This window comes from Colletes gigas, unplaced genomic scaffold (assembly GCF_013123115.1).
Source record: "Colletes gigas isolate AHSC1104 unplaced genomic scaffold, ASM1312311v1 Colletes_gigas_Sc00040, whole genome shotgun sequence".
NCBI classification, from domain to species: domain Eukaryota; kingdom Metazoa; phylum Arthropoda; class Insecta; order Hymenoptera; family Colletidae; genus Colletes; species Colletes gigas.
In genome coordinates, this window is record NW_025106669.1 from 1,446,262 (window position 1) to 1,590,440 (window position 144,179).

Sequence of the window (144,179 nt, forward strand, 5' to 3'; positions counted from 1 at the left end):
GAAAGTTGATTTCCATTTACGAATTTGCTAAAATTCAAAAATTAAATATGCACAAGGTCGGGCGAAGCCGAGACGGGGCATGATAGTTTTGTATAAATTTCTCCCTTTGCTTAATAATTGCCTCTCTGTTCTTGCTTGGCGAACTACGTCGTTCAACGAAAAACACCTACGTTCCGTGCTGAAACGATCATAACCCAACCCAGACTTAATTCAGACTTATTCCAGACCTAACCCAACCTAACAAACCTAGGGTTAGGTCTGGGTTAGGTCTGAATTAAGTGTGGGTTAGGTCTGGAATAAGTCTGAATTAAGTCTGGGTTAGGTCTGGATTAGATCTGAGTTAGGTCTGGGTTAGGTCTGGGTTAGGTCTGGAATAAGTCTGGGTTAGGTCTGGGTTAGGTCTGAGTTAGGTCTGAATTAAGTCTGGGTTAGGTCTGGGTTAGGTCTGAATTAAGTCTGGGTTAGGTCTGGGTTAGGTCTGGGTTAGGTCTGAATTAAGTCTGGGTTAGGTCTGGGTTAGGTCTGAATTAAGTCTGGGTTAGGTCTGGGTTAGGTCTGAATTAAGTCTGGGTTAGGTCTGGGTTAGGTCTGAATTAAGTCTGGGTTAAGTCTGGCATAAGTCTGAATTAAGTCTAGGTTAGGTCTGGACTTAAAGTCTAGGTTAGGACTTAATTCAGACTTATTCCAGACCTAACCCAGACTTAATTCAGACCTAACCCAGACCTAACCCAGACTTAATTCAGACCTAACCCAGACCTAACCCAGACTTAATTCAGACCTAACCCAGACCTAACCCAGACTTAATTCAGACCTAACCCAGACCTAACCCAGACTTAATTCAGACCTAACCCAGACCTAACCCAGACTTAATTCAGACCTAACCCAGACCTAACCCAGACTTATTCCAGACCTAACCCAGACCTAACCCAGACCTAACTCAGATCTAATCCAGACCTAACCCAGACTTAATTCAGACTTATTCCAGACCTAACCCACACTTAATTCAGACCTAACCCAGACTTAATTCAGACTTATTCCAGACCTAACCCAGATTTAATTCAGACCTAACCCAGACCTAACCCTAAGCGCGTTATTAACATGTAATTTATGTGCAAAGATTTCATGAGTACGACCGTTTGGCAGACCACGCGACCCCTGTACACGACAGTCTACTTGCGCGCGCATACGCGTATTCGTCCCGCGCGATACCATGCCCGTAGCAGTACTGCGATGTTACCGCCAGGTGGCGAAGCTTCTCGAGCGCTTTCTCCCGAGAGAATTGCATTATCGCGGATATATATGTCTAGTATTTAACAAATACAAGACACGATCGAATTCGTAGCCACTGATTTCTGGTGCAACTTTCACCAGACGAAAGAAGAATTTTGCACAATTTTTTATATCAATAATTTTAAACGATTCATAATAATTTATCGTGAAATTAATACAAATCTATTTTTGTCAAATTCGTTTGAATAATGGAATAGTTTTCGAAGCAGTCCGATAGAAAATATCTTAGATTCGATTCGAGTGTCTCGATGACGAAACTAGCGAATCTCGAAGCAGAAAATGGTGGCCAACCTAACAACCATCGATGACGAAATTTTTACGGTTCCCTTTAAATCAGTATTATATCACATTCTCCTATAAATACCGCCCACACGTCATACGCGACGCCTCCGGAGGTTCTCGAAGGCGTCGCGACGCCATTGGAAATCTCAGTCGGAGTCCGCCATTTTCCGACCGGATATGCTCGATCAGTTCTTCGAGAGGGCTCATTTCCTACGTCCTCCCACTGAGACTCGCGAAGTTTTCGATCCAAGGTCATTCGAGATCCTTGGACCTTTCGTGAACTTGAGAACAACACTTTGTGAAAGGAAGTTCTCCAATAATCATCCAACGACAGAAAATTTATTGGAGAACTTCCCAGTGTCCTCATGAATCTGTACTTTGTTAAAAAATAAAAAACTTTAATCGTCGAGAATCGTTATTGTAGGGTCGTTGTAATCTCGAGATGGACCACTTGTGAGAAAGGTGGCTGTTGGGTATTGAACACTTTGTTCATCGTGATTTAGCAAGATACAGTAAACATTCATTTAGAAGTGATGAAAATGTCCACAGGAGTCGAATGAGACTGTTAAATTGATTAATTAACCTTTTAGTTCACTGTTCTAAGAAAATAGTTGCAAAGAAGTTCTAATTTAATAGTAATAATTACACTCAGGATATTTATGCATTTAGATTGTCAAAAAATTATAGAAAATATAACAAAAACTCAAGTAAGATGAGAATTGTTCTATAATATCAATAAAAAAAACCGCCTCGATTGCAAAATTTGAATATTGGCGCCATAATTTCGACTCCAATGAGGACACTCGATCACAAAATTTGAATAATGGCGCCATAATTTCGGCTCCGATGAGGACACTCGTCCACAAAATAAATCGAAACAAATAAATACCCAAACAACCCTAAAATACATTTCGAAATTAAAAGTATTCGAAATTGGTGTTATTCTTTTAAAACACGCTACACTCGGAGCGTTTTGGTCACCGTATCCCGAAAATCTCGACAATTAATAGCAATCGTCGCCAAAACAGTTGGAGCTTCACGATTATATCGGATGTCCCCCCGAATTTTAAATGAAAACATCGTTTTCGCGATCGAAGAACGTTTCGACGTAGCTTCGACCTGTCGAGTGTCTCGTTTCGAAGGGAAACGCTTGTTCGGAGGATGCCCCACGAGGATTCGTCTCGTTGTGGCCACGAGATTGCTAGACCTCGGTGGAGTGCGTTTGTATTCGCACTTTCTTTTGCGACCCGTTCCTGGAAAGCGTCGGACTGTGCGCGGAGAAGCCGGGATTGTGAATGCCTAGAGGCTTGGGCTTCTTTAGGGAGCTACGGAGCGGAGACGCGGTGCTGCCCACGCTTCCAGAGGTCGCCACCGACGCCATCGAGCCGTTTCCTGCGCCGCCGACGTAAGGCTTGCCGCTGGCGTCCGTCATCGAGATGGTTCCACCTGAAATTATAAAAATATAGTTCATTCCCTTATTACATTCACTTGTAGTCATATTATTCACTTGTAAGCGAGTATTGAGAGTGAGGAGACGTGTGAGACAAATCATTGTTATTGTATCGATTTCTTGTTAAATAGTTTTTAACCAACGTTATACAATTATAATAAATACGTTCTAAACATCCACCCACGAAAATATAGTTCTTTAACAATTTTTATAAAAACGAATCTAGTATTTATGATTCGATGTTAAATGTACGATTTTAAACTGCATCGAAACTATACAGGGTGTTCGGCCACCACTAGCAAAAATTTTAATGAGCGATAGTAGAGGCCAAAATAAGACGAAAATCAAGAATACTAATTTGTTGATGGAAGTTTCGTTATAAAGTTATTAACAATTAAATTCAAAAATTTCAAATCGTTCTGGAAAAATTATTTTCGACCGCGGGGGTCAACTACAATCATTTTTGGTCAATATACATATCCTCGAAATCCTAACCATTTTCGAGAAAAAAATTCCTCACTGAAAATATATTCTATGGCCAGGAATGTCACTTCAGCGAATCTTTAAAAAATCATAACTTCTGAACGGATTGGACGATTTTAATGTTTCAAACGGCAAACAACGTGTATCTTAGTGAAGAATATGTACAAGTTCTAACAATATTGAAAAAGTTGTTCTTTGACCTCGTAAAATTAGAAAAACCCCCAATAAAAATGGTCCAATTTTCGAACAGCCATAACTCCTACAATAGTGAATATATTTTGATAAAACTTTTTTCTGAAGTTAAGCCCATATGTACCTATAAAAAAGTATTAGTCAAAATTTCCGTAGGGCGTCAAACAAAATTACTAAAAATCAAAAACCAATTTTTAAGAAAAATCGACAGTCTAAATTTTTCGGTGAAATTGAAAAGTTAAAATCACTCTAGAAAAATTATTTTCGATTACAGTAGTCGCTTATAGTCATTTTTGGTCATTAGACATACCCTCGAATTCTTACCAACTTTCGAAAAAAAAATTCGAGAAAGTGTGAAATTTTTCGACAAAACTAAAAAATTTCAAATCATTCTGAAAAAAATATTTTTAGTTGCAGGGGTCAATTACAATAATTTTTGGTGAATAGACATACCCCCGAATTCCTACGCATAATCGAGAAAAAAAATCGAGAAGGTATGAAATTTTTCGGTGAAATTAAAATTTTCCAAATCTTTCTGAAAAAATTACTTTCGGTTGCGGGGTTTAATTACAATAATTTTTAGTGAATAGACATACCCCCGAATTCCTACGCATAATCGAGAAAAAAATTCGAGAAGGTATGACATTTTTCGACAAAATTAAAATTTTCCAAATCGATCTAGAAAAATCATTTTCGGTTGCGGGGGTCAATTACAATAATTTTTGGTGAATAGACATACCCCCGAATTCCAACCCATTTTCCAGAAAAAAATTCGAGAATATGTGAAATTTTTCGAAAAAATTGAAAAATTTCAAATAATTCTAGAAAAATTATTTTCGGTTGCGGGGATCAACTACAATCATTTTTGGCGAGTACACGTACCTCCGAAATCCTATCTACTTTCGAGAAAAAAAATCGATTAGGTGGTGAAATTTTTCGGCGAAAAAAAATTTTTCAAATCGTTCTAAAAAAATTATTTTCGGTCGCGGGGATCAATTGCAATCATTTTTTATCATTACACATACCTCCGAAATCGTACGCACTTTCGAGAAAAAAATTCCTTACCGAAAATCCAATTAGGTGCCTAAATTTTTACAACGGAGAAAAAAAATTGCAAATCGTTGTGGAAAAAATATTTTCGGTCGCGGGGGTGAATTACAATCAGTTTTTGTCATTAGACATACCCACGAAATCCTGCCCACTTTCGAGAAAAAAAAATAGAGAAGGTGTGAAATTATTCGAGAAAATTAAAAAATTGCAAATCGTTGTGGAAAAATTATTTTCGATTGTAGGGTTCGATTACAGTCATTTTTGGCGAATAGACATACCCCCGAAATCTTGCGCATTTTCGAGAAAAAAATTCAGTAAGGGCGGCACTTTAAACGTTAATAACTTTTTAACGAAGCTTCCATCAACAAATTGGTATTCTTGATTTTCGTCTTATTTTGGCCTCTACTATCGCCCATTAAAATTTTTGCTACAGGTGGCCGAACACCCTGTATATGGACTACATTTGTAATATCGCGTGTACTAAACCATGCGGTTACGCGGACGGGCCGAGAGAGAGAGAGAGAGCACACCAGCGCGCGCAGGTCGAGAGAGCACACACCGGCGCGCGCAGGCCACGAGGGCCCCAACGGTTGGAACGTGCCAGAAAGTTCTACGGGCGCGTGCGCACTTTGAATAGACCTTCCAACACCCTCTCTTGCTCCCCTTTATATCTTCACTATTTTCTCCCTTCACCTTGACTCCCATCACGCTCACATCCGAAGACCATTTCTCTGGCATATTGAGTTTCCATCAGCTGCCAGGCGAAGGTCTCCCGACTTCCAGCCACTTCCATGAAAAGAAACTTGAAGGGTGTCTCGTTGACGTCCTATCGCCATTTTCAAATTCATTCGAAGGGCGAAACCTTCAAAGGAAAGTTAAACGTACAGAAAGTCGGTGGAATTCGGTTTAAGATACTTCAACGACCCCCATTTCCAAGTCTCAAAAGCACTTCCAAGGGATTTATACTTGAAAATTTCATTTCTGTCACTTGTACACGCGTTACAGAATCTACTACTTCAATTATGTGTCTATATGTTTGTTTAAAATTGTACATTTAACTTTTAGTTATAAGTGCTGAATCTTTTTTTATAAAAATATTTAAAGAAATATATTCCCATGATTCTGTTTAAAATTGCATATTGAATTTTGAATCGAAGGTGAATTTGCTTTCAAAAAAATATTCAAAGAAATATATAGTTTCGATCCAGTTTAAAATCGTACATTTAATTTTGAGTATCTTAAATTGTACGAAAAAAGTCGTAAATTACAGGCTTGAATAATTACTTAAAAAATGATATTAATAAGAAGGGATCGGTATTAATAAAACAGAGAATAAAATAAAATAAATCGACAAAGTGTGGAAAGAAACGAATAATTTAAACGCGAGAAATGGTAGAAACCACATGTACCGTGCATATTAAAACGTAATTTTCGTTTTCAAGGTGCACAGTATCGGAATCAAGTTTTTCATCGTCCATTAGTTCGCAGCGAATGTTATGCAAACTTTGTTTCCTCTTAATCAGGTTTCATCGCGGCACGTGTACGAAGTATTCGTGTTCCGTGACATCGCGTTTAAACAAACTTTGAAATACGAATTAAGAAGACAAATAGAGGTGAGGAAAACTACATTTGGTACTGTAATCCCTGTAGAATCAGACCACGGAACTTCTCTGTCCGCTATTTAACTAATTTCGCGCTCGAAATTAAATGGCGGCGAATCGAAACGAACTTCGTGATTATGATTATTGAACTATGCATTAAACACGACGATTTGAAAATAGTTGTATTATATGCTGCTATAATTTTTCACACTCAAATATAGTAATATTATTATTATTTATATTGTAAAAGTGTAAATAAATATTTTTATGAGTAAAAATATGTGTTTTTCGGAAATAGCAATTCGAAAAGAAAGATAAAAAAAGTCGATGTACGTGTAACATTGCAATATTCGACTCCTTTCTGCAACGTGGATCAAAATCCCAAATTATAATAAAAATTTTGATTATTTTTGTATTTTTAAAATTTTTTTACCAAGACAATGTCCTAAATTGTGTTTTTTTACAACAACAACAAAATTGATTTTTTTTGGCCGGTTTTTTCAAAAAGACTGTGCGTTAAGGGGTTAAATAACGTTTCGAATATCGATGCATTCCACGATGTGGAACTCGATATCGAAAATTCCTAAATTACGGAATTCGAGAGTTATTAAAAAGATTCACTTTTTCCTTTTTAAGTCTATCTTCCAGATATTCGTTTAGAGTTATTCGGGTTAGGTCTGTAATAAGTCTGAATTAAGTCTGGGTTAGGTCTGGGTTAGTCTGGAATAAGTCTGGGTTAGGTCTGGGTTAGGTCTGAATTAAGTCTGGGTTAGGTCTGGGTTAGGTCTGGGTTAGGTTTGAATTAAGTCTGGGTTAGGTCTGGAATAAGTCTGAATTAAGTCTGGGTTAGGTCTGGGTTAGGTCTGGAATAAGTCTGGGTTAGGTCTGGAATAAGTCTGAATTAAGTCTGGGTTAGGTCTGGGTTAGGTTTGAATTAAGTCTGGGTTAGGTCTGGAATAAGTCTAAATTAAGTCTGGGTTAGGTCTGGGTTAGGTCTGGAATAAGTCTGGGTTAGGTCTGGAATAAGTCTGAATTAAGTCTGGGTTAGATCTGGGTTAGGTTTGAATTAAGTCTGGGTTAGGTCTGGGTTAGGTCTGGAATAAGTCTGAATTAAGTCTAGGTTAGGTCTGGACTTAAAGTCTAGGTTAGGACTTAATTCAGACTTATTCCAGACCTAACCCAGACCTAACCCAGACTTAATTCAGACTTATTCCAGACCTAACCCAGACTTAATTCAGACCTAACCCAGACCTAACCCAGACTTAATTCAGACCTAACCCAGACCTAACCCAGACTTAATTCAGACCTAACCCAGACCTAACCCAGACTTAATTCAGACCTAACCCAGACCTAACCCAAACCTAACCCAGACCTAACGCAGACTTAATTCAGACCTAACCCAGACTTAATTCAGACCTAACCCAGACCTAACCCAGACTTAATTCAGACCTAACCCAGACCTAACCCAGACTTAATTCAGACCTAACCCAGACCTAACCCAGACTTAATTCAGACTTATTCCAGACCTAACCCAGACTTAATTCAGACCTAACCCAGACCTAACCCAGACCTAACCCAGACTTAATTCAGACCTAACCCAGACTTAATTCAGACTTATTCCAGACCTAACCCAGACCCAACCCTAGGTTTGTTAGGTTGGGTTAGCTCTGGGTTAGGTCTGGAATAAGTCTGAATTAAGTCTGGATTAGGTCTGGAATAAGTCTGGGTTGGGTTACGATCTTTTTAGAGCGAAACGTAAATAATAATATGAAATGCAATACTGCAGACCCCGTCCAGTCTCGAAATCCAATTTCAAGAGAATTCTCGTAACTTATGTAGAAATAGAGTGGAAGAGGGTAAAATGATGATCAATTTATTAGCTTTTAAATACAATGTTTTTCCCAGCTCGGTCACCAAGACACTGCTTTTTCTTTTGTCCACGCACAATTCATCTTTTCGACATTCACATTCCTTCATCCTGCTCTTTACACACGTTTTCCCTTTCTCTCATTCACTCTCTCCTTCTTACTCGCATACATTCCTCTTGCTCCATTCACACCTGTCTCGGAAGGCCATGACCGTTTCCCGAATCTCGTTCATGTCATGGCTTCCGAACACTGCGATATCGATCCGTTTCGACCGTTCCCTTCCCACACTTATTTTCCACGAGTCATGCAACTCGAAGATCTAGAAGTTCGTTGACTTTATTTAACAAATAATAGATTCGAAAAATGAGGATTACTAAGGATAAATTAAGGATTAAAATAAGGATAATAAAAATAATAAAAAAAAAGGATAACGAAGGTTTGGATATAATAAATTTTTGTAAATATTTATTTGTGTCAAAGTTTGGTGTTTCTGGGGAAAGAATAAAAGTCAAGTTGTTGGATAAACTCACCGTTCGTGGGTTGATGTTCCCGGTAGCCAGGATTATTTATGGTGGCGGCACGAGGATCAGCCACGACCCTAATTTTCGTCGGGTCACCGCCACGTCGAGCATAAATACCCTCGTACACCGCTGTGACCAGCACGCCGAAGTTCAAGGCGATGGCAGCCAACTGAAACAACAAATTTCGACCCCTTCGATCAACGAAAACACCACGGCAATTTATCAGCCTGAAATAGATTCTATTTTCCCTCGCGGTATCAATTTCCCTTCGTATTAATTTAGTACGTGAAGAACCTTCACGTACTAAAACTAGAACGATAGACTTAGAAATCGTCAAGATTAATAAATCCACACGTAATTCACAAAGGAAACAATTTTTCGTCCAGTAGGGGAAACCCATTGTTAGTCAGAACGTTCGATTTATTACGAACGAACGAAAACCATACATTTCATTCTCATTCGAACATTCATCACCAGTATTGTTCGCGCAACGATTGATGAAAACCAATTTCACGCGCCATTAATTGTGACACGACGCAGTTGACACTAGATTGCCCAAGGAAGTAATTTTGACTGCTTTTTAATTTCAATTAGAAAAACAATTATGTATATAATGACACAATTTCTTAGAATTTTGTGACTTTTTGTACAACATATAAATGCGTTTATTAATAATTATAGTTACCTCTCCCAGCCTTCATTTCCGGTATACCTATATTGCCCAAAAAAGCAGTCATTTTGACTGCTTGGGAAATTTTAAATAATCAAATCACTCTTATTATTGAATTGAGTAAATTTCTTATATGACCAGATCGACTCTGTATTGAAATAACAGTGTTCATTTTTTTTCGATTACCAACACATGACAACATACAAGTACATGATAAATTGTCGATTTGGGCTTACCTAACCCAGACCTAACCCAGACCTAACCCAGATCTAATCCAGACCTAACCCAGACCCTAGATCTAGGTTAGGTCTGGGTTAGGTCTGGATTAGATCTGAGTTAGATCTGAGTTAGATCTGGGTTAGGTCTGGATTAGATCTGAGTTAGCTCTGGGTTAGGTCTGGATTAGATCTGAATTAGATCTGGGTTAGGTCTGGTTTAGGTCTGGGTTAGGTCTGGGTTAGGTCTGGATTAGATCTGAATTAGGTCTGGGTTAGGTCTGGATTAGATCTGAGTTAGCTCTGGGTTAGGTCTGGATTAGATCTGAATTAGATCTGGGTTAGGTCTGGTTTAGGTCTGGGTTAGGTCTGGGTTAGGACTGGATTAGATCTGAGTTAGATCTGAGTTAGGTCTGGGTTAGGTCTGGATTAGATCAGAGTTAGCTCTGGGTTAGGTCTGGGTTAGATCTGAATTAGATCTGGGTTAGGTCTGGTTTAGGTCTGGGTTAGGTCTGGGTTAGGTCTGGATTTGATCTGAGTTAGATCTGAGTTAGGTCTGGGTTAGGTCTGGATTAGATCTGAGTTAGCTCTGGGTTAGGTCTGGATTAGATCTGAATAAGATCTGGGTTAGGTCTGGTTTAGGTCTGGGTTAGGTCTGGGTTAGGTCTGGATTAGATCTGGGTTAGGTCTGGGTTAGGTCTGGAATAAGTCTGAATTAAGTCCTAACCTAGACTTTAAGACCAGACCTAACCTAGACTTAATTCAGACTTATTCCAGACCTAACCCAGACCTAACCCAGATCTAATCCAGACCTAACCCAGATCTAATCCAGACCTAACCCAGACCTAACTCAGATCTAATCCAGACCTAATCCAGACCTAACTCAGATCTAATCCAGACCTAACCCAGACCTAACTCAGATCTAATCCAGACCTAACCCAGACCTAACCCAGACCTAACTCAGATCTAATCCAGACCTAACCCAGATCTAATCCAGATCTAATCCAGATCTAATCCAGATCTAATCCAGACCTAACCCAGACCTAACTCAGATCTAATCCAGACCTAACCCAGACCTAACTCAGATCTAATACAGACCTAACCCAGACCTAACCCAGACCTAACTCAGATCTAATCCAGACCTAACCCAGATCTAATCCAGATCTAATCCAGACCTAACCCAGATCTAATCCAGATCTAATCCAGACCTAACCCAGATCTAATCCAGATCTAATCCAGACCTAACCCAGACCTAACTCAGATCTAATCCAGACCTAACCCAGACCTAACCCAGACCTAACTCAGATCTAATCCAGACCTAACCCAGATCTAATCCAGATCTAATCCAGACCTAACCCAGATCTAATCCAGATCTAATCCAGACCTAACCCAGACCTAACTCAGATCTAATCCAGACCTAACCCAGACCTAACCTTGACCTATTGATAAATTACAGTTTCTCAATAAGCTAAAGTAGTACTTGTTATTCGAATCTTTATGCAGTGATACTTGTTCTAACAAGTTGTTTATTTTATTTCTGCGCCCTAAATTCATAATATTATACCATAATATTAAAAATTAATTTTAAACAAATTTCTTTACACATTATTTATTCTTTCACGATGCAGTCATTTTGACTGCTTTTGGGCAATATAGGTATATACTAAGTTTCAGTCTTTCTAGTGTTAAAAGAAACCGTAGCGAATTATTAAAGCAAACACTCGAGTAATGATGATCACTATACGTGGAGATTTTTAAATTTATTTAAGCTACCGGTGTTGGGAACAGTTATGCCAGGCGATCGACGCGCCAATAATGATCAATACGCGATAACGAGGCGATAAACAATTTTCGTTCGAAGCACACGCGTTACTCGGACCATCGATTACGCGTATTCGTACGCGGACAAATGTGCATCGTTATTACGGGGAATTTTACCGTGGTTAATTGCTGGCCTTTCATTGGTAGAATACCCGCCATTAACGCGAAGAGACAAGAATGGATTTAATTAAATGCACGCGGAACCAAGCAATGGTAAAAGAGAGGATATTCGTTGAAAAACATAGAAATATAAATGTAAAGAAAGAATACTTTCTTTAATTGAGGTTAGTCGCGCTTTAGTAGCTCAGCGCGCCCTCTAAACAGGATATAGAGAAATTTTATTATGGTGCAGAAACTGAAAGATTGCAACCTGTTTGATTTTTTTTTATTTAAGTTTCATGTTTCTTTTTGAATTTATGTAAAATAGAATAATTAAACTGATGTCCAAATAGACTTATTTCTATTATTATATTTGTGTTTTTAATTATTGCACTCTATGACAATAATTTTTCAAATTCATAACCTCGAATTGTTACTTGCGATGGGAATAATGGAAAGAAAGCGTAACCTAGTCGAAAGTAAATTATTTACAGCCGTGTACCTGTACTTCCTGTAAATACGTTTACGCTGCAAATAGTTTTTCAATGATTATTTGTCTTCCCACGGGCGGAAAGTTTTCCGCGGAGCTAAACACGAGTTTCCCTCGAGGGTATTCTCTCTACGTGATGAAATAAATTAGGTACAAAAAATGAAACAGGAAGAAACTACGTCCGTCTCTTTGCTGGTTAAGTTCTGTCTGTGACTTTTTCTGCGACGACCCTTTTGTCTCCACGAAACGTACAAACTAGCTGTATTATTATTTACACACGAATCATGAGAAATTGTTTACGAAATTTTCAAATAATCGAGACCTTCGAAGAAACTCTTAACATCTAAAAATAGAGTAAAGTGAATTATGAATTATAAATTATAAATTATTGTAATAGTGTCTACTTGATATCTGTGAAAGATAAAAATAAAAAATTTAAAAAAAAGTGATCGATATATGAGCAATATTGAAATTTGTTTTATTTAATTTTATCATATTTAATGTGTTTTATATAGGGAAAAATTTTAATGGGAGATTCTAGGGGTTAAAATAAGGCGAAAATGTAAAATACTAATTTGTTGATGGAGGCTTCGTTAAAAAGTTATTAACATTTTAAAGTTCCACCGGTTTTGAATTTTTTTCTCGAAAATGGTTAAGATTTCGAGGGTATGTCTATCGACCAAAAATAATTGTTATTGAGCCCCACATCTAAAAATAATTTTTTTTAGAACGATTTGGAAAATTTTAATTTTGTCGAAAAATGTCATACTTTCTAGATTTTTTTTCTCGATTACGCGTAGGAATTCGAGGGTATGTCTAATCACCAAAAATTATTGCAATTGACCCCCACAACTAAAAATAATTTTTCTAGAATGATTTGGAATTTTTTTTTCGTCGAACAATGTAGGCACCTACCCCTGTCGATTTTCCTTGTTTTTGATTTTTAGTAATTTTGTTTGATGCCCTACGGAAAAATTGTCTAACACTTTTTTGTAGGTACCCATGAGCTCTACTTCAGAAAAAAGTTTCATTGAAATATATTCACTATTGTTGGAATTATGGCTGTTTGAAAATTGGACCATTTTTATGGGTGTTTTTCTAATTTTACGGGGTCAAAGAACAACTTTTTCAATATTGTTAGAATTTGTACATATTCTTCACTAAAATACACGTTGTTTGCCGTTTGAAACATTAAAATCCTCCAATCCGTTCAGAAGTTATGATTTTTTAAAGATTCGCTGAAGTGACATTTCTGGCCATAGAATATATTTTCAGTAAGGAATTTTTTTCTCGTAAGTGCGTAGGAATTCGGGTGTATGTCTAATGACCAAAAATTATTGTAATTGACCCCCACAACCGAAAATAATTTTTCTAGATCGATTTGGAAAATTTTAATTTTGTCGAAAAATGTCATACCTTCTCGAATTTTTTTCTCGATTATGCGTAGGAATTCGAGGGTATTTCTAATGATAAAAAATGATTATAATTGACTCCTGTAACCGAAAATAATTTTTCTAGAATGATTTGAAATTTTTCAATTTCACCGAAAAATCACCCTGTCGATTTCACTTAAAAATTCGTTTTTCATTTTTAATAAATTTGGTTGGCGCCGTACAGAAAAGTTGTTTAATACTTTTTTGTAGGCACCTATGGGATCTGCTTCAGAAAAAAGTTTCATTGAAATACATTCAGTATTGTAGGAGTTATGGCTGTTTGAAAATTGGATCAGTTTTAGGGGGTTTTTCGAGTTATTACAATTCTTCTGGACTATGTCTACAAACTATTTACTCAAGAATTTGGTAAGTATTGTCGAAAGCAATCTTTAAAGCGAGTGGCTCTAATTTTGAAGGTATAATATAAATATTAGAAAAATTTAATACATTTTTTAACTTTATTCCAAAATTATCAATATTTCTACATTGATCCAGCGTTTATTTGCATCGTGAATTAATAGTTTCGCTCAAGAAGATCGAGTATCAAAATTTTACTATTTTACAGGACTTTCTTAAAGTTCTAAGGTCCACCATTTTGCTATATTAAAGTTTAACCAAACAACGTCTTCATATCGAGGATGATAGATCCTCTGTCACGAGCTTCTTGGAATTTTATTAACACTTTACCGACCGTGAGCGGTTGATTAATCGGCTATCGGTCGGTAAGCGTTGGTCGGTAAAGAAGTTGATTAATACGCTATCGGTCGGTAAGCGTTGGTCGGTAAAGAAGTTGATTAATAGGCTATCGGTCGGTAATGTGTTAATACAGAATCCATAATATAACTTTGTCTCGATAAGATCCAGCCTTACATCTTCTTCAGATATGCACAATTCGCTATTTAACTTTTTCAAAACGAAACTTGTTTATCTTTCATAACCCAAATTTACAATTAATTTCTCTTCTAATACTCCCAAGTAGAATATTTATTTCCCACTTATTTGATGCAACAATTTAAAAATACTTTCATTGTTTCTACGATCAAGTTTCCAATAATATTATTAATTAAATACCTTAAGATTATATGAAATACACAAAATATTATTCAATTTTAAACCTGCTCGTCCTAGAAATATCAGAATTTATGTGTACTACGAATATTCCAAAAAAAAAGAAACATAATTTGACACTTGATAGATCAATAAAAACAGAAAAAAAAATTATTGTATACTCGACAAAGTATCACTTTTGATTGTACAATTTGAATTGACTCGATGTGTCTATAAATTTGGTGTTAGAAAATTGTAAATGTTCCGTAAAGTATAACTGATATCCCGTCCACGCAACGTTTACTTTTCGCGATAGTCTTGACAATAATTTTCCAAGGAACACAAAGCCCCCATGTCTGAGCTTTATGGCGTTATAAATCGAGGATGGATTTTACCTTGCCCTGTTTCTGTTTGTTCATTTTATCCAGCTCGATCTCGTCCTTGGCCTCCCGTAGAAGGCTGCGTCTCTTCTTTTCCATCATCTCGGATTCTGGACAATTGTCACGTAACACCCAAAAGGACACTCTTACAACCTCTCTTGCGCTTGTCAATATTCATCGAGCAAAATAAAAAACGTGGCTGTTCACAACATTCACCAAAAACTTTTAACCAAAAACTTGAATCTGACAACCTTCTATCGAGCTTTCGATACAAGAAGATTTGTGAGTTTCAAATATATACAGGGTGTTCGGCCACCTCTAGCAAAAATTTTAATGAGCGATAGTAGAGGCCAAAATAAGACGCAAATCAAGAATACCAATTTGTTGATGGAAGCTTCGTTAAAAAGTTATTAACGTTTAAAGTGCCGCCCTTATTGAATTTTTTTCTCGAAAATGCGCAAGATTTCGGGGGTATGTCTATTCACCAAAAATGACTGTAATTGAACCATACAACCGAAAATAATATTTCCACAACGATTTGCAATTTTTTAATTTTCTCGAACAATTTCACACCTTCTCTATTTTTTTTCTCGAAAGTGGGCAGGATTTCGTGGGCGTGTCTAATGACAAAAACTGATTGTAATTGATCCCCGCAACCGAAAATAATTTTTCCACAACGATTTGCAATTTTTTTTCTTCGTTGAAAAATTTAGCACCCCTAATTGGATTTTCAGTAAGGAATTTTTTTCTCGAAAGCGCGTACGATTTCGGAGGTATGTGTAATGATAAAAAATGATTGTAATTGATCACCGCAACCGAAAATAATTTTTTTAGAACGATTTGAAAAATTCTTTTTCGCCGAAAAATTTCACCACCTGCTCGATTTTTTTTCTCGAAAGTAGATAGGATTTCGGAGGTGTGTGTACTCACCAAAAATGATTGTAGTTGACACTCGCAACCGAAAATAATTTTTCTAGAATTATTTGAAATTTTTCAATTTTGTCGAAAAATTTCACATATTCTCGAATTTTTTTCTGGATAATGGGTTGGAATTCGGGGGTATGTCTATTCACCAAAAATTATTGTAATTGACCCCCGCAACCGAAAATAATTTTTCTAGATCGATTTGGAAAATTTTAATATTTGTCGAAAAATGTCATACCTTCTCGATTTTTTTTCTCGATTATGCGTAGGATTTCGGGGGTATGTCTATTCACCAAAAATTATTGTAATTGACCCCCGCAACCGAAAATAATTTTTCTAGATCGATTTGGAAAATTTTAATTTTGTCGAAAAATGTCATACATTCTCGAATTTTTTTCTCGATTATGCGTAGGAATTCGGGGGTATGTCTATTCACCAAAAATTATTGTAATTGACCCCTGTAACTAAAAATATTTTTTTCAGAATGATTTGAAATTTTTTAGTTTTGTCGAAAAATTTCACACTTTCTCGAATTTTTTTTTCGAAAGTTGGTAAGAATTCGAGGGTATGTCTAATGACCAAAAATGACTATAAGCGACTACTGTAATCGAAAATAATTTTTCTAGAGTGATTTTAACTTTTCAATTTCACCGAAAAATTTAGACTGTCGATTTTTCTTAAAAATTGGTTTTTGATTTTTAGTAATTATGTTTGACGCCCTACGGAAATTTTGACTAATACTTTTTTATAGGTACCTATGGGCTTAACTTCAGAAAAAAGTTTTATCAAAATATATTCACTATTCTAGGAGTTATGGTTGTTAGAAAATTGGACCATTTTTATGAGGGTTTTTCTAATTTTACGAGGTCAAAGAACAACTTTTTCAATATTGTTAGAATTTTTACACATTCTTCACTAAAATACACGTTGTTTGCCGTTTGAAACATTAAAATCGTCCAATCCGTTCAGAAGTTATGATTTTTTAAAGATTCGCTGAAGTGACATTCCTGGCCATAGAATATATTTTCAGTTAGGAATTTTTTTCTCGAAAATGGTTAGGATTTCGAGGATATGTATATTGACCAAAAATGATTGTAGTTGACCCCCGCAACCGAAAATAATTTTTCCAGAACGATTTGAAATTTTTGAATTTAATTGTTAATAACTTTTTAACGAAGCTTCCATCAGCAAATTGGTATTCTTGATTTTCGTCTTATTTTGGCCTCTACTATCGCTCATTAAAATTTTTGCTAGAGGTGGCCGAACACCCTGTATATATTTTATTTTATATATTTCAGCCTTTATAAGTCTAAAAAGTAACGAATGTAACAACGTAGGTTCGCATGGCTCAGCGAGGAAGCACATCATACGGTAAACGGTAGGTCCCGAGTTCGAATCCCCGGGCCCCAGCAGTATAAAAAATTCTGAATGAAACAAGGTTTTTTCCGAAGACAAAGTACAATATTTCCTGAAGCAGTGTACAGAAAGTAGTTTGATATATATATAGAGATTAATTTTTTGTATAACTTCTTTCTTAATCTTAAAGATTTTATTGAATGTTATTTAAATATCTATTTTATATTCTCCGAATATTTAGCTTATATGTTCCAAACATTCAATTTATATTTCTTGAACATGTATACAATATTACATCTAATATTTATCTAATATGAAAAAGTGTGGCTCAAAAAATATTTATCCAATATTCGAAAAAAATATATATCCAATATTTTTGTGCTACTAGGGTTCTATCTTCGAATCGAATCTCACAACAGACAATTACACAATCGAAAGTAATGTTCGAACAATAGATCACCTTCGAAGTTTTCGAAATTTTCTGGTTGGCGCGTCCCCCCCGATTAAAAGTCGTTCGGCCAATTAATCGTGCAACAGTGTCGATAGATAAATGTGTTCTCGCGTTTCAGCTCGTTACCCGAGAAACAGTGACCCGCTTAAGATTAAGAACTTTCACTACGAAACACAACGATCTTTTCTTTCGTTTTTTTATTTCCACACAGAATGGGACTCTGCTCGTTGCACCACGTGTTGTCGTTTCCCTCTCCCCGACTGAATGTAAATTAGAAAACAGAAACGACGAAATGGAGAACGAGGACGTTGGCTGAGAACGATCAGCGCCGAAACGCACACTGAGGGCCCGCCAATGTCGTCTCATTGTTTTTAAAGTGTCCAACAGTCGTGACACGTACCAACCTAGCCACGGCAGGGGGGCTTAAGCGGACACCTGCACGGAGCTGTTCGTGATCAGGTGGCCATTTAGTATTTAATTCCCCGATCGCGTATAAGTTTCCACCAGAATCGTTTAAGACCAGCGCTTCCAGCGGATTATCGTTAAAATCCCGCGAATAATTAAATCGTGGACTTACCGCTTTGGAAAATGAATCGAGTATCGCACGTTAATTGGATTCGACGGCGGTTTTGCGACGATTAGCGAACGGGGGTACAACGGCGTTTCGTTTTATGGGGATCGTAATATCACGTTTGGTCCACTTAATTGTTTATTCGGTGTTTTAATTTTGGATGGTATTGGAAAACGTGTAATTATCAAGGAACTTTTTAAAAAAAAAATTTTTGTCTCCTTGATAGAGAATTTTAGAAGCTTTTTTGCTAGAATTGGAATTTTTTCCATATTTTGATGTTTGTTAAATATTTCTAGGTTATTTCAAGGTTATTTCAAGGTTATTTCAAACTCTTCAAAGTGGTGAAAAAAATTGTTTATAAATCTCATGATTTTGAACTTAAAATAGAGTTACTAAAAAAAATGATTTGAAATCTTTTAATATTGTCCAAAAATTTGATCTTCGCGAATTTTTTTCTCGAAAGTGGATAGGAATTCGGAGGTACGTCTGTTCACCAAATATTATTGTAATTGGTCCCCCTAGTTAAAAATAATTTTTTCAGAACGATTTGAAATTTTTCAATTTCGTCCAAAAATTTGACCACTTTATCGAATTTTTTTCTCCAAAATGGGTAGGAATTCGAGGGTACGCCTATTCATCAAAAACTATTCTAATCGAACCTCCTAGCTAAAAATAATTTTTTCAGAAACATTTGAAATTTTTTAATATTGTCCAAAAATTTGACCTTCGCGAATTTTTTTCTCGAAAGTGGATAGGAATTCGGAGGTACGTCTGTTCACCAAATATTATTGCAATTGGTCCCCCTAGTTAAAAATAATTTTTTCAGAACGATTTGAAATTTTTCAATTTCGTCCAAAAATTTGACCACTTTATCGAATTTTTTTCTCCAAAATGGGTAGGAATTCGAGGGTATGCCTATTCATCAAAAACTATTCTAATCGAACCTCCTAGCTAAAAATAATTTCTTCAGAACCATTTGAAATTTTTTAAAATTGTCCAAAAATTTGACCTTCGCGAATTTTTTTCTCGAAAGTGGATAGGAATTCGGAGGTACGTCTGTTCACCAAATATTATTGCAATTGGTCCCCCTAGTTAAAAATAATTTTTTCAGAACGATTTGAAATTTTTCAATTTCGTCCAAAAATTTGACCACTTTATCGAATTTTTTTCTCCAAAATGGGTAGGAATTCGAGGGTATGCCTATTCATCAAAAACTATTCTAATCGAACCTCCTAGCTAAAAATAATTTCTTCAGAACCATTTGAAATTTTTTAAAATTTTCCAAAAATTTGACCTTCGTGAATTTTTTTCTCGAAAGTGGATAGGAATACGGAGGTACGTCTGTTCACCAAATATTATTGTAATTGGTCCCCCTAGCTAAAAATAATTTTTTCAGAACGATTCTAAGATTTTCATTTTCGCCGAAAAATTTTAGCCAGCTACCTTGTCGATATTTCTTAAAAATTCGTTTTTGATTTTTAGTAATTTTGTTTGACGTCCTATAGAAAAGTTGTCTGATACTTTTTTGTAGGTACTCATGAGCTCTACGTGAGAAAAAAGTTTCATCGAAATGTATTCACTATTGTAGGAGTTACGGCTGTTTGAAAATTGGACCATTTTTATGAGGGTTTTCTCATTTTACGGTGTCAAGAAATAACTTTTCGAATATTTATGGAATTTCTACATTCTCTCCACCAAAATACCCATAATTGTCAAACATTTCGTAACTGCCAATAAAAATCGCTAGATAATCTTATTTCAAGATTTTAAAGAATATATTTCACTTACAATCGAATTTACTTATATCACAAACTAATGTTCACTTTTAGAGTGTATATTTCTAAATGAATTTATCACTTTCATGGATTAAAAAAATATCAAAAGAAACGTGAACTTTGGACACAAGACTTTGCATACACATTTTTCAAATTATATTCTTCAAGAAAATGTAAAAATTAATAAATAATTAAACATCGTTAGGGTGTATATTTCTAAATAAATTTAAATAAAACTTTATATCTCAATTCTACATTCTCGTTTCAAGATTTCCAAATATCATCGATTCTTATTATTTTTTTTCTATATTACTCTCGCAAATATTTTGAATAATCCTTTTTCTCGATCTTCGTCATAAGATCAAACTAATCAATTCCACATTTAAATCACATTGATAAGTTGCAACGAATATATTTATGAAAATGTTGCATCGTTTAAATAACTATTACCATCGATTAGAATCGTATTAAAGTGATACGTTTGAAAGTATCGTGACGTGTTCGTCTCTGTTATTTATGAATGATTTCGAAGTAGGTGGCTGACAGGAACAATGAGTCGGGTGCTATGAATTTTAAACGAGTGTTTTAATTATTCGGTGTCTTTGAAACTTACGAAGTTGGGTAACTATTTTAAATGTAGATTTTCGACGCGATACTTGGCTGGTTTTCGTTTACGTGATCAACAATTATTTGCAATAATACATACGAGACACAATGTTTGTTTTTTAAGTAGCTCTGTATAGATCGTTAATTCACAGTGTAAAATATACCGAGGAAAATTGTTGCATAACTTCGTAAGTATAACAGTACACGTGACACACACTTGCAAGTCATACCTTTCAAATTTTTTCGAATTATTAATATACCAGATATCCCATTAATGGAGGGAAAAAGAAATGCAACGAACAATTAAATTTACAGTATTAAATTTAAAATGACTGATTCGATATAACGAATAAAACTCCAAAATGTACGTAGATATCAAGTTTTAGTAATATATTTCAAGGAGAAATACTTTTTATACATATTTTTAGAGAACATATTCGCAATATTAAATCTGTCGTATCCAATTTGATATTTTCGACTCTAAGTTCGTTATTGGCGACCCCAAAAATTCATACGACATAGAATTAAGGAAGAATCATATTTTATCCATTTTTATAGTTTTTGAAGGCCTACATATAGATAGTGAAAGATTGTAAAAAAAATGTGTGTCATTATTTGGGAATAACGATAACGATAACAGCCAATCGTTCTTAATATTCCATTTAAAAAACTGAAAATGATCTTCAAATCTCGATAAAAAATTGATTAATATCGCGTAAATTTTCGTTGATCACGATGTTGAAAATTTGATATAAAATGTCAAAACAATTTACTTACAAACAAAAATAAAAACTATTCCATTATAACGTTAAAACTTTTAATTCCTATGTGATACAATTTGCATGCATTTGTATGTCTGAAATTATTTTTTATGAAAGATGCACATTTTTGGTAATAGTAACACCAATCAACACCAAGTGATTCATCGAAGATACTCCAAATTTGGAATTGGCATTTGAGATAAGGCTGTGTGCAAAATTTTTATTTTCCAACATCGTTCGAAACAAACAAATATTCTATTAACGAGTGCTGCACAAAATCGTGTGATTATGGATTATTTCGTTTTGAATTTCCAGCATACAATGTTATTTTAGGGTCATTTAACATCACGACTTTCTTACAGTGTACGTAAAATGATTTTTTTAATATTCACTTCGATTCTTATTGTCTGTTTTCTGAGAAAAATACGTAGTTTGTTTTGCCTATCACGACTGGTCCATCCGACCGGTTGAACGATTTACATTTTTTCGTAAAAAACCGGACAAAATTTGGTATCGAATCATGGTTAGCTTTCGATGTAAATAAAAAATATATAGCAAAGATGAAAGCAGAGAATCTTCAGTTTCCACCGTCTTAAAACAGTCCAAGAACGCGTATTAAAATAGCAAAACTTTAGACCCGTGCTGTTCCGAAACTATTAGTATTTTCTCAATAATTAAGCCACCGTTAGAAGTGGCAAGGCCTCCCCTTTAAAATGGTTTTTGGTTTCCGTCGATACGGCTTTCCGTTTCGGAGATATCGCAATTTAAGCGAAAGCAACCCCGTAACCGAGTCGCGTATTTCGAACACGCACGGGTCAATGACCTCGCGACGTAAACAGTGAAATGTAAACAAACGCTTCGAATCCTCATATCTCCGGAACTAATTACACTATCCACTCGAACGAACGCTCATTTTAAAGGGCATTTCATCCTCTATACGATGAATACACCACCTACTATAATTCATGCCATCTTCTATGTTTATTTCGATGTTTACTTTGGTGCTACATACCCAAAGTAGTTTTACCACTTCCTATTGATCGTACGACTTAATGTGCAATAAAACTGGATTATGAATTGTTTAGCTAATTGAAAATGCATTTTAAGTTGTATACAAAAGGTTTGCAAGTTTCTGAGGCTACTAATCCTCAATCAGGGATTTTGTATTCGTAAAAAAAATTAGTAAATAATAGATGTTTATTATTGATGGAATATTGTGGTTGGAAATTGGTTAATTTTGAAGTGAAATGCTCTTTGGTATATTTGGTGAAACCTAATGTTATGACGTAAGTTTCTAAGGCTACTAATCCTCATCAGGGTTAGAAATTTAATAAAAATAGTTGTAACGAGCAAACTAAAATTATTCTGTAAATTATTTGTTATAAATTGAATATATATTAATCTATAATTTATTTTTTTCTCTTTCATGGTATTTATACTACTGAAAATCAGGTTCTGTGAATATGAGAAGAATCTTTCTCAAATAATATTCCAAATTCGAATGGTGTGAATGTATTATATTGTAAATAGAATTTAAGTGAAATTTGGGCCTCACCTGCATGTAAAAAGCTTCTCCCCTTGTAATAACGAAGCTACTTGCTCTGTCGTCAGTCTGCAGGGCGAAGAGGCTCGCTGCTACAATGGCCAACGACGCTGAAAAGAAAAATTTTCAAAATTTATATACAAATTTTTGATAAAAAAAGGAAATCTTCATCGAAAGAGAATTTAAATTAAACTTCTAAAAAGCAATTATTTTTCGACCCTCTAAGGGCTCTTCTAGCTTTTTCTAGGAAATAAAACGAAGGATCAATGATTACAGTAATATAGAATTGCATTTCATGAAATTGTTCAAACCTCTCCAGTTATGGAAACAATGCAATGCAATTTCTTCTGGAAAGATAATTTTGAGAATTGCGCGGAATTTTGTTTAAAAATTTTGTTCTATTATTAATACGATTGGCTGGAATAATTCTGGTTGAATTATTCTGTGGGGTTATTTTTATCGTGTGGTATGCCTGGTGAGTGAGTGGGGTATGAATGAGAACGGGTGTTGGCAGCGCTGGGTGCGCGAGAGTGACGGCGCGGTGGTCCCTTGTACAGAGGAGAGCGTGATGCGCGAGAGTGACGGCGCAGAGGTCCCTTGTATAGAGAGCGTGATGCGCGAGGGGGGCTGCGCGGAGGTCCCTTGTATAGAGAGCGTGATGCGCGAGGGGGGCTGCGCGGAGGTCCCTTGTATAGAGAGCGTGATGCGCGAGAGGGACTGCGCGGAGGTCCCTTGTACAGAGGAGAGCGTGATGCGCCAGAGTGACTGCGCGGAGGTCCCTTGTAGAGAGCGTGATGCGCGAGAGTGACGGCGCGGAGGTCCCTTGTACAGAGAGCGTGATGCCCACGTGGGGAGAATATTGCGTTAAAATATATATACACGTTATATTATTAAATAAAAAGGGATGAAAAGTCATTTATTTGACAACATAATTCCTGCCACGGATTCCACGAGATTAGACGGTATCGTTTAACGCAACTGGATCCACCGCAGACATTCGATTCTTCTGAGGGTAAGTAGGCCACTAAGTAGACAAGTGTCTAAGTAATCCTATCGCGAACGATTGCAAAACTTTCAGGCTGTCCTGGAGCAAAATTACTTCCACGCTTCGAATGAGCTCCGGGAGTTCTCACGCGTCGAAAATACTTTAAATTCGTCTTCTTTTCTAACAAACAAGCTAGAGTCGAAATCACAGTAAAACCGAATCAAGAATGATTCTTTATGAAAACAGGAGTCACAAGCGTGGTTAAATCTCGTTATTAATTGAATTAAAAGAAGATACTTGTAGAAAAGAGTGAAGTTGTGCTTGAACTATGCTAGAATTTGAGTGTTTAGGTATTGGTGACACAGTGTTTGGGTGCAGTGTTTGAGACCATGCTCTTATATAAATTCATATTTTGTTCGTTTTGCGTCTAAGTTTGTTATTTTATATCCTGACCTCATCAACAAGTTTTTAAAGAATCGTCTATATTTTCAATCTGTTACTGATAGATTATAACAAAATTTGTTCGAAAAAGTGCAGGTTTTGAACGCAGTTTGAGCGTCGTGCGCAATGTGTTAACAAATTATCGTCGATTAGCGAATGAATTACGTTAGTTTTCATGGGAATACTCACTGGCCAAGGTAGCAAGGGCCACTTTTCCTATCAGAGCCGTGCTGTACGAGATGATGACTCGTTTCGCCGAGGAAGCCATCGCTAGTTGTAACACAGCAAGACCGACCAGGATCGCCAAAAGCGCGGAGGCGGTCGCTGCGGCTAATCCTGCCACCCACACAGCCACTGCAGAGAAAACAAGAAAAGAAAAATGTTTATTTCACGCTTCATTTCACTGTTTACTACGGCCAACAAACTGGGGATAAAAATAAATACCGAAAGCTTCGCGTAATATATAAACAGGGTGATTTGCATCTGTCGAGGGTGTTATCATAATTTGATGGAAAAATACTCTTCGTTTCGTAAAATACACAGTTTTACAAAACCAATTTATGACCAGACGATCGTCCTGACATATATATCCGCGACAATGCAATTCTCTCGCGAGAAAGCGCTCGAGAAGCTACGCCACCTGGCGGTGACATCGCAGTACTGCCACGGGCGAGGTATCGCGCGGGCCGTTAACGCGTATGCGCGCGCATGTAGACTGCCGTATACAGGGGTCGCGTGGTCCGCCAAACAGTCGTGCGCATGAAATCTTTGCACATAAATTACATGTTAATAACGCGCTTCTGAGACATGCTACATAGCCTATGTCCGTCCTAGAGTATGCAGGAATAACGTGTCAAAATTTGAGGAAGATCGGTTCAATAGGTCTTGAGTTTTGCGCGAACATAAAAATCGGCTCTCTCTTTATATAATAGTATAGATATAGTTGCATATTGAGCGTATTACGTAGTTTCTTGAAAATTAAAATTTCCCATTTCTTATACAGGGAGGATAAAAAAATTTTAACGGGAGATTCTAGGGGCCAAAACAAGACGAAAATGAAGAATATCAATTTCTTGATTGAGGCTTCGTTAAAAAGTTAGGGAAATATTTCCGGACACAGAATATATTTTCGGTAAAGAATTTTTTTCTCGAAAGTGCGTAGGATTTCGGCGGAGTATCTATTCACAAAAAATGATTGCAATCTCCCCCCACAGCTAAAAATAATTTTTTCAAAACGATTCGAAAATTTTTGTTTCGCTGAAAAATTTCGACACCTACCCTATATGTTTTTCATTTTTAGTAATTTTCTTTGACGCTCTAGAGAAAAGTTGTCTAATACTTTTTTGTAGGCATCCGTGAGCTCTATAGCAGAGAAAAGTTTCATTGAAATGTATTCACTGTTGTAGGAGTTATGGCCGTTTGAGAATTGGACCATTTATATGGGGGTTTTCTCATTTTACGGTGTCAAGGAATAACTTTTCGAATATTTATGGAATTTCTACATTCTCTCCGCCAAAATACGCGTCGTTTGCATTTTGAAAAATTAAAATCGTCCAATCCGTTCAGGAGTTATGACATTTTGAAGATTCGCATGAAATTTCAGGAAAGCCTCGCATTAGATTTTCGGTAAAGAATTTTTTTCCCAAAAGTGCGTACGATTTCGGGGGTATATCTATCCACCAAAAATTCTTGTAATTGACCCTTGTAACTAAAAATAATTTTTTTAGAATGATTTGAAGTTTTTTAATTTTGTCGAAAAATTTCATACCTTCTCGAATTTTTTTCTGCAAAGTGAGTAGGATTTCAGGGATATGTCTATTCACCAAAAATGCTTGTAATTGACCCCTCTAACTAAATATAATTTTTTTAATACGATGTGAAATTTTTTAATATCGTCTAATAATTTCACACATTCTCGAATTTTTTTCTCGAAAGTGGGTAGGATTTCAGGGATATGTCAATTCACCAAAAATGCTTGTAATTGACCCCTCTAACTAAATATAATTTTTTTAATACGATGTGAAATTTTTTAATATCGTCTAATAATTTCACACATTCTCGAATTTTGTTCTCGAAAGTGGGTAGGATTTCGAGGATGTGTCTAATGACCAAAAATAATTGTAATTGATCCTCGCAACTGAAAATAATTTTTCCAGAAAGATTTGAAATTTTTTTTTTAGTTAGGCACCTACCCCTTTGTCGATTATTCCTGAAAATTCGTTTTTGATTTTTAGTAATTTTGTTTGACGCCCTAGAGAAAAGTTGTTTAATACTTTTTTGTAGGTATTCGTGGGCTCTACTTCCTCTAAAAATTTCAATGAGATACCTTTACTATTGTAGGAGTTATGGCCGTTTGAAAATTGGACCATTTTTATGGGGGTTTTCTCATTTTACGGTGTCAAGGAATAACTTTTCGAATATTTATGGAATTTCTACATTCTCTCCGCCAAAATACGCGTCGTTTGCATTTTGAAAAATTAAAATCGTCCAATCCGTTCAGGAGTTATGACATTTTGAAGATTCGCATGAAATTTCAGGAAAGCCTCGCATTAGATTTTCGGTAAAGAATTTTTTTCTCAAAAGTGCGTAGGATTTCGGGGGTATATCTATGCACCAAAAATTCTTGTAATTGACCCTTGTAACTAAAAATAATTTTTTTAGAATGATTTGAAGTTTTTTAATTTTGTCGAAAAATTTCATACCTTCTCGAATTTTTTTCTGCAAAGTGAGTAGGATTTCGGGGGCATGTCTATTCACCAAAAGTAATTGTAATCAACCCTCGTAATTGGAAATAATTTTTTTGGAATGATTTGAAATTTTTTAATTTTCTCGAAAAATTTCATACCTTCTCGAATTTTTTTCTGCAAAGTGAGTAGGATTTCGGGGGAATGTCTATTCACCAGAAGTAATTGGACTTAGTAAACTGAGTAAACTGGATTCTCAGTTCTTCGTTCTGAAGACCGATTCTTCCTTGAAATCGTAAATACGTGGCCACACGCGACCCTCGAACACGTTTTCCATGCAGCTCATTGCAAAATCAATTTATGACCATACGATCGTTCTGACATATATATCCGCGATGATGCAATTCTCTCGCGTGAAAGCGCTCGAGAAGCTTCGCCACCTGGCGGTGACATCGCAGTACTGCTACGGGGCAAGGTATCGCGCGGACCGTTAACGCGTATGCGCGCGCATGTAGACTGTCGTATACAGGGGTCGCGTGGTCCGCCAAACAGTCGTGCGCATGAAATCTTTGCACATAAATTACATGTTAATAACGCGCTTCTGAGACATGCTACATAGCCTATGTCCGTCCTAGAGTATGCAGAAATAACGTGTCAAAATTTGAGGAAGATAGGTTCGATAGGTCTTGAGTTTTGCGCGAACATAAAAATCGGCTCTCTCTTTATATAATAGTATAGATATATTAGACAAACCCAGACGCTGCGATTTCGGAGACTCAGGGTTTTCGGTTTTTAGTTCGATCGTTTTATTGGGGGAGTTTTTTTTACTTCAACAGTATAGTAATCGATCAAATATTTGAAATCAACTCACACACTGGTTGAAACCTGGAAACGCCTTGGCCGCATCTCTCGCGACCGTATAACAGAAGCTTGCACTGTCTCCACGGGCCAAAGTATCCCTTTTCGGCTGCTGAACCAGCTGAAACATACAAAAATCACCCATTTTGTAATTTAATAGCGTCGATACTCCGCAAAGATATAGATTAAGATATAGAAAATTGACCAGCCATATCTTAAGAAACGCAGAATCATTGCTGGTTCATTATTTTTCTACAAAATTATTAACAGCATATTAAATACTATATATTGGAAATTTTGTACATAATCGTACATTATTAAGTAAATATAAACCCACTGGAATAGAGAATTCTAACGAATACTGTAACGATATCGAGTTGTACAATCCTTGTGATTCAATTAAACTGGTTTCAATCACTACATATATCTAGACTGCGGATGTTTATGCACTATATTCTGATTTTATATAAAATTCATTTAATATGCAAAAATATAAGAGATACTTAATATTCAGAACTTCAGACAGAGTTCTATAAAGCTCCGATTTCATTAATTCTATCAATAAAAATGTGAATTTGCATAAAGATCCGCAGTCTACATATATCTAATTTCTCCATCATTTTATCGCCATATCTTCGTTTCATATTATTTCTTCTGAATTGAAGACAAAAATAACACTAAGAGATCCTCCAAACGTCAAATTATTTTCACACGTCGACCATTTCTCACCCCAACGTGTAAAAAACTATAAACAAATATACTTCCCTCCGATTTTCTGATAATTTCATCGAAGTTTTATCGAACACAACTTTTTGGAACGATAAATCCAACAAGAGGCGACTCGTGGCGTGAAAAAAGGGTTCCCCAAGGGAAGGAAACGGGAATAACCTTCGATTTCCGGCTCAAGAGATCTCGAGAACCTGGACAACCGGAAACCACAATTTAACGAAGCTCGTTTCGCCGTTCAAACGACCCATAAAGTCTCTTTTCACCCTTTTCTCCCCTTTTCCTGCGAGGGCGTAGGAAGAGGAAAGCAGAAAATGGAATTCGATACGATAACAGGAACATAAGAAAAGCTTCAAAGGGTTGCACTTCAAAGGGAGCTTGGTAAATATCTACTTATCGTTACTTCGACTTTATTTCACGATTTTAAAAACGATTTCAACGACAGGAGGGACTCACACAATTTTGCAATTGAATATCTCGATATTTCATCGATTCTAACGATATAGATCTCGAAGATTCGAAGATTCAAAGAGCCCTCAAATTGGAATGGAAATCTCTCAGCGTTAACAATGAGATATTGATGATTAATGATAATTTTGATAGAATTTTTCTCTCTGAAATTGTCGTTTCTCGTGCTTTTCGATACATCGTTGTGTTATTCGCTTTGTTACAGGCAAACTTAGTAATTGTTAGATTGTTGGATACATATACAGGGTGTTCGGCCACCCCTGGGAAAAATTTTAATGGCGGATTCTAGAGGCCAAAATAAGACAAAAATCAAGAATACCAATTTGTTGATGGATGCTTCGTTAAAAAGTTATTAACGTTTAAAGTGCCGCCCTTGCTGAATTTTTTTTCTCGAAAATGCGCAAGATTTCGGGGGTAGGTCTATTCGCCAAAAATGTCTGTAATCGAACCCTACAACCGAAAATAATTTTTCCACAACGATTTGCAATTTTTTAATTTTCTCGAATAATTTCACACCTTCTCTATTTTTTTTCTCGAAAGTGGGCAGGATTTCGTGGGCGTGTCTAATGACAAAAACTGATTGTAATTGACCCCCGCGACCGAAAATAATTTTTCCACAACGATTTGCAATTTTTTTTCTCCGTTGTAAAAATTTAGGCACCTAATTGGATTTTCGGTAAGGAATTTTTTTCTCGAAAGTGCGTACGATTTCGGAGGTATGTGTAATGATAAAAAATGATTGCAATTGATCCCCGCGACCGAAAATAATTTTTTTAGAACGATTTGAAAAATTCTTTTTCGCCGAAAAATTTCACCACCTACTCGATTTTTTTTCTCGAAAGTAGATAGGATTTCGGAGGTACGTGTACTCGCCAAAAATGATTGTAGTTGACCCCCGCAACCGAAAATAATTTTTCTAGAATTATTTGAAATTTTTCAATTTTGTCGAAAAATTTCACATATTCTCGAATTTTTTTCTGGATAATGGGTTGGAATTCGGGGGTATGTCTATTCACCAAAAATTATTGTAATTGACCCCCGCAACCGAAAATAATTTTTCTAGATCGATTTGGAAAATTTTAATTTTGTCGAAAAATGTCATACCTTCTCGAATTTTTTTCTCGATTATGCGTAGGAATTCGGGGGTATGTCTATTCACCAAAAATTATTGTAATTGACCCATGTAACTAAAAATATTTTTTTCAGAATGATTTGAAATTTTTTAGTTTTGTCGAAAAATTTCACACTTTCTCGAATTTTTTTTTCGAAAGTTGGTAAGAATTCGAGGGTATGTCTAATGACCAAAAATGACTATAAGCGACTACTGTAATCGAAAATAATTTTTCTAGAGTGATTTTAACTTTTCAATTTCACCGAAAAATTTAGACTGTCGATTTTTCTTAAAAATTGGTTTTTGATTTTTAGTAATATTGTTTGACGCCCTACGGAAATTTTGACTAATACTTTTTTATAGGTACCTATGGGCTTAACTTCAGAAAAAAGTTTTATCAAAATATATTCACTATTGTAGGGGTTATGGCTGTTCGAAAATTGGACCATTTTTATGAGGGTTTTTCTAATTTTACGAGGTCAAAGAACAACTTTTTCAATATTGTTAGAATTTGTACATATTCTTCACTAAGATACACGTTGTTTGCCGTTTGAAACATTAAAATCGTCCAATCCGTTCAGAAGTTATGATTTTTTAAAGATTCGCTGAAGTGACATTCCTGGCCATAGAATATATTTTCAGTAAGGAATTTTTTTCTCGTAAGTGCGTAGGAATTCGGGGGTATGTCTATTCACCAAAAATTATTGTAATTGACCCCCGCAACCGAAAATAATTTTTCTAGATCGATTTGGAAAATTTTAATTTTGTCGAAAAATGTCATACCTTCTCGAATTTTTTTTCTCGATTATGCGTAGGATTTCGGGGGTATGTCTATTCACCAAAAATTATTGTAATTGACCCATGTAACTAAAAATATTTTTTTCAGAATGATTTGAAATTTTTTAGTTTTGTCGAAAAATTTCACACTTTCTCGAATTTTTTTTTCGAAAGTTGGTAAGAATTCGAGGGTATGTCTAATGACCAAAAATGACTATAAGCGACTACTGTAATCGAAAATAATTTTTCTAGAGTGATTTTAACTTTTCAATTTCACCGAAAAATTTAGACTGTCGATTTTTCTTAAAAATTGGTTTTTGATTTTTAGTAATATTGTTTGACGCCCTACGGAAATTTTGACTAATACTTTTTTATAGGTACCTATGGGCTTAACTTCAGAAAAAAGTTTTATCAAAATATATTCACTATTGTAGGAGTTATGGCTGTCTGAATATTGGACCATTTTTATGAGGGTTTTTCTAATTTTACGAGGTCAAAGAACAACTTTTTCAATATTGTTAGAATTTGTACATATTCTTCACTAAGATACACGTTGTTTGCCGTTTGAAACATTAAAATCGTCCAATCCGTTCAGAAGTTATGATTTTTTAAAGATTCGCTGAAGTGACATTCCTGGCCATAGAATATATTTTCAGTAAGGAATTTTTTTCTCGTAAGCGCGTAGGAATTCGGGGGTATGTCTATTCACTAAAAATTATTGTAATTGACCCCCGCAACCGAAAATAATTTTTCTAGATCGATTTGGAAAATTTTAATTTTGTCGAAAAATGTCATACCTTCTCGAATTTTTTTTCTCGATTATGCGTAGGATTTCGGGGGTATGTCTATTCACCAAAAATTATTGTAATTGACCCATGTAACTAAAAATATTTTTTTCAGAATGATTTGAAATTTTTTAGTTTTGTCGAAAAATTTCACACTTTCTCGAATTTTTTTTTCGAAAGTTGGTAAGAATTCGAGGGTATGTCTAATGACCAAAAATGACTATAAGCGACTACTGTAATCGAAAATAATTTTTCTAGAGTGATTTTAACTTTTCAATTTCACCGAAAAATTTAGACTGTCGATTTTTCTTAAAAATTGGTTTTTGATTTTTAGTAATATTGTTTGACGCCCTACGGAAATTTTGACTAATACTTTTTTATAGGTACATATGGGCTTAACTTCAGAAAAAAGTTTTATCAAAATATATTCACTATTGTAGGAGTTATGGCTGTTCGAAAATTGGACCATTTTTATGAGGGTTTTTCTAATTTTACGAGGTCAAAGAACAACTTTTTCAATATTGTTAGAATTTGTACATATTCTTCACTAAGATACACGTTGTTTGCCGTTTGAAACATTAAAATCGTCCAATCCGTTCAGAAGTTATGATTTTTTAAAGATTCGCTGAAGTGACATTCCTGGCCATAGAATATATTTTCAGTAAGGAATTTTTTTCTCGAAAATGGTTAGGATTTCGAGGATATGTATATTGACTAAAAATGATTGTAGTTGACCCCCGCAACCGAAAATAATTTTTCCAGAACGATTTGAAATTATTGAATTTAATTGTTAATAACTTTTTAACGAAGCTTCCATCAACAAATTCGTATTCTTGATTTTCGTCTTATTTTGGCCTCTACTATCGCTCATTAAAATTTTTGCTAGAGGTGGCCGAACACCCTGTATACATACATATGCACATACGTATTTCCTGGAGCATTCAACAGAGATCATTAGCTATCCCACACGGGGATTCATCGATTAACGAGCAACGTTAAATGCTAATTTCAACATATATCGCGATCTATCAGCTCGTTCCCGGTTGATCGTCGATTATATTTCCACCGGTTGCCCGGATAACTGTGCAACAGCCACTATGTACCGTTGCACTCGCCCACGCGAATTACTAGACGAACCAGCATCTCCAATTATTTTTCCTTCAATTCCTACGGTCACCACGACGATCAAAGTCTCTCAAAGGATCGCGTGGCCGCCATTTTCTAATCTAATCGTCCAGCTCTCGCTACTTTGCTCGCCATGTTTCTAATCGCGAAAATAATTGTCGCTAACCTCAAAACCAACCTTGTCTATCGTTCCAGCAAATAACTTCCACGTTAATTACTTTACCACTCTTAATTAATTAAGAAACTGACTTGCAAAGCCCTCGATGTATGTATATATGTATGTTTAACACGACTGCCATACCTAACCCCTAAAATAAAAAAGAAAATTAAATTTTGTTATTACAATTGGACAATTGGAAACTAGCATAGCAAGAATAAGAACTTTATTTTATTTCCCATCTAATCTTGGGAATTAATTTTTTGTAACTTCTTGGTGAAAACAAGAAAAGTGGGATCAGAGATTTTTGGTGACATTTTTACCAAAAAAAAAAAATGAAAGAATTGGTAAATTATACCTTTATCGAGCTTTCAATCTTCATACGTACGCTGCGAATAACAGCGTGACATCGTGAAACACGATCCCGTAAGACAACATATGTTATCGCTGTTTGAATCGTTGGAGAAACGGTTACGAGAATTCCAACCGTATTTTCCTCGGACACTTTCGTGTTCGTCACGCGTCGAACCGTAAAGACGAATGTAAATCCGAAGACGACGCTCGAAGGCCAGGAAATGGAATTTCTTTTCCACGGACAGAACCGCCATTAACGTTTGATCGAAATAAAAAATGGCGTTTAATATTTATTCGATCGTGGACACGCTGAATCAGGTAAGCGATTACAGCGAATCGACGACGACGACAGAGACGAGTAGAGAAAGCTGCGAGCACAAAATTCTACAGGGTGTTCGGCCACCTCTAGCAAAAATTTTAATGAGCGATAGTAGAGGCCAAAATAATACGAAAATCAAGAATACCAATTTGTTGATGGAAGCTTCGTTAAAAAGTTATTAACAATTAAATTCAAAAATTTCAAATCGTTCTGGAAAAAATTATTTTCGGCCACGGGGTTCAATTACAATCATTTTTAGTCAATATACATATCCTCGAAATCCTAACCATTTTCGAGAAAAAAATTCCTCACTGAAAATATATTCTATGGCCAGGAATGTCACTTCAGCGAATCTTTAAAAAATCATAACTTCTGAACGGATTGGACGATTTTAATGTTTCAAACGGCAAACAACGTGTATCTTAGTGAAGAATATGTACAAATTCTAACAATATTGAAAAAGTTGTTCTTTGACCTCGTAAAATTAAAAAAACCCTCATAAAAATGGTCCAATTTTCGAACAGCCATAACCCCTACAATAGTGAATATATTTTGATAAAACTTTTTTCTGAAGTTAAGCCCATAGGTACCTATAAAAAAGTATTAGTCAAAATTTCCGTAGGGCGTCAAACAAAATTACTAAAAATCAAAAACCAATTTTTAAGAAAAATCGACAGTCTAAATTTTTCGGTGAAATTGAAAAGTTAAAATCACTCTAGAAAAATTATTTTCGATTACAGTAGTCGCTTATAGTCATTTTTGGTCATTAGACATACCCTCGAATTCTTACCAACTTTCGAAAAAAAAATTCGAGAAAGTGTGAAATTTTTCGACAAAACTAAAAAATTTCAAATCATTCTGAAAAAAACATTTTTAGTTACAGGGGTCAATTACAATAATTTTTGGTGAATAGACATACCCCCGAATTCCTACGCATAATCGAGAAAAAAAAATCGAGAAGGTATGACATTTTTCGACAAAATTAAAATTTTCCAAATCGATCTAGAAAAATTATTTTCGGTTGTGGGGGGTCAATTACAATAATTTTTGGTGAATAGACATACCCCCGAATTCCTACGCACTTACGAGAAAAAAATTCCTTACTGAAAATATATTCTATGGCCAGGAATGTCACTTCAGCGAATCTTTAAAAAATCATAACTTCTGAACGGATTGGACGATTTTAATGTTTCAAACGGCAAACAACGTGTATCTTAGTGAAGAATATGTACAAATTCTAACAATATTGAAAAAGTTGTTCTTTGACCTCGTAAAATTAGAAAAACCCTCATAAAAATGGTCCAATATTCAGACAGCCATAACTCCTACAATAGTAAAGGTATCTCATTGAAATTTTTAGAGGAAGCAGAGCCCATGAATACCTACAAAAAAGTATTAAACAACTTTTCTCTAGGGCGTCAAACAAAATTACTAAAAATCAAAAACGAATTTTCAGGAATAATCGACAAGGGGTAGGTGCCTAACTAAAAAAAAAAAATTTCAAATCATTCTGGAAAAATTATTTTCAGTTGCGAGGATCAATTACAATTATTTTTGGTCATTATACACATCCTCGAAATCCTACCCACTTTCGAGAAAAAAATTCGAGAATGTGTGAAATTATTAGACGATTATAAAAAATTTCAAATCGTATTAGAAAAATTATATTTAGTTACAGGGGTCAATTACAAACATTTTTGGTTAATAGACGTACCCTCGAAATCGTAAGCACTTTCGAGAAAAAAATGTGTAGAAAATGGTGAAATTTTTTGGCGAAATAAAAAAATTTCAAATCGTTCTAAAAAAATTATTCTTGGTTACAGGGGTCAATTACAAACATTTTTGGTTAATAGACGTACCCTCGAAATCCTACGCACTTTCGAGAAAAAAATTGAAGAAAATATCAAATTTTTTGGCGAAATAAAAAAATTTCAAATCGTATTAGAAAAATTATATTTAGTTACAGGGGTCAATTACAAACATTTTTGGTTAATAGACGTACCCTCGAAATCCTACGCACTTTCGAGAAAAAAATTGAAGAAAATATCAAATTTTTTGGCGAAATAAAAAAATTTCAAATCGTATTAGAAAAATTATATTTAGTTACAGGGGTCAATTACAATCATTTTTGGTGAATACAAAAACCCTTGAAATCCTACCCACTTTCGAGAAAAAAATTCGGGAAGATGTAAAACTTTTCGACAAAATTAAAAAACTTCAAATCGTTCTGGAAGAATTATTTTCAGTTGTGAGAATCAATTATAATTATTTTGCAATAAACTTTTAAAATAGTATCTGAAACTGGTATTCCATTTAAAAAAATACTGAAAACAGGCTTAATTTTTTAAATATTTTACACACTCACAAGTGTTTCTTTGAACCATGAATGTAACGTTTGGTCCACATTGGCCTTCCCAGAGATGGGCCATGTTTTCCACGAGACTAATTCTTCTCTATCGGTATAATTGTCGTGGATATCGTCGTTTCCTCGCGACCCGGATTCCTCGCGAAAATCATAAGCACGCTCGTCAAGGTACACGGGCAAAAATGCAATTTGTTATGGCATGCTCGCACGCACGCAGAATCGAGTAACTGGGACAGCAGACGCTGAACACGCACCGGTAGCGATTCGCATTAGCGTTCTTTCCGCTCCGAAAACAGAAATATTGTCGTGAATTTCGGAAATATTAACAATTTTTCTCGTCTTGTTTCGAGTTCGACGAATAGTACGATCAATAGGAAGTGCTGAAACTACTCTGAGTATGTACCACCAAAGTAAACATTGAAATAAACATAGAAGATGGCATAAATTATAGTAGGTGGTGTATTCATTGAATAGAGGATGAAATGCCCATTAAAATGAGCGTTCGTTCGAGTGGATAGTGTAATTAGTTCCGGAGATATGAGGATTCGAAGCGTTTGTTTACTTTTCACTGTTTACGTCGCGAGGTCATTGACCCGTGCGTGTTCGAAATACGCGACTCGGTTACGGGGTTGCTTTCGCTTAAATTGCGATATCTCCGAAACGGAAAGCCGTATCGACGGAAACCAAAAACCATTTTAAAGGGGAGGCCTTGCCACTTCTAACGGTGGCTTAATTATTGAGAAAATACTAATAGTTTCGGAACAGCACGGGTCTAAAGTTTTGCTATTTTAATACGCGTTCTTAGACTGTTTTAAGACCGTGGAAACTGAAGATTCTCTGCTTTCATCTTTGCTATATATTTTTTATTTACATCGAAAGCTAACCATGATTCGATACCAAATTTTGTCCGGTTTTTTACGAAAAAATGTAAATCGTTCAACCGGTCGGATGGACCAGTCGTGATAGGCAAAACAAACTACGTATTTTTCTCAGAAAACAAACAATAAGAATCGAAGTGAATATTAAAAAAATCATTTTACGTACACTGTAAGAAAGTCGTGATGTTAAATGACCCTAAAATAACATTGTATGCTAGAAATGCAAAACGAAATAATCCATAATCACACGATTTTGTGCAGCACTCGTTAATAGAATATTTGTTTGTTTCGAACGATGTTGGAAAATAAAAATTTTGCACACAGCCTCGTCTCAAATGCCAATTCCAAATTTGGAGTATCTTCGATGAATCACTTGGTGTTGATTGGTGTTACTATTACCAAAAATGTGCATCTTTCATCAAAAATAATTTCAGACATACAAATGCATGCAAATTGTATCACACAGGAATTAAAAGTTTTAACATTATAATAGAATAGTTTTTATTTTTGTTTGTAAGTAAATTGTTTTGACATTTTATATCAAATTTTCAACATCGTGATCAACGAAAATTTACACGATATTAATCAATTTTTTATCGAGATTTGAGGATCATCTTCAGTTTTTTAAATGGAATATTAAGAACGATTGGCTGTTATCGTTATCGTTATTCCCAAATAATGACACACATTTTTTTTACAATCTTTTACTATCTATATGTAGGCCTTCAAAAACTATAAAAATGGATAAAATATGATTCTTCCTTAATTCTATGTCGTATGAATTTTTGGGGTCGCTAATAACGAACTTAGAGTTGAAAATATCAAATTGGATACGACAGATTTAATATTGCGAATATGTTCTCTAAAAATATGTAGAAAAAGTATTTCTCCTTGAAATATATTACTAAAACTTGATATCTACGTACGTTTTCGAGTTATATTCGTTATATCGAATCTGTCATTTTAAATTTAATACTGTAAATTTAATTGTTCGTTGCATTTCTTTTTCCCTCCATTAATGGGATATCTGGTATATTAATAATTCGAAAAAATTTGAAAGATATGACTTGCAAGTGTGTGTCACGTGTACTGTTATACTTACGAAATTATGCAATAATTTTCCTCGGTATATTTTACACTGTGAATTAACGATCTATACAGAGCTACTTAAAAAACAAACATTGTGTCTTGTATGTATTATTGCAAATAATTGTTGATCACGTAAACGAAAACCAACCAAGTATCGTGTCGAAAATCTACATTTAAAATAGTTACCCAACTTCGTAAGTTTCAAAGACACCGAATAATTAAAACACTCGTTTAAAATTCATAGCACCCGACTCATTGTTCCTGTCAGCCACCTACTTCGAAATCATTCATAAATAACAGACACGAACACGTCACGATACTTTTAAACGTATCACTTTAATACGATTCTAATCGATGGTAATAGTTATTTAAACGATGCAACATTTTCATAAATATATTCGTTGCAACTTATCAATGTGATTTAAATGTGGAATTGATTAGTTTGATCTTATGATGAAGATCGAGAAAAAGGATTATTCAAAATATTTGAGAGAGTAATATAGAAAAGAAATAATAAGAATCGATGATATTTGGAAATCTTGAAACGAGAATGTAGAATTGAGATATAAAGTTTTATTTAAATTTATTTAGAAATATACACCCTAACGATGTTTAATTATTAATTAATTTTTACATTTTCTTGAAGAATATAATTTGAAAAATATATATGCAAAGTCTTATGTCCAAAGTTCTCGTTTCTTTCAATATTTTTTTAATCCATGAAAGTGATAAATCCATTTAGAAATATACACTTTAAAAGTGAACATTAGTTTGTGATATAATTAAATTCGATTGTAAGTGAAATATATTCTTTAAAATCTGAAATAAGATTATCTAGCGATTTTTATTGGCAGTTACGAAATGTTTGACAATTATGGGTGTTTTCGATATTTGACTTACGCGTATGGCGTGCGCATGATTCAACGTAATTGCACCCACGCACGAGAAACGTTTAAACTAGCTGTTTTCGGGGTCGTTTTTCATCCGTAGTCACGTTTCTGGATCCACGCGTATCTTATCGACGTCAACGGTTTTAATAAATGTCGTACGGTTCTGTATCAATAGAAGTCACCTACGCCCACGAGAAGACGACCATATGAATCCCCATTTATCTTCCATGCAGAAATATCGCTATAGAATCCCCTTTCCAGAGATTAAACTGCTATCAAACGCGATTAATCGGACGACGTTTCATATGCGTTGGTCTACTTGGCATATAGAAAACGCAGAAGACGTCTCGAACATCTCATTTTCATCCAAAAAATAGTAACAAATACACGGAGGACAGTTTTCGACGAAACAAAAGTATTGGCACTGGGTTAGGTCTGGGTTAGGTCTGGAATAAGTCTGAATTAAGTCTGGGTTAGGTCTGGGTTAGGTCTGGAATAAGTCTGAATTAAGTCTGGGTTAGGTCTGGAATAAGTCTGAATTAAGTCTGGGTTAGGTCTGGGTTAGGTCTGGGTTAGGTCTGGAATAAGTCTGGGTTAGGTCTGGGTTAGGTCTGGAATAAGTATGAATTAAGTCTGGGTTAGGTCTGGAATAAGTCTGAATTAAGTCTGGGTTAGGTCTGGAATAAGTCTGAATTAAGTCTGGGTTAGGTCTGGGTTAGGTCTGGAATAAGTCTGAGTTAGGTCTGGGTTAGGTCTGGATTAAGTCTGGGTTAGGTCTGGGTTAGGTCTGGAATAAGTCTGGGTTAGGTCTGGGTTAGGTCTGGAATAAGTCTGAATTAAGTCTGGGTTAGGTCTGGAATAAGTCTGAATTAAGTCTGGGTTAGGTCTGGGTTAGGTCTGGAATAAGTATGAATTAAGTCTGGGTTAGGTCTGGAATAAGTATGAATTAAGTCTGGGTTAGGTCTGGATTTATAGATAACCTTATTCCCCCAGGAAATAGATTTATTTTGTTTTAAATAGATTTAACCCAGACCTAACCCAGACCTAACCCAGACTTAATCCAGACCTAACCCAGACCTAACCCAGACTTAATCCAGACCTAACCCAGACCTAACTCAGACTTATTCCAGACCTAACCCAGACCTAACCCAGACTTAATTCAGACTTATTCCAGACCTAACCCAGACTTAATTCAGACTTATTCCAGACCTAACCCAGACTTAATTCATACTTATTCCAGACCTAACCCAGACCTAACCCAGACTTATTCCAGACCTAACCCAGACCTAACCCAGACCTAACCCAGACCTAACCCAGACTTAATCCAGACCTAACCTAGACCTAACCCAGACTTAATCCAGCCCTAACCCAGACCTAACCCAGACGTAACCCAGACCTAACCCAGACCTAACCCAGACTTATTACAGACCTAACCCAAACTTAATCCAGACCTAACCCAGACCTAACCCAGGTTTGTTAGGTCTGGGTTAGGTCTGGAATAATTCTGAATTAAGTCTGGGTTAGGTCTGCTGTTAGGTCTGGAATAAGTCTGAATTAAGTCTGAGTTGGTTTAGGATCGTTTTAGCGCGAAACGTAGCTGTTCTTCGGCTCGCGTTCTCGCTCGAGCGACTCTCGTGTTCCGGGTGGCGGCCACCGGAAGTCCTTTCGACTCGCCTCGGTCCTCTCTCTATGCTATTCTCGTCATTTTTATAATGGTCAGGGATTCTAAATACCCACGTTGACGTTTCGTTCAATTCGTACGCAATTATAATTACACACTCGTCTGATATTATCCAATGGAAAATTGTTCTACGTGTTTATTTTTGTTTTGTTTTTCGTTCAACGACCTCGTTCGCCAAGCAAGAACAGGGAGGCAATTATTAAGCAAAGGGAGAAATTTATTCAAAACTAGCATGCCCCGTCTCGGCTTCGCCAGAACTTGTGCAAATGAAATTTAGGACCAGACGATCGTCCTGACATATATATCCGCGATAATGCAATTCTCTCGCGAGAAAGCGCTCGAGACGCTACGCCACCCTGCGGTGACATCGCAGTACTGCTACTAAAATAGAACAAATATGATCGATGTAGATTAGTCTTATTCGTCTATTCTTATATGTGAAACGAGAATTATTAATAAAGAAAATAAATCTAAGTTTGTAAAAATCAGTTCAATGACAAATCGTGAGTAAATTTGTTTCCAATTGCCTAAAAAGGGGTTTTAGCGAAATTAATTCTCAAGATTAGATATCAAAAAAAATAAATCTAGATAGAACTGTTGAATTATAATGAGGCTTTAAAAATAAGTTTATTTTAATTATCCAAATACAGAGTTCCATTTTCTAGCAGTCAATGCATTGAAAAAGACCTAATCCAGAGTGTCTGAGAAGCATGAAATTAAGTTTACGAATCCAAGGTCCCCTTTTCAACGAAAATTGACGTTACATAAGCATCTACGAGTAACTGCACGAGACTATAACGCAACAAGTCTATTGCATACACTTTCACACTTATCGTCAATTATGTACGTTTAAGAAAGGAACTCTAATGACCCAGAGGAGGCCCATTAAATATTTTTTCGCTTCTTAATTAGGTTACCTTAGCAACGGTATTGTAGTAACGGTGAAAGTGGTGCTGTGGCGAATTTTTGTCGCGATAATTGTCGGGTTACTCTCGTTTTCCGCAGGTGGACGTTAATTGCAATTACGTTGATTAAAATAAACTCTTGTTTCGCAATGTTAGATTGTTGGATACATATATATATATAACGGTTTAATAATAATGAACAATACAGAAGTGATACAACAACGCACGACGAGCACGCAACGAACACGGTGGGAAAGCGACGCAACACGCATGCGCGCTTTCTCACTCGCGCACACTCCTCTGGGCATACTCACAGGCGCACGCTACCCCGGGATGTGTGACAAACTTCCATCAGAAATAACAAATGAATATCAAATCGAATCTCGGGACTTCCCTGGACACAACAGTCGTGCCAATATTATAAATATTTACACAAGTCTTTCATAGAAATATTAAATTCACAAGTGTGCCAATAGATTAATACATTGTCACATTTTGTGTAAACAATCGAGTCGTTCAAACATTTGTAAAGATTGATTTTTCTCAAGTTTGATCAAATTCAAGTTACTTGGATAATCAAATGCTTGACTTGGTTGGGTTAGGTCTGGGTTAGGTCTGGGTTATGTCTAGGTTAGGTCTGTGTTATGTCTGGGTTAGATTTGGGTTAGGTCTGGGTTAGATTTGGGTTAGGTCTGGGTTAGGTCTGGAATAAGTCTGGGTTAGGTCTGGGTTAGGTCTGGAATAAGTCTGAATTAAGTCTGGGTTAGGTCTGGGTTAGGTCTGGAATAAGTCTGTGTTATGTCTGGGTTAGGTCTGGGTTAGGTCTGGATTAGGTCTGGGTTAGGTCTGGGTTAGGTCTGAATTAAGTCTAGGTTAGGTCTGGGTTAGGTCTGGAATAAGTCTGAATTAAGTCTGGGTTAGGTCTGGGTTAGGTCTGAATTAAGTCTAGGTTAGGTCTGGGTTAGGTCTGGAAAAAAAATTAGATTTTCTAATTAGCAAACTCGTCTTTTTAAGAGGAAATTCAAACCTAACCCAGACCTAACCCAGACTTAATTCAGACTTATTCCAGACCTAACCCAGACCTAACCCAGACCTAACCCAGACCTAACCCAGACTTATTCCAGACCTAACCCAGACCTAACCCAGACCTAACCCAGACTTATTCCAGACCTAACCCAGACCTAACCCAGACCTAACCCAGACTTATTCCAGACCTAACCCAGACCTAACCCAGACCTAACCCAGACCTAACCCAGACTTATTCCAGACCTAACCCAGACCTAACCCAGACTTAATTCAGACTTATTCCAGACCTAACCCAGACTTAATTCAGACGAGTCTTATTATAATTGCGTACTGATTGAACAAAACGTCAACGTGGGTATTTAGAATCCCTGACCACTATAAAAATGACAAGAATAACATGGAGAGGACCGAGGCGAGTCGAAAGGACTTCCGGTGGCCGCCACGCAATCCTTTAACAAGCTAGTGTATTCCAGAACGTCTCTAAAAATACTATAAATCGTTCCAGGAACGCCTGCCAATCGCGACGATAACACAATCGAGCAATTGGCACGAAGAATTCTCTACCTCCGTTAATTTCCCGATCCATCTTCGTTCATGACTAGGCGTCCACGCGATTATCTGCCATCATTCTCTTACAAGTTTCCTCAATTTCCTTCATCGTTCCGTGGGGGGGATTCGAAATGGTTGAAAATGAAGAATCGACCTTAATCGACGCAACGTCAATGGCGATTTCCTCTCTTGATTCTCTCATTTCATTCCCTCGAAATAGTCTCGAATCATGATAATTAGCTTGAAAGTAGTACATAATAAAATATGATTGGTGTCTACCATAGCAAGCTTTGATCGATTTGATTATGTATATTATTTCTCACTTTGGAATACACCATTAACTATAACTTGGAATATTTTGTAAATTTGGTACACGTATTTGTTAAGATATTTCAAATCTCATCTAGTTTAACCCAAATTTTATATATTAATTCCATCTGGTGAAATCTTTATTTCATAACAAACCTAGTACATTTCTTTAAAACAGCAAAATAGGCAGAACTTAATTCATTATGCAAATCTTAGAATATTTCGATAAAATAATAAACTATTTTAATTATCATTAATAACTATTCCTTTGCAAATCTGATTCCTTCAAGATCTCAGTTCTATTATAGAATTCCCTATAAATCTTCAGACGTTCACCAATTGTAAAAACTTGTCAAGAGTTTGAAAATCTTGCGATTCTAGTAGGCCTCACGAAGGATAACCTTAACACATTACCGACCGATAGCCTATTAATCGACTTTTTTACCGACCAACGCTTACCGACCGATAGCCGATTAATCAACCGCTACCGGTCGGTAAAGTGTTAATTGTAGTTTATTATTTGCAACGATGACTTTAATAGAGCCTGTACGATGTCCAATTCCACCTAGCTTCACCTAGCTCCACCTTCGCCTCTAGCATCCCTGACTTAAGTAGATTAGACTGGCGTGGAAAGATGATAGCGCTTCCAACGGATTAATTCCGTCCCTTCCGGATTCGTTTCACATATCTCTTCATTCCTTCTGTTCCCCCTCGCTGAATTACGCATCCCGTGCACGTTTCCGACTTAACTTCTCGTTTTCACGACGTCTCCCACCTTCCAACGATCATTTTTCCGAGGATCTCGCGTATCATTCGCGCAGAAATCATACATATATTGTAGCTTACACTGAAGGCTGAAATTCTCAACGAAGCTTCATTTTTAATTGAAACGAAGTCATCGAAGGGATGAAGATTTTAAGCGTAGAATTAATAGAAATGATTCTTTTACTATAGATTGTATAGTTAGAGTGAACTGGAAGTCATTCTAGGTCCACCAGGCAAGGATTATGTTAATTGAAATGATAGAAGTTTGGAACGAAGATAACAGCAAAAGGAATTGTCGATCGTCCGATCAATTCGATAAGAATTTCGCATTTTAAGAAAGCATTGGGATTTATAGCTCACTAGAAAAGGTAAACACGTAAACTGGAGGTCATCCTGAGGATTAAATAGCTTGGAATAATAGAAATAATTATCTTTGATCAAAAGCAATTTGTCAAGCATTTGAACAATTCCATGATTGATACTATTTTAAAATTGTTTTCCTCGTTTCAAGTACAAATGACACTTAATTTGTTTGACTTGCATTGAACTCGCTAAATTACCTTTCCTGAGACTAGCAAGGAAGCGTTTCCCGTTTCCTGTTTCCTTATGGTCGTACAACGTCTTTGATGCTGGGAATGCGAGAATAAATATGAAATGGAAGAATTAAAAAAGGGAACACCGGTTATCGTTCTGACGATTAACCGTGGTAATAACACGGATTTATGCTAAACACAGTCCATCATCGGCATGACATCCTGCAGATACGACAGTCGCGTTCCTCGCGAACACGCGAACCATGACCTGTCCACTATAGGTCGATGACTATTGCAAAATAAAAAAAGAACATCGTAAACAGAAATTAAAGTCAGCGATATTCCAGATTCTGGAATTGAAATTGCTGATTGTGGAATTGAAATTTCGATAACGAAGGGCACGGAAATTTATTTGGAAAGAATAACACTGTTGCTTTTAGACCTAACCCAGACTTAATTAGGTTAGGTCTGGGTTAGGTTTGGGTTAGGTTTGGGTTAGGTCTGGGTTAAGTCTGAGTTAGGTCTGGGTTAGGTCTGAATTAAGTCTGGGTTAGGTCTGGGTTAGATCCGAGTGAGATCTGGGTTAGGTCTGGGTTAGGTCTGAATTAAGTCTGGGTTAGGTCTGGGTTAGGTCTGGGTTAGGTCTGGGTTAGGTCTGGGTTAGGTCTGAATTAAGTCTGGGTTAGGTCTGGGTTAGATCTGAGTGAGATCTGGGTTAGGTCTGAATTAAGTCTGGGTTAGGTCTGGGTTAGGTCTGGGTTAGGTCTGAATTAAGTCTGGGTTAGGTCTGGGTTAGGTCTGGGTTAGATCTGAGTTAAATCTGGGTTAGGTCTGGGTTAGGTCTGAATTAAGTCTGGGTTAGGTCTGGGTTAGGTCTGGAATAAGTCTAAATTAAGTCAGGGTTAGGTCTTAATTTACTCTTAAAAAGACGAGTTTGCTAATTAGAAAATCTAATTTTTCTTCCAGACCTAACCTAGACTTAATTCAGACCTAATCCAGACCTAACCCAGACTTAATTCAGACCTAACCCAGACCTAACCCAGACCTAATCCAGATCTAATCCAGACCTAACCCAGACCAAACCCAGTCTTATTCCAGACCTAACCCAGACCTAACCCAGACTTAATTCAGACCTAACCCAGATCTAATCCAGACCTAACCCAGACCTAACCCAGACTTAATTCAGACCTAACCCAGACCTAACCCAGACTTATTCCAGACCTAACCCAGACCTAATCCAGATCTAATCCAGACCTAACCCAGACCTAACCCAGTCTTATTCCAGACCTAACCCAGACCTAACCCAGACTTATTCCAGACCTAACCCAGACCTAACCCAGACTTAATTCAGACCTAACCCAGACCTAACCCAGACTTAATTCAGACCTAACCCAGATCTAATCCAGACCTAACCCAGACCTAACCCAGTCTTATTCCAGACCTAACCCAGACCTAACCCAGACTTAATTCAGACCTAACCCAGATCTAATCCAGACCTAACCCAGACCTAACCCAGTCTTATTCCAGACCTAACCCAGACCTAACCCAGACTTAATTCAGACCTAACCCAGATCTAATCCAGACCTAACCCAGACCTAACCCAGACTTATTCCAGACCTAACCCAGACCTAACCCAGATTTAACCCAGACCTAATCCAGACCTAACCACTTCTTATATGTACGATTTAAGTGCAAATAAATTTAATTACTTTTCTTCGATTCTTTGATTCTCACAATCTGACGAATCAGACGTCTCGAGCAACAAAAATATAAAATCAATGAATCACGTTGTAAACAAGCATGCTCGAACTGCAATTCTTTCGCTTGGAAAAGGTAAAATGTAACTGTTACATTTCAATCTAATCGTATTTAATCAAATTACTGCAAAACGATATCGTTCAAATTTAATTCCCGTCGATAATTCCCAATCGATGATTCTCGTTTAAACGACGAGTGCAGCGCGTCGATTTGATTGTTTTCGAAGCGTAACGAGTGCGAAAGTGGTGGTGAAGGATTGCACAACTTCGATTCTCCACGAACAAACTAGCCCAGCCTTTTGTCTAATGGGCGTGGACAAAAACACTTTTGTGAGGCACGAGAACCCGTCCAACGAACGTTTACGCAACGATCGTTTCGAATACAATTAAAAAAAACATTGGAAAGTGTTTAATGTCGAAGTGTAACCGTCGAGACGGATTTACGGAAGCCAATTACCGAATTAAATGGCTCGTGAATGGAAAAATCACGACAAAAAGAGGAAAAGATTGAACTGGAGATGTAATCGACGTTCGAAAATTACACGAGCCTAACGAAGCACGTCGTTAAACGGAGTACTTATCGCCATGAACTGGCGAAACAGTGGCTAAATACGCTAAAGAAAAGCGAACGAAGAAAATTACAAGTTTCTAACTCGATGGCCAATCATTCCTCTTACTGGAGGCTTCGATTATTCAATTATTGGGATTATTCAAACATTGTGTAAGTGTATACAAAGAATTTCACTCATTGTCAGCTAATTGGCAGAAATATAAATTGAAATTAAGCAACAGAAATTATTTTCTACGATAAATTTTGTTTCTATATTACATTACTTTTGCAAGACTTCAATTCGTCAAATGTCGACTATATGTATTATTTTCGAAAAAACTATTTACAAATCTACATATCTATACTATTAATTACACTTGGTATACAATAAGTTATAATAAACATTCCCAAGCGTTCCCAAAATGGGACCCAAAGCTACGATTAAATCGCAAAAGTGATCAAATATTTACAATTATTTTATATTCTCCAAACAGTGCAACGAAATTACGTTGAAGAGACATCTTAGACTTGTAAATATGCCCTTAAATTTGTACTGTATAATGTTTTATCATATCTTTATTATTCGAGTCTCGATGAAGAGCACCGTAGCTCCATAAACGTGCGCCAAGCATTTATATTTGAGGCGAGAGCGGGCAACGAGGATCCGCCATTTTGGTCCCGAGCGGCGGTCCACGTGTATCCGCGAATCGTGCAACTCGTGCACGGCGATATTCTCACGAATGGCGTCGTGCACGGCCTGGAAACCCGTGGGACGTCGTATCCATCGTTCCGTCACGGTCCCCTCGACTTCCATCAAGTCCCGAGGGTTATTATCCGGCGGAGCAACCATCTGTAATTGGTACGAAAGCCGAGCGTGCGAGCGAACCGCGTATACAAGGTGTACCCGAGCACGTGGGACACGAAAACAATGAGTGAAGCTCGTACAAATGGAACAAAAGTATCAACACAGAGCGCATTTTCAAATAAAATGTTACGTAACTGTGAACGAAGCATATCTTCCTTATTTTTGGTAGAAAATATAAGTTTGAGGTTCGAACTTTAAGTATCTCGCGAAACAAAGCGATCAAGTAGGCCTGTGATAATAAAAAATAGAGGGAAATATCGTATGAATTTCCCTCTTTTCATAATTTTGATAGAATTTTTCTCTCTAAAATTGTCGTTTCTAGTGCATTTCGATACATCGTTGTGTTATTCGCTTTATTACAGGCAAACTTAATAATTGTTAGATTGTTGGATACTGTTGAAACAAGTGTATGTATGGCAAAACATGCGAACGCGAGCAAACACGAGCGAACACGAGCGAACTCGAGAAGACGCGCTTCTTTTGTCTCTGAGCTACCGTGTTTTACGGTTTACATGTATCAGTTCAAATATTGTCCTCGTGCGAATCAGTCGCGGCATACCGAATACGTTTCATAAAGCCGTTACAAATAATACAGTGTGGTTTCATTCTTTCATATCCACCTATCCACTGCATATAAGCCTCAACAGATACATATATATGCAGGATCATACGGATCAAGGATTGACAAAAAAACTCGTTGGTATTTTAACGAATATATTTAACAGAAAAGAAAGACAAACGATAATTTAGAGGAATGCTTTGACGTGCGCTTCTCTACGTCTCGACGAGAACTGCCCGTTGCCGAACGTTTCTCCAGCTCGTCGGCTCGTCCACGTTGTCCGTTAACGTAACGGTCGGGCCAGCTGAGTAAACAATGTCGCCGAACGTTCGCGGAACGAAGGCACACGAAAACGAGAGCTTGTCTTTTACACGCGGCAATATGATTCACTCTCGTTACATTGTAATCATTCTTCGACACGTACCGAACCCACATATATATAACGGTTTAATAATAATGAACAATACAGAAGTGATACATGTTGGTGCACACAACACGCACGACGACCACACAACGAACTCGGTGGGAAAGCGACGCAACGCTCATGCGCGCGTTATCACCCGCGCACACTCCTCTGCGCATACTCACAGGCGCACGCTACCGGGATGTGTGACAAACTTCCATCAGAAATAACAAATGAATATCAAATTGAATCTCGGGACTTCCCTGGACACAACAGTCGTGCCAATATTATAAATATTTACGCAAGTATTTCATAGAAATATTAAATTCACAAGTGTGCCAATAGATTAATACATTGTCACATTTTGTGTAAACAATCGAGTCGTTCAAACATTTGTAAAGATTGATTTTTCTCAAGTTTGATCAAATTCAAGTTACTTGGATAATCAAATGCTTGACTTGGTTGGGTTAGGTCTGGGTTAGGTCTGGGTTATGTCTAGGTTAGGTCTGTGTTATGTCTGGGTTAGGTCTGGGTTAGATTTGGGTTAGGTCTGGGTTAGGTCTGGAATAAGTCTGGGTTAGGTCTGGGTTAGGTCTGGAATAAGTCTGAATTAAGTCTGGGTTAGGTCTGGGTTAGGTCTGGAATAAGTCTGAATTAAGTCTGGGTTAGGTCTGGGTTAGGCTGGAATAAGTCTGGGTTAGGTCTGGGTTAGGTCTGGATTAGGTCTGGGTTAGGTCTGGGTTAGGTCTGAATTAAGTCTGGGTTAGGTCTGGGTTAGGTCTGGAATAAGTCTGAATTAAGTCTGGGTTAGGTCTGGGTTAGGTCTGGATTAGGTCTGGGTTAGGTCTGGGTTAGGTCTGAATTAAGTCTAGGTTAGGTCTGGGTTAGGTCTGGAAAAAAAATTAGATTTTCTAATTAGCAAACTCGTCTTTTTAAGAGTAAATTCAAACCTAACCCAGACCTAACCCAGACTTAATTCAGACTTATTCCAGACCTAACCCAGACCTAACCCAGACTTAATTCAGACTTATTCCAGACCTAACCCAGACCTAAACCAGACTTAATTCAGACCTAACCCAGACTTAATTCAGACTTATTCCAGACCTAACCCAGACCTAACCCGGACCTAACCCAGACTTAATTCAGACTTATTCCAGACCTAACCCAGACCTAACCCAGACTTATTCCAGACCTAACCCAGACCTAACCCAGACTTAATTCAGACTTATTCCAGACCTAACCCAGACCTAACCCAGACTTATTCCAGACCTAACCCAGACCTAACCCAGACTTATTCCAGACCTAACCCAGACCTAACCCAGACCTAACCCAGACCTAACCCAGATCTAATCCAGACCTAACCCAGACTTAATTCAGACTTATTCCAGACCTAAACCAGACTTAATTCAGACCTAACCCAGACCTAACCCAGACCTAACCCAGACTTATTCCAGACCTAACCCAGACCTAACCCAGACTTATTCCAGACCTAACCCAGACCTAACCCAGACCTAACCCAGACCTAACCCAGATCTAATCCAGACCTAACCCAGACTTATTCCAGACCTAACCCAGACCTAACCCAGACCTAACCCAGACTTAATTCAGACTTATTCCAGACCTAACCCAGACCTAACCCAGTGCCAATACTTTTGTTTCGTCGAAAACTGTCCTCCGTGTATTTCTTACTATTTTTCATTGTTACAAGTCTACTTAACCGCTTTGTTTCGCGTGATACTTAAAGTTCAAACCTCAAACTTATATTTTATACCAGAAATAAAGAAGACGTGCTTTATTCACAGCTACGTAACATTTTATTTGAAAATACGGTCTGTGCCAATACTTTTGTAAATATATGCCCTGTTCGACCCTCTTCTCGAACTATAATGGCTACCGTAAGCATACTGTCTGCAAATCTCCTATTATGAAGCTTCTAAATTCTCTTGTAGACGTTTTCGAAGCACTTCGACATTGACTGGGTGTTGTATATAAACGTAACATTTCAAATGTGAATTATATTTTACAGAAACATTGGCTTTCCATACTTTCTATCCTACTAAACTATACAATCGCTACTAGCACACATTTTCCATTGAGTAATTAACGTCTACAATTTATAGCGTTGCTCGAAACATTAATCATCCCGTCCACTAATTGCTTTATTCATTCTTTGCATCGAAACGATCCAAAATGGTTACAGACTTAATTCCCCAGATCCATATAACCGTACCTAATTTCATTGCTCGTTCTCTCTGCACTGTTGCATAGTTCAAATGCTGATTAAATCTTGAGAAAGGTGTTGGATCAACGCGTGGCACGGAATCTTCCTTGCTTAACGCGTCTAATCCCTCGTCGAGGTTTCATTAACGGGGAAAAGTCGATGAAAACGCGATACATTGAAGGAAGGAATCGCGTAACGATGGGAAAAGATCTTACGAAGCTGATACGCTAGATTTTCATAGAAATGGGTTACCAGATTTTCGCATCCTTTTCACTCGTACGACTGTGTTGGTCTATCGATCCTGTTTGTTTGGCCACAGAAGCAAACGTTCGCTTGTTTCTCTGGTATATTGTGTGGTTCTCCACCGTAAGTGTGGTTTAAATACTGTTACTCGCCATAATGCGGTTGCTTTACAATAAAGCAACCGAACTACCGTTTCACGACGCTCTTGGAAATCACAATTAAAGCCTATCACGTTTCTACATCGATTCCTTTCTGGAAGTAATCGAAATAATAAAAGTACATCGTTAGTCGTTATTATAGAAATAATAAAAAAAAAAAAAAAATGATAAAAGGCATCATTAGTCATTTATACTACTAGTACATATATACTACTTTATATTTTACATTTATATTATTTTATATTTACACTACTTTATATTACTAGTCATTTTCAATTCAAATTTTGTCGAACGTAAAGGGTTAATGAATGCGTCTCGTGTGGAAGGTACAGTCGCGGTTGTGGGGATGTGAGGTCGCTGGAATAGTTGTGAACGGTACTATACACCATAAAAGAAGCCAGAATGGTGGTACGCCACATACGTGGTCGCGTTCGCCGGGGGGAAACTAGCTGCCAACGCAGGTGTAAGTAGGTGGCTCCGGGATACTGTTACGCGCGCATGCGTACCAGCGTGAAACGCGACGGGGAGCCACCAGCGCGTGCAACAAAAATGATAATCAGAGCCTGAGAAACGGGAGCTACCGGAAAGGTTCCGCGATCGAGGCGATTAGGTTCGGCGTTTGCACGACCATTTTTCGTTCATCCTCGCGCTTCGACTCTAATTACACCTTTTCTCCGCGACAATGATGAAAACTAAACCAATGAAATCTATCGTTGCAAATAAAACAGTAATATCGATCTGTAATCGAACGATTTTTATGCAATTTCATCTTGAAAATACAGTTCATAAAATGCAAGTGTACTTTGTTTTTTTAAAAACGAATTTTTTTTATGAATAATTCTAAACAAATAGTAAATGATCGAGGAATCATAATGGAGCACTAAATAGAATTTAATTCGTTATTACTTAGGGATTAAAACAATCTTCCACAGAATCAATTCATCAATAAAAATATAAATTTGCATAAAGAACCACAATCTAATTATAACCAAAGAAATTTTAATTCTCGATTATAAATTCAACGTGTCCATTCGTATCATATGAAAACATCGTGAGCTTTAACGAAGAATTTTATTGAAACTAGAAGGATTGTGAGAGTATGAAATCTGACACGATGATCGAGTAATCGAGTAGGTTCCCCGATTTGCTTAATGAAACGACAATGTCGATTGTAATTTCGCGTGGAAAAAGTGAGAGTGCCTACGAGTGTCTCCGTTAGTCAGCGTGGTAAAAAGATTAAGATCGAGCTCGGGGTGGTTATTCGATCGTTGCAGAGAGCTGCCGGAACACGTAAGAACCGGTCGAAGTAGGTTAATAGATTCGATGAGATATCGCGTCGAACGATGGCAAATAAACGACTCGAAGACCGGTTGTCCAGATAAACGAGTAGATGGTGAAAAACGAAGAGAAAAGGAGCACTAAAATCGTTCGAATTTTAATACTAAACGCATGCACGTTGGAATAATTCCGGGGTGGACGATTTCCTCGAAGAAAACCTGTCGTGGCGACGGTTACAACGAACCTGTTCGACCGAACGTCGCCATCTTGCACGGATCCATTCGTTACGCCGCGCGACGCGTGAAATGAGTTTAATTCGTATTATATAAGTGGAACGAATGTGGTAAATGTTGCTGTTGAGTGGTTCGACGCGATCGAATCGATGAAGCTTGTAAACGGTATTTAGCGGATTTATGAATGAACGTTGTAACGTTTCAAATATTTAGTGGTATATGGAATTTTATGAAGGGAAACAAGTTTTTTAAAAAGGAAGGAATATGAATAATATTCCTGCTTGCAATATTCCGTGAACGTGGTAGTAGGATTTATTGGTAATCGACCGGATTATAGAAGTGATTCTTAAGATGAACGTCGCTGGATGGCAGGTTCATTTTTTGTGCAGTGAAGGTGAAATTTTTTAATTCTTCTTTTTCATGTTTTGTTCGAGGGGAATTCAATGTTCAATTTACGATTCATTGCATATGGGGTTCATTTTACGAATCATTGCTATAGTAGCTGAACACGTAACACTACGGAATCGAAATGCTTAGAAATTCTGAGTAGCAGTTATTCGGAATAGAAATGTTCAATTTACGAATCATATATGAGGTTCATTTTACGAATCATTGCTATGGTAGCTGAGTACGTAACATTATGAAAACGATATGCTTAAAAATTCTGCGTAACAGTTATTCGGAATAGAAATGTTCATTTTACGAATCATATATGAGGTTCATTTTACGAATCATTGCTATAGTAGCTGAGTACGTAACACTATGCTTATAAATATCGGTTCTGCTTAACAGTTATTCGGAATAGAAATGTTCAATTTACGAATCATATATGAGGTTCATTTTACGAATCATTGCTATAGTAGCTGAACACATAACACTACGGAATCGAAATGCTTAAAAATTCTGAGTAGCAGTTATTCGGAATAGAAATGTTCAATTTACGAATCATATATGGCGTTCATTTTACGAATCATTGCTATAGTAGTTGAGTACGTAACACTATGAGAACGATATGCTTAAAAATATCGATTCTGCTTAACAGTTATTCGGAATAGAAATGTTCAATTTACGAATCATCATACGAGGTTCATTTTACGAATCATTACTGTAATAGCTGAACACGTAACACTACGGAATCGATATGCTTAAAAATTCTGCGTAACAGATATTCGGAATAGATATATTCAATTTACGAATCATATATGAGGTTCATTTTACGAATCATTACTGTAGTAGCTGAACACGTAACACTATGAAAACGATATGCTTAGAAGTATCAGTTCTGCGTAACAGTTATTCGGAATAGAAATGTTCAATTTACGAATCACATGTGGGGTTCATTTTACGAAGCTATAGTAGCTGAGTACGTAACACTATGAAAACGATATGCCTAAAAATATCGGTTCTGCGTGACAGTTATTCGGAATAGAAATGTTCAATTTACGAATCATATATGGGGTTCATTTTACGAATCATTGCTATGGTAGCTGAGTACGTAACACTATGAAATCGATATGCCTAAAAGTATCAGTTCTGCGTAACAGTTATTCGGAATAGAAATGTTCAATTTACGAATCACATATGAGGTTCATTGTACGAATCATTACTATAGTAGCTAAACACATAACACGACGAAATCGATATGCCTAAAAGTATCAGTCTGCTTAACAGTTATTCGGAATAGAAATGTTCAATTTACAAATCACATATGGGGTTCATTTTACGAATCAATACTATGGTAGCTGAGTACGTAACATTATGAGAACGATATGCTTAAAAATATCGATTCTGCTTAACAGTTATTCGGAATAGAAATGTTCAATTTACGAATCATATATGAGGTTCATTTTACGAATCATTGCTATAGTAGCTGTGTACGTAACACTACAAAATCGATATGCCCAAAAGTATCAGTTCTGTTTAACAGTTATTCGGAATAGAAATGTTCAATTTATGAATCACATATGAGGTTCATTTTACGAATCATTAGTAGCTGAACACATAACACTAAATCGATATGCTTAAAAATTCTGCTTAACAATTATTCGAAATAAAAATACCGATATTGTAACTGTTTTTAATTCTCCGTGTAAACAATTAATTTGTCGAAAAGGAACTTCGCGTAAAAGACTCTTATTCCTTCCGTACTATCGTAGTTACGAGACAAACGGCATAAAACAATGTGAAATTTCTCCGAGCACACGATTCCATTGTTTACAGGATGTTCTCACCGTCCGAATGGACAAAATTAAAAGCCACTCGCGAGCACCACGGCGTCTCCGTAATTTTCGCGCGCAAACCAGCGTCCAGCGATTCGATTGGCCGACGCGCGTCCTGCTTGGAAGGAAAACCTGTTGTGCGCTACGTATTCTCCTGCCAGACCAAATTGATGTGTCATTGTCGATTCCTGAAGCGGCACAATGTGCCGCAACGTAACACACTATTATTGCCAGGGGGGGGAAAACAAGTATGCCACACTGTCAGCGCGCGTTCGTGTGCTGGCGTACGTGCAACGAGAGAGAGGAGTGTGTGAGTACCGCTATGCAGGGCCAGGAAAGTCTTGCCAGTTCGCGAGTGCAACGGCCTTTAAGTACCTGGCTCTCACTCGTTGTGCCATCTTCCTCTAAAAGTTATAGTCCACGCGAGCCTCTCGTTTACCAGTGTGAACAGGCCCGTCCGTAACGGAACACGATACATTATTATAAGCCGGTGGGATTTCTCCATCAGCATGTAGCTGTCCCTCTGTGTTACGACATTGCATTTCCTAGGCCCCTGGGCCCTCTGGTTCAAACTTGGCGCTTTGCACTTTCTTGAGAAGCCATTTGGAAACGAATAGAGCCGTCAGAGGTGCTCGAAATTTCAGACTGGACATATCTCGCACAGTAAAATTGCTCTGCAAACGTTTTTAACCCAAAAACTTCTTTGGATCTATTTTGACCCGAAAACTTCTTTGGGTCAATTGTGACCCAAAAACTTCGTTGGGTCTGGGTTAGGTCTGGAATAAGTCTGGGTTAGGTCTGGGTTAGGTCTGAATTAAGTCTGGGTTAGGTCTGGGTTAGGTCTGGAATAAGTCTGGGTTAGGTCTGGGTTAGGTCTGAATTAAGTCTGGGTTAGGTCTGGGTTAGGTCTGAATTAAGTCTGGGTTAGGTCTGGGTTAGGTCTGGGTTAGGTCTGAATTAAGTCTGGGTTAGGTCTGGGTTAGGTCTGAATTAAGTCTGGGTTAGGTCTGGGTTAGGTCTGAATTAAGTCTGGGTTAGGTCTGGGTTAGGTCTGAATTAAGTCTGGGTTAGGTCTGGGTTAGGTCTGAATTAAGTCTGGGTTAGGTCTGGGTTAAGTCTGGAATAAGTCTGAATTAAGTCTGGGTTAGGTCTGGAATAAGTCTGAATTAAGTCCTAACCTAGACTTTAAGTCCAGACCTAACCTAGACTTAATTCAGACTTATTCCAGACCTAACCCAGACCTAACCCAGACCTAACCCAGACTTAATTCAGACCTAACCCAGACCTAACCCAGACTTAATTCAGACCTAACCCAGACCTAACCCAGACTTAATTCAGACCTAACCCAGACCTAACCCAGACTTAATTCAGACCTAACCCAGACCTAACCCAGACTTAATTCAGACTTATTCCAGACCTAACCCAGACCTAACCTAGACTTAATTCAGACTTATTCCAGACCTAACCCAGACCTAACCCAGACTTAATTCAGACCTAACCCAGACCTAACCCAGACTTAATTCAGACCTAACCCAGACCTAACCCAGACTTAATTCAGACCTAACCCAGACCTAACCCAGACTTAATTCAGACCTAACCCAGACCTAACCCAGACTTAATTCAGACTTATTCCAGACCTAACCCAGACCTAACCCAGACTTAATTCAGACTTATTCCAGACCTAACCCAGAAAGTATTCGGAGTCGTGAAGCTTTAGTTTTGGATAAATAATTTTACAGTGAGCTTGTAAATTTAATGGTAGTGATAAGTAATGAGTTTACTATTGGGAGAACAAGCATAAATATTGCCAATTACAATATTTAATTAATAATAAATTTTTGGTACTTTAAAATTCCGAGTCTATTTGAACCCAAACAATATTTTTTCTGGACTCATGAAGCTTCAGTTTTGGATAAATAATTTTACAGAGAGCTTGTAAAATTAATGATAGTGATCAGTAAAGAATTAGCCATCGAGAAGAGCCAATTTTACGTTAGTTTGCAATGGAAAATTTATTCGAAATTAAATATTTCCAAGGACAGTATTTAATTCAAAAATAAATTTTTTCTGTTGGAAATCTTGTACTGTGTTAATTTGAAGGAAAAGTGTGTTAAATGGGCCTGTTTTAACTGCCACATTATCCACACATGAACACTTTCATATTTAACAGAGAAAATTCATTCTCGAAACGAGATATGAATTTTAGTGATATTATAAAAATAACTGAGATCAATTTTTGGCTATGTATTTTACGATTATCTAAAATCAATGTTTTATTTTTATATTATGTTATATATTATTTTTATTTAGAAAAATAAATTTAATAAATTTAATAAAATTAAAGAACCACTGCTTCTAATTTTAGTTTTATATTCAGGGATTTCTTATGTCACATTCTCATCTAAACTCTAAAATTCAATCAAGATTTTTTTGCCCCATTTTTCCAATATTTATTCACACGAAAATCACTAAAATCATTCTATATCGCAAAATTTAATTCTCGGGTTATATTTGCAATGATTACTGTAGGTTTATAAATTTATTTTTATATTTTTGAAGAGTTAATGGACACCCAGATTAGAAGCGTTAACGGCCCGCGCGATACCTCGCCAGTAGCAGTACTGCGATGTCACCGCCAGGTGGCGTAGCTTCTCGAACGCTTTCTCGCGAGAGAATTGCATTACCGCGGATATATATGTCAGGACGATCGTCTGGTAATAAATTGCTTTTGCACAAGGTCCATAAATCCAACTGCTGAATAACGTAAATAATATTTTACTTTACAGACCTTTCAGAACACATTTTCTTACAAATATAAGTCGACGACAGAAACGAGCCTGAGAAATGAAATCCACTGCCTCTGAAGCTTAATATTTCATACACATAAAAATTACAACTTCCAGGATTACGTTTCTGCGGTATACCGGTGCTCATTATACGGTTCATTCGAACAATTTCCACTCCGTAACCCACTTTGGAAGTAGTTTTTCACCCACGCGTCGAACATAAAAAAAAAAAAAAAAAAAATTGTTCACCGATCGAGTAAGCACGGAATTTAAATCGCCACACGCTTTTAGCGTATATTTCAGGAGAGAAATTTCTCGTTTAATTTTAGATTTTGATTTATTTACTAGGAACGAGGACAGGATAGAGTGGAGGTGGGAGATAGAGAGAGAGAGAAATGCTGTTACAAGTGGGGACGATAGCAATAACTGAAAGCATTCTTGCGTAACGGAATTAGGTAAACAGATATCTACGCGTAGTACGTGTGTTCCGTCCATGACATTCTTTGGAAAGTGCAGGGGGAGTTGTTCTCACGATTGTATCGCGTACGTCGCGTTGGGCCGTGGCGTTCTGAATGTTACATCGATTCTTGATGCATCTCTATAACGCGAAGACACCCTTGTCGCGTGAAAATAGACATCGAACAAGGACGATGAGCATCGAGAGATGAATCTTAGCGTTCGTTCACTTTATTCGACGGCGTTTTTCATTGTTCCAGGTTAATCTCTGTTCGCCACCGTGTATCTCGCGTATTGCGTTATGATGACGATAAAGGAGACCATTCCACTCAGAGTAGCTAGTCGGTTAATTGGTTTGCTGGCTAACGAAGACAAACTTCGTGGATAAGAGTTGTGAAAGCTTACAATAGCTTACGATTTACCAACCAACCGCCAAATTGGTTGTGGAAATGTCCTCATGGGGGTCTACCTACGAAAAAGTATTAGACAAAATTTCCGTACAGCGTCGAACAAAATTACTAAAAATGAAAAACGAATTTTTAAGAAAATTCGATTCCTAAATTTTTGGACGAAAAAGAAAAATTTCAAATCCTACTGGAAAAATTATTTTTGGCTAGGGCGATCAATTACAATCATTTTTGGTCAACAGACGTACATTCGAAATCTTACGCACTTTCGAGAAAAAAATTCAGAAAGGTGGACAAATTATTCGACGAAAAAACAAATTTCGAATCGTTCTGGAAAAATTATTTTTAGTTGCAGGGGTAAATTACAATCATTTTTGGTCAATAGACATACCCCCGAAATCCCACGCACTTTCGAGAAAAAAATTCATTACCGGAAATCTAAAGAAATGCTTACCCGAAATTTCATGCGAATTTTTAAAAAATCATAACTTCTGAACGGATCGAAGGATTTTAATGTTCAAAAAGGCAAATGACGCGTATTTTAACGGAGAATATGTAGAAATTCCAAAAATATTGTAAAAGTTGTTCCTTGACACCGTAAATTGAGAAAAGCTCCCATAAAAATGGTCCAATTTTCAAACGTTCATAACTCCTATACTAGTGAATATATTTCAATGAAATTTTTTTCTGAAGTAGTGTTCATAGGTACCTACAAAAAAGTATTACATAACTTTTCTATAGAAAGTCAAACAAAATTACTAAAAATCAAGAACGAATTTTTAAGAAAAATCGACAATGTATTTGTGCACTTTGTATATCACGAAGTACAACGTGGTTACGAAGATAAGTACCAAAGACAAACTTTAAATTATGCAGTTTACACTTATTTAAAATCGAAATTTTTATTTAAAATCGAAGTGTTAATATTAAAGAGACATTATAACGACGACTTTGTGGTTCTATGTATAGGAAATCAACAATTATCTAAGCGTCTCGTGTAGCTAATCTGCTCATTCGAATCCCACTGTCAATTTTGTCGACGTTTTGTATGACAAGCAACATGTTTATGGAAATTATCAATGGAAGATCGCGTCCATAGCCAGGAACACGCGCGAGTATCAACATTCCTTTCTAATCGAGTCGACGTGTCCCGTTAACGTTGCATCCACGCGGGCCATTAACTCTATTCGCCGGAACTATCATTTAAAACAGTACGCGTTAGATTCATACGCAGGTGAGATCGATTTAAAAAACGGTCGCGTTCGAAGGAAAATCGTTGGATCAAGGGACGCGAAGGTAATTTAAATATAGATGCCGCGTTTCAATTATCCGCTGGATTTAATTATACCAGGGATAAATTAAACGTTATAGATTTTCCTCTCCGTACGCGAGAAATTCGTTTCACGTTGGACGTATCGAGAGAAAATTAAATCGCGGTGCGCGTGTAAACACATATATTTCCGAAATGTGTCAACTTTACGTTGCAAACAATGTACGAGAGCGCCTTTCACGCTGGGAAGATTATTATATTTTCAATTCAGAGAGTTCTAGGATCGTTTCTAAGCGCGATCAGAACGATCGATACGTGAATATCCTTGGAGAAAAGTTTTAATCGAAACTCGATTTCGTCGCGATTAAAGGTGAAATGGAATGCATTGTGAGTTATATCGAGTATATAAACTCTGTTGTTTTTGTGTTTTCATCGCTTCATAAATGAATGAAAAGTGAATTTTGTGAATCTTGTAGCAATTTTGTAACAGTCGAACCCAGACCTTTATTTTGAAGATTTACTTAAATTTCTTTATATACAACACACAGTCAATGTTTATGTACTTCGAGAACGTCTACAAGAGAATCTAGAAGCTCCATAATAGGAGATTTGCAGACAGTATGTTTACGGTAGCCATTATAGTTCGAGAAGAGGGTCGAACAGGGCATATATTTACAAAAAGTATTGGCACAGAGCGTATTTTCAAATAAAATGTTACGTAGCTGTGAATAAAGCTCGTCTTCTTTATTTTTGGTATAAAATATAAGTTTGAGGTTTGAACTTTAAGTATCACGCGAAACAAGGCGGTTAAGTAGACTTGTAACAATGAAAAATAGTAACAAATACACGGAGGACAGTTTTCGACGAAACAAAAGTATTGGCACTGGGTTAGGTCTGGGATAAGTCTGGAATAAGTCTGAATTAAGTCTGGGTTAGGTCTGGGTTAGGTCTGGAATAAGTCTGGGTTAGGTCTAGGTTAGGTCTGGAATAAGTCTGAATTAAGTCTGGGTTAGGTCTGGAATAAGTCTGGGTTAGGTCTGGGTTAGGTCTGGAATAAGTCTGAATTAAGTCTGGGTTAGGTCTGGAATAAGTCTGAATTAAGTCTGGGTTAGGTCTGGGTTAGGTCTGAATTAAGTCTGGGTTAGGTCTGGGTTAGGTCTGAATTAAGTCTGGGTTAGGTCTGGGTTAGGTCTGAATTAAGTCTGGGTTAGGTCTGGGTTAGGTCTGGAATAAGTTTGGGTTAGGTCTGGGTTAGGTCTGGAATAAGTCTGAATTAAGTCTGGGTTAGGTCTGGGTTAGGTCTGGAATAAGTCTGGGTTAGGTCTGGGTTAGGTCTGGAATAAGTCTGAATTAAGTCTGGGTTAGGTCTGGGTTAGGTCTGGAATAAGTCTGGGTTAGGTCTGGAATAAGTCTGGGTTAGGTCTGGGTTAGGTCTGGAATAAGTCTGAATTAAGTCTGGGTTAGGTCCGGGTTAGGTCTGGAATAAGTCTGAATTAAGTCTGGGTTAGGTCTGGAATAAGTTTGGGTTAGGTCTGGGTTAGGTCTGGAATAAGTCTGAATTAAGTCTGGGTTAGGTCTGGGTTAGGTCTGGAATAAGTCTGAATTAAGTCTGGGTTAGGTCTGGGTTAGGTCTGGAATAAGTCTGAATTAAGTCTGGGTTAGGTCTGGGTTAGGTCTGAATTAAGTCTGGGTTAGGTCTGGGTTAGGTCTGGAATAAGTTTGGGTTAGGTCTGGGTTAGGTCTGGAATAAGTCTGAATTAAGTCTGGGTTAGGTCTGGGTTAGGTCTGGAATAAGTCTGAATTAAGTCTGGGTTAGGTCTGGGTTAGGTCTGGAATAAGTCTGGGTTAGGTCTGGGTTAGGTCTGGAATAAGTCTGAATTAAGTCTGGGTTAGGTCCGGGTTAGGTCTGGAATAAGTCTGAATTAAGTCTGGGTTAGGTCTGGATTAGGTCTGAGTTAGGTCTGGGTTAGGTTTTAATTTACTCTTAAAAAGACGAGTTTGCTAATTAAATTTTCTAATTTTTCTTCCAGACCTAACCCAGACCTAACCTAGACTTAATTCAGACCTAACCCAGACCTAACCTAGACTTAATTCAGACCTAACCCAGACCTAACCTAGACTTAATTCAGACCTAACCCAGACCTAACCCAGACCTAATACAGACCTAACCCAGACCTAACCCAAACTTAATTCAGACCTAACCCAGACCTAACCCAGACTTAATCCAGACCTAACCCAGACCTAACCCAGATCTAACTCAGACCTAACCCAGACCTAACCCAGATCTAACTCAGACTTAATCCAGACCTAACCCAGACCTAACCCAGACTTAATCCAGACCTAACCCAGACCTAACCCAGACCTAACCCAGACTTATTCCAGACCTAACCCAGACCTAACCTAGACATAACCCAGACCTAACCCAACCAAGTCAAGCATTTGATTATCCAAGTAACTTGAATTTGATCAAACTTGAGAAAAATCAATCTTTACAAATGTTTGAACGACTCGATTGTTTACACAAAATGTGACAATGTATTAATCTATTGGCACACTTTTGAATTTAATATTTCTATGAAACACTTGTGTAAATATTTATAATATTGGCACGACTGTTGTGTCCAGAGAAGTTCCGAGATTCGATTTGATATTCATTTGTTATTTCTGATGGAAGTTTGTTACACGTCCCGGTAGCGTGCGCCTGTGAGTATGCGCAGAGGAGTGTGTGCGAGTGAGAACGCGCGCATGAGTGTTGCGTTGCTTTCCACCGAGTTCGTTGCGTGGTCGTCGTGCGTTGTTGCGTGCACCAACATGTATCACTTCTGTATTGTTCATTATTATTAAACCGTTATATATATGTGGGTTCGGTACGTGTCGAAGAATGATTACAATGTAACGAGAGTGAATCGTAGTGCCGCGTGTAAAAGACAAGCTCTCGTTTTCGTGTGTCTTCGTTTCGCGAACGTTCGGCGACATTGTTGACTCAGCTGGCCCGACCGTTACGTTAACGGACAACGTGGACGAGCCGACGAGCTGGAGAAACGTTCGGCAACGGGCAGTTCTCGTCGAGACGTAGAGAAGCGCACGTCGAAGCATTCCTGTAAATTATCGTCTGTCTTTCTTTTCTGTTAAATATATTCGTTCGTTAAAATACCAACGGGTTTTTTCTCAATCCTTGATCCGTATGATCCTACATATATATGTATGCAACAATCTAACAAATCCAATAAAATCTATGATACTTGTTTAATTATTTTTGAAAGCTATACCACACTTTAGAGTATTAAAATAATTTGTCCAGGGTAATTAAAAATCGAGAAACGAATAGACCATAGTCTATGATTATATAATTCTATTGTCTGGGATTACGTGAATAGAACCGGATGTAGGTTGCTTAAAAACGACTGGTTGAATCGTTTTATCGCTTTTTACGGTCCGTTGTTCTTTCCTTTGCTCGTCGATATCCGTTCCAACCCTTAAGCACGAATATCAAGGCATCATGGTTGCACAATCCCAACACAGGCTTCACGCCCACCGAGCTCGAGGTCTACATGTTCCGAAGAAAGTCTCGCCAGACGCGTATTTCACACGTACAGTGCCATAACGACACGGTTCCACGCGTTTATGGCATATAAGATTGTAAAACTAGCTCGAATTTCAACCGGTTCCAATTTTAAACAAGAATTCCAATCGAGAGATGAAATAACACGAAAAACAAATCAAGGGAATCGAATATTAAACATATAGAAAATAATATTACTAAATAAATGAATCGTTTTATAAAAATTTCATTTTTTAAGTCTACTTATGGTTGAGAAATTTGTATCTTTTTAGGACCATTCTCGAAATATGTAAAAATAATCTGTTTTTCTGAAGTTATTAGAGGTTATATCAAATAGTGTGTTTTGTAGTTGCTTTTTAAAAAATCAATTTTTTAGTAAAACACTTTCGAGGAATGTTAACAACATCGATTTTTTATAGATTCAAATCAGATCAACCAGCGTAAATCGAACATTTATGTAACGCTTATGATAATGGTTCAAGATTTTTTAAAATTTGTTTTTCAGGTTTCTTGGTGTTTTCTTTTCTTTTATTTTTCGTGAATGTTAAAAATAAACACTAACGAACGGTTTGTTGCAAAGATTTTATTTTATTTTATTTTACTGATATAATACACCTCTTTTTCTAGTTATAATATGGTAGCACAGCGTGGTTACGATCCACGGACCTCTGCAGTCATTACCAGTGGCGCCACCACCACCTTCATACGCGTTGCTATACAGGGTGTTCGGCCACCCCTGGGAAAAATTTTAATGAGCGATAGTAGAGGCCAAAATAAGACAAAAATCAAGAATACCAATTTGTTGATGGAAGCTTCGTTAAAAAGTTATTAACGTTTAAAGTGCCGCCCTTGCTGAATTTTTTTCTCGAAAATGCGCAAGATTTCGGGGGTATGTCTATTCGCCAAAAATGACTGTAATCGAACCCTACAACCGAAAATAATTTTTCCACAACGATTTGCAATTTTTTAATTTTCTCGAACAATTTCACACCTTCTCTATTTTTTTTCTCGAAAGTGGGCAGGATTTCGTGGGCGTGTCTAATGACAAAAACTGATTGTAATTGATCCCCGCAACCGAAAATAATTTTTTTAGAACGATTTGAAAAATTTTTTTTCGCCAAAAAATTTCACCACCTACTCGATTTTTTTTCTCGAAAGTAGATAGGATTTCGGAGGTGTGTGTACTCACCAAAAATGATTGTAGTTGACCCCCGCAACCGAAAATAATTTTTCCAGAATTATTTGAAATTTTTCAATTTTGTCGAAAAATTTCACATATTCTCGAATTTTTTTCTGGAAAATGGGTTGGAATTCGGGGGTATGTCTATTCACCAAAAATTATTGTAATTGACCCCCGCAACCGAAAATAATTTTTCTAGATCGATTTGGAAAATTTTAATTTTGTCGAAAAATGTCATACCTTCTCGAATTTTTTTCTCGATTATGCGTAGGATTTCAGGGGTATGTCTATTCACCAAAAATTATTGTAATTGACCCCTGTAACTAAAAATATTTTTTTCAGAATGATTTGAAATTTTTTAGTTTTGTCGAAAAATTTCACACGTTCTCGAATTTTTTTTTCGAAAGTTGGTAAGAATTCGAGGGTATGTCTAATGACCAAAAATGACTATAAGCGACTACTGTAATCGAAAATAATTTTTCTAGAGTGACTTTAACTTTTCAATTTCACCGAAAAATTTAGACTGTCGATTTTTCTTAAAAATTGGTTTTTGATTTTTAGTAATATTGTTTGACGCCCTACGGAAATTTTGACTAATACTTTTTTATAGGTACCTATGGGCTTAACTTCAGAAAAAAGTTTTATCAAAATATGTTCACTATTCTAGGAGTTATGGCTGTTAGAAAATTGGACCATTTTTATGAGGGTTTTTCTAATTTTACGAGGTCAAAGAACAACTTTTTCAATATTGTTAGAATTTGTACATATTCTTCACTAAGATACACGTTGTTTGCCGTTTGAAACATTAAAATCGTCCAATCCGTTCAGAAGTTATGATTTTTTAAAGATTCGCTGAAGTGACATTCCTGGCCATAGAATATATTTTCAGTGAGGAATTTTTTTCTCGAAAATGGTTAGGATTTCGAGGATATGTATATTGACCAAAAATGATTGTAGTTGACCCCCGCAACCGAAAATAATTTTTCCAGAACGATTTGAAATTTTTGAATTTAATTGTTAATAACTTTTTAACGAAGCTTCCATCAACAAATTGGTATTCTTTATTTCCGTCTTATTTTGGCCTCTACTATCGCTCATTAAAATTTTTGCTAGAGGTGGCCGAACACCCTGTATATATTCTAACAGGAAAATTTATTAACGAGCAATTAAATAAATAAGCTTGCACATTTTATTGGAGCGTTTTGCAAAATTGCTTCGAATGGGTCGAGTGGAATTCGAAATATTCGTGTAATTGGCTGGCTTTTCCCCCGGAGCAGTCGAACAGCTCTAATGCGGTCGATCGCGAGTCATTGGAATGTGTATCGTATACACGATCGTAAAGAGTTCGATCGATACTGTCGATATGTTTCGTAAAAACCGTTCATAAAGCAGGGCAGAATTTATGGGGAAGTGTGAATGATTGTTGGATACATATATATGTAAAGAAAGTGTACTTTCTTTAATTTAAATTGCGCGCACTAATGATTTAGCGCTCTCTTAAGGTAATGCGTAGGAAAGGAAGTAACCGGTGAAAGATAACGAATAGATAGAGAGAGAGAGAGAGAGAGAGAAAAATAGAACACGTGCGAAGACAAACGTTAAGCGAGAGCAGAATCGGAAATAAAGTAAAATACATTAGTATAATAATTAGAATAGTTAAGAGAGAGAATAGACTTATATTGTTGTTCCTCTATTAAGTTGTAATTAGTGTAAATAGTGTATATAATGTACATCATAAATATAAGAATAAAACTCTATTTTTCAGAGTAACACTGATGGTCTATTCTGTAACCCTAGCTATAAAATAATAACCTTATATATATATATAACGGTTTAATAATAACGAACAATACAGAAGTGATACAACAACGCACGACGAGCACGCAACGAACTCGGTGGGAAAGCGACGCAACGCTCATGCGCGCGTTCTCACTCGCGCACATTCCTCTGCGCGTTCTCACTCGGGCACACTCCTCTGCGCATACTCGCAGGCGCACGCTACCGAGCACACGCTACTTCCATCAGTGAATATGTCGTAAAAGGAAACAGAGCAATTTTACTACCAGAATTCTCGCGTCGCTCTAACGCATTGTGCACTAATAATAAAATGCGTCTTTAGCCAACTTCGTTGTGCACGAAACTTACAATAGAAATTATCGATAAACGGTAATGTTATCAACTTCAAAGACAATTGAATTTCTCCAAAGCATCGAAACGATTAACCACATTTAAAAACAATGATAAATAATATAATTTGATAGTAAATACATAGTATTTTCTGTAATAAATAGTCCATGAATGAAATTTTTAGTTGACGTGATTTAAATATAAATATAATCTCGATAACTAAATATTTAGTGTTTTCGATAATTTTTTTGAAGATTGAAATAACTTTTTTTTTAAATAAAATTGACTGTTGAGACGTATGTATGTATGTATGTATGTATGTATGTATGTACTTAACTCAGGCAAGTTAACATGAAAATATTAATACACTTTTGAGCATAATCTATACACAATATTACAATTTTAAAAATTTACACTTCTTCTCAAACATAAGTAGACTTAAAGAAATGAAATTTTTTATAAAACGATTTATTTATTTAGTAATATTATTTGTATTTTAATGTATATATGTTACAGTGAAACACCGAAATCTGGAGAATGTCGACTTTCACCGGTGAATGTCAACATTCACATAGTCGCTTAGTGTATGTCCGAAATATTTGCTAAACACCCTTATTTATGACTTACACCGGTAAATGTTGACATTCACCATGCACTAATGGTGAGTGTTGAACATGTTGGAGATTTATATTTTCTTCCCCGTAATTCAGTCGCTATAAAACGTCACAAGGGTGACGTAACTTTTTCGCCTCTCTTTCTGAAAGGATCTAACCCAGACCTAACCCAGACCTAACCCAGACCCTAGATCTGGGTTAGGTCTGGGTTAGGTCTGGATTAGATCTGAGTTAGCTCTGGGTTAGGTCTGGATTAGATCTGAATTAGATCTGGGTTAGGTCTGGATTAGGTCTGGATTAGATCTGGGTTAGGTCTGGATTAGATCAGGGTTAGGTCTGGGTTAGGACTGGATTAGATCTGAGTTAGCTCTGGGTTAGGTCTGGATTACATCTGAATTAGATCTGGGTTAGGTCTGGGTTAGGTCTGGATTAGATCTGGGTTAGGTCTGGGTTAGGTCTGGATTAGATCAGGGTTAGGTCTGGGTTAGGACTGGATTAGATCTGAGTTAGCTCTGGGTTAGGTCTGGATTACATCTGAATTAGATCTGGGTTAGGTCTGGGTTAGGTCTGGATTAGATCTGGGTTAGGTCTGGGTTAGATCTGAGTTAGCTCTGGGTTAGGTCTGGATTAGATCTGAATTAGATCTGGGTTAGGTCTGGATTAGATCTGAGTTAGCTCTGGGTTAGCTCTGGGTTAGGTCTGGATTAGATCTGAATTAGATCTGGGTTAGGTCTGGATTAGGTCTGGATTAGATCTGGGTTAGGTCTGGATTAGATCAGGGTTAGGTCTGGGTTAGGACTGGATTAGATCTGAGTTAGCTCTGGGTTAGGTCTGGATTACATCTGAATTAGATCTGGGTTAGGTCTGGGTTAGGTCTGGATTAGATCTGGGTTAGGTCTGGGTTAGGTCTGGATTAGATCAGGGTTAGGTCTGGGTTAGGACTGGATTAGATCTGAGTTAGCTCTGGGTTAGGTCTGGATTACATCTGAATTAGATCTGGGTTAGGTCTGGGTTAGGTCTGGATTAGATCTGGGTTAGGTCTGGGTTAGATCTGAGTTAGCTCTGGGTTAGGTCTGGATTAGATCTGAATTAGATCTGGGTTAGGTCTGGATTAGATCTGAGTTAGCTCTGGGTTAGCTCTGGGTTAGGTCTGGATTAGATCTGAATTAGATCTGGGTTAGGTCTGGGTTAGGTCTGGATTAGATCTGAGTTAGCTCTGGGTTAGGTCTGGGTTAGGTCTGGATTAGATCTGAATTAAGTCTGGGTTACGTCTGGGTTAGGTCTTAATTTACTGTTAAAAAGACGAGTTTGCTAATTAGAGAATCTAATTTTTCTTCCAGACCTAACCCAGACCTAACCCAGACTTAATTCAGACCTAACCCAGACCTAACCCAGACCTAACCCAGACTTAATTCAGACCTAACCCAGACCTAACCCAGACTTAATTCAGACCTAACCCAGACCTAACCCAGACTTAATTCAGACCTAACCCAGACCTAACCCAGACCTAACCCAGACTTAATTCAGACCTAACCCAGACCTAACCCAGACCTAACCCAGACTTAATTCAGACCTGACCCAGACCTAACCCAGACCTAACCCAGACTTAATTCAGACCTAACCCAGACCTAACCCAGACTTAATTCAGACTTATGCCAGACCTAACCCAGACCAATTCATTGCTGATAACGGGGTTAGGTCTGGGTTAGGTTTGGGTTAGGTTTGGGTTAGGTCTGGAATAAGTCTGAATTAAGTCTGGGTTAGGTCTGGATTAGATCTGAATCAGATCTGGGTTAACGTCTGGGTTAGAAAAAGATCACGATTTACTGCAGTATCCATTTAGTATAAATTAGGGTATCGGAAAAAAAATTAAGAAAACGTTGCTCGCGTTATCAAAGCTTGCATAAGACTGACAAAGCTGATTGACTCAGAGCAGAACAAAGGATTTGGCGGGAGAGAGCCAGTCGCTTGTTTTTTGACTCTTCTGTTTTGGACCTCCACCAAAGCATATCTGTGATTGTCGACACACACCAGAGAGGGTCCGAATGTACAACAATGTAATGAAATATTCGATCTTTCACCGACGTATTTCGTATCTGTTGACATTCCCCGGTGAAAGTTGACATTCTCCAATTTCGGTCATTCACGGTAACATATACAATATTACAATTTTAAAAATTTGATTTTGAGTAAAGAAGTATTACAATCTTGATTTATCGTGTGTAAGGTTTACTTCAACAATCAATTTTAGGTTAATAACTCACCTCTGTACCCAAACGTGTGCCTTCATTTGCAATTTCACGCAATCATGATCTCTCATTGCTATTAATTTTAGTGCAAACGGAAACGAAAAGCAACGATATTACGACTCGATTCGATAATTATAATAAAGAGATCGTTTGATAGTTATTTGGTTAAAAACGATTGAATTATACCGTATTTAAATAGATTTATGCGCATTCACATTGGAATAATAACTTATACGTTTCTGATATGGCCTGCGTGTGCTCGGTGGTCGCTGATGAATGCAACGAGAATGAAAACGGTGTGCGTGACCCTAGCAGGTGGTTACTACGATACTCCGTCCGTGATAAACACTATACCTGTGTGAACGGGTGATCGTTCGTAGCAGGTGTATCTGTGAATGAGTGTAGCAGGTACGTAGCTAGTAGGAAGAAGGTCCTTTTCATTATGAATTTTCAAATAAAATGTTACGTAACTGTGAACGAAGCATATCTTCCTCATTTTTGGTATAAAATATAAATTTGAGGATTGACCAAAAGTGTTTGTAACTGACCCCTGTAATTGAAAATAATTTTTTAGAACGATTTGAAATTTTTTAATTTTGTCGAAATTTCAGCAGGTCGATTTTTCTTAGAAATTTGTTTCTTATTTTTAATAAATTTGTTCGACGTCCTACGGAAATTTTGTTTAGTACTTTTTTGTAGATACCCGCGAGCTCTACTCCCATACTAAATTTCATTGAGATAGGTTCACTATTGTAGAAGTTATGGCCGTTTGAAAATTGGACCATTTCTATGGGGTTTTTCTCATCATAGACTATGTTCCAATCGTTTCTCGATTTTTAATCACCCTGGACAAACTATTCTAATACTTCACTGTGGGGTATAGCTTTCAAAAATAATTGAACAAGTGTACAAAGACAGTCTATAGACGCTGTTACAACTGGCCTTGTAACAGTTGTGTAAAGAACAGATGCATGGAAGGTTATCTATTCGAATATAATATGTGAAAGGAATAGTTTCTTCGAATGTTTTTCGATATGGATTACTGTAATTTCACTCGATGCAGGAAAAACGCTTATAATTTCGATAATCTGATAAAACTCATTTGCAAATAACGCAGTTTTGTATTTTAAAATAATTTTCTGGGAGTTATTCTAATATAAGAAGCTATATCACAATATTTTGCAAGTAACACAGTTTTTTTGTATTTTAAAATAATTTTGTGGGAGTTATTCTAATATAAGAAGTTATATCACAATATTTTTTATTTGTATTATCAGAATTAATTGCTAGCAAATCACACGAGATTATAGAGAAATTAGACTAATTATCGTGGAATACAAATATTGGCATACAATAGTTTCTATTTTAATATTGTTCCACTCCTATCGAAATATAAACAATTTAACTGTTTTCAAGTTTCTAATTGAAACGAGTTGGAACAATTCATCATTAGAATAATTTAATTATTCTTTCATTAAATAACCAACATTCAACACAAATATCTATAATTCATGACCAAACGATCGTCCTGGCATATATATCCGCGATACTGAAATTCTCTCGCGAGAAAGCGCTCGAGACGCTCCGCCACCTGGCGGTGACATCGCAGTACTGCTACTGCTAATCGGCTCTCTCTTTATACAGGGTGTTCGGCCACCTCTAGCAAAAATTTTAATGAGCGATAGTAGAGGCCAAAATAAGACGGAAATAAAGAATACCAATTTGTTGATGGAAGCTTCGTTAAAAAGTTATTAACAATTAAATTCAAAAATTTCAAATCGTGCTGGAAAAATTATTTTCGGTTGCGGGGGTCAACTACAATCATTTTTGGTCAATATACATATCCTCGAAATCCTAACCATTTTCGAGAAAAAAATTCCTTACTGAAAATATATTCTATGGCCAGGAATGTCACTTAGGCGAATCTTTAAAAAATCATAACATCTGAACGGATTGGACGATTTTAATGTTTCAAACGGCAAACAACGTGTATCTTAGTGAAGAATATGTACAAATTTTAACAATATTGAGAAAGTTGTTCTTTGACCTCGTAAAATTAGAAAAACCCTCATAAAAATGGTCCAATTTTCTAACAGCCATAACTCCTAGAATAGTGAACATATTTTGATAAAACTTTTTTCTGAAGTTAAGCCCATAGGTACCTATAAAAAAGTATTAGTCAAAATTTCCGTAGGGCGTCAAACAAAATTACTAAAAATCAAAAACGAATTTTTAAGAAAAATCGACAGTCTAAATTTTTCGGTGAAATTGAAAAGTTAAAATCACTCTAGAAAAATTATTTTCGATTCCAGTAGTCGCTTATAGTCATTTTTTGTCATTAGACATACCCTCGAATTCTTACCAACTTTCGAAAAAAAAATTCGAGAACGTGTGAAATTTTTCGACAAAACTAAAAAATTTCAAATCATTCTGAAAAAAATATTTTTAGTTACAGGGGTCAATTACAATAATTTTTGGTGAATAGACATACCCCCGAATTCCTACGCATGATCGAGAAAAAAATTCGAGAAGGTATGACATTTTTCGACAAAATTAAAATTTTCCAAATCGATCTAGAAAAATTATTTTCGGTTGCGGGGGTCAATTACAATAATTTTTGGTGAATAGACATACCCCCGAATTCCAACCCATTTTCCAGAAAAAAATTCGAGAATATGTGAAATTTTTCGACAAAATTGAAAAATTTCAAATAATTCTAGAAAAATTATTTTCGGTTGCGGGGGTCAACTACAATCATTTTTGGTGAGTACACGTACCTCCGAAATCCTATCTACTTTCGAGAAAAAAAATCGAGTAGGTGGTGAAATTTTTCGGCGAAAAAAAATTTTTCAAATCGTTCTAAAAAAAATTATTTTCGGTCGCGGGGATCAATTGCAATCATTTTTTATCATTACACATACCTCCGAAATCGTACGCGCTTTCGAGAAAAAAATTCCTTACTGAAAATCCAATTAGCTGCCTAAATTTTTCAACGGAGAAAAAAAATTGCAAATCGGTTGTGGAAAAATTATTTTCGGCTGCGGGGGTCAATTACAATCAGTTTTTGTCATTAGATACACCCACGAAATCCTGCCCACTTTCGAGAAAAAAAATAGAGAAGGTGTGAAATTATTCGAGAAAATTAAAAAATTGCAAATCGTTGTGGAAAAATTATTTTCGGTTGTAGGGTTCGATTACAGTCATTTTTGGTGAACAGACATACCCCCGAAATCATGCGCATTTTCGAGAAAAAAATTCAGTAAGGGCGGCACTTTAAACGTTAATAACTTTATAACGAAGCTTCCATCAACAAATTGGTATTCTCGATTTTTGTCTTATTTTGGCCTCTAGAATCCGCCATTAAAATTTTTCCCAGGGGTGGCCGAACACCCTGTATATCCGCGATGCAGTGATACATGTTCTAACAAGTTCTTTATTTTATTTCTGCGCCCTAAATTCATAATATTATACCATAATATTAAAAATTAATTTTAAACAAATTTCTTTACACATTAGTTAATCTTTCACGATGCAGTCATTTTGACTGCTTTTGGGCAATATAGGTATATACTAAGTTTCAGTCTTTCCAGTGTTAAAATTCCCATTTTCTCGACGTCCCTCTAATTGTGTTTTTTAACACATTGACTGCTACGTCACGTTGTAAGCTACATAACCTAAAATTTCTTTCGCTAATCTTGTTAAAATTCACAAATTTTATCCGAATTTATTTTTCTCGATGTCTTAACTCGAGAATTAATTTCCCTAACATCATAATGATGAATCCTGTCATCCATACAGTGGCCCACGAAATAGCTGATATAATGCATTATACATAATCGTTTCAAAATAGACTATAACTGCATCTACAGCCTATTTTTATATATTTGTTGGATTCTATATTTCAAATTCCACATTTTTTGTACTTTCTTTCCTCTAATTGCGTTTTAATACTTCGACTGCTACGTCACGTTGTAAGCTACATAACCTAAAATTTCTTTCGGCATTTATTTTCGTAATCTTCTTAAAATTCCCACATTTTAGAATTAATTTAGGAGAATTAATTTTCCTAATAAAAGGATTTCTTTCTTAATCAAATTACAATAATGTATTCTAAGGACAAATTTTTTGAATTGTAATTGTATTTATAATTATCAATTTTGACAACACTCTTACATCTTTCTATATTTAAAAATTATTTACATTCAATTACACATTGAAAGATTGATAAAGATTAAAAAAAAAAAAACCACTATTTTACTAATTAATAGCTTATTAATAACTTGTTGCATAATAAATTGGTACGACTAAAATAAAAGCTCATAAGTGGAATAACTAAAACATAAATCGTTAATACATAGACAGAACAATATTTCTAAATTAATTTTTCCCTGTAACATCGCAATGAAATTATTAAAAATATTTAAATTAATGTTACCAGTATTCTAATAACTCAAAAATATTTCAAATTTTACACACAAATATTCCTGCAATATTCCCTATATAGTGGATGCAGTTAGAGTCCATTTTGAAACGATTATTAATTCATCGAATAAAGCGATAAAGTATGTACGGCTTGTTTTCCACCTATTTGAATATCTGCCTTGGATTATTTCAAGGTGACTTCGAACGTGTTGAATCTTCTTTTTTATTTACTCGTAATACTGACAATGAGTCAGAAGTATAGCATTCCATTTAAAACACACATATAAGTGATCTTTAGATGACATTGAAAGATCGAGAAGAAATATTTTTCGTTGATTTTATCAGATTCGCGGTAAAAAGTGATGAAAGGAAACCTTCTTCATTCGTATTTCCCGCCATTTGGAAATTATTTCATGCACCACTTATAATACAGCTCTAAAGTCTCAGGAAAAATTTGCAATTTTGAAGAAAATTCTAATGTTCGACGTAGATTATACATGTTTATTTTCAATGTTAATTAATTTAGTAATTTCATTACTGTAATTACGGATAGTTTTTAATATTCAATTATTCCAACTTGCTTCAATTAGAAACCTAAATAGTAAATTGTTTATATTTCGATAGGAGTTTTGAAGAAAATTCTAGCGTTTGGCATTGATTATACATGTTTATTTTCAATGTTAGTTATTTAATGAAAGAATAATTAGTAATTTCATTACTGTAGTTACGGATAGTTTTTAATATTCAATTGTTCCAACTTCAATTAGAAACCTAAATAGTAAATCTATACTATTATATAAAGAGAGAGCAGAGCTAACTCAGATCTAATCCAGACCTAACCCAGACCTAACTCAGATCTAATCCAGACCTAACCCAGACCTAACCCAGATCTAATTCAGATCTAATCCAGACCTAACCCAGAGCTAACTCAGATCTAATCCAGACCTAACCCAGAGCTAACTCAGATCTAATCCAGACCTAACCCAGATCCAGGGTCTGGGTTAGGTCTGGGTTATGTCTCGGTTAGGTCTGGATTAGATCTGAGTTAGGTCTGGGTTAGGACTGGATTAGATCCGGGTTAGGTCTGGATTAGATCTGGATTAGGTCTGGGTTAGGTAAGCCCAAATCGACAATTTATCATGTACTTGTATGTTATCATGTGTTGGTTAGCGAACAAAAATGAAAACTGTTATTTCAATACAGAGTCGAACTGGTCACATATGAAATTTACTCAATTCAATAATAAGAGTCATTTGATTATTTAAAATTTCCCAAGCAGTCAAAATGACTGCTTTTTTAGGCAATATAGGTATACCGGAAATGAGGGCGGGGAGAGGTAACTACAATTATTAATAAACGCATTTATATGTTCTACAAAAAGTCACAAAATTCTAAGAAATTGTGTCATTATATACATAATTCTTTTTCTAATTGAAATTAAAAAGCAGTCAAAATTATTTCCTTGGGCAATCTAGTGTTAAATATAAAATAGGCTTAATGTTTGCCAGAGCGTGACTGGTAAAATTGCACTATTTCTGTACCGTTCCCGAGTAAAAACGAGCGTAGCGCTGAAAACCGTCTGTAAATCGATAATCGATCACTATCGGTACGGTGAATTCGAGCCAGAAGAAAATCGGATTTTTCTCGTCGTCGAATCGAGGAAATACGCGGGGCAAACGATCTTCGGAATTTCAAAAGCATGACTCACCGTCAGGATTGGTGAAGTATCCCCAGGTGGGGGTCGCCGTGGCCGCCGATTGGAGGACCACGGCCAGAATACTGAGGGCCAGAGCACCGGCGGCGCCTCGTGCCGCGACGGCGCGCTTTTCGCTTCGCTGCGGATCGGTGGTCGTCGTGGCGACCGCCCTTACGTCTTGACGGTTGCTCGAATCGGTTGCCATTCTTCATGCCTCGTCTCTCGTCGATCCCGTCCCACACGCAACAATATCTGTCCCAGTCGATTTTCCCACCGACGCACTTTACACACCACTGGTTGCTTCCTCGCGTCGATTCGAATCGTTTGCCGATATCCTAGCGCTTGTATCAAGGTCGACTAATTACATCGACGACAAACATCGCGTCGTCGTAGTCTCGCTCGATGATCGAATCACGCCCCGCGCTCCCCGCGTGCATGCACGCAATCGATACCACCAAAGAGAAAGTAAAGGGGCAGGGGGAGAGGTTGTATCGGGCTTAGGCGAATTCCACGTTCCCGTCTCTCTCTATCCTTCTTCCTCCAACGAGTACCATAACTCCACCTTTATATCGCGTTGTCCCTTTTCAGCTAAAACCGTTCTCTATATACGCGCGTTACCTCGTGGTTCCAGCCCGAGACCGACTCCGGGAACCGGTTCTCGCGATTGGCTAAAAATAAAAGCGCCTCGTATCCTCTCCGCGCCGCTCCATTCGACTCCCGCGATTTTCTGGCCACCTTGTATATTAACACGATGGGGGGATCTTCCGGGGTGTTGCACCCACTCTCGAACTATCCAGCGTTCGATCAACGATCGCGATTTGTACGACCAAGATGGCGCCCCGGGATACAGCGCTTCCCGAACAACTCGAGGCCATTCATTCTCACGTTCCATCAGTCGTTGATTTCACGGCATCCTCGTCGTACCAGTCGAAACGCCATCGATCGTGTTCATGCACGAAGCTCGACGCTGTCGGTTCGCGCTGTAAATACGAACAGTTTGATATTTACCGTGGCGCTGTATCGATCGCGCGGGGATACACTCGCTACATTTCAGCGCCGTCGTTTCTCTGCGAGTTTCGCAAACCGTTGGAATCCTTCACTTCACCATCCTCGGGCCGATTCAAAATCGTCGTCGTTCCACGCACACGTAGTTTCCCGCTCTTTCGACGCGGGGCGCTTTCGTCTCACGTACGGTGTCACTGTGTCACGGAGCTCCACGCGCGCACACACACACGCACACGCGTCGATAACAGGTTCCCCCGATCGAATTCGTGGCCTGCACTCGGTACGACACCGGAATTTTGGACGGAGAGAAAAAAACAAGATTCACGCGGAACAACGAGAACGCGTAAACAGTTGTATCGATGTTTGTACTTGCGTATTCCAGCCGCGCTGCTGTGCGTAGGAGACACCCGGAGCGAGAGAGACCGGTGAACGAGAGTGGAGGGGGGACAGAGAGAATACACGTACGCGAGCCTGCGCGCTGCGCGGCATACTGAGGCGACCGGCACCGTCAAGCTGACTCGAACTCTCCGCGTTACGGTGGCTCCTCCCCTCTCGCTCGCGCCAATGACCGGCCAGCCACTACCCATCGACCTCTCTCTCTCTCTCTCTCTCGAGCGCTCCCCTCCCCCAACGCTAGGATTTGCATCGTTGTCCGTGTTTTCGTACCGTACGACGTACCGTCCGTTACAATTGCATTCTTGGAAGAAGATCGCCTCGCCGTGCATTTTTCATGGCCACGGGACGCTTAATTGGGAACGAATTAATCAGTTTACGATTAACGTTCCGTGCTCGATGCTAATCGACGAGCAACGAGCGAGCTTGGAGGAATGCTTATTTTTTAACCCTTTTAACACTGGATTTACGGATGTCTGATTCCATATTTAAAATTGCAGAGTAAATATTATTTTTTAACAACTTATGTTGAATTTTAAATTGAAATATCTCCAGAACTACTAATTTCTCGACGTTACGTAGTTAGTACTTTTTTATAACGATTGTCCAGCTGAATCGATCGATGTATTAAAAAATACCTCGTTCCATTTAAAAAAACGAAGTTGACATTTGTATGACCTTTACGCCGTCCACTCTCGATGAAACTAATAACGTAAGAATATGCTACACTCGATACCATTCAAGCCTCCGCTGGAGCATTTTTTGTTACGAGTAACAATAGCGAGAAAATCGAGATGTCAAAATCGGGTGAGACACCCTGTATATACTAATTAAAATAAAAATTGTAAGGTAATCGTCAACATGAAAGGTATCAATACATATACGTGCGATCAGTGCCCGTGAATTTAGTGTTAAGAGGGAAACGTTGCGATCTTATATCGAGTCAAGTTTGAAATAAAATTGTTGTAACATTATTTTATTAGTGTTTGTAATTTTTATTGGACGTCTCCATTTTTTAGAGATGTTTTATCACGTGGAAATGTATATTTAAATATTTGAGTTTGTATTGTTTGTGTATGTTTGTCAATGTGTGATATTTTTTTAAACACCCTTTATATTTACTTTGCAAATTTAAGATATTACTGTTTCTCGAATTAATTTTAGTGGGAGATTCTAGAGGCCAAAATAAGACGGAAATCAAGGATACTAATTTGTTGATTGAGGCTTCGTTAAAAAGTTATGAGAACATTTCTGGCCACCCGGTATATTTACGGTAAAAGAATTTTTTTCTCGTAAAGGAGTAGGAATTCGAGGGTATGTCTATTGACCAAAAATGTTTGTAACTGACCCCTGTAATTGAAAATAATTTTTTTAGAACGATTTAAAATTTTTTGATTTCGCCCGAAAAATTTCAACATTTTCTACAATTTTTTTCTCGAAAAGGAGTAGGATTTCAGGAGTACGTGTATTGACCAAAAATGTTTGTAATTGACCCTTGTAACTGATAATAATTTTTTTAGAACGATTTGAAATTTTTTTTTTCGCCCAAAAATTGTCATATCTTCTCGAATTTTTTTCTGGAAAATGCGTAGGAATTCGAAAGTATGTGTATTGACAAAAAATGATTGTAATTGACTCCAGCAGCCAAACGTAATTTTTTTAGTACGATTTGTAATTTTTTAATTTTGTCGAAATTTCAGAAGGTCGATTTTTCTTTGAAATTTGTTTTTTATTTTTAATAAATTTGTTCGACGTCCTACGGGAATTTTGTTTAGTACTTTTTTGTAGATACCCGTGAGCTCTACTCCCATACCAAATTTCATTGAGATAGGTTCACTACTGTAGAAGTTATGAACGTTTGAAAATTGGACCATTTCTACGGGGTTTTTCTCATTTTATGGTGTCAAGGAACAAGTTTTTCAATATTCTTAGAATTTTTAAATATTCTTCGCTAAAATACGCGTCGTTTGCCTTTTGAAACATTAAAATCCTCCAATCTGTTCCAAAGTTATGATTTTTTTAAAATTCATATTAAATTTCAGGGAAGCATTTTTTGTTCTCACATTAGATTTTCGGTTGTGAATTTTTTTCTGGAAAGTGTGTAGGAATTCGAGGGTATGTGTATTGACCAAAAATAATTGTAATTGACCCTAGCAGCCAAAAATAATTTTTTTGGAACGATTTGAAATTTTTTTATTTCCCCAAAAAATTTGATATATTCTACAATTTTTTTCTCGAAAATGCGTAAGATTTCGTGGATATGTCTATTCACAAAAAGTGATTGCAATTGACCCCTGTAACCAAAAATAATTTTTTCGTCGATGATTTGAAATTTTTAAATTTAATTTGTTAATAACTTTTTAACGAAGCCTCGATCAACAAATTGATATTCTTAATTTTCGTCTTATTTTGGCCGCCAGAATCTCCCATTAAAATTTTTCCCCATGAAAAGAGAAAATATGAAATTATGAAATTATTACACATGAAATATGTATGACAAATACAAATTTCCATTTTTAAATTATGATAATTTCTAGAAGATCAAATCACCTCGATTTAACCTTTCAAACATTAAAATATACATAAAAAAATGAATTAAGTAATACTGCTTATAAATAAAATAAATAACACAGTTTTATTATATTATTGTTATAATAAAAATTGACAAAAGTTATGAGGAATTAGTTTGATACATTCCTTGATGCTATATCCATGCTAAATTAATTTTTAAAGTAAACGTGGGTTGCATCTCGTTTATATAATTCATTAATTATCGATTTTGGTCTCCCACACACGCCATTTCACCAACATTTCGACACATTAGGACTTAATGAACACTCCCCTCTCCCAATTAGTCCGCTAAATCGTCGTTTTGTCGTAATATCTGTGGACGTGTTACGCGATTGCCCCGGTATTTAGTGACATAACAGTCCCTCTTTGTATTTCATTCTATGTACTTGTTATCTTCATTAAAACCTTATTAATGCAGCAAGAATATGAAACATTGAATTGTTTGATATCACAATGTTACCCTTAGTGACAGCAAACCATTTATTATTCATTAACTAATTGCTTTCTTTAGATACAAAATTTCTTTAAAGAGACATAGAATGTATCCTGTTTAATTTCTAGGTTATTCTATTAAAATTTTTATTGGCACAGCAGATCAGGATCCAAAAATCCTATTTAATAATAGAGCAAATTCAATTTTTAACACTTTACCGACCGCTAACCGTTGATAAATCGGCTATCGGTCGGTAAGCGTTGGCCGGTAAAACAGTTGACTGATACGCTCTCAGCCGGTAAGCGTTGGTCGGTAAAACAGTCGATTAATAGGCTATCGGTCGGTAATGTGTTAAAGTAGAATCTACCATAAAACGAGCACACTTTTATCCTATAAATTTCAATATTTCGAATGTTTTCATTACACCAGTCTTCGATCTTCGCAAAAATTAGCAAAAGTGACCATCATTCTGACCTGAATGCAAAAGTTTCTACCGTTCAAACACACTTCTACACTTATTAATTATGTCAACACAGGGTTCAAGGGAGAGTTCAACGCCAACAGACAGCAAACGACCATGAATTTCTATTAGATTACTGTGAGTTGACCCTAGAAATTACGTTCATATTTCATAGAACATTCCACAACAATTCCAGAATCCGATTCTGGAAGCAACAGATGTTCGAATGCACTATTTAAGACATTCTAAACAGTGTACTATTATTGCAACATTTATAGAAATTTATAACCGTAAAAATGAGATCCTTCATTAATACACTGCGGAGCATAACTATAGCACCACTAACATTTTTAACATTTCCGACCTGCAAGAAAATAATTTGAAACATCCAATTATATGGTATGAGAAAGCATTGTAAGTAATGGATTTTAGGTGAAATTCATTGAAGTTGTCTACTTATATGTCAAGATTTGATCGATAAACGTTTGACGATCGGTGCAAAACGATAGAACCGGTTCATTTTTAACGCACTTCAAGGCTTTCTGTTGGAATTTTTTTAGTAAACCCGGGAATTCTTAGTTAATTGATACAACGCCACGTGGCAGCTAGCATAATGAACAAGAGCAAGGTGCAATTTCAGCGTACAGAGAGCAACAAATCGGGATACGTGAAATCGCACGTGAACTCGGCCGATCTCATAAAGTTGTACTCAATTTTTTACGCGATCCTACTAAGTATGGGAAAAATAAGAAAGGGGGACCCAAAAAGAAGTTATCCCCCCGTACTGAAAGGCAAATTGCTAAAGTTGGCGAGCAATTCGTTAAAAAGCTGTAAACAAATTGCGAAGGAACGTGATCTGGGCGTTTCTCGTTGGACCGTCCAACGTGTCCTTAAACATAATTCAAACATTATGAGACAAAAAATGATGTCTGCACCTACACTTCCGAAACGTCAGAAAATAGCCAGGCTTGATCACGCGCGAGAAAACATGAGCAGAAATTGGAATAATGTAAGTTAAATTTAGACATTCGTAAATCGAGATTTTAGCTTCATATTCGATATTCCTTATTTAACTTCGGTTATTTTCTCCGACGAAAAAAAATTCAATTTGGACGGTCCGGATGGATTTGATTGATATTGGAGGGAGCTTCGTAAAGAACAAAAATACTTTTCGAAACGTAATTTCGGTGGAGGGACGCTTATCGTGTGGGGTGCATTCTGCTCCTGTGGCGAGCGCAGATTAGCTTTTCCAACTACACGAATTAATAGTGTGGAGTATATTCGAATACTCGAAAATCATTTATTGCCTTTTATTCGTGCAAACAATCACATTTCATGGACTTATCGACAAGATAATGCTCCGATCCATAAAAGCTGATAAACCACAGTTCGAAACGTTTGATGTCAATGTATTGAAATGGCCTGGGTTAGGTCTGGATTAAGTCTGGGTTAGGTCTGGGTTAGGTCTGGGTTAGGTCTGGATTAAGTCTGGGTTAGGTCTGGGTTAGGTCTGAATTAGGTCTGGGTTAGGTCTGGGTTAGGTCTGGGTTAGGTCTGAATTAGGTCTGGGTTAGGTCTGGGTTAGGTCTGGATTAAGTCTGGGTTAGGTCTGGGTTAGGTCTGGATTAAGTCTGGGTTAGGTCTGGGTTAGGTCTGGATTAAGTTTGGGTTAGGTCTGGGTTAGGTCTGGATTAAGTCTGGGTTAGGTCTGGGTTAGGTCTGGGTTAGGTCTGGGTTAGGTCTGGGTTAGGTCTGGGTTAGGTCTGGGTTAGGTCTGGATTTATAGATAACCTTATTCCCCCAGGGAATAGATTTATTTTGTTTTAAATAGATTTAACCCAGACCTAACCCAGACCTAACCCAGACCTAACCCAGACCTAACCCAGAGCTAACCCAGACCTAACCCAGATCTAACTCGGACTTAATCCAGACCTAACCCAGATCTAACTCAGACTTAAACCAGACCTAACCCAGATCTAACTCAGACTTAATCCAGACCTAACCCAGACCTAACCCAGACCTAACCCAAATCTAACTCAGACTTAATCCAGACCTAACCCAGATCTAACCCAGACTTAAACCAGACCTAACCCAGACCTAACCCAGATCTAACCCAGACCTAACCCAGACTTAATCCAGACCTAACCCAGACCTAACCCAGATCTAACTCGGACTTAATCCAGACCTAACCCAGACCTAACCCAGACTTAATCCAGACCTAACCCAGACCTAACCTAGACCTAAACCAGACCTAACCCAGACGTAACCCAGATCTAACTCAGACCTAACCCAGACCTAACCCAGACTTAATTCAGACATAACCCAGACCTAACCCAGACTTAATCCAGACCTAACCCAGACCTAACCCAGACCTAATCCAGACATAATCCAGACCTAACCCAGACAAAAATTGAAAACCTATGGGGTATCATGGATACGGCATATTTATGGAAATAATCGACAATTTTCGAACATTTCGGAGCTAAAAACAGCAGTTATCGAAGCGTGGAATCAAATTAGAAACTTTGAAAGAACTCATTACAAGTACGAGCAATCGTATTTTTGAATTAATACATAAAAAAGGAGGTCCCACTCATTATCGAAAGTGTTCACTTTAATAAACTGAATTAGAAATTTAACACTTTATAGCCATTTAACCTTATTATTACGTTCCAAATACATTGGTGCTATAGTTACGCACCATTGCAATATTTCATTTATTATTATACTTCGCGTTAAATAAATGTTATTTTTCTATTTTTTCCATTGATTATAATTTTTTTCTAGTCCCTTTCACCTGGTATCATTAACATTTAGAAATCACTACAACTACAAAACTCTTGAAAATTATAGTGGTGCTGTAGTTATGCTCCACAGTGTATATATTAATAATAATAATAATTTCACCTCGTCCCTGCGTGCTATTGCATAAGATTACTATGCGAGAGTGCAACGAGTAACCTTGAGGAGCCTCAGCTCGAGCTGCCTACGACTTGACGTCGTTCCTGCGACCATTCTCCGTGTACTCTATGTATAATAAAGCGTTACGTGCTCTGTACGTGCTCCGTTCTTAATAGGAAACACGTAGTTTTCACTATACACAATTATGCCTACGTTGGAACGGCGAGACATTGTCCCAAATCTGTGATGCAACAGCTAATGGCGTTCGACAGCTGGAAATAGTTGAAAATTCCGAATTCTTGTTGCATAAAACTCGTTTTAACACTAAAATTTTATAAAATAGAATCACACGGGAATTTCGATTCTATTTTAATAATAGCAAAGAGTTTATTGTCTTACATTCCACAATGAATATTTACTTTTTATGGATCTCAGAATTAACTATCTTCTCGAACGCTGAATTTATGAACATTGAACTATTTCTGTATTAATCATTTTAAACCTACCACTTATCTCGGAGCAAACAAGCTTTTTTTTCCTTTTATGAGTACGTTTCTTAAAAAGTTTGGAAATCACAGGTATAACGAATTGAACATATTAAATACTATTTTCAGTATCCAGTTAATATTTAATATCCGTTCATTCGGAACTACAACTTCGAATTGCGTAACGATTCGTTTAATCACGTCTCGAAACCATTCAGAGCGATGTTTGTCGTCCATGATCGATCAATCGTTCGATCTTACATCAGATATCGACACTCGGTGACTTCCCCCGTTCAATTGGAGAACGATAATCGATTTAGTTTCTACCGTAACGCGTTCGAAACGAGACGAAACGATTTAGAGAACACTCTGACTGATAATATCGTCGAAGAAAAGTAGAAGAACTTTGCAGCGACAAAGGATTTTTATGCAAAACCGTCTGAAAATGCTCGAAGGAGCGGGAAGAAAGTCTGACAATGAGGACTAGATCCAAGTTTCTATATTTGAATAGCTATTGAGAGTACTAAAGTTGGCTAACTTTTTTCAGCCGTGGATCGAGTGAATGTGAAATGAGCACTCGAGAGTTTGCAGAAACTTCCATGGTCTTGCGAAAGGGGAGATTGTTAGAATGGACTCCGGACAAGTCTGGAATCAATTGTTCCTAAGGTGGACGAACTTGGTCTTTGAAATGCTTGATATCTTTCATGATAGCTTTCGTAGCTTTCGATCAACATTTCATACGATTACTATTAAATGTTTGAAAAACTTTAAAAATTTCTTCGATGCAATGTTTGATATTCTTTGCTACGTATTAGTATTATTTATTATTTTTCTAAGTTTTTTTATTAGCCTCAGTGACCAGTAGAACTATGACTATTACATGTTTATAATTTTTATTGCAAAATAAGTGGCATTAAATTCATATTTTTATTAATAGAATTTTTAACTTAATTTTTAATTTTTTACAAAATCGATTTAAAAAATCGCCAACAATGGAGGCTACTATTGTTTACAATTCTGTTGAAACAAACTGAACCATTTAATGATTTAATCCCACTATCTCTGAATTAAATATATCAATTTGCATGAAATCTAATATTTGTACTTTTTTAGTAGTTAATTATAATTATTAGTGACGTTACATTGGAAAATAATAACAAGGATATTGAATTTCTCGAAGATTCTCAAATAATTACAAATATCAATTCCAACGATATTTCTTCATTACTATGATCAGAAATCTAACCAAATGGAAGCTTTACAAAATCATTATACATTCTAGAATAAAAATAGTTTTCTAGAGAATTGAAACTTTCGAGTCAAGCTTGTTCCACGATCTTTTAACACATTACCGACCGATAGCCTATTAATCGACTGTTTTACCGACCAACGCTTACCGGCTGAGAGCCTATTAATCAACTGTTTTACCGGTAGCTTATTAATCGACTTTTTACCGACCGATAGCCGGTAAATCAGTTTTTCACCGACCTGGTAGCTTATTAATCGGTTGTCATGAAAATAAAAAATATCACTAGATTGAATTACCCTGTAATTACAGAAAGAGAACAATATAGTAACCACTGTCGCAAAGTTTCATTTAACATTCTTATAAGTACAAGAAAAAGTAGATATATAATCTAGGTGTCAATCGGTACCGGTCGGTAAAGTGTTAACCCAGACCTAACCCAGACCAATTCATCGCTGATAACGGGGGTTAGGTCTGGGTTAGGTCTGGGTTAGGTCTGGGTTAGGTCTGGATTAAGTCTGAGTTAGGTCTGGATTAAGTCTGGGTTAGCTTTGGGTTAGGTCTGGGTTAGGTCTGGGTTAGGTCTGGATTAGGTTTGGGTTAGGTCTGGGTTAGGTCTGGGTTAGGTCTGGATTAGATCTGGGTTAGGTCTGGGTTAGGTCTGGATTACGTCTGGGTTAGGTCTGGGTTAGGTCTGGATTAGATCTGGGTTAGGTCTGGGTTAGGTCTGGGTTAGGTCTGGATTAAGTCTGGGTTAGGTTTGGGTTAGGTCTGGGTTAGGTCTGGGTTAGGTCTGGATTAGATCTGGGTTAGGTCTGGGTTAGGTCTGGGTTAGGTCTGGGTTAGGTCTGGGTTAGATCTGGGTTAGGTCTGGAATTATAGATAACATTATTCCCCCAGGGAACAGATTTATTTTGTTTTAAATAGATTTAACCCAGACCTAACCCAGACCTAACACAGATCTAATCCAGACCTAACCCAGACCTAACCCAAACCTAATCCAGACCTAACCCAGACCTAATCCAGACGTAACCCAGACCTAACCCAAACCTAACCCAGACTTAATCCAGACCTAACCCAGACCTAACCCAGATCTAACTCAGACTTAATCCAGACCTAACCCAGATCTAACTCAGACCTAACCCAGACCTAACCCAGACATAATCCAGACCTAACCCAGACATAATCCAGACCTAACCCAGACCTAACCCAGACCTAACCCAAACCTAACCCAAACCTAATCCAGACCTAACCCAGACCTAATCCAGACGTAACCCAGACCTAACCCAAACCTAACCCAGACTTAATCCAGACCTAACCCAGACCTAACCCAGATCTAACTCAGACTTAATCCAGACCTAACCCAGATCTAACTCAGACCTAACCCAGACCTAACCCAGACCTAACCCAGACCTAACCCAGACATAATCCAGACCTAACCCAGACCTAACCCAGACATAATCCAGACCTAACCCAGACCATGATTATACATACATACATACTATATCATTTAATAATTAAATGATATTAATGTTGACCTTGGTTGTCCATAGAAATTCAATGAAACCTTCAGCCACCTCGAATTTGTCCATATTTTCATTCCTACTGTTTGCAATAATAATTAACATCAAGCAATAGTTAACACATTACCGACCGATAGCCTATTAATCGACTTTTTTACCAGCCAACACTTACCGACCGATAGCGTATTAATCAACTTCTTTACCGGCCAACGCTTACCGACCGATAGCCGATTTATCGACCGTTACCGGTCGGTAAAGTGTTAAAGTAAAAACTATGCTAGAATTATGTGAGAATTTGGTTGAGATTGATATTCAACTCCCGGAAAAATTAAATCTAAAAACAAAATAAATTGCTTGAGAGGAAATCTAATTTTCTCTGTTGAGTTTTCCAAATATAAATGGTAATAAACTTGTTAATATTTTATTAAAACCAAAATTCTATATGAACGTAACAGCCGGGAAGTTTATTGGCCCGAAGCATGGTTGTTGCCACGGAAATCATAATTTCACTATACGACGCCGCATTCCACCACGCCCTGCCCGATGAATGGACGTTATTATTAGTTAACTTGTCGTGAATACGCGAAGGATAATCTGCGCGAGCGAATCTCGTTGCACGGTTACTTACGGGATAATATTAATTAGTTTATCTATCATGCATCGTTGCATACAACGCTGCTGATACACGTTTGCGTCATTCTCCAGCCTTCGCGACGAGCTTCCACAAACCACGTATGTATCTATCTCTCGTAATTAACTTCCTGTAAATATTCAAACGTTTATCGAAGAGTTCGTTATATCGTACCGTGAAATACGATATTCAATTAACTGAACTTTACATGAATTTTCCACTGTTTTAATCGATTTCATCGAAATCTGTTCCGGTGGTTCGTCGAAGGAATTTCGTACACCTCGATTGGAATTCGAGAGATTCGCTGAACGATTAACATTCGCGCATGGAAACGTTAATTAACGTATTCGTAACAGTACTTCATTAGCAAGACCTCTGTGTGATAATTGTTTAAACTCCGTCGGTGCATTGTATGATAATTTTAATTACAGTTACAGCCGAACCGGAAATTCCTCGGTCGGGGAGAGAAAGAGGGTGAAACATTAAGTCAGAAGTGTTTTAAGCACGTATTTTGTACGCGTTAATTTCTTCAATTGCTGGCATTACGCGTACCAGTGAGTTTTACTTGTTTTTGTCTGCGAAAAGTACGGAATATCGTTTCACTTCCGCGATCAAATAGTCCCAGTTCCATTTTCATCGTTGCGAATAATTCTCCTAGTATTAAACTCGATATTACGACGAAACATCAAATATAAAAATAACACAGACAGATATATCAATATTTAAGCTGATTGCAAGTTTCATTTAAAATCAGAAATAAGGTTTTCGGGCTAACAAGCCATTTTTTCTTATTTAAAAATAGTCCCTCGCCCTTGGATCATTTATATAAAATAAAAAAAGAAATTCGATGTTTCTGTTAGGTTCTGAGAAAATGAAATGCAAAAGAGGAGGAATATTAGACAGAATTAGTGAAAGTAATGTAATGGTTAATGAGTTAGAACAATGGGTGTGGTGGTAGAGTGAGAGGCTGCCACCCAGCGGGCCCGAGTTCGATTCCCCGGTGACCACAGAAGGGTTTTTTCTCTCAATATAACGATTATAAAAATAATACTAATGTATAATAAAGACTATAATAAAATACTATAAAATAAAATATAAAAAAAAGAAGGTAAAATCGACGGTTTCTATTAGTTTCAGAGAAAATGAAATGCAACAGAGAAAAAACAAATTAGAGGGAATCAATGATTAATAAAAATAATACAATAAAAATACACAAAAACTAAAACAAAATAAACAAAATTCGAATAAAATAAACAAATTAAACAATTCACTTAACCTGGACCAAGAAATATAAGGTAGCTCAAGATAATATTAATAAAATATGAAATGCAAAAGAGAAAAACAATTATAGAGAATCAATGAACAATTAACAAAAATAATACAATAAGAATACACACACAAAAACTACCAAAATAACAAAATTCGAATAAAATATACGAATTAAACAATTCACTTAACCTAGAATAGAAATAAAAAGGTAGCTCAAGGTAATAAAAATTAAAGTATCGTGTGCAATGACTATTCCAGCTAAGCTGGATCGTTACGAAGAAGTAATTTTATTCGAACACCGAGGAAACTCAGGAACTTCCCACGACTGCAATTTTCGAAATTGTGCTAAAATTGCGAACGACCTTTTATCTCCCTTCCTGCCCTTTCCACTTTGACTTTTTCTTTCTCTTGCAAATTAATGCGATTGTCGGTCAGAAACTCGAATTCTTATGGAAATGGAAGGCATATTAACTAATTTACTGTCAAACTAACTAACTTACTGACAAACTAAGTAACTAATTAACTAATATACTATCTAAATAACTACGTAACTAACTAACTAACTAACTAATTGCAAACTAACTAACGAACTAACTAACAAACTAAGAATCTAAGAAACTAAGTCTTCTACATCCTCAAAAAAAAAAAAGTTGACGTTTCAATGTAACATGGAGAAATTTAAGCTATTTTGAAATTTTAACATCGATGATTGAAATCATGCTATTAAAATAATTGAATAATTGAATTTAAATGAAGTGTTATTTATGTTAAAAGATAATTCCGGGATCTGAAATTATTTGAACCACCGTTTTAACTAACTAACTGGCAAACTAACTAATTAACCCCGTGGAAAAGAAATTACTAGAATAAAGTTATTGCAGTCGCGATTGGTGAACGCAAACACTTTGATCCGCCATTTGCAGGGGTCGCTGAACCCAAAAGGTCGAGTTTATTCGCGCGAATAAAAGGAAACAGTCTCTTTGGAGGGCAAAGGGAAGCAATTATAAATCGTTTGCTATAGAGAATTGCATTTGCAATGGACGATCTACTTCTGGAATATATTGTTAATTGTACAATGTTGCTTAATTGTATTTTTAAAGTATTTTTAAAAATTTTTCTTTGAGATAAGTAGAGTTATTTATGTAATTTATTTTAAAAGTGATTTTATATACAGCGACTTCTGGGGTCTCGACTGACCCACATGTATTTGGAAACTTATAATAATATATAAGTTAATAAATAATGTAATAAGGTAATCAATTTTACATATATATTTCACATATAATGTAATAAATAAATAAGGTAATAAATATTGGAATAAAAATGTTACAATGTATTTTTCTACAACAATCAATTGAAATGCAATTTACTATGAAATCTTTAACTATATCTAGTGTTTTACATCTTTCGCTAAAGATGATTTGTTAATGAATAAGTAAAGCTCGTTGTCCCAGTTGTTCTTCCGTGAACTTGTTAACCTCTCACTGGCTTCAGAATGGACGCCAAAAAAAAAAAAAAATGGCGCCGTAGGAGATCGAACTTCCGAAAGTTCGTTGAACTCGAACCTCGTGCAAATCGTGATCCACAGATTATGGTACCTTCAGTGTCCGGTGTCGTCGAACTCCACAACAGTGATTCCGACCTTTCTTTCCCCCCTTTCACCGCACGCGTCTCTTCATTCGTGACTTACATTCACGGAAACGCAAAAAAAAACACTTATATCACCATTAATAAATCGATTAAAATATTGTAAGTTGATTAAAACACGTCTAAATATTTACAATTGTTGGGATTTCGTCACCCTGGAGAGCACTTCATTTCCTTTAACTAGATTATTCTAGTCGCAATTACGAAAGGCGACACGACCTGGAAAACCAATTGACCTGAGACCAATAAAACGCTGACACGTGCACGACAGAAAGCGTGACAGTTTCGTCAAAGGAGTCCGTCAACAGCGTCTCGTCATCGTTGACACGAATTTTTTACTAAATAATCAATTCGAAATATGACGAGGCTTTGTTAAAAAGTTATTAACAAATAAAGTGGAGCACTTACTGAATTTTTTTCTCGAAAACGCGCAGGATTTCGAGGGTATGTCTATTCACCAAAAATGATCGTGATCGACTCCCACAAACGAAAATAATTTTTTCAGAACAATTTGAAATTTTTTAATTCTCTCGAAAAGTTTTACATCTTCCCGAATTTTTTTCTCGAAAGTGGGTAGGAATTCAGGGATATGTGTATTCAACAAAAATAATTGTAATCGACCCCTGCAACCGAAAATAATTTTTTCAGAACGATTTGAAATTTTCTTTTCGTCGAAAAATTTAGGCACTTTGATCTGGGTTAGGTCTGGATTAGGTCTGGGTTAGATCTGGGTTAGGTCTGGGTTAGGTCTGGGTTAGGTCTGGATTAGGTCTGGGTTAGGTCTGGGTTAGGTCTGGGTTAGGTCTGGATTAGGTTTGGGTTAGGTCTGAGTTAGGTCTGGATTAGGTCTGGGTTAGGTCTGGGTTAGGTCTGGGTTAGGTCTGGATTAGGTTTGGGTTAGGTCTGAGTTAGGTCTGGATTAGGTCTGGGTTAGGTCTGGGTCAGGTCTGGGTTAGGTCTGAATTAAGTCTGGGTTAGGTCTGGAATAAGTCTGAATTAAGTATGGGTTAGGTCTGGGTTAGGTCTGAATTAAGTCTGGGTTAGGTCTGAATTAAGTCTGGGTTAGGTCTGGGTTAGGTCTGGAATAAGTCTGAATTAAGTCTAGGTTAGGTCTGGACTTAAAGTCTAGGTTAGGACTTAATTCAGACTTATTCCAGACCTAACCCAGACTTAATTCAGACCTAACCCAGACCTAACCCAGACTTAATTCAGACCTAACCCAGACCTAACCCAGACTTAATTCAGACCTAACCCAGACCTAACCCAGACTTAATTCAGACCTAACCCAGACCTAACCCAGACTTAATTCAGACTTATTCCAGACCTAACCCAGACTTAATTCAGACATAACCCAGACCTAACCCAGACTTAATTCAAACCTAACCCAGACCTAACCCAGACTTAATTCAGACCTAACCCAGACCTAACCCAGACTTAATTCAGACCTAACCCAGACCTAACCCAGACTTAATTCAGACCTAACCCAGACCTAACCCAGACCCAACCCTAGGTTTGTTAGGTTGGGTTAGGTCTGGGTTAGGTCTTGGTTAGGTCTGGGTCAGGTCTGGAATAAGTCTGAATTAAGTCTGGGTTAGGTCTGGGTTAGGTCTGGAATAAGTCTGAATTAAGTCTAGGTTAGGTCTGGACTTAAAGTCTAGGTTAGGACTTAATTCAGACTTATTCCAGACCTAACCCAGACCTAACCCAGACCTAAACCAGACTTAATTCAGACCTAACCCAGACCTAACCCAGACTTAATTCAGACCTAACCCAGACCTAACCCAGACTTAATTCAGACTTATTCCAGACCTAACCCAGACTTAATTCAGACATAACCCAGACCTAACCCAGACTTAATTCAGACCTAACCCAGACCTAACCCAGACTTAATTCAGACCTAACCCAGACCCAACCCTAGGTTTGTTAGGTTGGGTTAGGTCTGGGTTAGGTCTGGGTTAGGTCTGGGTCAGGTCTGGAATAAGTCTGAATTAAGTCTGGGTTAGGTCTGGGTTAGGTCTGGAATAAGTCTGAATTAAGTCTAGGTTAGGTCTGGACTTAAAGTCTAGGTTAGGACTTAATTCAGACTTATTCCAGACCTAACCCAGACCTAACCCAGACCTAAACCAGACTTAATTCAGACCTAACCCAGACCTAACCCAGACTTAATTCAGACCTAACCCAGACCTAACCCAGACTTAATTCAGACTTATTCCAGACCTAACCCAGACTTAATTCAGACATAACCCAGACCTAACCCAGACTTAATTCAGACCTAACCCAGACCTAACCCAGACTTACTTCAGACCTAACCCAGACCTAACCCAGACCCAACCCTAGGTTTGTTAGGTTGGGTTAGGTCTGGGTTAGGTCTTGGTTAGGTCTGGATTAGGTCTGTATTAGGTCTGGGTTAGGTTTGGGTTAGGTCTGGAAGAAGAATTAGATTTTCGGTAAGGAATTTTTTTCTCAAAACTGGGTAGGATTTCGTGGGTATGTGTAATGACCAAAAATGATTGTAATTGACCCCTGTAACTAAATATAATTTTTTTAGTATGATTTTAAATATTTGAATTTCATTTAAAAAGTTCAATACCTACTCGAATTTTTTTCTCGAAAGTGAGTAGGATTTCGAAGGTATGTGTATTTACTAGCTAATAGGGTTAATGCTCGATAGATTAAAGAAAAATATCCAAGACTCACAGGGAAGACCTAATATCAACATTAATATATTAACATCGACGGTCCATTGAACATTTTATAGCACAAGATCGGAATGTGCAATGCCCCGAAACGCAAAGAGAGATTATTTACGACACCGGGGACCCTAGATCGGTCGTGGGTCCCCCTTAGGTTAACTCGTTTAACCTCCTCCTACCACGAGCCACGAAGAATCGGGATCTCCCCGATCCGTGATGCGTCTCCGTTCAGATCGTCCGACTTCCTCGTATCGAGGACGCTGGTCCTGCTTGATATCCTACGGCCGCGGGCAAGTACTTACTGTCCTCCGCTGAATTGAAGTCTCGCGAGACGGCACAGGAGCAAGGGGAGTCGGACCGCCCATTTATCTATCTCGCTCCCTTGCTCTCAGGCAGTCCACATGTATATGTAACTGCCGCGACGAATAGCAAGCTAGGGATCAATGTGTGCGTGGGAATAGGTGTATCCCTTCTACTTCTCCCGCATTCCTTCCGCGAGACTTCAAGTCAGCGGATGACTGTACATCGCGATAGAAGTCGCGATAGAGTGCACGTCACGATCCAGTTACTCGACCCAGTCGTGTCCGTACCGGGAGGTCGTGGCAGATCCCGAGGCAACGTCTTTCTTTCGTGTTCTGGCCGAGTTTCGACGTCGTGGCTCGTCCGCTCGACAGATGTCGTGTCCTTTGGGCCCGACGCTCGTGTCCTACGAATTGCTTGATTTCCCTGCATCGGTGATTCCCCCGGCACGGACTCGCGCCAGCGAACGTGCCCGTTGGCCATCGAGTACCCCGGCGTCCCACGATGCAACGGATCTCGTGAAACGAGCGAATGGAATCAAATTTGTTCACGCAAGGCCTGGATACATTTGTATTTCAACATGGAGCCCGAAAGTTTCTGAGATCTCGACTAAATTCGACTGTTTTCGAATTTAAACACTGATTTTTTGACGACTCGAAAATTGAATGCACTAAAATAAGCACGAAGAAATGAATAGAGAACTCACACACACGCACACACACACACATGTGGCTGTGAATTTTATTTCGTACTATTTAATATTGAAAATTTTTGGTGCACTTACTGTAGCTTGGTTTTTGGGTTAAATTGTTTGAGGAATCCTTCAGAACTGTCTTTTGCTTACAGGGACAAAATAATGTTCATGAAGCTATACAGAATGTGAACAAAGTTGGCTTTGATGAGATGGACGATATTGATTTTCAGAAATTAGTATAACTATATAGAGGTTTGGCTATTCTTGGGTAATATTTTAGTAGGAGATTCTAGAGGCCAAAATAAGACGAAAATCAAGGATACTAATTTGTTGATTGAGGCTTCGTTAAAAAGTTATAAAAACATTTCTGGCCACACGGTATATCTTCGGTAATTAATTTTTTTCTCGAAAGTACGTAAGATTTTGGGGGTATGTCTATTAACAAAAAATGTTTGTAATTGACCCCTGTAAATGAAAATAATTTTTTTTAGAACGATTTGAAGTTTTTTAATTTCGCCGAAAAATGGTTATACTTTCTCGAATTTTTTTCTGGAGAGTGAGTAGGAATTCGGGGATATGTCTGTTCACCAAAAATGATTGTAATTTACCTCTAAAACCAAGAATAATTTTTCTAGAACGATTTAAAATTTTTTAATTTTGTCGAATAATTTCAGCCAGCTGGGGGTCGATTTTTCTTAAAAATTCGTTTTTCATTTTTAATAAATTTGTTTGACGTCCTACGGAAATTTTGTTTAGTACTTTTTTGTAGATATTCGTGAGCTCTACTCCCATACTAAATTTCATTGAGATAGATTCACTATTGTAGAAGTTATGGACGTTTGAAAATTGGACCATTTTTATAGGGTTTTTCTTACTTTACGGTGTCAAGGAATAACTTTTTCAATATTCTTAGAATTTCTACATATTCTTCACTAAAATACGCGTTGTTTGTCGTTTGAAACATTAAAATCCTCCAATCCGTTCGGAAGTTATGATATTTCAAAGATTTGCATAAAATTTCGAAGAAGCATTTTCTGGCCTCACATTAAATTTTCTGTAAGGAATTTTTTTCTCGAAAATGCGTTGAAATTCGGGGATATGTATAATGACCAAAAATACTTGTAATTGACCTCTGCAACTAAATATAATTTTTTTAGTATGATTTGAAATTTTTTTTTCCCGTCGAAAAAACTTCACACCTTCTCGAATTTTTTTCTCAATAGTTCGTAGGATTTCGAGGGTATGTCTATTCACAAAAAATGTTTGCAATAGACCCCTGTAACTGGAAATAATTTTTTTTAGACCGATTTGAAGTTTTTTAATTTCGTCGAAAAACTTCACACATTCTCGAATTTTTTTCTCAAAATTGGGTAGGATTTCGGGGGTAAGTCTATTCACCTAAAATTATTGTAATTAATGCCTCTAAATTAAAATAATTTTTTTAGAACGATTTGAAGTTTCTTAATTTCGTCGAAAAATGTCATACCTTCTAGAATTTTTTTCTCAAAAGTTCGTAGGATTTCGAGGATATGTCTATTCACCTAAAATTATTGTAATTGATGTCTCTAACTAAAAATAATTTTTTTAGAACGATTTGAAGTTTCTTTATTTCGCCGAAAAATGTCTTACCGTCTCGAATTTTTTTCTCAAAAGTCCGTACGATTTCGAGGGTATGTATATTCACCTAAAATGATTGTAATTGACCACCGCAACCAAAAATAATTTTTTCGTGATTGATTTGAAATTTTTCAATTTAATTTTTTAATAAAAAGTGACAACATTAACAACAACTCACTAATTTTATTGGACAAAATTTAACACAAACTCGATTTATTATATACTAAATATTCTTGAAATAAACTTAATAAAAACTTAATAAAAACAATTTCTATAAATTTTATTAAACCAGACTCAACTATTTTCTGAAGCGTATTTTCAAATAAAATGTTACGTAGCTGTGAACAAAGCACGTCTTCTTTATATTTCGTGTAAAATATAAGTTTGAGGTTTGAACTTTAAGTATCACGCGAAACAAAGCGGTTAAGTAGACTTGTAACAATGAAAAATAGTAAGAAATACACGGAGGACAGTTTTCGACGAAACAAAAGTATTGGCACTGGGTTAGGTCTGGGTTAGGTCTGGGTTAGGTCTGGAATAAGTCTGAATTAAGTATGGGTTAGGTCTGGGTTAGGTCAGGATTAAGTCTGGGTTAGGTCTGGGTTAGGTCTGGATTAAGTCTGGGTTAGGTCTGGTTAGGTCTGGATTAAGTCTGGGTTAGGTCTGGATTAAGTCTGGGTTAGGTCTGGGTTAGGTCTGGGTTAGGTCTGGGTTAGGTCTGGATTAAGTCTGGGTTAGGTCTGGGTTAGGTCTGGATTAAGTCTGGGTTAGGTCTGGGTTAGGTCTGGATTAAGTCTGGGTTAGGTCTGGGTTAGGTCTGGATTAAGTCTGGGTTAGGTCTGGGTTAGGTCTGGATTAAGTCTGGGTTAGGTCTGAGTTAGATCTGAGTTAGGTCTGGGTTAGGTCTGGGTTAGGTCTGAATTAAGTCTGGGTTAGGTTTGGATTAAGTTTGGGTTAGGCCTGGATTAAGTCTGGGTTAGGTCTGGGTTAGGTCTGAGTTAGATCCAGACCTAACCCAGACTTAATCTAGATCTAACGCAGACCTAACCCAGACATAATCCAGACCTAATCCAGACCTAACCCAGACTTAATCCAGACCTAACCCAGACCTAACCCAGACTTAATCCAGACCTAACCCAGACCTAACCCAGACTTAATCCAGACCTAACCCAGACCTAACCCAGACCTCACCTAGATCTAACTCAGACCTAACCCAGATCTAACTCAGACCTAACCCAGACCTAACCCAGACCTAACCCAACCTAATAAACCTGGGTTAGGTCTGGGTCAGGTCTGGATTAAGTCTGAGTTAGGTCTGGGTTAGGTCTGGATTAAGTCTCTGTTAGGTCTTGGTTAGGTCTGGGTTAGGTCTGGGTTATTTTGTTCTTTTATATACATATGTAAAAGAATAAAATAGATGCTTTCTCGGTAGAAATCTTCTGGATACAGGACATAAATAATTTCTGTGTTCTCCATTCCAACGCGATTAAATAGATGAACTTATTAATTTAAAACAAAGAAAAGCCAGGTGTCAGATAGTAAAAAGTGATTCAACGACGTAAGTAGGAGTTATGATACATTTATTAGAAACACGTATGGTGAGTGACTCACAAAAGTATTCGAACGCTACATGTATTATTAAATTATTTAATATTAATATTTTGTTGGACCACCTTTAGCACCTATAATGTCTCCTGGCCGACGTTCCATACTATAAATCAATGATTTTGTAAAACTACACTCAATGGAGAGTTCCATATTTCTATAATTTTATTTTTCAGTGTTTGCTTCGATGTTATTTGAAATTTATTTAATCTTTCTCCGATTTCAGCCCATAAATTTTACGTCTGGACTTTGCGGTGGAATAATTAACATGCGTGGTGTGTTATATACGATCCATTCTTTTACAATTCCAGCAGTATGCCTCGGGATCATTATCTTGTTGGAAGTGGAAATCTGCCAATAATCCTAATTCTAGTTTACTGGCACTTTCTTTAAGATTATTCTTTAAAATATTTAAATACTTGTATTTATCAAGTATTCCGTCAATAAATATTAAATTCCCGGTGCCACTGGCGGCCATACACCCCCATACTATCACCGACCCACCTTCGTGTTTCATTGTTTCATGTAAATGTCCAATTTCCAATTCTGTATTTGGTTTTCTCCACACAGTACGTGTCGAAGAATGATTACAATGTAACGAGAGTGAATCATAGTGCCGCGTGTAAAAGACATGCTCTCGTTTTCGTGTGCCTTCGTTCCGCGAACGTTCGGCGCCATTGTTGACACAGCTGGCCCGACCGTTACGTTAACGGACAACGTGGACGAGATTATCGTCGAATTATCGTTTGTCTTTCTTTTCTGTTAAATATATTCGTTCGTTAAAATACCAACGGGTTTTTGTCAGTCCTTGATCTAAATACAAAATAGAAGGATTTCGTACCAGGGTGGGAAATACAGGCGAGAGTAATCTGTTGCTAGTAAATATATAATATATATTATATTTCCATAATATATCGGTACATGTACATCCACCTTCCTATACGATACGATAACATCCATTATTGTATTTGAAATGTATAATTAGTATGCATAGACGTAGGTAAGTACGTTTAAAATTCAATAGGAGAGATTTTCATCATTTGTGCCTCGCAATTTCAATCGATCTACGTTATCAGGCATGATCCTCTTCGATAGCGACTATAAAAGCAACACACTGTCGTCTGATTGGATAAAGTGGCTAGAAGAAACGCCAATCAGAGGACAGAGTATCCAAAAATTTCTCTCGTCTCTCAAAACTCGTCTCAAGCTTCCAATTTCTGCTAAATCGAAGAAGATCACGGACCAAAAACACCAATCTCCACGCTTTCTTCCTATTTTACACAATTTCACACAGGTTCCAAATTACGTAGAAAATGTCTCTAACAGAAATAGAAATCGGAACTCAATCGTCTAAACAAATTGCATGCTTTTCGAATTCTCGCGCCATTTTTACGAAACGAATAACTTTGTCGCAATTCAAACTTCACTTATCGTAAAATGCTTAAAGTAATTCGCTCATTGTCGTTAGATCGGTTTACTCGAGCCTAGAATTCGTAATTCGTAATTCGTAATTAACAGCAGTCTCGTTTCTTTCCACGAAATAAAAATTATCAAGCGTCGAAGACAGTAAAAACGCGCCATTTTCCTTTCGTCCGCGCCTCGATGGGGTTTCTTTATTCACAGAGTTGCGCAAGGCCTCGAAGTACAGATTAATTCGTAGCAAACTGCAACTGGTAACGATCGTACAGGACTAACGTATGTAAAATAAGAGGGATCAAGATCGATGGAAGTCTCATTGTTCCATAACGTGGATTTGAAGAAAATAAGGGAATAAAAGGTACAGGGAACAGAATAGAGAGATTCACTGGATTTGGATGGGAAACGAAGGCAATAATGGAGAACAAAAAGTCGTCGACTTTTAAATGAATCGTGCAGTAAATTCGTAGAAAAGTGCGCCATCTGTGAGGCTCATTTCGGGTGTTCCCAGCTAACAAATCTCTCGCTGGATGAGCTGAGGATCGCGTAAATAGAAAACTAAGCACGTTTGCTAGCTAACTATGATTCTAGTAAGGACGTTCGAGGTCCCAAAGTGGCGCTAGTGAAGCTAAAACGAGATCTCGACGATCGACGATCCGACGATCGTCCTTGAAGCGGTGAGGCGAAACGTTTGGTAGGAAAAATGAAAGAAAAACGAAATTATAGGAATTGTGCATCGGAGTGAGCGGCCTGGAAGACATTTTAGCCCCATTTCTGGAAGAACCCCACTCGCTGGCAGCGGCAATTGGTGCCCCACAGATTGCATCTGCAGCTGGAGCTGTTGCAACAGTCGTTGGGCCTGTGGTCGCAGTTGCCTCCACGTTTCACGCACGCCCGCCTAAACAGGTAGATCAACGAGGTACGTCTACTCGAGATTAGGGGAATCTAAACAATGCCTTGCAGGAGACATAGAGGCATCAAAAGTTTGGAACAGGATGAGGAGGATGATCTCCAAACGAATGAAACTATTTCTAGCAATTGTAAACGCTTTAAGTACTTATTTAGTCTAAATTTTAACCCTCTATCTTGTTTGGAAGGGTAGTTATTGAGAAAATTCGGATTAACGAGTTTGTGCCTATTTCCCCTATTTAATCGAGTAGAAAAATTATGAAAAAAATCTGGTGCATTGTGGTTATTGAGATACGTGTTTGAGAATTTTTTCCGATTTTTCGATTCCAAATCCTAGGTGTGAAAAATTGAAAACGCAAAAAAACACAGAAAAATACGGATTTCGTATTGAAGCTTTCGAGACCCTCGATTTCTATAATTACTGTAAATGCGTATTGTCATTGGCTATCTCCCTGAATTTTTTCCGATTTTTCGATTCCAAATCCTGGGCGTGAAAAATTAAAAACGCAGAAAAATACCGATTTCGTATTGAAGCTTTCGAGACACTAGATTTCTATAATTACTGTAAATGCGTATTGTCATTGGCTATCTCCCTGAATTTTTTCAGATTTTTCGATTCCAAATCCTGGGCGTGAAAAATTAAAAACGCAGAAAAATACCGATTTCGTATCGAAGCTTTCGAGACCCTAGATTTCTATAATTACTGTAAATGCGTATTGTCATTGGCTATCTCCCTGAATTTTTTCAGATTTTTTGATTCCAAATCCTGGGCGTGAAAAATTAAAAACGCAGAAAAATACCGATTTCGTATTGAAGCTTTCGAGACACTAGATTTCTATAATTACTGTAAATGCGTATTGTCATTGGCTATCTCCCTGAATTTTTTCAGATTTTTTGATTCCAAATCCTGGGCGTGAAAAATTAAAAACGCAGAAAAATACCGATTTCGTATTGAAGCTTTCGAGACACTAGATTTCTATAATTACTGTAAATGCGTATTGTCATTGGCTATCTCCCTGAATTTTTTCAGATTTTTCGATTCCAAATCCTGGGCGTGAAAAATTAAAAACGCAGAAAAATACCGATTTCGTATTGAAGCTTTCGAGACCCTAGATTTCTATAATTACTGTAAATGCGTATTGTCATTGGCTATCTCCCTGAATTTTTTCCGATTTTTCGATTCCAAATCCTGGGCGTGAAAAATTAAAAACGCAGAAAAATACCGATTTCGTATTGAAGCTTTCGAGACACTAGATTTCTATAATTACTGTAAATGCGTATTGTCATTGGCTATCTCCCTGAATTTTTTCAGATTTTTCGATTCCAAATCCTGGGCGTGAAAAATTAAAAACGCAGAGAAATACCGATTTCGTATTGAAGCTTTCGAGACGCTAGATTTATATAATTACTGTAAATGCGTATTGTCATTGGCTATCTCCCTGAATTTTTTCAGATTTTTCGATTCCAAATCCTGGGCGTGAAAAATTAAAAACGCAGAAAAATACCGATTTCGTATTGAAGCTTTCGAGACCCTAGATTTCTATAATTACTGTAAATGCGTATTGTCATTGGCTATCTCCCTGAATTTTTTCCGATTTTTCGATTCCAAATCCTGGGCGTGAAAAATTAAAAACGCAGAAAAATACCGATTTCGTATTGAAGCTTTCGAGACACTAGATTTCTATAATTACTGTAAATGCGTATTGTCATTGGCTATCTTCCTGAATTTTTTCAGATTTTTCGATTCCAAATCCTGGGCGTGAAAAATTAAAAACGCAGAAAAATACCGATTTCGTATCGAAGCTTTCGAGACCCTAGATTTCTATAATTACTGTAAATGCGTATTGTCATTGGCTATCTCCCTGAATTTTTTCAGATTTTTTGATTCCAAATCCTAGGCGTGAAAAATTAAAAACGCAGAAAAATACCGATTTCGTATGGAAGCTTTCGAGACACTAGATTTCTATAATTACTGTAAATGCGTATTGTCATTGGCTATCTCCCTGAATTTTTTCAGATTTTTTGATTCCAAATCCTAGGCGTGAAAAATTAAAAACGCAGAAAAATACCGATTTCGTATCGAAGCTTTCGAGACACTAGATTTCTATAATTACTGTAAATGCGTATTGTCATTGGCTATCTCCCTGAATTTTTTCAGATTTTTCGATTCCAAATCCTGGGCGTGAAAAATTAAAAACGCAGAAAAATACCGATTTCGTATCGAAGCTTTCGAGACCCTAGATTTCTATAATTACTGTAAATGCGTATTGTCATTGGCTATCTCCCTGAATTTTTTCAGATTTTTCGATTCCAAATCCTGGGCGTGAAAAATTAAAAACGCAGAAAAATACCGATTTCGTATTGAAGCTTTCGAGACACTAGATTTCTATAATTACTGTAAATGCGTATTGTCATTGGCTATCTCCCTGAATTTTTTCAGATTTTTTGATTCCAAATCCTGGGCGTGAAAAATTAAAAACGCAGAGAAATACCGATTTCGTATTGAAGCTTTCGAGACCCTAGATTTCTATAATTACTGTAAATGCGTATTGTCATTGGTTATGTCCCTGAATTTTTTCCGATTTTTTGGTATGGTGCGCCGTAGTAGCAAAAATCAAAAACCGATTTTTTCGACGTTTTTCGCGTGAAAAAGCATCCTATACTTTGAATTTTTGTATTCTCTTTAATAGATAACTATATTGTATGGTTTTAAACATTTATAATTATATTTCTAATTATACTTCAAAGTATAAGATGCTTTTTCACGCGAAAAACGTCGAAAAAATCGGTTTTTGATTTTTCCTACTACGGCGCACCCTACCAAAAAATCGGAAAAAATTCAGGGAGATAGCCAATGACAATACGCATTTACAGTAATTATAGAAATCTAGTGTCTCGAAAGCTTCAATACGAAATCCGTATTTTTCTGTGTTTTTTTGCGTTTTCAATTTTTCACGCCTAGGATTTGGAATCGAAAAATCGGAAAAAATTCTCAAACACGTATCTCAATAACCACAATGCACCAGATTTTTTTCATAATTTTTCGTACTCGATTAAATAGGGGAAATAGGCAGAAATTCGTTAATCCGAATTTTCGCAATAACTACCCTTCCAAACAAGATAGAGGGTTAAAATTTGGTACAGTACGTTTTTTCTTGATGCTCTATCGATGGATCCATCGTATGTCCCCTTTCTATGATTTGTGAGGATAATTACAGTTTTGGAACACTAAAATGTGCAGAGCAGTCTGTGAAGGTTTTTAATTCTCAAAAGAAACTACAAAATGGACTTAACGTGTAAAAATATAAGAAAAACTTGAAGCAAGATAAAAATTATATTTGGGGATTGCGACAGTACTCTACGAAGCTTCCATTTAATTCATTTTATTAATAAAAATTTGCAGAAAAATCCTCAGTCTAGTACGGAGTGAATCATGGATCGTTATTAATTTAAATTACTCGAGTGTTTGAATAAACTATGGTTCGAGGAGTGTTTTAAAGTGATTACTGCTTTTATTTTTTGTCGCAAGATTGTTAAACCTTCAATGTGCATGGTGAATGTATCAATAAATAAGAAATTCAAGAAATAGAGTTAGTTACAAATCATTAGGGAAGAAGGAAGCACATTTTGTCAGGAAGAAAGGACAACGATGGTTGATATGATGATAAATACTCACTTTTGTTGAGCTGCTCGCATCAGGTTCTCCAACGCGTTGTCTGCATAGTCTGAATCTGCTGCAATCTGCGCTGCATCGTCTTCTGCAACAAAGAAATACGTAACAGAACAAAGTAAATTGGAAATATTTCCTTGTATCATCGATTAACAACATTGACTGCCATATCTAACCCCTAAAATTGTCCAGGGAAACGAAACTTTGTTGTCGGACAACTTGGAAACTAGCGCACCCCCCATCATTTGTTATCGAATTTAGTTTTACAGACTAAAATTCAAGACTTCTATCTAGATTTAGTTTCTTTGATATGTAATCATGAGAATTAATTGTTTTAGCTGCTTAGTGAGAGATCATGTCATCCATATATGGGTATATGTTTTTTCATTCTTCAGTTCAGTGTTTCTTATGAATTTTTCTATTTATTTTTACCAAATGTTCTGTTTTATATTACACTGTGTTATTTTTCTCTATTTACGAAGTGTAGCTTGTTTTTGCTCTTTTTTTAATAGTAAGTAATTAGAAAACTGATAGAGAGGTATAGATAATGCAAATAGTATACAAAGAAATCAACAATACGTGGAGTTTTCCCCAAACGGTCACCCATCCTAGCGCTGACCGCGACCAATGCAGCTTAACGTCGATGATCGGAGGAGAAGCGATGTTTTCAACGTGACACAACCCTTGACAAGTTTCTTTTTTCAATTTATTCTTAATCTTGTGTCTCAATGTACAACAAAATGGACGTATACCAGTTTTAAGAGCAATTCGTAAGAAACAAGAATCAACAGACAAGCGTTGATTGTGTTTTTCTTGTGGAAAGTTTTCGTTCCTGTCTCTTGAAACTGTGTTGTGTATCTGTATTTGAATTTTTATTATTATTTTGTTATTTCGTGTTACAGTTACTTCGTATTTGTACACTAGAATATAGTGATTCACTTATACACGAACATAGAGTTGTGTTTCTTATGAATTTTTCTATTTATTTCTACCAAATGTTCTGTTTTATATTACACTGTGTTATTTTTCTCTATTTACGAAGTGTAGCTTGTTTTTGCTCTTTTTTTAATAGTAAGTAATTAGAAAACTGATAGAGAGGTATAGATAATGCAAATAGTATACAAAGAAATCAACAATACGTGGAGTTTTCCCCAAACGGTCACCCATCCTAGCACTGACCGCGACCAATGCAGCTTAACGTCGATGATCGGAGGAGAAGCGATGTTTTCAACGTGACACAACCCTTGACAAGTTTCTTTTTTCAATTTATTCTTAATCTTGTGTCTCAATGTGTAACAAAATGGACGTATACCAGTTTTAAGTGCAATTGATAATAAAAAAAGCTTCTCATCATTTATAATAAACTATTATTAAATTGTACAAACACGAGTGGGAGTAATTGTATGCAATTCTTGAGATACTTTACGTATTTTCTAGTATAGTTTGTGCTATTAATAATAACTAGACATACAAATTCATATTTTAGTTTCTTTGAACGTTTCTTTTTTTATTGATAAAATTAATGAAATTAGAGCTTTGTAGGGGGTTGTCTTAACCCCTAGATATAATAATTCGTACCTTGTTTTAAGTATTGATTATATTCTTGCATATTAACAGAATTTTGTAGTTTTTTTTCAAATTAAATGCATAAATATCCACAGTTTAGTAATAATCATTCAAATTTGCCCCAAAAAAGTCTGACTTCAACGTACAAATGAAACCACATATTTTTCAGTGTTTGTTGAATTTGAATTTAATCTGATTATTCATCAATTCTGTTCAGATTTTAATTTGAATTTTTTATTCCATTGTTTTGTGAATTATACCATGCCCCACACGAGTGGTGAATTGAATAAAAATTGTTACATTGAGTATTCATGAAATTTAGTGATTTACATCGAGAAAACTTTGCTTGAAAATGTTAAATTGCACAAAGAGCATCGTTTGATGTATTTCCAATAAAACGAAACAAAAACAACAATGCTATTAAAGCAGTCTTATGAAAAGAGTCCAATTCATTGGAACTGTAACTCGAGAAATTGATACCCATTGTCTGCTGATTTCTATGTATTGAAAATGAAAGAAGTGCGAAGCAGTGAATAGTTTATTTGTCGATTAACATTCAGAATTGATGAAGCTTCCGTTGTTAAACTAGGAAAACGAGAAATTTGCCAAGAATGTTTCTCACAGAATGTACAGAGAATAATCGAAATAATAAAATTGAATGTTCGAAACTGTTAAAGTTTAAATTTACAGAAATAATTTAAGTTGAAATTTAATATTGATATATGTAATTTTTAATGATTTTTTAAATACATTTATTTTGCAAATATGGGGCGTATTTTTTATCAAAATTATGTTTGAATCGCCCCTTTGTCTGAGTTTATGAGAAAAGAGAACCATTTTTTAAATATTTTAGTGTATTTTAATTATTATTTATTTACTCGATTATTTTAATTTTATTTAGCTTTCAAAGGAACTCTTAACTTGAAAAATTATAAACTGTTCGAGAAATCCTTGAGAAGAATTTCAAAATCCATTTCCCGCCTTTTTCGTCAAGGTTGGATATCATCAGTTTTCATGATAACCATAAATTACCATAGCGTGAACTTTCGTTTCCTATTAAACGTTGCGAACAAATATTAACACGGGGCTGGAAAAGCCTGAGAAACAGCAATGGCGACGAGAAAATCAATTTTGTGTGGTTTAGATTTAACAGTATGAATATATGTACACTCGAAATCCATAAGTATACATGAAAATCAGAAGATCCGCCATTCCTTAGATAATGAATTAAAAACAGAAATTAATTGGCTCTCGCGAGCAAAATTGAAAACTTTAATTTAATTATTCCAGACCTAACCCTATATTCCAAGAAAATTCTGTCTCGAGAGGCAACGAAGTATTTGCATAAATTCTCTGGCGAAGAAATTTATTTAATTGTAAATAAAAATACTCCGAAACGACACTTCTAATTGCCACCCTTAACCCCTTAACGTTCATGCCCGAGACTGACTGCTTTGAAAAACAATATTTGTTTAATCCAACGGTTTAAGGGATGATAATATTTGCTTTCCTTCAAATTATACGTTAGATACAACATTGTAATTAACGAAAACCGTATTTTTAGAAACAAATCTAATAAAGAAAACTGATCATTGTTGGTTAACCCGAAGAATATGAACGTTAAGGGGTTAAACAACGCGAAACAAAAGCTTCCTCGAAAGATTCCATTACAAACAGAAAGAAACTTTCGACAGAAGCTTGAAATTCTCGGAATTTCGTGGAACGAGCAACGAGAAATGAATTATTTCGTTAACGTAACGGGTATTTCTGGTTATTTCGCGATGTAAATCAATGTTAAAGGACACTTTGACTTAATTCAGACTTATTCCAGACCTAACCCAGACTTAATTTGGTTAGGTCTGGGTTAGGTCTGGATTAGGTCTGGATTAAGTCTGGGTTAGGTCTGGGTTAGGTCTGGATTAAGTCTGGGTTAGGTCTGGGTTAGGTCTGGATTAAGTCTGGGTTAGGTCTGGGTTAGGTCTGGATTAAATCTGGGTTAGGTCTGGGTTAGGTCTGGATTAAGTCTGGGTTAGGTCTGGGTTAGGTCTGGATTAAGTCTGGGTTAGGTCTGGGTTAGGTCTGGATTAAATCTGGGTTAGGTCTGGGTTAGGTCTGGATTAAGTCTGGGTTAGGTCTGGGTTAGGTCTGGATTAAGTCTGGGTTAGGTCTGGGTTAGGTCTGGATTAAGTCTGGGTTAGGTCTGGGTTAGGTCTGGATTTAGTCTGGGTTAGGTCTGGTTTAGGTCTGAATTAAGTCTGGGTTAGGTCTGGGTTAGGTCTGGATTAAGTCTGGGTTAGGTCTGGGTTAGGTCTGAATTAAGTCTGGGTTAGGTCTGGGTTAGGTCTGGAATAAGTCTGAATTAAGTCTAGGTTAGGTATGGTCTTAAAGTCTAGGTTAGGATTTAATTCAGACTTATTCCAGACCTAACCCAGACTTAATTCAGACTTATTCCAGACCTAACCCAGACTTAATTCAGACCTAACCCAGACCTAACCCAGACTTAATTCAAACCTAACCCAGACCTAACCCAGACCTAACCCAGACTTAATTCAGACTTATTCCAGACCTAACCCAGACTTAATTCAGACCTAACCCAGACCTAACCCAGACTTAATTGAAACCTAACCCAGACCTAACCCAGACCTAACCCAGACCTAACACAGACCTAACCCAGACTTAATTCAGACCTAACCCAGACCTAACCCAGACCTAACCCAGACTTAATCCAGACCTAACCCAGACCTAACCCAGACCTAACCCATACTTAATCCAGACCTAACCCAGACCTAACCCAGACTTAATTCAGACCTAACCCAGACCTAACCCAGACTTAATCCAGACCTAACCCAGACCTAACCCAGACCTAATCCAGACCTAACCCAGACCTAACCCAGACTTAATCCAGACCTAACCCAGACTTAATTCAAACCTAACCCAGACCTAACCCAGACCTAGTCCAGACCTAATCCAGACCTAACCCGGACTTAATCCAGACCTAACCCAGACCTAACCCAGACTTAATTCAGACTTATTCCAGATCTAACCCAGACTTAATTCAGACTTATTCCAGACCTAACCCTATATTTCAAGAAAATTCTGCTTCGAGAGACAACGAAGTATTTGCATAAATTCTCTCCACGAAGAAATTGATTTAATTGTAAATAAAAATACTTCGGAAACGATATTTCTAATTGCCACCCTTAAGAAACGCGAAATAAAAGCTTCTTGGAAAGATTCCATTTGCAAACAGAAAGAAACTTTCGACGTAGTTTTGAAATTCTCGGAATTTCGTGGAACGAACAGCGAGAAATGAATTATTTCGTTAACGTAACGGGTATTTCTGGTTATTTCGCGATGTAAATCAGCGTTAAAGGACACTTTGACGCATAAATTTCGCGTACGCGTTAATACGAATGTCGCGATATCTCATTATTTCGTTCACAGTCACGTGTACAACACCAGTGGGTCGAAACCACTTCGTTACCGTAATATTCCAGGAATAACAATCATAATAATTTGATCTTGAAATTGCAAATTCCATTCCCGAACTGCAGGAACAATAATTTAAATTACTGGACCGCGAACTGAATCCATAACGAATATATTCTGAAACTATGTCAATAATAAATATAATATGTACATTCCAAAAAATATTCACAGTTTTTTTTGTTAAAAATACATTACTGATTCGATAAAAAGTGTATTCATAAATCTCGACTTTTGATTACAACTTTGATTATTTCTTCTATTCATTAAACAATTATTATCGATTACTCAATAATCCTAACGAGTTTACATCATTAATCAGAGCACGTTTTACCTAACTCTGTTTTCATCCCCAATTAAACAGCTGTTTCCCTGTTTTGTATGTAATAGTTGAGTAATAATCGCGTGTTTATAATTAGTATAGCGTACATATATAAACTTGACATTAGCAACGCGATTAGTTCACTTTCTCTGTGATCAGTGCATGCAACGAAAAATATTTTCCAACGTGTCTTCGTTGAAATTCATTGCAAGACTTTTAATTGCGATTTTGGACAACTACGAACTTTACAATTCGACAAATTCGCTTAAATGGTTGACTCCAGACGTTGTCAGACATTTCCGCGTTCTAAATGCTCGATACGAGGTTGGAGAAGCTGTTCAAGTTAATTAAACGCACGTTCAATTAAACTATTCCCCAAGGTCGATTACCACTTCGACGATGGTTTCGTTTCTTTGCAATCATAGTGATTGCGTAACACGTTTCATCGAATACCAACGCGCTCGAATCGATTTAACACGTTATGCGAAAAATGAATCATGAAAGAGAGAAATTCCGCGACTGGACGATTAATATTTATGTAATCGAAGGTCACTTGCACGGAACAATGGCAATATCGCGAGACACGTCGATTTTTCTGAGGAAATTCTTTTGGTGTCCCACAACGCAACACAACACTCGGTCGCTGACTGTTGGAAAGTCTATTCAAAGTGCGCATGCGCTCTGTAGAACTTTCTGGCACGTTCCAACCGTTGGGACCCTCGTAGGCTGCGCGCGCATGTGTGTTCGCTCTCTCGGCCTGCGCGCGCAACCGCACGTTAAGTACACGCGATATTACAAATTCTAAAAGAAGAATTGTTAATTCGAGACTTCCCAAAATACTGTTTACGACGTTCTCAAATTTTCGAGGAAAGAATTTTAATAAAATTGTTAAAGAAATAAAATAATTATTCGAAGAAGAATTTCGCGAGACACGTCCATTTTTCGAAGGAAATTCCTCTGATTTCCCACAATGCAACACTTGGTCACTGATCGTCAAAGAAATTAAAGGAAGAATTGTTAATTCGAGACTTCCCAAAATACTGTTTACGACGTTCTCAAATTTTCGAGGAAAGAATTTTAATAAAATTGTTAAAGAAATAAAATAATTATTCGAAGAAGAATTTCGCGAGACACGTCCATTTTTCGAAGGAAATTCCTTTGATTTCCCACAATGCAACACTTGGTCACTGATCGTCAAAGAAATTAAAGGAAGAATTGTTAATTCGAGACTTCCCAAAATACTGTTTACGACGTTCTTAAATTTTCGAGGAAAGAATTTTACAACTTTACCGACTGATAGCGGTTGATTAATCGGCTATCGGTCGGTAAGCGTTGGTCGGTAAAACAGTTGATTAATACGCTATCGGTCGGTAAGCGTTGGCCGGTAAAAAAGTCGATTAATATGCTATCGGTCGGTAATGTGTTAATAAAATGATTAAAGAAATAAAATTATTATTCAAAGAAGAATTTCATGTTGATATTAATTTTAAAATAAATAGTTGTAAACATTATTTAATTGCAGGAGAATTTGTAAAATTCAGTAAACGAAGTTTTCCAAATTTCAAAACAATAATTGATCGAAGAAGAATTTCAAATAATTATCAAACGAAGAAATTCACGTTGATATTAATTTTAAAATAAATAGTTGTAAACATTATTTAATCGTAGGAGAATTTGTAAAATTCAGTAAACGAAGTTTTCCAAATTTCAAAACAATAATTGATCGAAGAAGAATTTCAAATAATTATCAAACGAAGAAATTCACGTTGATATTCATTTTAAAATAAATAGTTGTAAACATTATTTAATTGCAGGAGAATTTGTAAAATTCAGTAAACGAAGTTTTCCAAATTTCAAAACAATAATTGATCGAAGAAGAATTTCAAATAATTATCAAACGAAGAAATTCACGTTGATATTCATTTTAAAATAAATAGTTGTAAACATTATTTAATTGCAGGAGAATTTGTAAAATTCAGTAAACGACGTTTTCCAAATTTCAAAACAATAATTGATCGAAGAAGAATTTCAAATAATTATCAAACGAAGAAATTCACGTTGATATTCATTTTAAAATAAATAGTTGTAAACATTATTTAATCGCAGGAGAATTTGTAAAATTCAGTAAACGAAGTTTTCCAAATTTCAAAACAATAATTGATCGAAGAAGAATTTCAAATAATTATCAAACGAAGAAATTCACGTTGATATTAATTTTAAAATAAATAGTTGTAAACATTATTTAATCGTAGGAGAATTTGTAAAATTCAGTAAACGAAGTTTTCCAAATTTCAAAACAATAATTGATCGAAGAAGAATTTCAAATAATTATCAAACGAAGAAATTCACGTTGATATTAATTTTAAAATAAATAGTTGTAAACATTATTTAATCGTAGGAGAATTTGTAAAATTCAGTAAACGAAGTTTTCCAAATTTCAAAACAATAATTGATCGAAGAAGAATTTCAAATAATTATCAAACGAAGAAATTCACGTTGATATTCATTTTAAAATAAATAGTTGTAAACATTATTTAATTGCAGGAGAATTTGTAAAATTCAGTAAACGAAGTTTTCCAAATTTCAAAACAATAATTGATCGAAGAAGAATTTCAAATAATTATCAAACGAAGAAATTCACGTTGATATTAATTTTAAAATAAATAGTTGTAAACATTATTTAATCGCAGGAGAATTTGTAAAATTCAGTAAACGAAGTTTTCCAAATTTCAAAACAATAATTGATCGAAGAAGAATTTCAAATAAATATCAAACGAAGAAATTCACGTTGATATTCATTTTAAAATAAATAGTTGTAAACATTATTTAATTGTAAGAGAATTTGTAAAATTCAGTAAACGACGTTTTCCAAATTTCAAAACAATAATTGATCGAAGAAGAATTTCAAATAATTATCAAACGAAGAAATTCACGTTGATATTAATTTTAAAATAAATAGTTGTAAACATTATTTAATTGCAGGAGAATTTGTAAAATTCAGTAAACGAAGTTTTCCAAATTTCAAAACAATAATTGATCGAAGAAGAATTTCAAATAATTATCAAACGAAGAAATTCACGTTGATATTAATTTTAAAATAAATAGTTGTAAACATTATTTAATCGTAGGAGAATTTGTAAAATTCAGTAAACGAAGTTTTCCAAATTTCAAAACAATAATTGATCGAAGAAGAATTTCAAATAATTATCAAACGAAGAAATTCACGTTGATATTAATTTTAAAATAAATAGTTGTAAACATTATTTAATTGCAGGAGAATTTGTAAAATTCAGTAAACGAAGTTTTCCAAATTTCAAAACAATAATTGATCGAAGAAGAATTTCAAATAATTATCAAACGAAGAAATTCACGTTGATATTAATTTTAAAATAAATAGTTGTAAACATTATTTAATCGCAGGAGAATTTGTAAAATTCAGTAAACGAAGTTTTCCAAATTTCAAAACAATAATTGATCGAAGAAGAATTTCAAATAATTATCAAACGAAGAAATTCACGTTGATATTAATTTTAAAATAAATAGTTGTAAACATTATTTAATTGCAGGAGAATTTGTAAAATTCAGTAAACGAAGTTTTCCAAATTTCAAAACAATAATTGATCGAAGAAGAATTTCAAATAATTATCAAACGAAGAAATTCACGTTGATATTAATTTAAAAAAAAATAGTTGTAAAATTTTCAAAATACTAACAAGTGAACAAACATCCTATAGTTCGTCTTTCGAGAAACTAATTAATCGTGAATAAGATTCGAGGTAAAATCGTTTTAATTTGTGGTGCTTGGAATTCTCTAATCTTCGGAGATATAATTTCAATTAAAAATTAATCGATTGGGAGCTTGTCTTCTGTTAATAATGCAAGTAAAATTCGTGGTTGGACTGGTTCGAAACACAACTGCAAGTGACAGTCGTCAACGTTTGAGTAAACCACCAAACGCAACAGTTTCGATGAGCATACGTCTGACTGAACATGGGTTCATACTACTAGCCGCAATCCTGCGTGAAATATCTACTATAGCGCTGACAATCTAGACCACGAGGTGTCGAATTATACTCGAGTGAGAACAGACAGATTAAATTAACACTTTACCGACCGGTAGCGGTTGATTAATCGGCTATCGGTCGGTAAGCGTTGGTCGGTAAAGAAGTTGATCAATACGCTATCGGTCGGTAAGTGTTGGCCGGTAAAAAAGTCGATTAATATCGGTCGGTAATGTGTTAACATATTATACGCAGGTTTGAAATTTTAAACAATTGTTACTCTGTGTTTAGGCATACAATACTTGAAGCTTGGTCAATAAAATGCAGAAATAGAAATAGAAATAGAAATTCGTACTAATCTTCTAGAAATGAATACTGAGCTAATTTTTGGTTTGAGAATATTTTAAGAAATACATAGAAATTGAAATGGAAAGTATTAAATGTGAAAAGAAAATGAATTTTTTCAATTTTGAAATTAATGGTCATTGATTAATAAGCGTTTGATTGGATTATTGGAACTCGAGCTAATTGTTGGTTTAAAAATCTGTCAAAAATAACATAGAAATTGAAATGGAAAGTATTGAATGTGAAAAGGAAATGAATCGCTTCTAACTTTTTCAATTTTAAAATTAATGGTCATTGATTAATAAGCGTTTTATTATACCTCGTTTATAAAATTGCGTTGGATTGTTTGGTAACCATAATGTTCTTCGATCAATGCTCGGACTGTTATCGTGACAGAAAGGTCATAAAATATGCGTAGCCTCCGCGAATAGTCGTCAACGAATTAATACGATTAAGGAGCGCCTATCCCACGTAATGGCATAACCTCAAAATAAACCGATTAAACCGTTTACCGGTGGTGATGGGCACGGTATAAAATAAGAATGGAAAATCGAACTCGTTTCTGAAAATAGACGATATTGTTCTCGGTTCTAAAAATAGACGATATTGTTCTTAGTTCCAATTTTACCTCGTACGTGTAACTTGATCACTACTCGCTCTCAATGACGTTGGACGTACGTTCGAAACCCACGCATAATTTGCAATAAACAATTCTCGAATCGTTAAAATCGAGTTTTTGTCATTTTTGGCTAACAAACACTCGATTAAAATGTAATTAATAATATTTGAAATACACAGAGACACGTTGGATATACAGGGTGTTCGGCCACCTCTAGCAAAAATTTTAATGAGCGATAGTGGAGGCCAAGATAAGACGAAAATCAAGAATACCAATTTGTTGATGGAAGCTTCGTTGAAAAGTTATTAACGTTTAAAGTGCCGCGCTTACTGAATTTTTTTCTCGAAAATGCGCAAGATTTCGGGGGTATGTCTATTCACCAAAAATGACTGTAATCGAACCCTACAACCGAAAATAATTTTTTCCACAACGATTTGCAATTTTTTAATTTTCTCGAACAATCTCACACCTTCTCTATTTTTTTTCGCGAAAGTGGGCAGGAATTCGTGGGTGTGTCTAATGACAAAAACTGATTGTAATTGACCCCCGCGACCGAAAATAATTTTTCCACAACCGATTTGCAATTTTTTTTCTCCGTTGAAAAATTTAGGCACCTAATTGGATTTTCAGCAAGGAATTTTTTTCTCGAAAGCGCGTACGATTTCGAAGGTATGTGTAATGATAAAAAAAATGATTGTAATTGATCCCCGCGACCGAAAATAATTTTTTTAGAACGATTTGAAAAATTTTTTTTCGCCGCAAAAATTTCACAACCTACTCGATTTTTTTTCTCGAAAGTAGATAGGATTTCGGAGGTATGTGTGCTCACCAAAAATGATTGTAGTTGACCCCCGCAACCGAAAATAATTTTTCTAGAATTATTTGAAATTTTTCAATTTTGTCGAAAAATTTCACATATTCTCGAATTTTTTTCTGGAAAATGGGTTCGAATTCGGGGGTATGTCTATTCACCAAAAATTATTGTAATTAAACCCCGCAACCGAAAATAATTTTTCTAGATCGATTTGGAAAATTTTAATTTTGTCGAAAAATGTCATACCTTCTCGAATTTTTTTGTCGATTATGCGTAGGATTTCGGGGGTATGTCTATTCACTAAAAATTATTGTAATTGACCCCCGCAACCGAAAATAATTTTTCTAGATCGATTTGGAAAATTTTAATTTTGTCGAAAAATGTCATACATTCTCGAATTTTTTTCTCGATCATGCGTAGGAATTCGGGGGGTATGTCTATTCACCAAAAATTATTGTAATTGACCCCTGTAACTAAAAATATTTTTTTCAGAATGATTTGAAATTTTTTAGTTTTGTCGAAAAATTTCACACTTTCTCGAATTTTTTTTTCGAAAGTTGGTAAGAATTCGAGGGTGTGTCTAATGACCAAAAATGACTATAAGCGACTACTGTAATCGAAAATAATTTTTCTAGAGTGATTTTAACTTTTCAATTTCACCGAAAAATTTAGACTGTCGATTTTTCTTAAAAATTGGTTTTTGATTTTTAGTAATTTTGTTTGACGCCCTACGGAAATTTTGACTAATACTTTTTTATAGGTACCTATGGGCTTAACTTCAGAAAAAAGTTTTATCAATATATATTCACTATTCTAGGAGTTATGGCTGTTAGAAAATTGGACCATTTTTATGAGGGTTTTTCTAATTTTACGAGGTCAAAGAACAACTTTCTCAATATTGTTAGAATTTGTACATATTCTTCACTAAAATACACGTTGTTTGCCGTTTGAAACATTAAAATCGTCCAATCCGTTCAGGAGTTATGATTTTCTAAAGATTCGCCTAAGTGACATTCCTGGCCATAGAATATATTTTCAGTAAGGAATTTTTTTCTCGAATATGGTTAGGATTTCGAGGATATGTATATTGACCAAAAATGATTGTAGTTGGCCCCCGCGACCGAAAATAATTTTTCCAGAACGATTTGAAATTTTTGAATTTAATTGTTAATAACTTTTTAACGAAGCTTCCATCAACAAATTAGTATTCTTGATTTTCGTCTTATTTTCGCCTCTACTATCGCTCATTAAAATTTTTGCTAGAGGTGGCCGAACACCCTGTATAAAAATTGTCTAAAAAGGGACTTTTTTTAATTTCATATGGACAAGATTAACTGAAATGAATTTTTGGTTATCTAATATATGTTACATATTTTAATTTGTGTAATATCTAATCTATTTTATTATTGTATTCTTTTATTTCTTTCCTATTTTTATCAAATCTATTTTAGGTTACATTCAGAGTAATTAAATTCAGATGTCTAAATAAATGTGGAAAATTTAATGAATTTTTTGGTCAACTCAACATAATTATTCAGTTAAACCGCCATATGTCAACACACATTTTTTGTTATCCTAGTAAAATTAATTTTCCCAGACATTTACCAGGAATGAGAGAAGGAAATAAACGAGATTTCATTTTGTAAATCAGTAATAAACTAAGAAACTAAGAAACTAGGAAACTAGGAAACTAGGAAACTAAGAAACTAAGAAACTAGGAAACTAGGAAACTAAGAAACTAGGAAACTAAGAAACTAAGAAACTAGGAAACTAAGAAACAAATAAACTAACAAACTAACAAACTAACAAACTAACAAACTAACAAACTAACAAACTAACAAACTAACAAACTAACAAACTAACAAACTAACAAACTAACAAACTAACAAACTAACAAACTAACAAACTAACAAACTAACAAACTAACAAACTAAGTCTTCTACATCCTCAAAAAAAAAAAGTTGACGTTTCAATGTAACGTGGAGAAATTTAAGCCATTTTGAAATTTTAACATCGATGATTGAAATCAAGCTATTAAAATAATCTTCTTTCGAGTTCATTTTTCACTTAAAACTTAAAACTAGCCGTACAATGGAAAGCGTATTAACTGCTTTTGTAACACTCGTTTGTGTATTATAAAATTGAGAGAAAATTGTTGGAAACCTTTTGGAAACTCACAACATTTCACTTTTGTCAGAAACTTTATCGTCACTGAATAGCAATTTTATTAATGTGAAGTATACAATTTACTAAAAAAAAAAAAAAGAAATAGAAAATAAATTGTCTTCACTGAACTGTTAATAATCATAGTAATGCAATGGATGGCAATTTTATTAATATATAAAGTATACATTTACTAAAAAGAATAGAAAATAAACTGTCTTCATTGAACTGTTAATAATCACACTAATGAAATAAATTGAAATTGAAATTTCTATAAAAAAAAGCTCTTTCATAAACAATAAAAACTGAAACTTTACAGTCGCCTAAGCAAGCATTAATTTATTTATATTTTTCGACCGTTAGATTTGAGTTTTGCATTGAATTTAATTAATTTGCATTGAAAAGTTCCATCTTTAAGCTCTTTTATAGCTATATTTTACACCGCCATTTTTTCATCCTTTTGCTCATAATAAATCGTATTATAAAAACTAATTTTAATTTTCAAAAAACTACAATGTGCATTTAATATGCAAAAATATAACAAAAACTCAAGATAAGAATATTATTGTATTTAGGGGTTGAAAGAACCCTCTATGAAGCTCTCATTTTATTAATTTCATTAATAAATATATAAATTTGCATAAAAATCCAAAAATCTACTTATAATAATTCTATCTCTCTCTATGAGTATGAAGCAACAAATTACAAATGGCAAATGAGTTTATAAATATTCACAATTATATTTACCTAATTCTCTGATATCGAAACAACAGCTCAAAAGTTCAAAAATATAAACAGAAATTTTTTTTTATTTGTAGGTTCTAAGTTAGGTCTGAAGCAACAAAGTACAAATGGCAAATGAGTTTATAAATATTCACAATCATATATATAGCTAAAAAGTTCAAAAATATAAACAGAAATTTTTTTTTATTTGTAGGTTCTAAGTTAGGTCTGAAGCAACAAAGTACAAATGGCAAATGAGTTTATAAATATTCAAAATCATATTCACTTGTTCCTCTGATATCGGATCAATAGCTCAAAATTTCACAATTCATCAAAAATTACTCGAATCCAAATACATAAATCGAAACACATAAACAAATTAATACTACATTCTGGGGTTAAAAACCTCCATCTTCAAACTCCCAAATCGCAACATTCTACACCACCATTGTTTCGTCCTTTGCTCGGTAATAAATCATAATCCAACAAAGAATCATAATCCAACATAATCTCCCCAAAAGAAAAAAAAGAAAATTCGAAACAAATTAATACTACATTCTGGGGTTAAAAAGTTCCATCTTAAAGCTCCCCAATCGCTACATTCTACGCCACCTCATACATCCTCATTTGTAATAAATCCCCCCAATAATTCCCCGCATAATTCCCCCCCAAAGAAAGAAAAAAAAATTTTAAAACAATATTTACCCTAATATAGACACAAAGTATAGTACTCACCATCGTCGAAATAGGGGCTACCGAGGGTCATGTCGGCGAGAAAGGCCAGGAAGCATAGCAACCACACTAAGCAGAACTTCATGGCTCCTCGTCGTTCGATTCCTCTTTCCCTCGTTTCCCTCTCACACGGTTACCAAAATGGAGACCCAAGGACTACCGACGGTTTCCGGGGGGATGTAACGCGTAACGGGTCCTCGTGGATGCTAGCGTGCCCTCTCCTGACCGTGGCCGGGATGCAAGTGAGGTCTCCACAACGTCCCGATGGCTTATATAGACGCGCGAGGGAGGCGTGGCGTTTGCGACTCGCCCCCACAAGGATCTCGGTTGCGTAGGGTGAGACGATTCCGGGGGGATAAGACTTCGGTTCCACGGTCGTACGCGGTGTCTGGACACCGTCACAGTGGTTTCACGGGGCCATCCGGAGACGAGTGGGTGAGGGGGAGGGAGATTCTTTGCTGAAAGTACGCGAGGGGTGGCCGCCACCCTTTGGCACGAGCAACTGGTTGCGAAGCAACTGGTACCCCCCGGCTGTTCCTTTCGCGATTATGTGGCCCGTAATGCGATCCACGTCTCCGCGACGTTCGCGTCGCTGTTCCTTTCGAATCATTCACGAGCATTGAAAAACAACGTATCGCCTTTTTTATACCTATTTTCTTTCTAACCTTTAACGATATAACAGAGAATTTTTATGGCGTTTGCGTGAATGTTATTACGAATTACGGTGGAATATAAACTTAACCAAATTTTTCGTTTGATATTTACGCGATTTGAACAAATTCAATATTCGGGGAAAAAAACTAGAAAATTGACAGAGTCTCTTGGAATAATTTTTATTATTGTATCTACTATGACATTTTTAGGGTAAAATTTTTCCCTAGAAAATGAATTTTAGAAAGTTTCTTGTTTTATGATTTGAAACTTCAAAAAACAGTTGTTTATAAGTTACATTTACTTATCTTGAACAATTTCTTTTACTAATCGTATTAACACTTTACCGACCGGTAGCGGTTGATTAATCGGCGATCGGTCGGTAAAACAGTTGATTAATAGGCTATCGGTCGGTAAAGTGTTAAACACAGTTTTCAAAACTTTGTTGCAATTTATATTCGCGAAACTTCGAAATTTGATCACCAAAAAATAAAGCAATTTGACTAAAATAAAATTTTTAAACAAACAAAAGAACTTAACAACAGCATTACCATTAGAGAAATATAATTAAAACTGTTTCTGATTGTAATAAAGAAAATAATATTAGAAAAGTGCGTAAATAATAATAATTGAAAAGTACGAGGCTATTTTGTAATTTTTTTGAGAATTAAAATTTCTCACAAATGCATAAACAGTCTACTTCTAACTCTGTTATTTCATTTTTCAAGAATTGTTTCATTATTCTGTTTCAAAAAAATGTTGAATAAATCTAAAAAATAACAGTTTCAAAATCTTACAATAATGTCACTGTAACAAACATATTATAATTCGAAAAAATGGATAAAAATAAATTATCGTGTTACAAATACATTTAATTAATAATTCAACTTCTGATGGACTTGCAAACAACTGCTTTTTAACTGTATTTAAATTTAAGATATTTTAATAAATCGTTATTTATTAAAACATCATACAATTGAAATTATTTGAACAATATTGTGCGCATGTAACAAAATGCATTGAAAATATTTAATTTCATTCGTCTGGTTCCGTTCCAAAAAGGTAAAATTGCTCAGACGACACTATCACGTATCATACTACTGTGTTTGCATTTCTCTTTCCCGTCCGTTTAGTTTGTATACCTGTTTAGTTTACACATCTGGTCATTTCTAATTAACCCCCGGAAGTTATTTACGCAACATGTGTGCACACACGCTCGACATAAACTTCACGTTCATCGTTGATATCATGCTTCTCATTCATTAGTTTCTCGAATTTATTTCGCCACTAGATCTTGTGCAAAAGCAATTGATGACCAGACGATCGTCCTGACATATATATCCGCGATAATGCAATTCTCTCGCGAGAAAGCGCTCGAGAAGCTACGCCACCTGGCGGTAGCATCGCAGTACTTCTACGGGCGAGGTAAAATTGATTTTCTTTAACATTTCAACTTGAGAATTCATTGTTTTAGTTCCACTGTTAAAAGTTCTGTCACCCATATATATATAAAAGAATAAAATAACCCAGACCTAACCCAGACTTAATTCAGACTTATTCCAGACCTAACCCAGACCTAACCCAGACTTAATTCAGACCTAACCCAGACCTAACCCAGACTTAGTTCAGACCTAACCCAGACCTAACCCAGACTTAATTCAGACCTAACCCAGACCTAACCCAGACATAATCCAGACCTAACCCAGACCTAACCCAGACATAATCCAGACCTAACCCAGACCTAACCCAGACATAATCCAGACCTAACCCAGACCTAACCCAGACTTAGTTCAGACCTAACCCAGACCTAACCCAGACTTAATTCAGACTTATTCCAGACCTAACCCAGACTTAATTCAGACCTAACCCAGACCTAACCCAGACCTAATTCAGACCTAACCCAGACCTAACCCAGACCTAACCCAACCTAACAAACCTAGGTTTGGGTTAGGTCTGGGTTAGATCTGGGTTAGGTCTGGGTTAGGTCTGGATTAAGTCTGGGTTAGGTCTGGGTTAGGTCTGGATTAGATCTGGATTAGATCTGGGTTAGGTCTGGATTAGATCTGGATTAGATCTGGGTTAGGTCTGGATTAGATCTGGATTAGATCTGGGTTAGGTCTGGATTAGATCTGGATTAGATCTGGGTTAGGTCTGGATTAGATCTGGATTAGATCTGGGTTAGGTCTGGATTAGATCTGGGTTAGGTCTGGGTTAGGTCTCATTTACACTGTTGTTGTATTTTGTAATTTCCAAGTGTATGATATCTGTTTGGTTTGGACTTGAAAGAATGTCGAGTGAGACTTGACGAAGGTGCTCCTGAGATGAAATTGATGTCGAATCACACTCGACATAGGAGTGCAAAGGGTTAAGATAATTTGGATTATTAACTAATCCAGACCTAACCCAGACCTAAACCAGACCTAACCCAGATCTAATTCAGATCTAATCCAGACCTAACCCAGAGCTAACTCAGATCTAATCCAGACCTAACCTAGACCTAACTCAGATCTAATACAGACCTAACCCAGACCTAACCCAGACTTAATTCAGACTTATTCCAGACCTAACCCAGACTTAATTCAGACCTAACCCAGACCTAACCCAGACTTATTCCAGACCTAATCCAGACCTAACCCAGACCTAACCCAGACTTAATTCAGACTTATTCCAGACCTAACCCAGACTTAATTCAGACTTATTCCAGACCTAACCCAAACCTAACCCAGCCCTTTTCTTTTCGACGATTAATCGACGATTAAGTTAATCGACGTTAAATTTCCATAGCTTCTCGAATAGATTAATATAGGTTTTGAAATTAAATTTAGTATCACATCCTCATATTGGCGGATATTTTGCTTGCATTTCCGCATAACTTTTCGAAAATTTTCGCCCGGGTTGCTATTCTACGGAAATATATTTGCAAACGACGCAAATATTTCGCTAAATCGGAAGAAATTAACGAGAAAATGATAACGACACGTGTCCAAGTAAAATAATGTGAAAAGTCTCGTTTACGTGGTAGAGGGAAATTTTGAAACGTTATTCAATATTTAGATAGATCAATATTTCTCAGAACAATTTAGATAATCCTGTTGTACCATCTTATCGACAATGATTACAATCTGATCAATGTTTCACGATTATTACCCTTTTAGTTACGTTTGCGTCGATAAATGGAAAATAAACAAATTAAGAAAATGTAGGAAAGTTAATCTTTACAATTACTGTACAATTATTCACCCATAACTAAGACTTTGCGTAGAATTGAATGTTACCAGAGTCATTATTGAAAAAACTGAAACGTTCGATTCTTCGAGTGGACCTGAAAGAAAGAAATACGTCACTACGTATCGTTCTAGAAAAAAAAGAGGAGCACAAAACTATCCAAATTACGTTTTCCCAATAACAAGCTTTGGGATCGAACAACGACGAATACTAGCTTCGCCATAATTTGTCAATGTTAAAGCAAACATATGTAACTACTAGCATGCCCCGTCTCGGCTTCGCCCGACCTTGTGCAACAGCAATTTATGACCAGTCGATCGTCCTGACATATATATCCGCGATAATGCAATTCTCTCGCGAGAAAGCGCTCGAGAAGCTTCGCCACCTGGCGGTGACATCGCGGTACTGCTACTGGCGAGGTATCGCGCGGGCCGAATACGCGTATGCGCGCGCAAGTAGACTGCCGTATACAGGGGTCGCGTGGTCCGCCAAACGGTCGTGCACATGAAATCTTTGCACATAAATTACATGTTAATAACGCGCTTCCGAGACATGCTGCATAGCCTATGTCCGTCCTAGAGTATGCAGGAATAACGTGTCAAAATTTGAGGAAGATCGGTTCAATAGGTCTCGAGTTTTGCGCGAACATAAAAATCGGCTCTCTCTTTATATAATAGTATAGATTCAGACGATCGCTAATCTGTTCTTTTGTTTTGATAACTTAATATAAAAAAAGAGGACCGATATTTCGCGGTTAATAATTATCCAATGACGAATTATTTTCATGAAACTTTGCACCACCTGTTAAATATCGCGTTTTTATAATAAGCACACCTTGAGAGAAGCTTTTGATTATTCATACCTGAACTTTTCAATAATTCATCAACCGTGAATTTCTTCGCGATCTGAAACTCGAAAGTTGCTCGTCGCGATTAAAATTCAAGACCAAGGATAGTGCAATAGATCCAAGAAGATCGTAAGCAACTAAGTTGTCGAAGAAATTATCGAAAAGGTTAATATATTCCAATCGATCGAGAATGTACTCGATGAAAGTTATTTTTCAGAGGAGATATTTAAATTTAAAATAATAAAGTTTCTTTTAATTTTTTAGAAATTGTACTTTTGCTGTAGAAATTAGTATAAGCGTGGGTATCGTGCATTTTATGGCTGAAATTCGTGACATTATATTTACTATTATTTATATTGCCAGAAATGCAGATATGCGAATCTTTAAAATGCCATAACTCCTGAACGGATTGGACGATTTTAATGTTTCAAACGGCAAACAACGTGTATTTTAGTGAAGAATATGTAAAAATTTTAACAATATTGAGAAAGTTGTTCTTTGACCTCGTAAAATTAGAAAAACCCTCATAAAAATGGTCCAATTTTCTAACAGCCATAACTCCTAGAATAGTGAATATATATTGATAAAACTTTTTTCTGAAGTTAAGCCCATAGGTACCTATAAAAAAGTATTAGTCAAAATTTCCGTAGGGCGTCAAACAAAATTACTAAAAATCAAAAACCAATTTTTAAGAAAAATCGACAGTCTAAATTTTTCGGTGAAATTGAAAAGTTAAAATCACTCTAGAAAAATTATTTTCGATTACAGTAGTCGCTTATAGTCATTTTTGGTCATTAGACACACCCTCGAATTCTTACCAACTTTCGAAAAAAAAATTCGAGAAAGTGTGAAATTTTTCGACAAAACTAAAAAATTTCAAATCATTCTGAAAAAAATATTTTTAGTTACAGGGGTCAATTACGATAATTTTTGGTGAATAGACATACCCCCGAAATTCCTACGCATAATCGAGAAAAAAATTCGAGAAGGTATGACATTTTTCGACAAAATTAAAATTTTCCAAATCGATCTAGAAAAATTATTTTCGGTTGCGGGGGTCAATTACAATAATTTTTGGTGAATAGACATACCCCCGAATTCCAACCCATTTTCCAGAAAAAAATTCGAGAATATGTGAAATTTTTCGACAAAATTGAAAAATTTCAAATAATTCTAGAAAAATTATTTTCGGTTGCGGGGGTCAACTACAATCATTTTTGGTGAGTACACGTACCTCCGAAATCCTATCTACTTTCGAGAAAAAAAATCGAGTAGGTTGTGAAATTTTTGCGGCGAAAAAAAATTTTTCAAATCGTTCTAAAAAAATTATTTTCGGTCGCGGGGATCAATTACAATCATTTTTTATCATTACACATACCTCCGAAATCGTACGCACTTTCGAGAAAAAAATTCCTTACCGAAAATCCAATTAGGCGCCTAAATTTTTCAACGGAGAAAAATAATTGCAAATCGTTGTGGAAAAATTATTTTCGTTCGCGGGGGTCAATTACAATCAGTTTTTGTCATTAGACACGCCCACGAAATCCTGCCCACTTTCGAGAAAAAAAATAGAGAAGGTGTGAGATTATTCGAGAAAATTAAAAAATTGCAAATCGTTGTGGAAAAATTATTTCCGGTTGTAGGGTTCGATTACAGACATTTTTGGTGAATAGACGTACCCCCGAAATCTTGCGCATTTTCGAGAAAAAAAATTCAGCAAGGTGCGGCACTTTAAACGTTAATAACTTTTTAACGAAGCTTCCATCAACAAATTGGTATTCATGATTTTCGTCTTATTTTGGCCTCTACTAACGCTCATTAAAATTTTTGCTATAGGTGGCCGAACATCCTGTATGTGTCGCCAAAATCGAGCGATGACGAGGTATACTCGTGAATCGCAGATCAAGTGTTGCTGTTAAGATATTGGATCAAAAAGATGCGTTTATTTTATAAAATTTACACTTTTATTACTAATGCTTGGCCTAAAAAATATTCTAAATATTTTGAAATTTCAGAATATATTTTGATTTTTCTAAAAAATTACAATTTAAATAACAAATGGTCGCTACTTTATATGCATGACGAGTATACTCGTCAATACACAAAATCGTGCCATTTCTCCATGACGAATATACTCGTCAATCACAGTTAACTGGTTTAGAAACAGGAGGAAAAGTGTAACAGAGAGGTTAGAAACAGAAAGCGAGGCGGGCCAATAAGGACGCACCTATCGCAGGGAAATTCGATGTCGTGCTCTAATTGGCGTTTATAGTACACAAGGGTGCCATGTCTCAACCCCTCTTATTATATCGCGTCCATAATCAGCCACGAGAAATTGGAGAATCATTTGGTCCCGAACAGATCCTTTTTTTCCTTAATTTTTCCATCATTTTCGCGAAATTTTCCCCGTGACGTTAATTATTTCGAGGTTTCTTTCGATCCTACAGAAAAAGAATCATTATGATTCGTGTTTTTTCCCGATTTATCAACATCGTCGCCATTTTGTTTTGCCTTCGATGTCATTAACGTGTATTTTTTTATAATTAACAGAGAAATAATTCGTCTATTCGTGAGAGAATATTTCACAAAGAAATTAATCGTTTAGGAAATTGGGGAATTGTTTTTTTATAAATGCAAAACTATTGTTAATTGAAAAATGTAATCGCTATTTAAATTATACGCGATTCCAATTGTAGTCATGTTCGAAATGATTCGTTATATTTAATTATAATTCCTGCCGACCGCTGGCGCTACGATCTGATTCTTTGCTGGGTCGGTAACGTCGTAAATGACACGAGAATGGTAAAAGCATTGTGTGCAACATCTGTTTTATACATATCTCATTTGTATCAAACTTAATGCACTTCTGTAGAGTGTACAATTCTCACTTGTACGGGGGAAAAAATACCTGTAATCAATGGGGACAGGCAAGTTGTTGGAAATGTAACTGCAATTGGAGAATTTATACCATATATCGATACACAATCTAACTACAGACCACAGACGAGGTATACGACGTATATGAGTAGAATCTTTCATCTTATGGACTTTCGTGACCCAACTGACTGCCATACCGACCTGATTTGAGCGCCCTCTTCTGATGGATGGCGGTCAGTTGAGAAACTATTCATTGAATTATTCTATTAAATACATTTGAATTGATTATAGAAGGGATTAAAATTAAAATTCATTTTTGAATCTGTTGGTAACGTGGTAACTATGCAACATCTACCATATATCGATACACAATCTAACCACAGACGAGATATATGGACTTTCGTGGACCAATCTGACTGCCATACCGACATGAAAATTCGGAGGTGATTTGAGCGCCCTCTTCTGATGGATGGCGGTCAATTGAGAAACTATTCATCGAATTAGCTTAGATTGATGGGCAAACAGCTGTAGTGTTGCGTAAATACATTTGAATTGATTATAGAAGGGATTAAGATTAAGATTAAAATTCATTTTTGAATCTGTCGGTAACGTCGCGAATTACACGAAAATGATAATATAGAGAACCAAGGTCAACATTAACACTAGATTTACGGGAACCGTCAATTTGACGGATGTCTGGATCCATATTTAAAATTGCAGAACCCGTAAATATTATTTTTGAACAACTTATGTTGAATTTGATTGATGCAATGGCATGAATACATATTCCAATTAAAAGAAAAATCGTATTTTAAGGTGATCGTCAACATGAAAGGTATCAATAAATATATGTGCGATCAATGCCCGTAAATCTAGTGTTGATTCATTTAATTATTAAATGATATAGTATGTATGTATGTATAATCATATTCATGAGACAGTAATTTCATTCTGTCTCACGCCCTCTTGTGGGCATTTGTGTAACCTGTCGGTAACGTCGCGAGTGACACGAAAATGGTAATGGGATTTCGAGATCCCATAAAAATGGATCGAAAAAATACAATAATGAGTGGAAGATCTACTCGTATACCTCGTCTCTGATAATATTCTAGAATCTCTGATGAATCAATGAGAATCAAAACTAACCTAGCAAAGAAACTATATTTACGATGACCTATGCAAGATCGCAGCCAATTAGCTAATATCATTTAGTTTTTAATTAATGATTGCATCACCCAGGTAAGAGTGATACGATTATTAATTAAACGCTAAATAATATTACCCAGGTCTCACCCACGTGGAGGTTGCTGCGAATGGAGACCCAAAGGGAGATGGGAATCCAAGTTCCATCGATCTCCCTTTCGCAATTTTACAATCTCGAATGACTAAAGAAGATAGAAGGAACCAAAGAAAAATGAATATCCTACGGAAAATGGTATTAAAAACAATTATTTACACAACACATGCTATCGAGCATTGTTTTAACACTTTACCGACCGGTAGCGGTTGATTAATCGGCTATCGGTCGGTAAAGAAGTTGATTAATACGCTATCGGTCGGTAACTGTTGGCCGGTAAAACAGTCGATTAATAGGCTATCGGTCGGTAATGTGGTAACTATTGCTTGATGTTAATTATTATTGCAAACAATAGGAATGAAAGTATGGACAAATTCGAGGTGGCTGAAGGTTTCTTTGAATTTCTATGGAGAACCGAGGTCAACATTAATATCATTTAATTATTAAATGATATAGTATGTATGTATGTATAATCATGGTCTGGGTTAAGTCTGGGTTAGGTCTGGATTATGTCTGGGTTAGGTCTGGATTATGTCTGGATTAGGTCTGGGTTATGTCTGGGTTAGGTCTAGGTTAGGTCTGGATTATGTCTGGGTTAGGTCTGGGTTAGGTCTGGATTATGTCTGGGTTAGGTCTGGGTTAGGTCTGGATTATGTCTGGGTTAGGTCTGGGTTAGGTCTGGATTATGTCTGGGTTAGGTCTGGGTTAGGTCTGAATTAAGTCTGGGTTAGGTCTGGGTTAGGTCTGGGTTAGGTCTGGATTAGGTCTGGGTTAGGTCTGGAATAAGTCTGAATTAAGTCTGGGTTAGGTCTGGGTTAGGTCTGGGTTAGGTCTGAATTAAGTCTGGGTTAGGTCTGGAATAAGTCAGAATTAAGACTGGGTTAGGTCTGGGTAAGGTCTGAATTAAGTCTGGGTGAGGTCTGGGTTAGGTCTGGATTAAGTCTGGGTTAGGTCTGGGTTAGGTCTGGATTAGGTCTGGGTTAGGTCTGGGTTAGGTCTGGATTATGTCTGGGTTAGGTCTGGGTTAGGTCTGGATTAGGTCTGGGTTAGGTCTGGGTTAGGTCTGGGTTAAATCTATTTAAGGGTAAATTAAGACCTAACCCAGACCTAATCCAGACCTAACCCAGACCTAACCCAAACCTAACCCAGATATGATCCAGACCTAACCCAGATATGATCCAGACCTAACCCAGACCTAACCCAGACCTAATCCAGACCTAACCCAGACCTAACCCAGACCTAATCTAGACCTAATCCAGACCTAACCCAGACCTAACCCAGACCTAACCCAGACCTAACCCAGACTTAATTCAGACTTATTCCAGACCTAACCCAGACCTAACTCAGACCTAATCCAGACCTAACCCGGACCTAACCCAGACTTAATTCAGACCTAACCCAGACCTAACCCAGACTTAATTCAGACTTAACCCAGACCTAACCCAGACCTAACCCAGACCTAACCCAGACCTAACCCAGACCTAACCCAGACCTAATCCAGACCTGTACGTGGGGAAATCCTCATGGACACCCGCGGGCCCACCCGATCGGCGGGCCGGCGGGTAGTGCCGGACTCTTACCGGCTAAAACCCCACGGTGACCATCCTCAGGCGCTTGGCGAGGGACCGGGAACTCTAGTGAGACATCACAGAGTCCCCCGCCGCGCCGTGCCTTTTCAGGCCCTACCCGGTGAGAGGCACTCCTCCCACCGCATTTCCACTCAACCGCAGGCGCCTGGTCACCAGCGCCCGCGGCTCCGTGACATGGGACTTAGCCGCCGGCCGCGGGGCCATGTTGGCCGCAGGACACACCCGCAGCCAACTGGCCAACCTGCGGCCTTAGGTTTAACCCGCGGCAAATACCCCATGCCCCAGTCCACTTACACACACATTCACACGAGCAACACACTCATACCGGTGTTTGGTCCGCGGGAGCTTTCGCTCCGACCTCCGGGATGCTATGCGAGGATGCAGACACCAGCCTTCTTCGGTTGATGACCTCATCCCCGCATCCCATCCCAGCGGCTGCCCCTATCCGCCACCTGGGGACGCGCCACGTAGGGGTTCACCTCCCCTGCCGCCTGGACAACCAAACGGGTGCGTGGAGACCTAACCCAGACCTAACCCAGTCCTAACCCAGTCCTAACCCAGACCTAACCCAGACCTAACCCAGACCTAACCCAGACTACCCAGACCTAACCCAGACCTAACCCAGATCTAACCCAGACCTAACCCAGACCTAACCCCCGTTATCAGCGATGAATTGGTCTGGGTTAGGTCTGGGTTAACACTTTACCGACCGGTACCGATTGACCCTAGATTATATATCTACTTTTTCTTGTACTTATAAGAATGTTAAATGAAACTTTGCGACAGTGGTTACTATATTGTTCTCTTTCTGTAATTACAGGGTAATTCAATCTAGTGATATTTTTTATTTTCGTGGGAACCGATTAATAAGCTACCCGGTCGGTAAAAAACTGATTTACCGGCTATCGGTCGGTAAAAAGTCGATTAATAGGCTACCGGTCGGTAAAGTGTTAATGAGACAGTAATTTCATTCTCTGTCTCGCGCCCTCTTGTGGTCATTTCTGTAACCTGTTGCTAACGTCGCGAGTGACACGAAAATGATAATATGGTTTCGAGATCCCCTAAAAATGGACCGAAAAAATACAATGATTGAAAGATCTCGTATACCTCGTCTGTGATTTAACAACTTGTAATTCCACAGAATGTACAAACCAAACTTACAATAAATTATGAAAAAAACCCTGCAGTATTTAATATTCAATTATATTTTTTTATTCATTTAAACGAACGAAGGTTGGGAAAAGTAACTTTTGAATATTGGAAATTGGTTGTTATTTGTTAACCTTCAATATCTTTAATTTAAGAAAAGAGATAACGCTATTAACAATATCTCTATTTTCATTTATAAAATGCATTAATTTACGAAGAATATTTTAGAGACTACTACCGACTAACCTCAAAATGTATTTTGGCCGAATTACTGACAGAGACCTCAATTTTTAAGTAGGATATTCTAAATTGATTATAGCAATATCTCGAAATGATATACAATGAAATTCTTATGAAATAGTCTTAAGTTTAAAACAGCTAACTTCAGAATTTGTATCGATCTTTACGTACAACCCCGATCGACTAATTTTCCAACAGAAACTTTCGCGATGCACGTATTTTAAGGCGGGAAACCGAAGATGTTTATGGAAATAGAAGACGAGACTCGCGATTTTGTAACGATTTACGGTAAAGATTTCTTGGGAAGGGCAAGTGAAAAGCGAAATGAATACAGGCCACGATCCGCGTATCATCCACCCCTGAATATCTTAAACGGCCCTTACAGGAAATGTTTGAATACCCGTCGAAAGAATTTGTCGCTGCCCTTGAACAAACAGAGCGAGGATCCCCAAGAATTTTTAAATAAGGTTAGAAAATAAGGTTAGAAATGACAGTTTACGATATACATAGCATGTACGTGCATCGCACAGTAAAAATTATCTGCTACGATATAAATCTGTTTCATAACCTATTAACGTATGTGAAAATTTGTCCAACTTACTCGTCGATTCGAAACATCTTCAACATAAGTTAACCACGAACTTAAAACACAATATTCTGTTACAATATCGACACATTGCGCCATTTTTCCACGAACAATTGATACATTTAAAACGTATTTAACGTTTAGATCCGCGACGAGTTCCCGCGTTTAACAAAATGGCTGCCGGAAGTCGTGCCGGACGAAAACTTGATCGAAGACGAGGAAAACGAGACCACGCAAACTGTCTATCATTCCGATTATTCCAAAGGTTTTCTAATCTCTTTTAATAAATAATTCCTAACCTAATTCCAACAATATTTTATCAATAAATCAGAATCCTAAAAATTGGGGAAAAAAAATGTCCAGTTTCCGGGTTTCCGGTTATCAAATTACTTGAAATTACTTCTTTAAGCTATTTCTTAACTATTTAATTACTTTTACTTAATACTGACGAGCAATTGCGATTTATTCTGTTCAAATATTCCAAATATGATTTATAAAAATTAGGCGATTATTCGCCTCGTACAAAGATACATGGAAGTGAAGACATCCGTTTGCCGGAAGACTGGATCATATCGGAAACGATCCAACGGAAATCGTACAGAAATCCGTGGAAAATTGCAACCGAAAATCTGTTACGTGTCCCGAAAGGCGGGAAACCAGCGGACAATTTAAAACCAAATCACAAAGAAAGAGAAATTCTTCGTGTAAGGTAAAAAAAAAAAACAAATTATTTTGTTCGATATCGATTACATATTGAGAAAAGCATAAAATTACATTTTATAATAAGCGATGGAAAATTTATTGAAAGTACATTACTTGAAATAATCGGATCACTTTTTATGGATAATTCAGGAGAACGAATCATATATTTTACACTTTATCCAAGATAATTAGAAGATCATTTATCTATAGAAATAATTTTATTGCCAAACGAGTTGGACAACCATTGAAAATTAGCATTTCATTGATTCGTTCTCCTGAATTGTCCAGAAAATTGATCTGTCGATTACTTTAATTAATTCATTCTTGCTAAACGTTTCACTCGTATCGGGCATGTTGAAACTTTCATGATATTCATTTAATAACAAAACTATGCGATCTTCGAATTATTTTGAGCAGTGTATTGTAAATAACGTTTGATAATAATACTATTCCTTTCACTTTTATAGAATGTTTTGTTTTCTACAGGAATTTTTATAGAAACATCTTTACCACGTAGCTTTCGCAACGTTTGTTACAATTAGACTGCGGATCTTTATACAAAATTAATAGAATTAATGAAACAAAAGCTTCGCAGAGCCTAAAAATAATAATTCGTATTCTTACTTTAAGTATTTCTCATGTTTTTGCATATTAAATGCGTTCTGTAGTTTCTTGACGATTAAAATTACCCACAAATGCATTTCCGCAGTCTGGTTCTAATCATTCATAAATTAATGCATTTGAGAATCGTTCGCTCTTTCAGAACCGGTGACACAGAGTACGATGCCACAATTGATGCTACGGGTAATAAAATAATAGAAGAGTGTCTGTTGGGAGCACCGTTACCAATCGAACCAAATATATACGCCAGGCCCACTGTCCGAACGCTCCAAAGTTTTAACAGAAAAGAAAATTGCCCATCCGTCCAACATATTTTGATTCACCTTCGAAGTGAATACGACGATAAGAAATTCTAAAAAGAAAAATCCCCAACGCACCCATTTTCAGAAAGATTTAATGGAAAATGAGTATTAAATTGTAGGCGAAAGGAACAAAGGATTGTTGTTCTGCTTACGCATACTTAGTTCCGTTACAAATATATTATTTCCTATTCTCACCAGACTTAACTATTATCTTACAATTCTTCGCGTCCACACTGGGGGACACTGCAATATATTTCGAATCTTACATTTATAATTTTACAATTATTTACAAGCCCGGCTTTGACCAAATAAACGTCTTCTTTCTTTGCCCGACCATTTGTGAAAGGTACTATATTCGATTGCGTGGAATACATCGAAATGTTCACAAGTTTTCGATTTCACAAGAATCTAACCTTTTTCTAATTTTAGAAACGTGCAACATGTATTGTTTTTATAAATTTCAAAATGAAACTTCAAAAATCTGTGAACATCTGCTATATTTTACATAAAAGAAGATTCACTTATAAATTTTGAGAGATTTCGATAGCTACTCAACACATTACCGGCCGATAGCCTATCAATCGGCTGTTTTACCGACCGATGGCGTATTAATAAACTTCTTTACCGACCGACGGTTACCGGTCGGTAAAGTGTTAAAAGTAATAAACGTTACACACCGATCGACCAAAATATCAACACCTCGAGATTAGATACGTTATTTACAATAAGCCACTGCATAAAATAAGCAACTTCCTTACAATATATCCTTAACAATAATCTATCTTCCATAAAGCTTTCCATTAGACTAAATTAATTGTACTAGCACTCAAAATTGTACAAAAAGTCTTATCGGCGGACGCGCACACTCAGCATCATAGTTCATCGTTACAATGGAAGGTTAAGATTAATTCGTTTATAAAATCTATTCTACAAATGGTACCCAGCACGTAACAAATAAATTATAGTTTTCAGTCTCTCGATCCAATGTAGCGATACGTACGTCGTATGAAATTTTATAAATATTAAAAATCTTACATCCGATATGTTACACTGCCAAGCCTTCCTATGTACAGAACATATCTATGTTAATTATATATAATTAAATTGCGATATACCGTTTTACAAATTTCAATTCAATTTTTTCCGTTGTATCGCGACAATGACGCTACGCAATAATATTATCAAGTATGGTGTTAGGCTACACGCAAAGAGAAATTAAAAAAATATACGACTTAAACAACTTTTACAAACGTATTATATACAACCTTGATAACTCTTCGCGGCTTCTTGTCCATAAAAATTCTACCTGCACTGAACCTCCTATCAAGATATTATTTACAAAATGTCTTTCGAATGATTACGTAAAGCAGGATTTCGTCACAGACACATTTTCCCTTTTTCACTTATTACAACACTCCGTCCAATTTATCTATCTACATTAAACGATTGTTCGAGGTAACAATATCATCCTCAGAGATCATATCCTGAAGTGGTATACCTGGTTTCTGTAAGAGTTATTAAAAAACACTTAATCTTAACACATTACCGACCGATATTAATCGACTGTATTACCGGCCAACACCTACCGACCGATAGCGTATTAATCAACTGTTTTACCGACCAACGGTTACCGACTGATGGCCGATTAATCGACCGCTACCGGCCGGTAAAGCGTTAAGAGCTACGTATTTTCCGATATCAAACATTTTCACTTACCTCGATGACGATCGTGGAGGCCATGTTGTCTGTGTCGTGGTACTGTACACCCACGTTCGCTGCCGCGATCGCTATAGTACGAACGGTGTTGGTGCTGGTCGATGACGCGATGTGCTGGGTAATCATGGAGTTTTCATTCGTTCTACTGGAACCATTACACTCTTATATGCGTAAAATATGAATGAGACACTGTGCTTGCGTTCTAGCGAAAACAATCAGAGCTATGTGACATATATAGCAACTTACTTTCGCTTCTTTACCTGGCCGGAATGGAAACGACCGCCTTCGCCACGAATTCTGTTCATTGCATGCCGATGACGGGATTCGTGCAGGTATTTCTGCGACAGAAGATTAATTTAAATACTAGCCTTCAGGAGTCAATAAAAAAAAACGCCAAAAAGGTAAAAAATTGTTCCCTTTTTCATTGTACATTATATGAAAGGTTCAGCAAATTTAACCGGGCCATTTTCCATAAGATCTGTGCGGGGTCCTTTATTTCAGAGCGAACCAAGGAATTTATTTAACGGAACAACATTGCGGCTTGTTTTAAGGTTAATTCCAGAAATTCAAATGTTGATTAACACTAGAAAGACTGAAACTTAGTATATACCTATATTGGCCAAAAGCAGTCAAAATGACTGCATCGTGAAAGACTAACTAATGTGTAAAGAAATTTGTTTAAAAATAATTTTTAATATTACGTTATAATATTATGAATTTAAGGCGCAGAAATAAAACAAACAACTTGAGACTACAGGGTCAACAATTAGGGTGAATATCGATTCCGACCAGGTGGGTCCCGATCGACCTCGTCTCGAGCCTCGACTCTTACACAGGAAAACAATCGAGTATTGTTCCACAACTTCCTGTCTTCGGTGTTTTTATTCCTGTGGTTGCCTTTGGAATCAATTCTTTTCGCTCGATCATGATGCATTCAATCGATGATCGATAACCTTCTTCTTGCGCTTTCTACCGACGATGTGATATCAAAATGGAGAAAGAAACGTCGATGGATAGTGTGCACTAGGTGTTTTATAAAACGTGAAATTGAACATAATTTTCGATAATTGATAGTGATGTTGATCTAATCGTTTAATACGTATTGCCAGACAGACCTAACCCAGACATAAGACAGACATAACCCAGACTTAATTCAGACTTATTCCAGACCTAACCCAGACCTAACCCAAACCTAGGTCTGGGTTACGTCTGGGTTAGGTCTGGATTAAGTCTGGGTTAGGTCTGAATTAAGTCTGGGTTAGGTCTGGGTTAGGTCTGGATTAGATTTGGGTTAGGTCTGGGTTAGGTCTGGATTAGATTTGGGTTAGGTCTGGGTTAGGTCTGAATTAAGTCTGGGTTAGGTCTGGGTTAGGTCTGGATTAGATTTGGGTTAGGTCTGGGTTAGGTCTGGATTAGATTTGGGTTAGGTCTGAATTAAGTCTGGGTTAGGTCTGGATTAGATCTGAGTTAGGTCTGGGTTAGGTCTGGGTTAGGTCTGAGTTAGGTCTGGGTTAGGTCTGGATTAGATTTGGGTTAGGTCTGGGTTAGGTCTGAATTAAGTCTGGGTTAGGTCTGGATTAGGTCTGGGTTAGGTCTGGATTAGGTCTGGATTAGATCTGAGTTAGGTCTGGGTTAGGTCTGGATTAGATCTGGGTTAGGTCTGGATTATATCTGAGTTAGGTCTGGATTAGATCTGGGTTAGGTCTGGATTAGATCTGGGTTAGGTCTGGATTAGATCTGGATTAGATCTGGGTTAGGTCTGGATTAGATCTGAGTTAGGTCTGGGTTAGGTCTCATTTACACTGTTGTTGTATTTTGTAATTTCCAAGTGTATGACTTGGTTTGGACTCGAAAAAATGTCGAATGGGACTTGACGAACAATGCTTTTAAGTGTTTTATTTGAAATTTACCTGTTAAAATAAGTGTTTTATTTACACTGTTGTTGTATTTTGTAATTTCCAAGTGTATGATATCTGTTTGGTTTGGACATTGAAAGAATGTCGAGTGAGACTTGACGAAGGTGCTCCTGAGATCAAAATTGATGTCGAATCACACTCGACATAGGAGTGCAAAGGGTTAAGATAATTTGGATTATTAACTAATCCAGACCTAAACCAGACGTAACCCAGATCTAATTCAGATCTAATCCAGACCTAACCCAGAGCTAACTCAGATCTAATCCAGACCTAACCCAGACCTAACCCAGATCTAATTCAGATCTAATCCAGACCTAACCCAGAGCTAACTCATATCTAATCCAGACCTAACCCAGACCTAACTCAGATCTAATCCAGACCTAACCCAGACCTAACCCAAATCTAATCCAGACCTAACCCAGACTTAATTCAGACCTAACCCAGACCTAACCCAGACCTAACCCAGACCTAACCCAAATCTAATCCAGACCTAACCCAGACTTAATTCAGACCTAACCCAGACCTAACCCAGACCTAACCCAGATCTAATCCAGACCTAACCCAGAGCTAACTCAGATCTAATCCAGACCTAACCCAGACCTAACCCAGATCTAATCCAGACCTAACCCAGACCTAACCCAGATCTAATTCAGATCTAATCCAGACCTAACCCAGAGCTAACTCATATCTAATCCAGACCTAACCCAGAGCTAACTCAGATCTAATCCAGACCTAACCCAGAGCTAACTCAGATCTAATCCAGACCTAACCCAGATCTAGGGTCTGGGTTAGGTCTGAATTAAGTCTGGGTTAGGTACGCCCAAATCGACAATTTATCATGTACTTGTATGTTATCATGTGTTGGTAATCGAAAAAAAAATGAAAACTGTTATTTCAATAGAGAGTCGAACTGGTCATATAAGAAATTTACTCAATTCAATAATAAGAGTGATTTGATTATTTAAAATTTCCCAAGCAGTCAAAATGACTGCTTTTTTGGGCAATATAGGTATAACACATATATATATATACCGGAAATGAAGGAGGGGAGAGGTAACTACAATTATTAATAAACGCATTTATATGTTGTGCAAAATGTGACAAAATTCTAAGAAATTGTGTCATTATATACATAATTGTTTTTCTAATTGAAATTAAAAAGCAGTCAAAATTACTTCCTTGGGCAATCTAGTGTTAAATAATAACGAAACAAACTTACGGGTCTCTCTTTCGGTATTTTTCCTTCTGCTTCTAGTTTAGCACGAGCCTGACGACGTTTCAATATGCGCCTATACTGTTTAGCATTTACGTACAGCGGTTCTTCTTCGAAAACTTCAGCATTTGGCAACGCTACCCTTTGGAACTGTGTCTGCCCACTGTTTCCAGGGACCATCTGATCGTCAAAGATCGAAACATATTATTAAATTTTTTAATAGAAATATAAGTTTCAAGTATCGATAAATTATATATATTTCTTCGTTTCAAAGTAAAAACATTGACAATACTGTTGCTCCGTAATCACTACAAGTCAGTATAATATATGTACACAGACTATGTAAGTGAAAGAGACGTTCTAATAGTACCATGACAACGTTTCCTGCCTGAGATGCTGCTGCCGTAGGGCTAGCCAAAGGCTGCACCGGTGTCGTAGTCGCAGCAGTGGTGGTAGTCTGCGACGTCGTACCAGCGATTTGCATAAGATTTCCATTGATATTAATTACTACAAACAGCGACAGAATTAAAACGTCACCTTTGTAACAACATCGCTGGAAAAAAGGTCTATCTACCTGTAGGTTGCGCCTGTTGAACTTGCCCCTCCAATTGAACCGGCTGATAAATATACGTTTGCCCATCCGGTGTTTGTATGATCTGCGGCGTTTGCGGTTGCTGTATCACGATCTGCTGGCCCGTACTGGTTAAACTAGACACCGGCACCACTTGTATCTGTCCGTTAGGCGCAGCTACTTGTATAGCCTGCGGCAACATCATCGCCTGACCCCCTTGGCCCATTTGAACTACCTGGACGGTCCCCCCAGCATTCCCAACCACGACTGCCTGTCCCTCTCCCAACTGATCCATCGCGAGTCTTTTCTAACTCTAAATAGAGAACATAGTGTTATGGTAAAGCAACGATAGGTGTATTTACAAGGTTCTGACTCACAGAAAAGATATAATATTGACGTAGATTGATGTAGAATGTTAATTGTGGTCATCTAAGAGATAGTTGTTAATTGTAACGTTAACTAAGACGTTCTCTTTGATTAGATTTGTCTGGATCGACGCTGTAATTAACAACTTTCTCCTAGATGGCAGGAATTGATACTTTGCGATATGCATTGACGTTATAACCTCAGACTTAACATTAAATAGTAAGTTGGCGAGTATAAATTCTTTAATAGAATAGAAATAAGTAAAATTTATGAACGAAACAAAGGTAATGGCTTTCTATGCACAAATGGCTACATTATGAATCATGTAGAAACACTGTCGTCCTTATTGGGCAGAACGCAGATAAATAGAAATGAAAAGGTTAGATTCATCGAGGTTTGTCCCATAGCGGCTGGCGATCGTCGATAAGGATCGCCAACGTGGCTAAGCACATTGGGGGTCCGAGGGCCCCACGTGCCGGAACGACAGAGAATCGAGGCCAGACCGAGTAATCATCACCTTCTGTCGCGCAGAGACCGCTTCCTAACGATGTTGTATCCCGTTCTTTGCGACATGGTTAACCTCGTATCCTCCGGATGGTTAACGTGCGGAGATACGAAACGAGGGACGAGCGGATCGCGAGGTAGACGGAACGCTACGTGCTCGTTAGCGAACAACGCGGATTTCCGACGAGAAATACCCGTTCTTGGCAAACATGGCCGTGCTGAAAGGCTTTTCGAACGTCACCGAGAGGCGAGATCGCACTTGGAACGGTTCGCGGAACGAAAACCACGGTTATTCCGTGCAACCGTGCGCGACCGTACGTGTACCCCGGTGATGTTTGATAATTTGTGGACTTACATTGGATATTTTCGTGGGCACTTTCCCAATGATTGGTCGGCAAATTGAGGACCAATGGTCGGCGATAGAGAGTCCTCGGCTCTTGTGTATTGGTGGCACTGAACGGGGGGACCTGCCAGTACGATAGCAGCCCGATGCCAGACCGGTCGATGCCCCTCCGCTCCACCACGCGCCCGACCAATCTACTCGCTTTACTTATCCCCACCACCCGCTTCCCGCGCTCTCGTTGAACTTCGCGCGTACCTCGCTGCCTCGTTCCCGCTTCTTTTTAAATCGATACAACCAATAGCTCAGATAAAATTTTATCACGATGAACCGGATCATCGCCACTTATTCAATTTAATTTCAAACACAACTACCATTGCAGACTGAAACACTTTTATTTAAATTTTAACAATATGCTATTATCAATTTTGATGTTTTATATAACATATTTGGTTTAAGTAAATTTTAACCATTTTCTTTTATTTTAGGTAACGATAACCTGCATTACAATGCATTATAATTTAACGTGTAACTTATTTAATGATTATTTAATGATAGTTTTTAGCGACTCATTCATGCGAATAATAAATATTTCTTCTTTCGTACCTTTCATTCTTAATGTTTGATATTACTATTTTAACACTTATATTACCAATTTTGATGTTCTATATAACATATTTGGTTGAAGTAAATTTTCACTATTTTCTCTAACTATGAGCACTGATAACCTGCGTTACAACTTCTTTCAACGTTTGACTTATTTAACCCGTTACCTTACAACGACGTCTTAGAGACGTGATAAGTCTGTCGGGCCAAACATGAATAAGACGTCTCAGAGACGTGACAAGTCTACCGGGCCAAACCTTGGTGTCGCTTTTGGCACGCACAGTTGGAAATTAGATCGTAAGGCAAGGGGTTGATGATTATTTAATGATAGTTGTTGTCGACTTATCCATGCGAATACTAAATATACTTTTATATAAATGTCAACGATACGCCATTACTAATTTTGATGTTCTATATAACACATTTGGTTGAAGTAAATTTTCACTATTTTCTCTAACTATGAGCACTGATAACCTGCGTTACAACTTCTTTCAACGTTTGACTTATTTAACCCGTTACCTTACAACGACGTCTTAGAGACGTGATAAGTCTGTCGGGCCAAACATGAATAAGACGTCTCAGAGACGTGACAAGTCTACCGGGCCAAACCTTGGTGTCGCTTTTGGCACGCACAGTTGGAAATTAGATCGTAAGGCAAGGGGTTGATGATTATTTAATGATAGTTGTTGTCGACTCATCCATGCGAATACTAAATATACTTTTATATAAATGTCAACGATACGCCATTACTAATTTTGATGTTCTATATAACACATTTGGTTGAAGTAAATTTTCACTATTTTCTCTAACTATGAGCACTGATAACCTGCGTTACAACTTCTTTCAACGTTTGACTTATTTAACCCGTTACCTTACAACGACGTCTTAGAGACGTGATAAGTCTGTCGGGCCAAACATGAATAAGACGTCTCAGAGACGTGACAAGTCTACCGGGCCAAACCTTGGTGTCGCTTTTGGCACGCACAGTTGGAAATTAGATCGTAAGGCAAGGGGTTGACGATTATTTAATGATAGTTGTTGTCGACTTATCCATGCGAATACTAAATATACTTTTATATAAATGTCAACGATACGCCATTACTAATTTTGATGTTCTATATAACACATTTGGTTGAAGTAAATTTTCACTATTTTCTCTAACTATGAGCACTGATAACCTGCGTTACAACTTCTTTCAACGTTTGACTTATTTAACCCGTTACCTTACAACGACGTCTTAGAGACGTGATAAGTCTGTCGGGCCAAACATGAATAAGACGTCTCAGAGACGTGACAAGTCTACCGGGCCAAACCTTGGTGTCGCTTTTGGCACGCACAGTTGGAAATTAGATCGTAAGGCAAGGGGTTGATGATTATTTAATGATAGTTGTTGTCGACTCATCCATGCGAATACTAAATATACTTTTATATAAATGTCAACGATACGCCATTACTAATTTTGATGTTCTATATAACACATTTGGTTGAAGTAAATTTTCACTATTTTCTCTAACTATGAGCACTGATAACCTGCGTTACAACTTCTTTCAACGTTTGACTTATTTAACCCGTTACCTTACAACGACGTCTTAGAGACGTGATAAGTCTGTCGGGCCAAACATGAATAAGACGTCTCAGAGACGTGACAAGTCTACCGGGCCAAACCTTGGTGTCGCTTTTGGCACGCACAGTTGGAAATTAGATCGTAAGGCAAGGGGTTGATGATTATTTAATGATAGTTGTTGTCGACTCATCCATGCGAATGCTAAATATTTCTTCTTTCGTACCTTTCATTCTTAATGTTTGATATTACTATTTTAACACTTATATTACTAATTTTGATGTTTTGATGGTCGATTGTATGAGTTAGATGAATTGAAAGATGGACCAATGGATCTAGGTCCATGCCCACTTGGAGAACAATGGGTTCAAGCAGCGAAACCCATAATTCAAAAAAAGAATAAATAAATATAACGAGGGAGAAATAGAGGGCTTGCTCTTAGCAATTCCGATGTAATAAGAGAAGTACATAATTCTTTTTCAAGGCAAACACTGTTTGAATATGACTCGAAAATAGCATCTAAAGACGATGATGTTTTTCATTTTGTAAGTTATATACCGATTGATACTAATTTTGATGTTCTATGTAACATATTTGGTTGAAGTAAATTTTAACCATTTTCTCTAACTTTGAGCACTGATAACCTGCGTTACAACTTCTTTCAACGCGTGACCTATTTAATGATTATTTAATGATAGTTGTTGTCGACTTATCATTGCGAATGCTAAATATTTCTTCTTTCGTACCTTTCATTCTTAATGTTTGATATTACTATTTTAACACTTATATTACTAATTTTGATGTTTTGATGGTCGATTGTATGAGTTAGATGAATTGAAAGATGGACCAATGGATCTAGGTCCATGCCCACTTGGAGAACAATGGGTTCAAGCAGCGAAACCCATAATTCAAAAAAAGAATAAATAAATATAACGAGGGAGAAATAGAGGGCTTGCTCTTAGCAATTCCGATGTAATAAGAGAAGTACATAATTCTTTTTCAGGGCAAACACTGTTTGAATATGACTCGAAAATAGCATCTAAAGACGATGATGTTTTTCATTTTGTAAGTTATATACCGATTGATACTAATTTTGATGTTCTATGTAACATATTTGGTTGAAGTAAATTTTAACCATTTTCTCTAGCTTTGAGCACTGATAACCTGCGTTACAACTTCTTTCAACGCGTGACCTATTTAATGATTATTTAATGATAGTTGTTGTCGACTTATCATTGCGAATGCTAAATATTTCTTCTTTCGTACCTTTCATTCTTAATGTTTGATATTACTATTTTAACACTTATATTACTAATTTTGATGTTTTGATGGTCGATTGTATGAGTTAGATGAATTGAAAGATGGACCAATGGATCTAGGTCCATGCCCACTTGGAGAACAATGGGTTCAAGCAGCGAAACCCATAATTCAAAAAAAGAATAAATAAATATAACGAGGGAGAAATAGAGGGCTTGCTCTTAGCAATTCCGATGTAATAAGAGAAGTACATAATTCTTTTTCAAGGCAAACACTGTTTGAATATGACTCGAAAAAAGCATCTAAAGACGATGATGTTTTTCATTTTGTAAGTTATATACCGATTGATACTAATTTTGATGTTCTATGTAACATATTTGGTTGAAGTAAATTTTAACCATTTTCTCTAACTTTGAGCACTGATAACCTGCGTTACAACTTCTTTCAACGCGTGACTTATTTAATGATTATTTAATGATAGTTGTTAGCGACTTATCATTGCGAATGCTAAATATTTCTTCTTTCGTACCTTTCATTCTTAATGTTTGATATTACTATTTTAACACTTATATTACTAATTTTGATGTTTTGATGGTCGATTGTATGAGTTAGATGAATTGAAAGATGGACCAATGGATCTAGGTCCATGCCCACTTGGAGAACAATGGGTTCAAGCAGCGAAACCCATAATTCAAAAAAAGAATAAATAAATATAACGAGGGAGAAATAGAGGGCTTGCTCTTAGCAATTCCGATGTAATAAGAGAAGTACATAATTCTTTTTCAAGGCAAACACTGTTTGAATATGACTCGAAAATAGCATCTAAAGACGATGATGTTTTTCATTTTGTAAGTTATATACCGATTGATACTAATTTTGATGTTCTATATAACATATTTGGTTGAAGTAAATTTTAACCATTTTCTCTAACTTTGAGCACTGATAACCTGCGTTACAACTTCTTTCAACGCGTGACCTATTTAATGATTATTTAATGATAGTTGTTGTCGACTTATCATTGCGAATGCTAAATATTTCTTCTTTCGTACCTTTCATTCTTAATGTTTGATACTATTTTAACATTTCTATATTTGTTCTTTCTAAGTCAGATATTTTATACTTCTAATCAAAATGTTTAACGGAGAAAAATAAAAAGTTCATACTTGAGGAGTTTTCTGATTATTTCTCTTATCGCTGAAAGAATACATGCAATTGCTTATCAAGATATCGGGCGAGGAGTGAAAATATTACTCTGATAAAAGCTTTTTATTTCTCATTTTATCAGTGCGAATATTATCGATCGATTAGTAAGCTTTCCCTCGCAGAACTGAGCCTAAACACGATTTTATTCATACTAATTTCTAATTTAATTGAATAGCCCAAATAAGATCATATTTAGACTCATTTCCATTAGTTAATTGATATTACCTTTGCAAAGATATAATGGGAAAGTATAAAAAGTTTAAATTCGCATTAAGTTTCAACTATTTGATTGAGTTCGACCTTTTCTAAAAAAAAGAAAATTTTTTTACCATTCCTACAATTTAAATATCAAAATCGAACTTAGAATTTCGAGAAATTAGATCGTTTCGAGATATTAACAATATGAAATTTTAATTTGGTTCCCTCATAACCACAAATTATTTACGCAAACGTTAAACAACGCACTAACAAGAATATTACGTAAATTGTTTAAATTATTTATTGAAATAAAAATATACCTGGATACAAATAAAATCATGCATCTATGCATCTGAATATTAATCTTTTTATTTGTATTTATAATCATCGAAATCTCGAGTTTTGTTGGGACTTTTGTTAGCCCCCCATTTGAGCCTCTTTTGTGTCCGTCACTGGGTTCGAGATAAGTCCCACCATGACAAAATGACT

The 144,179-nt window shown here is 36.5% G+C and overlaps 3 protein-coding genes across 7 annotated transcripts; all 3 read right to left on the reverse strand.

Moving 5' to 3' along the window:
* Positions 1-1,053: 1,053 nt before the first annotated feature.
* On the reverse strand, positions 1,054-77,389 carry LOC122402834. Its single transcript, XM_043405957.1, has 6 exons — positions 75,927-77,389; positions 27,861-27,968; positions 24,495-24,659; positions 22,892-22,989; positions 8,747-8,906; positions 1,054-3,018 (listed from the first exon to the last, which is right to left on the reverse strand). Exons 1-6 carry the CDS (start codon positions 76,117-76,119, stop codon positions 2,774-2,776), a joined length of 969 nt encoding a protein of 322 aa, XP_043261892.1. The 5' UTR covers positions 76,120-77,389; the 3' UTR covers positions 1,054-2,773.
* A 20,920-nt stretch (positions 77,390-98,309) lies between these two features.
* LOC122402839 (U8-agatoxin-Ao1a-like) lies at positions 98,310-118,749 on the reverse strand. Of its 2 annotated transcripts, none has more exons than XM_043405969.1 (3): positions 118,157-118,749; positions 103,389-103,470; positions 98,310-99,701 (listed from the first exon to the last, which is right to left on the reverse strand). In XM_043405969.1, the coding sequence occupies exons 1-3, from the start codon at positions 118,236-118,238 to the stop codon at positions 99,566-99,568; spliced, it is 300 nt and encodes a 99-aa protein (XP_043261904.1). In that variant the 5' UTR covers positions 118,239-118,749; the 3' UTR covers positions 98,310-99,565. The 2 variants fall into 2 exon arrangements, with proteins under 2 accessions (XP_043261904.1, XP_043261903.1); XM_043405968.1 differs by having other exon boundaries at positions 98,310-99,728.
* Positions 118,750-131,584: 12,835 nt separating this feature from the next.
* LOC122402838 (nuclear transcription factor Y subunit alpha) lies at positions 131,585-138,972 on the reverse strand. 4 transcript variants are annotated; one of them, XM_043405964.1, is made up of 7 exons: positions 138,881-138,972; positions 137,659-137,968; positions 137,455-137,591; positions 137,091-137,264; positions 134,202-134,293; positions 133,956-134,100; positions 131,585-133,744 (listed from the first exon to the last, which is right to left on the reverse strand). In XM_043405964.1, the coding sequence occupies exons 2-7, from the start codon at positions 137,948-137,950 to the stop codon at positions 133,673-133,675; spliced, it is 912 nt and encodes a 303-aa protein (XP_043261899.1). In that variant the 5' UTR covers positions 137,951-137,968; positions 138,881-138,972; the 3' UTR covers positions 131,585-133,672. The 4 variants fall into 4 exon arrangements, with proteins under 4 accessions (XP_043261899.1, XP_043261900.1, XP_043261901.1 ...); XM_043405965.1 differs by lacking the exon at positions 138,881-138,972 and adding an exon at positions 138,539-138,844 and having other exon boundaries at positions 137,473-137,591; XM_043405966.1 differs by lacking the exon at positions 138,881-138,972 and adding an exon at positions 138,539-138,844 and having other exon boundaries at positions 131,585-133,559.
* Positions 138,973-144,179: the final 5,207 nt, after the last annotated feature.

Bases quoted from the DNA above. Each gene is read 5' to 3' on its own strand.
- LOC122402838 (XM_043405964.1), bottom strand. From the start codon at position 137,950: ATGGATCAGTTGGGAGAGGGACAGGCAGTCGTGGTTGGGAATGCTGGG. The intron at 137,592-137,658 runs GTAGATAGACCT...CGCTGTTTGTAG, and splicing joins TCAACAGGCGCAACCTACAG to TAATTAATATCAATGGAAAT. The intron at 134,101-134,201 runs GTAAGTTGCTAT...TAATGGTTCCAG, and splicing joins GGCCAGGTAAAGAAGCGAAA to TAGAACGAATGAAAACTCCA.
- LOC122402839 (XM_043405968.1), bottom strand. From the start codon at position 118,238: ATGAAGTTCTGCTTAGTGTGGTTGCTATGCTTCCTGGCCTTTCTCGCC. The intron at 103,471-118,156 runs GTGAGTACTATA...TCTTTGTTGCAG, and splicing joins TAGCCCCTATTTCGACGATG to AAGACGATGCAGCGCAGATT. The intron at 99,729-103,388 runs GTGAGTATTTAT...AATCTCGAGTAG, and splicing joins ATGCGAGCAGCTCAACAAAA to ACGTACCTCGTTGATCTACC.
- LOC122402834 (XM_043405957.1), bottom strand. From the start codon at position 76,119: ATGGCAACCGATTCGAGCAACCGTCAAGACGTAAGGGCGGTCGCCACG. The intron at 24,660-27,860 runs GTGAGTTGATTT...TTTTCTCTGCAG, and splicing joins TTCCAGGTTTCAACCAGTGT to TGGCTGTGTGGGTGGCAGGA. The intron at 22,990-24,494 runs GTGAGTATTCCC...TTTTCTTTTCAG, and splicing joins GGCCCTTGCTACCTTGGCCA to CGTCGTTGGCCATTGTAGCA.